Source organism: Homo sapiens, chromosome 4 (assembly GCF_000001405.40).
Source record: "Homo sapiens chromosome 4, GRCh38.p14 Primary Assembly".
Lineage (NCBI taxonomy): Eukaryota > Metazoa > Chordata > Mammalia > Primates > Hominidae > Homo > Homo sapiens.
In genome coordinates this window covers 102245543-102389721 of record NC_000004.12, presented here as the reverse complement: position 1 = coordinate 102389721, position 144179 = coordinate 102245543, and the positions used below count along the sequence as shown (strand labels likewise).

General features: G+C 38.6%; 1 protein-coding gene and 1 pseudogene across 9 annotated transcripts, besides 5 other annotated features; both read left to right on the top strand.

Moving 5' to 3' along the window:
* Window positions 41031–41330, top strand: RN7SL728P (RNA, 7SL, cytoplasmic 728, pseudogene; annotated as a pseudogene).
* Window positions 43708–43757: an enhancer, noted in NCBI's record as "active region_21751". NCBI's record gives its function as "activates an Ori minimal core promoter by ATAC-STARR-seq in GM12878 lymphoblastoid cells {active_cell/tissue: GM12878}" and the evidence as "EXISTENCE:reporter gene assay evidence [ECO:0000049][PMID:35858748]".
* Window positions 44240–138681, top strand: SLC39A8 (solute carrier family 39 member 8). Of its 9 annotated transcripts, none has more exons than XM_024454184.2 (11): window positions 44240–44377; window positions 44807–45278; window positions 73892–74054; window positions 82117–82286; window positions 84611–84733; window positions 85241–85405; window positions 121643–121850; window positions 122048–122232; window positions 126529–126561; window positions 130208–130267; window positions 132101–132364. In XM_024454184.2, the coding sequence occupies exons 2-11, from the start codon at window positions 45060–45062 to the stop codon at window positions 132200–132202; spliced, it is 1428 nt and encodes a 475-aa protein (XP_024309952.1). In that variant the 5' UTR covers window positions 44240–44377; window positions 44807–45059; the 3' UTR covers window positions 132203–132364. The 9 variants fall into 9 exon arrangements, with proteins under 9 accessions (XP_024309952.1, XP_047272026.1, NP_001128618.1 ...); NM_001135147.1 differs by lacking the exons at window positions 44240–44377; window positions 132101–132364 and adding exons at window positions 44469–44579; window positions 136292–138681; XM_017008541.2 differs by lacking the exons at window positions 44240–44377; window positions 130208–130267; window positions 132101–132364 and adding exons at window positions 64724–64794; window positions 65159–65472 and having other exon boundaries at window positions 126529–128058.
* Window positions 44938–45187: a silencer, noted in NCBI's record as "silent region_15595". NCBI's record gives its function as "represses an Ori minimal core promoter by ATAC-STARR-seq in GM12878 lymphoblastoid cells {active_cell/tissue: GM12878}" and the evidence as "EXISTENCE:reporter gene assay evidence [ECO:0000049][PMID:35858748]".
* Window positions 45658–45717: an enhancer, noted in NCBI's record as "active region_21750". NCBI's record gives its function as "activates an Ori minimal core promoter by ATAC-STARR-seq in GM12878 lymphoblastoid cells {active_cell/tissue: GM12878}" and the evidence as "EXISTENCE:reporter gene assay evidence [ECO:0000049][PMID:35858748]".
* Window positions 67661–68188: an enhancer, noted in NCBI's record as "H3K27ac hESC enhancer chr4:103242691-103243218 (GRCh37/hg19 assembly coordinates)". NCBI's record gives its function as "activates a minimal SCP1, AML or CMV promoter by ChIP-STARR-seq in primed H9 embryonic stem cells {active_cell/tissue: H9 hESC(primed)}" and the evidence as "EXISTENCE:reporter gene assay evidence [ECO:0000049][PMID:30033119]".
* Window positions 121093–122292: an enhancer, noted in NCBI's record as "MED14-independent group 3 enhancer chr4:103188587-103189786 (GRCh37/hg19 assembly coordinates)". NCBI's record gives its function as "activates an origin of replication core promoter dependent on BRD2, BRD4, P300/CBP and CDK7 cofactors, and independent of MED14, by STARR-seq in HCT116 cells {active_cell/tissue: HCT116}" and the evidence as "EXISTENCE:reporter gene assay evidence [ECO:0000049][PMID:35650434]".

Here is a 144179-nt window from a genome sequence, read left to right as displayed (position 1 = left end):
AAATTAAGTCTTCTGACCGGTGATGATAAAATGTTTCTCCATTTAATTAGGCCTTTTAAAATTTGTTTCAATGGTGTTTTGTAGTGTTTAGTACAAAGTGTTGCAACTCTTTAATTTATTTCTAAGTATTTTATTCCTTTTAGTGTTATTTTAAATGGAATTATTTTCTTAATTTTATATTCAGATTATTCATTCCTAGTGTACAGAAATATAATTGAGTTTTGTATATTGATCTTGTGTCCTGTTACCTCACTGAACTAATTTATTAGCTCTAATAGTTTGTGTGTGTGTGTATATGTGTGTATTCCTTAGGATTTTCTATATACAAGATCATGTCATTTGTAAATAGAGTTAGTTTTACTTCTTTTCAGTTTGGATGTCTTTAATTTCTTTTTCTTGTTTAATTGCCGTGGCTAGAACCTTCAGTATAATGCTGAATAGAAGTTATGAAAGGAGACATCCTTTTCTTTTTACTGATCTTACTGATGACTCTTCTGTTTTAATCAAAGATTTATAAAATGTGGGCTATATCTTCACTGTGTTTTCAACCCAGTCTTTCCTGTTGGAGGGGGGTCACTGTTATCATTTCTCAGGCTGTCCATTATCTTAACACTTTAGGAATATAAAGAATAACTATTCGTTTTGTTAAAATATAAGTAAGCCCAGACAAGGGTAATAAACATTATAATACCTATATACATAATAATTTTTTACAAATCCAAATGATAATCCACACAATGTTAGACTAAAGAGCTAGTTTTCTTGTAATTTATCATTAACTGTAAGCTTTGTTATGGTTACTTTAATGAACCATTGTGAATGTAAGTAAATTACAGGGCATATTTCAGAGGTGAGGTGGCAAGGAGGGAACAGGCAACTTTTGGTTGTTCAGAATCTACTTACTCAGCAAGTGGAATTTAGAATTACAGGATTTCAAGGTTGAAATGGTAAATTCAAAAAGTTCAATCATTATCTGATGTTTGAATTCCCCCATAGATATCTTTTCTAAGTATTTATGTAACTTGTGAGTCAATCTCTCTAGTGAGAAGAAACTATCATAAAGGTCACCCATTACACCTCAATTCAGAGTATTTATTGTTTTAATGACTTAAATTATTTTTCACATTAAAACTTCCTGCAGAGAGGGTTGAAGAAAGAAAAATGAGTATTATTATTATTAGTAGTAGTAGTACAGTTGGTTAAAAAGTTAAAATTAATTGCTCAGAAGTGATTTAAGGATAATAACTATTAGTTTAGAAAACGAAATAAGATGGAAAATAAAAAATAAGCACAATAGTATGTATTTTTAAAATTAATGGCCAATTTTTCAACTATTGGGTCACAGTGACCTTAGCATCATGTGTACAGTAGGAAAAATCAATCAAAACATTTTTATGGAGGACCTTTGCTCTAAGTGCAACAAGCTAGAAAAACTTAAGATATATTTTCTTTTAAGGAACTTAAAATCTCCTTGGAAAGGTAAGATAAGAATGTAGAAAGTAACAGAAAATATGAGTACACCAATAATGTGCACCAGTGAAAAGGTTAAAAATAATAAGATTTAAGGCTTTCTCAGAAGTATGGGGTGGTCAGTGAATGCATTCACTGGGGGATGAAGGACATGGGAAGGGGGCTGAGACTTGAAGGATTCAGGGACTGATAAGATGCCGTGAAGATGAGGCAAGGGAGCCATTTCAAGCTAAAGAGTGGGAGGAGGATGGTTTGAGCAGAGATCTGGTGCAGAAAAGAGAAGAATGCCTGGAGGCAAGTTGGGTAACTGCAGGAGATAAGGTTTGGCAAGGTAAAAATGGGCCAGATGGTTGAGGGCTAGGCACAGGAATTCAGATTTTTGTCTTGCACAGATTTCAGAGTTTGAATTAGGAAATAATTTGACTTAGAGACTGTAAACACCCAGAAAAATGTAAGAGACAGCAGTTATGTAGGCTTTGTGATTATTGTAGAACTTCAGAACGGAAATGAATAATCTGACCTATGTGGACAGTGATGGGGATGGAAAAGCAGGGATGCATGTTAGTGAAGTTGCACAAGAGGAATCAAAAGCATTTGGTAACATGATCTAGGGGTGAGGGGCAGGTAACTTTCAAACTTTTTGATGATGATCATAACAAGAAATGCATTTATATATTTTGCTTATAATTACATATACATATATATGTTGTACATTTATAAAAAACGGAAATGAAAATTCTAAAAAAAAGTTTACGCTTACTCTAATTGATGTACATTGATATTTGTTTCCTTCCATTCTATTAAAAAATAAACTGATATTAATCCATGAAAATGATTTTATGAACCATGAGTGAGTTGTTATTTGAACACAATGTTTGTAGGGGTATAATTTAAAGGATACCAGAAAATTGTCCTTCTCCAAGATTTCTTACTGATTTTGCATTTCCAGAATTGGAAATTGAAATTTTGGTCCTGTGTTAAAGCAAATCTCTTTGGAAAGGCATAAACTTTGCAACCTTTTACCTTACAGTGAGCAATTTATTATCTTTCCTGGAAATCATGTTACGTTAGAGCAGACAATAGGGAAAATATGGAAGCCTGAGATGTTTGTCTGAAAGGTTGCGAAAGGCAAGACGGTGTTGAGACAGAAATGTTGTCCTCTTTAAAATTTTATATAGAAGTTACTACAATAAGTACAAGACAAAATTAATATTCACTCATTCATTCTCACTTAATCACAAGATAAAATTAATATTCACTCATTCATTCTCACTTAATCTTAGCCAAAAAACTGAGAAGCAATAATATTCATTCTCTGAATGAGGAAGAAAGACTTGAAGGAAGGTGGAACAAGGATTGGCAAACAGGATAGTAAGCCATTGTTTCTCAGCCATGAGGAGAAGATGCTAACCAGTACATCTGGAAGGTGAAGAACAGGAGAAGGAGAGGTTTGGAATAACCAGGAATAGGAATAGAGGGAGAAGGTGGGAGTGTAACTGTCTCAGGAGAGCGTTATATGTCAATGTATCATGTCAATGAGCCATGATAAAAGTGACTCTAGTCCTCAGGTTTAGGCAAGTTGCTTAGTCTGGGTCCTCTATCTTTTGTTGTGAAGACTCGATTTCACTAGAGTAACTGTCCAAACAAACCAACACACAGAGAATTAGGAAAATGGGTTCCTAATTCATCTGTGGTATTGTCAGGAGAATAGGAGAGTCAGGCAGTTAGTGTTCTTCTAGTGGTTCCAAGGATTAGAGGAAAATCATATTGGAGAAAGGGCATAGGGCACATGCCTTAATTTATGTGTATGGAGAAGGATGCTCTCTGGATGGCTGTGATAATCCCAGGTATCTCACGTTTTCAGCTTCAATTTGGTGTGTGGTCTGCATCTCCATGATTTTGTCTGGGCTGAGGGGTCAGTCGTGAACACTTCAGGGTTATTTTGCACCAGGCCGCTTAGTCCTATCTAGAATATGGCAAATCACTCTTAGATCTAAGATATCAATTTAGCAGAAACAGCAGTCAGTGAGTGAAGTCAAATAATTTCAATGGTGCACAATGGATGTATTAAATTTTATCATAGCACTAACCTCTTCTATCAATTGTGTAAGATTACTTTTCTCTTGAAAGACCAGTACCCTTAGAAGAAAGATCAATCTTCTCTTATTAATGCCTCTCTTAAACAGAGGCATTAAACTTACATATTTGCAACTTCTGCTTAACATTTATAATTAAGAATTCCTCCTTAATTTGGAGTAAATTATATAGAACTAGAATAAAAGATGAGTTCCCTTTGCCAATTTATAGAGCAGGAGCTGGATAAAAGGATGCGGCCATGCTGTTTTCTTCTCAGAGCTACATCTGCTCCAGTGCCTGAGGAGATGCCCAAGGCACAGTTCAAAGTCTCTATTTCTAATCTCTAGTGAGAGTTTGATAGGAAGAATGTGGACTTATCCTTCCTTGTCCTGAAATTGAGAGGAAGAGAGGGATGTGTGTGACTCCCCTCCCCGTGTTCAGGGACTTTGCCATCAAAGCCTTGCATTATTCCAGGAGTCCCCACTTGCTTTAGTTCGATGGAAAGAGAATTTAGCTGGATGGAGGAATCAGGAATTCCCCCTGAATATTGTGTGCCAAGGAAATCTTTTTTGTTTCCAGTAATCATAAAATAACCCATAACACCCAGATGGGTCTGATTCCTGGACCTCAACACAAATGTCCCCTCATTCTCTACTCTCTTTCAGATATAAAGGTAAATGCTATCTAAGCCACAGTAACCTTGAGATACTGTGGGCCTGGGGCAGAGAAGAGCATCTGTAGAAGAGGCAGTGGACCACAGTACTGGATCTGGAAGTTCTGAGCCTTTACTTGTTGAGGAGCAGTGAGTACCTATTTGGGATTTCTGGTGAGTAACATCACCTGCCTCCTCTGACAGAACTCCATTATCATGTCATTGATTTCTCAGTGAACCATACTCTAAAGGTATTACTAGGAGAATCTGGTCTGTGAACATATGCTCATAGTTCTGTGTCATAGGAACAGGTATAAGAATTTCAAGGAAATAAGCATATCAAATGGTCACTGTGGAAGACTAATTCGCTGTCTACATTGAGTTAGCATTTGCACATTTCACATGACTCCACACCCATGATAAATGATGAAGAACAACAATAGGAAGCATGCAACCAGCCAACTGCTCTGAGGGCCCAGAAGGGCTGACTTTGGGAAACTGACTCTCCATCCTTTGGAAAACAAGGCTGAAGGGTCCTGACTTTTTCAGCACAGCCCTCTCCATGCAAACTGTCATGAGGCAAAACACTGGGTCATAGACCTGTGATTCCCAGCCAGTGTGATATAGGTGTCAGATGATATGTTCATAAGAACATGGTAAAATGAGAAAAATCACAAAATGGAGTAAGTTTGTAAATAGGTCCAAGATTATTACAGTTAAAGGAATTTTCCTTATTTTAAGATTATACTCGGGGATGTGGCAAGATGACCAAATAGGAACAGCTGTAGTCTGCAGCTCCTAGTGAGACCAACACAGAAGGGGGGTGATTTCTGCATTTCCAACTGAAGTACCCAGTTCATCTCACTGGGACTGGTTAGGCAGTGGGTACAGCCCAAGGAGGGTGAGCAGAAGCAGGGTGTGGCATCACCTCACCCAGGAAGTGCAAAGTGCTGGGGACCTCCCTCCCCTACCCAAGGGAAGCTGTGAGGGACTGTGCTATCCAGCCTGGATACTAAGCTTTTCCCATGGTTTTTGCAATCCGCAGATCAGGAGACTCCCTCGTGTGCCTACACCACCAGGGACCTGGGTTTCAATCACAAAACTGGGGTGGCTGTTTGGGAAGACACTGAGCTAACTGCAGGAGTGTTTTTCATACCCCAGTGGTGCCTGGAACCCCAGCGAGACAGAACTGTTCACTCTCCTGGAAAGGAAGCTGAAGCCAGGGAGCCAAGTGGTCTAGCTTAGTGGGTCCCACTCTCACAGAGCCCAGAAAGCTAAGAAGCACTGGCTTGAAATTCTCACTGCAAGCACAGCAGTCTGAAGTCGATCTGGGACAATCAAGCTTGGTGGGGAGAGGGGTGTCTGCCATTACTAAGGCTTGAGTAGGCAATTTTTCCCTGACAGTGCTAAGGAGGCCAGGAAGTTTGGACTGGGTGGAATTCACCACAGCACGGCAAAGTGACTATGGCCAGACTTTCTCTCTAGATTCTTCCTCACAGGGCAGAACATGCCTGAAAGAAAGGCAGCAACCCCAGTCAGGGGCTTATAGATAAAACTCCCATCTACCTGGGACAGAGCACCTGGGGGAAGGGGAGACTGTGGGCGCAGCTTCAGCGGACTTAAAGGTTCTTGCTTGCCAGCTCCAAAGACAGCAGTGGATCCTGACAAGGAAAGATCTCCTAGCACAGTGCTCAAGCTCTGCTGAAGGACAGAGTGCCTCCTCAAGTGGGTCCCTGATCCCCTGTGCCTCCTGACTGGGAGATACCTCCCAACAGGGGTTGACAGACACCTCATATAGGAGAGCTCTGACTGGCATCAGGCCAGTGCCCCTCTGGGATAAAGCTTCTAGAGGAAGGAGCAAGCAGCAATCTTTGCTATTCTACAGCCTTCACTGGTGATACCCAGGCAAACAGGGTCTGGAGTGGACTGCCAGCAAACTACAGCAGACCTGCAGAAGAGGGGCCTGACTTTTAGAAGGAAAACTAACAAACAGAAAGCAACAACATCAACATCAACAAAAAGGACCCCCACACAAAAACCCCATCCAAAAATCAGCTTCAAAGATCAAAGGTAGATAAATCCAAGAAGATGAGGAAAAACTAATGCAAAAATGCTGAAAAATCCAAAAACCAAAATGCCTCTTCTCCACCAAATGATCACAACTCTTCTCCAGCAAGGGCACAAAACTAGACGGAGACGGTGATTGATGAATTGACAGAAGTAGACTTCAGAAGGTGGGTAAAAACAAACTCCTCTGAGCTAAAGAGCATGATCTAACCCAATGCAAGGAAGCTAAGAACCTTGATAACAGGTTACAGGAATTGCTAACTAGAATAACCAGTTTAGAGAAGAACATAAATGACCTGATGGAGCTGAAAAACACAGCACAAGAACTTCATGAAGCATACACAAGTATCACTAGCCAAATTGATCAAGTGGAAGAAAGGATATCAGACTGTAGATCAACTTAGTGAGATGAGGGGTAAAGACAAGATTAGAGAAAAAAGAATGAAAAGGAACAAACAAAGTCTCCAAGAAATATGGGACTATGTGAAAAGACGAAACCTACGTTTGATTGGTGTACCTGAAAGTGACGGGGAGAATGGAACCAAGTTGGAAAACACACTTCAGGATATTATCCAGGAGAACTTCCCCAACCTAGCAAGACAGGCCAACATTCAAATTCAGGAAATACAGAGAACACAACAAAGATACTCATCGAGAAGAGCAACCCCAAGACACATAATCTTCAGATTCTCTAGGTTGAAATGAAGGAAAAATGTTAAGGGCAGCCAGAGAGAAAAGTCAGGTTACCTACAAAGGGAAGCCCATCAGACTAACAGCGAATCTCTCTGCAGAAACCCTACAAGACAGAAGAGAGTGGGGGCCAATATTCAACATTCTTAAAGAAAAGAATTTTCAACCCAGAATTTCATATCCAGCCAAACTAAGCTTCATAAGCAAAGGAAAAAATATTTTACAGACAAGCAAATGCTAAGGGATTTTGTCACCACCAGGCCTGCCTTACGAGAGCTCCTGAAGGAAGCAGTAAATATGGAAAGGAAAAACCGGTACCAGCCACTGCAAAAACACACCAAAATATAAAGATCAATGACACTATGAAGAAACTGCTTCAACTAATGTGCAAAATAACCAGCTAGCATCATGATGACAGGATCACATTCACACATAACAACATTAACGATAAATGTAAAGGGGCTACATGCCCCAATTAGAAGATACAGGTTGGAAATTGGATAAAGAGTCAAGACCCATCAGTGTGCTATATTCAGGAGACCCATCTCACATGCAAAGACACACTTAGGCTCAAAATAAAGGCATGGAGAAATATTTACCAAGCAAATGGAAAGCAAAAAAAAAAAAGCAGGGGTTGCAATCCTAGTCTCTGATAAAACAGACTTTAAAGCAACAAAGATCAAAAAAGACAAAGAAGAGCATTAAATAATGGAAAGGGATCAATGCAATGAGAAGAGCTAACTATCCTGAATATACATGCACCCAATGCAGGAGCACCCAGATTCATTAAACAAGTTCTTAATGACCTACAAAGAGACTTGGGCTTCCACAAAATAATAGTGGGATACTTTAACATCACACTGTCAATATGAGACAGATCAATGAGACAGAAAATTAACAAGGATATTGAACTCAGCTCTGCACCAAGCAGACCTAATAGACATCTACAGAACTCTCCACCTCAAATCAACAGAATATACATTTTTCTCAGCATCACATAGTACTTATTCTAAAATCAACTGTGTAATTGGAAGTAAAACACTCCTCAGCAAATGCAAAAGAAAGGAAATTGGCCAGGCACAGTGGCTCACACCGGTAATCCCAGCACTTTAGGAGGCTGAGGTGGGCAGATCATGAGGTCAGGAGTTTGAGACCAGCCTGGCCAACATGGTGAAACTCTGCCTCTACTAAAAATACAAAAATTAGCCAGGCATGGTGACGCATGCCTGTAATCCCAGCTACTTGGGAGGCTGAGGCAGGAGAATCGTTTGAACCCAAGAAGCAGGGGTTTCAGTGAGCCAAGATCTCACCACTGCACTCCAGCCTGGGCAAAGGAGCAAGACTCCAGCTGAAAAAAAAAGAAAAGAAAAGAAAAGAAAAAAGAACGGAAATCATACCAGTCTCTCAGGCCACAGTGCAATCAAGTTAGAACTCAGGATTATGAAAGTCACTCAAAACCATGTAACTACATGGAAATTGAACAACCTGCTCCTGAATGACTACTGGGTAAATAAGAAATTAAGGCATAAATAAAGAAGTTATTTGAAACCAACAAGAACAAAGAGACAACATGCCAGAATCTCTGTGACATAGCTAAAGCAATGTTAAGAGGGAAATTTATAGCACTAAATGCCCACATCCAAAAGCTAGAAAGATCTGAAATCAACACCCGAACATCAAAATGAAGAGAACTAGAGAAGCAAGAGCAAACAAATTCAAAAGCTAGCAGAAGACAAGAAATAACTAAGATCAGAACAGAACTGAAGGAGATAGAGACATGAAAAACCCTTCAAAAAATCAATGAACTGTTTTTTTTTGAAAAGATTAACAAAACACACCATTAGCTAGACTAGTAAAGAAAAAGAGAGGGGTGGAGCCAAGATGGCTGAATAGGAACAGCTCCAGTCTACAGCTCCCAGCGTGAGCAACGCAGAAGACGGGTGATTTCTGCATTTCCAACTGAGGTACCGGGTTCATCTCACTGGGGAGTGTCGGAAAGTGGGTGCAGGACAGTGGTTGCAGTGCACCGAGCATGAGCCAAAGCAGGGCACGCCATTGCCTCTCCTGGGAAGTGCAAGGGGTCAGGGAATTCCCTTTCCTAGTCAAAGAAAGGGGTGACAGATGGCACCTGGAAAATCAGGTCACTCCCACCCTAATACTGCGCTTTTCCAATGGCCTTAGCAAACGGCACACCAGGAGATTATATCCCGCACGTGGCTCAGAGGGTCCTACACCCACGTAGCCTCACTCATTGCTAGCACAGCAGTCTGAGATCAAACTGCAAGGTGGCAGCGAGGCTGGGGGAGGGGCGGCCACCATTGCCGAGGCTAGAGTAGGTAAACAAAGCAGCCGGGAAGCTCGAACTGGGTGGAGCCTACCACAGCTCAAGGAGGCCTGCCTGCCTCTGTAGACTCCACCTCTGGGGGCAGGGCATAGACAAACAAAAGGCAGCAGAATCCTCTGCAGACTTAAATGTCCCTGTCTGACAACTTTGAAGAGAGTAGTGGTTCTTCCAGCATGCAGCTGGAGATCTGAGAACGGATAGACTGCCTCCTCAAGTGGGTCCCTGACCCCCAAATAGCCTAACTGGGAGGCACCCCCTAGTAGGGGCAGACTGACACCTCATATGTCTGGGTACTCTTCTGAGACAAAACTTCCAGAGGAACAATCAGGCAACAACATTTGCTGCTCACCAGTATCCGCTGTTCTGCAGCCTCCGCTGCTGATACCCAGGCAAACAGGGTCTGGAGTGGACCTCCAGCAAACTCCAACAGACCTGCAGCTGAGGGTCCTGACTGTTAGAAGGAAAACTAACAAACAGAAAGGACATCCTCACCAAAACCCCATCTGTACATCACCATCATCAAAGACCAAAGGTAGATAAAACTACAAAGATGGGGAAAAAACAGAACAGAAAAACTGGAAACTCTAAAAATCAGAGCACCTCTCCTCCTCCAAAGGAACGCAGCTCCTCACCAGCAATGGAACAAAGCTGGACAGAGAATGACTTTGACGAGTTGAGAGAAGAAGGCTTCAGACAATCAAACTACTCCAAGCTAAAGGAGGAAGTTCGAACCCATGGTAAAGAAGTTAAAAACCTTGAAAAGAAATTAGATGAATGGCTAACTAGAATAACCAATGCAGAGAGGTCCTTAAAGGACCTGAAGGGGCTGAAAACCAAGGCACGAGAACTATGTGACGAATGCACAAGCCTCAGTAGCCGATTGGATCAACTGGAAGAAAGGGTATCAGTGATGGAAGATCAAATGAATGAAATGAAGTGAGAAGAGAAGTTTAGAGAAAAAAGAATAAAAAGAAACAAACAAAACCTCCAAGAAATATGGGACTATGTGAAAAGACCAAATCTATGTCTGATTGGTGTACCTGAAAGTGACTGGGAGAATGGAACCAAGTTGGAAAACACTCTGCAGGATATTATCCAGGAGAACTTCTCCAATCTAGCAAGGCAGGCCAACATTCAAATTCAGGAAATACAGAGAACGCCACAAAGATACTCCTTGAGAAGAGCAACCCCAAGACACATAATTGTCAGATTCACCAAAGTTGAAATGAAGGAAAAAATGTTAAGGGCAGCCGGAGAGAAAGGTCAGGTTACCCACAAAGGGAAGCCCATCAGACTAACAGCTGATCTCTTGGCAGAAACTTTACAAGCCAGAAGAGAGTGGGGGCCAATATTCAACATTCTTAAAGAAAAAAATTTTCAACCCAGAATTTCATATCCTGCCAAACTAAGCTTCATAAGTGAAGGAGAAATAAAATCCTTTACAGACAAGCAAATGCTGAGAGATTTTGTCACCACCAGGCCTGCCCTAAAAGAGCTCCTGAAGGAAGCACTAAACATGGAAAGGAACAACTGGTACCAGCCACTGCAAAAACATGCCAAATTGTAAAGACCATCGAGGCTAGGAAGAAACTGCATCAACCAATGAGCAAAATAACCAGCTAACATCATTATGACAGGATCAAATTCACACATAACAATATTAACCTTAAATGTAAATGGGCTAAATTCTCCAGTTAAAAGACACAGGCTGGCAAATTGGATAGAGTCAAGACCCATCAGTGTGCTGTATTCAGGAAACCCATCTCCCATGCAGAGACACACATAGGCTCAAAATAAAGGGATGTAGGAAGATCTACCAAGCAAATGGAAAACAAAAAAAGGCAGGGGTTGCAATCCTAGTCTCTGATAAAAGAGACTTTAAACCAACAAAGATCAAAAGAGACAAAGAAGGCCATTACATAATGGTAAAGGGATCAATTCAACAAGAAGAGCTAACTATCCTAAATATATATGCACCCAATACAGGAGCACCCAGATTCATAAAGCAAGTCCTTAGAGACCTACAAAGAAACTTAGACTCCCACACAATAATAATGGGAGACTTTAACACCCCACTGTCAACATTAGACAGATCAATGAGACAGAAAGTTAACAAGGATATCCAGGAATTGAACTCAGCTCTGCACCAAGCAGACCTAATAGACATCTACAGAACTCTCCACCCCAAATCAACAGAATATACATTCTTCTCAGCACCACACTGCACTTATTCCAAAATTGACCACATAGTTGGAAGTAAAGCACTCCTCAGCAAATGTAAAAGAATAGAAATTATAACAAACTGTCTCTCAGACCACAGTGCAATCAAACTAGAACTCAGGATTAAGAAACTCACTCAAAACTGCTCAACTACATGGAAACTGAACAACCTGCTCCTGAATGACTACTGGGTACATAACAAAATGAAGGCAGAAATAAAGATGTTTTTTGAAACCAACGAGAACAAAGACACAACTTACCAGAATCTCTGGGACACATTCAAAGCAGTGTGTAGAGGGAAATTTATAGCACTAAATGCCTATAAGAGAAAGCAGGAAAGATCCAAAATTGACACCCTAACATCACAATTAAAAGAACTAGAAAAGCAAGAGCAAACACATTCAAAAGCTAGCAGAAGGCAAGAAATAACTAAGATCAGAGCAGAACTCAAGGAAATAGAGACACAAAAAACCCTTCAAAAAATCAATGAATCCAGGAGCTGGTTTTTTGAAAAGATCAACAAAATTGATAGACCACTAGCAAGACTAATAAAGAGGAAAAGAGAGAAGAATCAAATAGACACAATAAAAAATGATAATGGGGATATCACCACAGATCCCACAGAAATACAAACTACCATCAGAGAATACTGTAAACACCTCTATGCAAATAAACTAGAAAATCTAGAAGAAATGGATAAATTCCTTGACACATACACCCTCCCAAGGCTAAACCAAGAAAAAGTTGAATCTCTGAATAGACCAATAACAGGTGCTGAAATTGAGGCAATAATTAATAGCTTACCAACCAAAAAAAGTCCAGGACCAGATGGATTCACAGCCGAATTCTACCAGAGGTACAAGGAGGAGCTGGTACCATTCCTTCTGAAACTATTCTAATCAACAGAAAAAGAGGGAATCCTCCCTAACTCATTTTATGAGGCCAGCATCATCCTGATACCAAAGCCTGGCAGAGACACAACAAAAAAAGAGAATTTTAGACCAATATCCCTGATGAATGTCGATGCAAAAATCCTCAATAAAATACTGGCAAACCAAATCCAGCAGCACATCAAAAAGCTTATCCACCATGATCAAGTGGGCTTCATCCCTGGGATGCGAGGCTGGTTCAACATACACAAATCAATAAACGTAATCCAGCGTATAAACAGAACCAATGACAAAAACCATATGATTATCTCAATAGATGCAGAAAAGGCCTTTGACAAAATTCAACAACCCTTCATGCTAAAAACTCTCAATAAATTAGGTATTGATGGCATGTATCTCAAAATAATGAGAGCTATCTATGACAAACCCACAGCCAATATCATACTGAATGGGCAAAAACTGGAAGCATTCCCTTTGAAAACTGGCACAAGACAGGGATGCCCTCTCTCACCACTCCTATTTAACACAGTGTTGGAAGTTCTGGCCAGGGCAATCAGGTGGGAGAAGGAAATAAAGGGTATTTAAGTAGGAAAAGAGGAAGTCAAATTGTCCCTGTTTGCAGATGACATGACTGTATATCTAGAAAACCCCATCATCTCAGCCCAAAATCTCCTTATGCTAATAAGCAATTTCAGCAAAGTCTCAGGATACAAAATCAATGTGCAAAAATCACAGGCATTCTTATACACCAATAACAGACAAACAGAGAGCCAAATCATGAGTGAACTCCCACTTGCAATTGCGTCAAAGAAAACAAAATACCTAGGAATCCAACTTACAAGGGATGTGAAGGACCTCTTCAAGGAGAACTACAAACCACTGCTCAAGGAAATAAAAGAGGATACAAACAAATGGAAGAACATTCCATGCTCATGGGTAGGAAGAATCAATATCGTGAAAATGGCCATACTGCCAAGGTAATTTATAGATTCAATGCCATCCCCATCAAGCTACCAATGACTTTCTTCACAGAATTGGAAAAAACTACTTTAAAGTTCATATGGAACCAAAAAAGAGCCCGCATTGCCAAGACAATCCTAAGCCAAAAGAACAAAGCTGGAGGCATCATGCTACCTGACTTCAAACTATACTACAAGGCAACAGTAACCAAAACAGCATGGTACTGGTACCAAAACAGCATGGTACTGGTACCAAAACAGAGATATAGACCAGTGGAACAGAACAGAGCCCTCAGAAATAATACCACACATCTACAACCATCTGATCTTTGACAAACCTGAGAAAAACAAGCAATGGGGAAAGGATTCCCTATTTAATAAATGATGCTGGGAAAACTGGCTAGCCATATGTAGAAAGCTGAAACTGGATCCCTTCCTTACACCTTATACAAAAATTAATTCAAGATGGATTAAAGACTTACATGTTAGACCTAAAACCATAAAAACCCTAGAAGAAAACCTAGGCAATACCATTCAGGACATAGGCATGGGCAAGGACTTCATGTCTAAAACACTGAAATCAATGGCAACAAAAGCCAAAATTGACAAATGGGATCTAATTAAACTAAAGAGCTTCTGCACAGCAAAAGAAACTACTGTCAGAGTGAACAGGAAACCTACAGAATGGGAGAAAATTTTTGCAATCTACTCATCTGACAAAGGGCTAATATCCAGAATCTACAAAGAACTCAAACAAATTTACAAGAAAAAACAAACAACCCTATCAACAAGTGGGCAAAGGATATGAACAGACACTTCTCAAAAGAAGATATTTATGCAGCCAAAAGACCCATGAAAAAATGCTCATCATCACTGGCCATCAGAGAAATGCAAATCAAAACCACAATGAGATACCATCTCACACCAGTTAGAATGGCGATCATTAAAAAGTCAGGAAACAACAGATGCTGGAGAGGATGTGGAGACATAGGAACACTTTTACACTGTTGGTGGGATTGTAAACTAGTTCAACCATTGTGGAAGTCAGTGTGGCGATTCCTCAGGGATCTAGAACTAGAAATACCATTTGACCCAGCCATCCCATTACTGGGTGTATGCCCAAAGGATTATAAATCATGCTGTTATAAAGACACATGCACACTTATGTTTATTGTGGCACTATTCACAATAGCAAAAACTTGGAACCAACCCAAATGTCCAACAATGATAGACTGGATTAAGAAAATGTGGCACATATACACCATGGAATACTATGCAGCCATAAAAAATGATGAGTTCATGTCCTTTTTAGGGACATGGATGAAGCTGGAAACCATCATTCTCAGCAAAGTGTCTCAAGGACAAAAAACCAAACATTGCATGTTCTCACTCATAAGTGGGAATTGAACAATGAGAACACATGGACACAGGAAGGGGAACATCACACACCAGGGCCTGTTGTGGGGTGGGGGGAGGGGGCAGGATAGCATTAGGAGATATACCTAATGTTAAATGATGAATTAATGGGTGCAGCACACCAACATGGCACATGTATACATATGTAACTAACCTGCACGTTGTGCACATGTACCCTAAAACTTCCAGTATAATAAAAAAAAAGAAAAAGAGAAAAATCAAATAGGCACAACAAAAAATGATGAAGGAGATATCACCACTGATCCCAGAGAAGTACAAACTACCATCAGAGAATACTATAAACACCTCTATGCAAATAAACTAGAAAATTTAGGAGAAATGAATAATTTCCTGGACACATACATCCCCTCAAGAGCAAACCAGGAAGAAGTTGAATCCTTGAATAGACCAATAACAAGTTCTGAAATTGAGGCAATAATTAATAGCCTACCAACCAAAAAAATCCCAGGACCAGATGGATTTACAGCTGAATTCTACCAGAGGTACAAAGAGGAGCTGGTGCCATTACTTCTGAAACTATTCCAAATAATAGAAAAAGAGGAACTCCTCTCAGTCATCCTGATACCAAAACCTGGCAGGGACACAACAAAAAAAGAAAATTTCAAGTCAATATCCCTGATGAACATCGACACAAAAATCGTCAATAAAATACTGGCAAACTGAATCCAGCAGCACATCAAAAAGCTTATCCACCACAATCAAGTCGGCTTCGTCCCTGGGATGCAATGCTGGGTCAACGTACACAAATCAATAAACGTAATCCATCATATAAACAGAACCAATGACAAAAACCACACGATTTCCTCAATAGATGCAGAAAAGGCCTTTGATAAAATTCATCATCCCTTCATGGTAAAAACTCTCAATAAACTGGGTATTGATGGAACATATCTAAAAATAATAAGAGCTATCTATGACAAACCCATAGCCAATATTATACTGAATGGCAAAAGCTGGAAGCATTCCCTTTGAAAACCAGCACAAGACAAGGATGGCCTCTCTCACCACTCCTATTTAACATAGTATTGGGAGTTCCGGCCAGGGCAATCAGGCAAGAGAAAGAAATAAAGGTAATCAAATAGGAAGAGAGGAAGTCAAACTATCTCTGTTTGCAGATGACATGATTGTATATTTTAGAAAACCCCATTGTTGGCTGGGCATGGTGGCTCACACCTGCAATCCCAGCACTTTGGGAGGCCGAGGCAGGTGGCTCACCTGAGGTTGGGAGTTCAAGACCACCCTGAACAACATGGAGAAACCCCATCTCTACTAAAAATACAAAATTAGCCAGGCGTGGTTGCACTTGCCTGTAATCCCAGCTACACAGGAGGCTGAGGCAGGAGAATTGCTAGAACCCGGGAGACAGAGGTTTCGGTAAGCCAAGCTTGCACCATTGCGCTCCAGCCTGGGCAACAAGAGCAAAACTTCGTCTCAAAAACAAACAAACCCATTGTCTCAGCCCCAAAACTCCTTGTCTCAGCCCCAAAACTCCTAAAGCTGATAAGCAACTTCAGCAAAGTCTCAGGATATAAAATCAATGTGCAAAAATCGCAAGCATTCCTATACACCAATAATAGACAAGCAGAGAGCCAAATCATGAGTGAACTCCCATTCACAATCACTACAAAGAGAATAAAATACCTAGGAATACAAATTACAAGGGATGTGAAGGACCTCTTCAAGGAGAATGACAAACCACTGCTCAAGGAAATAAGAGAGGACACAAACAAATGGAAAAAATTTCCTGCTCTTGGATAGGAAAAATCATCGTGAAAATGGCCATACTGCCCAAAGTAATTTATAGATTCACTGCTATTCCCATCAAGCTACCATTGCCTTTCTTTGCAGAATTTGAAAAACTACTTTAAATTTCATATGGAACCAAAGGAGCCTGTATAACCAAGACAATCCTAAGCAAAAATAACAAAGCTGGAGGCATCATGCTACCTGACTTCAAACTATACTACAAGACTACAGTAACCAAAACAACATGGTACAGGAACCAAAACAGACTTATAGACGAAAGGGGAGACAGAACAGAGGCCTCAGACAAAACACCACACGTTTACAATCATCTGATCTTCAACAAACCTGACAAAAACAAGCAATGGGGAAATGATTCCCTACTTAATAAATGGTGCTGGGAAAACTGGCTAGCCATATGCAGAAAACTAAAACTGGACCCCTTCCTTACACCTTATACAAAAATTAACTCAAGATGGATTAAAGACTTAAACCTAAAACCATAAAAACCCTAGAAGAAAACCTAGGTAATACCATTCAAAACATAGGCATGGGCAAAGACTTCATGACTAAGACACCAAAAGCAATGGCAACAAAAGCCAAAATTGACAAATGGGATCTAATTAAAGAGCTTCTGCACAGCAAAATAAACTATCATCAGAGTGAACAGGTAACCTACAGAATGGGAGAAAATTTTTGCAACCTATCCATCTGATATAGATCTAATATCCAGAATCTACGAGGAACTTAAACAAATTTACAAGAAAAATCAAACAACCCCATCAAAAAGTGTTGGAAGGATATGAACAGACCCTTCTCAGAAGAAGATATTTATGTGGCCAACAAACATATGAAAAAAAGCTCATCATCACTGGTCATTAGAGAAATGCAAATCAAGGCCGGGTGTAGTGGCTCACGCCTGTAATCCCAGCACTTTGGGAGGCCAAGGCAGGCAGATCACGAGGTCAGGAGATAGAGACAATCTTGACTAACATGGTGAAACCCTGTCTCTACTAAAAATACAAAAAAAATTAGCCGGGCGTGCTGGTGGGTGCCAGTAGTCCCAGCTACTCAGGAGGCTGAGGCAGGAGAATGGCATGAACCTGGGAGATGGAGGTTACAGTGAGCAGAGATCATGCCACTACACTCCAGCCTGGGCGACAGAGTGAGACTCCATCTCAAACAAACAAAGAAACAAACAAAAAAAGAGAAATGCAAATCAAAACCACAATGAGATACCATCTCACACCAGTTAGAATGGCTATCACTAAAAAATTGGGAAACAACAGATGCTGGCAAGGCGCTGGAGAAATAGGGACACTTTTATGCTGTTGGTGGGAGTGTGAACTAGTTCAACCATTGTGGAAGACAGTGTGGGGATTCCTCAAAGATCTAGAACCAGAAATACCATTTGACTCAGCAATCCCATTACTGTGTCTATAGCCAAAGGATTATACATCATTCTACTTTAAAGACACATGCACACATATGTTTATTGCAGCACTATTTACAATAGCAAAGACTTGGAACCAACCCCAATGCCCAACAATGATAGACTGGATAAGGAAAATGTGGCACATATACACCATGGAGTACTGTGCAGCTATAAAAAACGATGAGTTCATGTCTTTGCAGGAACATGGGTCTAGCTGGAAACCATCATTCTCAGCAAACTAACACAGGAACAGAAAACCAAACACTGCATATTTTCACTCATAAGTGGTAGTTGAACAATGAGAACACATGGACACAGGGAGCAGAACATCACACACTGGGGCCTGTCGGGGGGTGGGGGGCAAAGGGAGGGAGAGCATTAGGACAAATACCTAATGCATGCAGGACTTAAAACCTAGATGATGGGTTAATAGGTGAAGCAAACCACCATGGCACGTGTAAACCTATATAACAAACCTGCACATTCTGCACATGTATCCCAGAACCTAAAGTAAAATAATAAAATAAAATAAAATACACTTACTATAGAATTAAGCCATTCCACTCCTAGGTAATTATCCAAAAAACAAAAAACAAAAAAGAAAGCATGCATCCACACAAAGACTTGTATATGAATGTTAATAACCATTTCATTTGCAACAGCCAAAAATAGAAAAAAACCTAAATGGTCTCTTTTGCTGATGCCCAGATAAACAAATTGTTGGATATAAACAATGGAATACTATTAAGCAATAAAAACAGTGAACTTCTGATACATACAACAAAAATGAATTGTGTAATAATTATGCTAAATAAAAAAAGCCATAAAGAGTTTAAAAAATCATACTCTTAATTTTTATGTGATAAAATGTCCTTCTCCTTAATGGAATACTGTGAAGAGAGATTCTTTTTTATGGAATATTGTCTGGTTATATGTGTGTGTGTATGTGTGTGTGTGTGTGCAGATACACATGTGTATGTTTAGTGTGCTTACTTGGCAAAGGAGGAGTGGAAAACTCTTTGTCTTCTCCCCTTAACCTTTTAAGGAAAATTTTATTGTTTCTAAAGTTCCAAGATCTGGGAATCACTGTTTTGTTCAGTATCAATCATAATCCTAAAATACATAGTCCCAAATGTTGAAATCCTGAAAACTTGAAATCCGTAAAAGTCGCTAATATCTAAATTGCTAATAACTAAAATCTTGAAAATTATACCCCTGAAAGATTAAATTCCAAATGTTTAAATCCTGAAAGCTGAATTCTAAGGAAGGAATTAGTGTGTTTTTTATTTTATGCAAGATAGATGCATTATGCTCGTTGCACCATGTTAGGCAGAACTATTACCTCGTTACTGTCATTATTTGGAAATTAAGTATGGTTTAAGGAGATGCATATGGGTGCCAAGTTTTGTGGATTTAATTTTAGGTGTTAACTTGAATGGATTAAGGGATACCTAGAAACCTGGTAGGGCATTATTTTGGGTATGTGTGTGAAGGTGTTTCTGGAGAAGATGAGTGTGTGAGTCTGAGTGGACTAGGTGGGGAAATCCTTTCCTCTGTGCTGGTGGACACCCTCTAATCGGCAGGGGGCACAGAGTGAACAAATATAGAAGGAGAATTGGTCTCTCTCTGAGAGCTGAGACACTTTTCTTTTTGTTTTTTTGAGACAGAGTCTTACTCTGTCCCTCAGGGTGGAATGCAGTGGTTCAATCTTGGCTTACCGCAACCTCCGCCTCCCAGGTTCAAGCGATTCTCCATGTCTCAGCCTCCTAAGTAGCTGGAATTACAGGCATGAGCCACCACGCCGGCTAATTTTTGTATTTTTTAGTTTCACCATGTTGGCCAGGCTGGTCTCGAACTCCTGACCTCAAGTGATCCTTCTGTCTTGGCCTCCCAAAGTGCTGGGATTACAGCTGTGAGCCACCATGCCTGACCTGGGACAGACTTTTTTCTGCCTTGAACATCAGAACTCCAGGCTTGCTGACCTTTGGACTCCAGAGCTTACACCAGTGGTCTCCCAGCTTCTGAGACTTTTGGCCTCAGACAAAGTTATAACATTGGCTTTCCTGATTCTGAGGCCTTCTGAGTTGGACTAAGCCACATTACTCACATTCCAGGGTCTCCAGCTTGCAGACTGTTGGACTTCTCAGCCACCATAATTGCATGAGCCAATTCCACTATTAGATTCCCTGTCATGTGTCTATATACATATCTTACTGGTTCTGTTACTCTGGTGAACCCTAACACAGATTCGATACTGGGAAAGCCAAATATTATTCCTTCTTACTGCATTTCTTGAAACACAAAGGAAGAGATCAGTGAAATTATCCCCATGCATAAAGGCTGTGATAAATTAAGTGTACAAAGCTACTTAACTATGAAAGATATAAGTTTGAAAATTAATTATTATTGGTGTTGTGAAAGTAGAAAATTGTTTAATTGCAATGGCCAAGCAATAACCAGATTTTCAAATGGACAGCATATACTTACAAAATTTATAGGTTACAACCACTCTCTAAACACAAGTGCAGCAAGTATTTCAATCATAGAAGTGAAAACACAGAAGAAATCTCTTCTGCCAAATTATTCAATCACATGTAACTTCTGCCACTTCCACATTGTGTCAATTTGCTATGCTACGTATCTTATCTTTGCATCATTTCCAATACTGGAGGTATAAATTGTGCAAAAACTTTTAGAGAGTGCTAATTTATTTTATGCATTTTTTTTGCAAATTTGACTCCACAAAAGTGCATTGGCACAAGGTTCTTTCCGTGTAAGTATTGTGTATGTATATAAAAATGTTGAAACTTCCTCAGTAAATGAAGAGATGTCCCTTTTGTACATCTGCATTTGTGAAAGATAAAATTCTCAAGCTCTCAACTCTTTGGGTGACTGCATATGTGGTGATGACCCCATCATGGTCTTTGATTGATCTTATTAAAAGAATTAGGTTAGGGGCCAGGCACGGTGGCTCACGCCTGTAATCCCAGCACTTTGGGAGGCAGAGGTGGGTGGATCACGAGGTCAGGAGTTCAAGACCAGCCTGATCAACATGGTGAAACCCCATCTCTACTAAAAATACAAAAGTTAGCCGGGTGTGGTGGTGCACACCTGTAATCCCAGCTACTCAGGAGGCTGAGGCACGAGAATCACTTGAACCCAGGGAACGGAGGTTGCAGTGAGCTGAGATCATGCCACTGCACTCCAGCCTGGGCAACAGAGTGAGACTCCATCTCAAAAAAAAATAAAAAAGAATTAGGTTGTCTGATATGGTATTTCAGATGACTGCAGTTATAAAGCTGGGAGCTCACAACTACCAACCATAGTTACATGGGTTTATACATTTTGCTTTTGACATATTTCTTTTTTAAAAAATAAACTTTTATTTTATGTTCAGAGGTACGTGTGCAGATTTGTTATATAGATAAACACGTGTCATGGGGGTTTATTGTACAGATTATTTTGTCACCCAGGTACTAAGCCTAGTACCCAGTAGTAATTTTTTTCTGATCCTCTCCCTCTTCCCACCCTGGCTCCACTCTCAACTAGGCCCCAGTGTCTATTGTTCCCCTTTTTGTGTCTATGTGTTCTTCTCATTTAGCTCCCACTTATAAGTGAGAACATGCGGTATTTGTTCCTGTTCCTGCATTAGTTTGCTAAGGATAATGGTCTCCAGCTCCATCTACATTCTGGCAAAAGACAAGAGCTTGTTTGTTTTTTATGGCTGCATAGTATTTCATGGTATATATTTACCATATTTTCTTTATCCAGTCTACCATTGATGGGAATTTAGGTTGATTCTATATCTTTGCGATTGTGAGTAGTGTTGAAGTGAACATTCGAGTGCATGTGTCTTTATGGCAGAATGATTTATATTCTTTTGGATATATACCCAGTAATGGGATTGTTGGGTTGAATGGTAGTTCTGTTTTTAGCTCTTTGAGGAATCACTACACTGCTTTCTACAATGGTTGAACTAATTTACACTCTCACTAATAGTGTACAAGCATTCCCTTTTCTCTGCAACCTTGCCAGCATCTCTTATTTTTTGACTGTTTAATAATAGTCATTCTGACTGGTATGAGATGGTATCTCATTATGGCTTTGGTTTGCATTTCTCTAATGATCATGATATTGAGCGTTTTTTTTTATATGCTTGTTGGCCTCATGTATGTCTTCTTTTGAAAAGTGTCTATTCATGTCCTTTGCCCACTTTTTTTATGTGGATGTTTGTTTTCTTTCTTGAAAATTTATTTAAGTTTCTTATAGATGCTGGATATTAGGCCTTTGTCAGATACGTAATTTGCAGATATTTTCTCCCATTCTGTATGTTTGTTTCTGTATGTTTGCTTACTCTGTCGATAGTTTCTTTTGCTTTACAGAAGCTCTTAAGTTTGATTAGATCCCATTTGTCAATTTTTGCTTTTGTTGCAATTGCTTTTGGCATCTTTGTCATGAAATCTTTGCAGTTCTTATGTCCAGAATGGTATCACCTAGGTTGTCTTCCAGGGTTTTTTCAGTTTTGGGTTTTACATTCAAGTCTTTAATGCATCTTGAGTTGATTTTTGTATATGATGTAAAAAAGGGGTCCAATTTCAGTCTTCTGCATATGGCTAGCCAATTATCCCAGCACCATTTTACTGAATAGGGAGTCTTTTCCCCATTGCTTGTTTTTGTCAGCTTTGTCAAAGATCAGATGGTTGTAGGTGTGCAGGTTTATTTCTCTGTTCTCTATTCTGTTTCATTGGTTTGTGTATCTGTTTTTGTACCAGTACCATGCTGTTTTGGTTACTGTAGCCCTGTAGTATAGTTTGAAGTTGGGAAATGTGATGCTTCCTGGTTTGCTCTTTTTGCTTAGGATTGCCTTGGATATTAGGGCTCTTTTTTGGTTCCATACGAATTTTAAAATAGTGTTTTTCTAGTTCTGTGAAGAATGTCATTGGTAGTTTGATAGGTATTGCATTGAATCTGTAAATTGCTTTTGGCAGTATGGTCATTTTAATGATATTGATTCTTCCTATCTATGAGAATGGAATGTTTTTCCATTTGTTTGTATCATCTCTGATTTCTTTGAGTAGTGTTTGTAATTCTCATTGTAGAGATCTTTCATCTCCCTAGTTAATGATATTCCTAGGTATTTTATTCTTTTTGTGGCAATTGTGAATGGAATTACATTCCTGATTTTGTTCTTGGCTTGGCCATTGTTAATGTATAGGAATGCTAGTGATTTTTATATGCTCATTTTGTATCCTGAAACTTTGCTGAAATTGTTTATCAATTAAAGGGCTTTGGGGCTGAGACTATGGGGTTTCTAGATATAGAAACATGTCGTTTGCAAACAGGGATAGTTTGACTTCCTCTCTTCCTATTTGGATGCCTTTTATTTCTTTCTCTTGCTTGGGCTTCCAATACTATGTTGAATAGAAATGATGAGAGAGGGCATTCCTGTCTTGTTCTGGCTTTCAAGGGGAATACGTTTAGCTTTTCCCCAAGACATATTTCTTTATGAATACAGTTTGTCTGTCTGTCTGTTTGTCTGTTTGTTTTTTGAGATGGAATCTCACTGTGTTGCCCAGGCTAGAGTGTAGTGGTGCCATCTCAGCTCACTGCAACCTCCGCCTCCTGGCTTCAAGCGATTCTCCTGCCTCAGCCTCCTGAGTAGCTGGGATTACAGGCGCCCAGCACCACGCCCAGCTAATTTTTGTATTTTTAGTAGAGACAGAGTTTCACCATGTTGGTCAGGCTTGTCTCAAACCCTGATCTCCGGTGATCCACCCACCTCGGCCTCCCAAAGTGTTGGGATTACAGGCATGAGCCACTGCGCCCGGCCAGTTTGTCTGCTTATAACTGCCACACTTGTGCAACTGTTGTTAGTATACCTGAGTTTTATTCTTGCAAAAATATGTCATTATCATTGCCCATTTTATTGCAAAAAGTGGCATATGAAGTGTTCAGCTATGTTTTTACGTGTTTCTCAAGTAAGTTTCCTTTTAAAAATGTAGGCTGGGTGCGGTGGCTCATGCCTATAATCACAACACTTGGGAGGCCAAGGTGAGTGGATCACTTGAGGTCAGGAGTTTCAGACCAGTCTGGCCAACATAGCGAAATCCCATCTCTACTAAAAATGCAAAAAATTAGCTGGGCATGGTGGTGTGCGCCTGTACTTCTGGGAGTTTGAGGCACGAGAGTCACTTGTACCGGGAGGCAGAAGTTTCAGTGAACCAAGATTGAGCCACTGCACTCCAGCCTGAGTGACAAAGTGACTCTGTCTCAAATAATAATAATAATAAGTAATAAAAATGAAAATGTAAACAAATGTCTTTTAAATAATTTTTTAAATTTATTTTTTCCAGAGTTTTATTTTTGGAATTTTGACTTTTCAGGATGGTGATTTTTGGGATTTTAAGGATTTTGATCTTTTGGGATTTCAACATTTGGGATTATGGCCTTCAGGATTGTGTCTTTTGGGGTTACGGCCCAAACCTGTATTATCCATGGGTTGAATCCTATAACACTGGAAGGTCAAAGTGAGAGAGTTCATCTTAGCCTATTGCTTAAAAAATTAATAAATTCTATTTTAGAACAGTTTTAGGTCGACAGAAAAATGAGCAGAGAGTTGCCATAAACCTCCTTGTATCCCTCTACAAGTTTCTCTTAGTAACATTTTGCATTATTGCAATATATTTGTTGCAATTGATGAGCCAGTATTGATACATTATTATTAACTAAAGCCCACTGTTTACATTAAGCTTCGCTCTTGGTGCTGTACGTCAGGGTTTGGTAATATATAATATATATCCACCACTACGGTGTATACTGAATAGTAGTACTGTCCTAAAATGCTCTGTGTTGTACCTATTAAGCATCCCTGCCTCCTCTCGGCCTTTTGGCAACTGCTGATCGTTTGATTGTTGCCATAGTTTTGCCTTCCCTGGAAGGTCACATAGTTGGAATCATACAGTATGTAGCCCTTGCAGATTGACTTCTTTCATTTATCAATATGCACTTAAATTCCTCCATGTCTTTTTGTGGCTCGATAGTTTATTTCTTTTTATAATATTCCATTGTATGCCTACACTACTGTATAATATTCCATTGTATGCCTATACTACTGTTTATTTTTACATTCACCTACTGAAGGAGATCTTGGTTGCCTCCAAGTTTTGGCAGTGATGAATAAAGTGGCATCTTATCCTGTTTTTTGCATTTAAACATACATGATGTAGTATTAATTTGCCACCGATGATGTACTCATTATGAAATTTTAGAAAGCGCAGAAAATACTTTAAAAAATACTATTGGTAATCTCATGCCAAATATAACACTAGTAGCTGTTATGTATATCTATGTTTTCTTTTCTTTTCCTAAATCAATATCTATGTCTGAAAGCTTATTTTTGCCTATATATGCCTCAATTAATTGTTCTTATAAGCTCAAGTATTATATTCTATAGTTTTGTATTCTTGTGTTTTTCTCCCCACTTAATATTATATGCACATCATGGAAGATGGGGTATTCACTCCCTCAAGCATTTATCCTTTGTGTTGCAATCTAATTATATTCTTCTAGTTATTTTTAAATGTACAATTAAATTATTATTGACGATAGTCACCCTGTTGTGCTGTCAGATACTAGGACTTATTCATTAATTTTAATTATTTTTTTGTACCTATTAACCATCCCCTCCCCTTCTCCTCCCCACCACCCGGCAACCTGTTTTGTTCATCGATGATTCTTCAGTACACAGAAGAGTGTCTACTAGGCACCCCAAAAATATCTGTTGAATAAGTGAAGGAATTGTATTTTTGAAATTTGCATGATCTCGTTAGCTATTCTTTGGAATCAAACCAAAGTTTACTTGTAGTAAAAGTTATTGCCTGTTAAATTGAGAATCAAAATAATCATGCAGTCTTACAGTGTTTTTAAGGAACTGATTTCTATAGTGGCTTTCTCATATAGTTAGTGATGGCAATGTTTTTACCAGCTCATCATTAGCATGTTCTGCAACTTGAGGGTTTTTCAGTGATGGGGTAATATTGTTCCTGCCCTGCCCCTTCTCTTGAGAATAATGGCACACGGTTGCTAAGAGGCTGGTAGGGATTAAGCATTCTCTTGAGCAAAACAACACTGGTTTGTGCTGGAAATAACTTTAACTTGGTGGTAGCAATGCGCTGCTGACAGGGTCCCAGCTAGAACATGCATTCTTCACCATCTTGAGGCTTCCTTGATGAGAACCACTCACTGAGAGCAGTTTGTAAGGTTCATCAAGGCTGTGCCTTGCCCTCCATGTATTTCCTGTAGATTTCCTGGGAAACCAACCTCTTCACTTCAGCTGACCTGAAATCCCCACAGGTCCGCTCAAATGCTGTATTTGTTTGCATCCAACAAAGTGGAAGTATAGGGAGTGTCAGTAATAACATACTGTTTACATGGGTGATAGCTGGGAAGAGAAATTCACCAGGAAATCCTGGTGAGACTCTTACATTCACCAAGGTGTGTGGCAGTGGGCAGACTCAGGAGTCTTCAGATTTCAGAGCAAGGACCTGCAGCATAAGCAGGAAGAGGAGAAAGGGTGTTGTCAGGGTGAGAGATTATGGAGTCAAAGGCCTGGAACAGATGTTATGTACTTTTAAGTCTTAGTGAAGGCTAGCTCTGTTCAACACCTTGCAGTTCTATTGGGCGAGTTCATAAATTAAAGCCATCTCCATAAAATGCCATTCCAGACTAACATATGGGATTGACTTAATTTTTCCATTTAAAAATGCCTGCTTTATAGTATAAGCTTTAAAATTGCTTTCTAAGTAATGCATTTAAAAAAATCCGAGTAGGCGTGTATCCATGGTTATGGCAATGATGATAGCAAAGATTTCTGAAGATAGGGTTTTTGTCCTAGATTTTTATAGGGTTTCTATTTATCCACCTTGCTTCTGTTTTCCTTCAGCTCTTTTTATATGATTTGAAAATTTGTTTGCCAGTTTTTTTGTTGTTAAAAAATTTAACATTATTTAACATTTTTATTTTACTCATTAATTCATTTATTCTATCAGTATTTATTGAATACCTAAAATATGTGGAGCATTTTAGACACAATGAGAAATAGAAAACTTCAAATACTCTAATTGAATAGATGACATAAACAAATCTAGACAGGTAATTAAAATACAGTGTAATGTTTTAAGAACACATAGGAGGGGCACTTAACCAAAAATTAACATGAGAAGATTTTCAAGAGTAAATGCGGTCTAAACTAGAAGTAGTAAGAAGCTGGAAGTGGAGATGAGGAATGAAGAAGTGCATCTCAAGAGAAAGAGGCAGCATGTGCAAAGGTCCTGAGGTGACAGACCACATGGCTGGTCAGAGACCTGAGAGTAGCTCAGTGTGATTAGTGTATGAAGTAAGAAGTAGGAATGGTGAGAGATGTGACTGTGGAGGAAAACTAGGTCTTTATTAGGACAAACCTCAAAAATCATATTAAGGAACTCATATTAAAGACAATGGGAAATAATTGAAGGTTACTGTGAGTGAGTAGGATTAGATAGTCCATTTAGAAAGCACACATTGACTTCCCCATGGAAAATAACTTGGTAAGGGACAATTTGCAAGGCAGGGAGACAGAAGACAGCAAATTATCCAGTTAAGAGTTGATGATAGCCTATCTTAAGATAAAGGCAGTGGACTTAAAGAGAGTAGATCAATTTGAAAACCATAGTAGAATTACTATGGCTTGATAATTGATGGCCAGAGAGGGTATATAAAGGAGAAAGATAAGGGAATGATATTGACTCTCTTAGTGTGGTTTCTCCCTAAAAGCAAGTCTGTGTCAATAACTGGGATGCAGGAAGTTTATTTTAGAGATGATCCCAAGAAATAAGAGTGACAGAATGAGGAGAGTGTGTTAGGGAAGGAGAAAATCTAATTCAGGGAAGGAAGAAAGCCAGTAAAGGGTGCATTATTGAACTATTTATTGCTGTAAAACCCTGGGGCACATATTGTAGGAATTCCCTGAGAAACCATGTTGAAAGCTTTTCAGAAGTGACCCTTTGAAAGACTGAAGACTGAGCCTTTCTTCTCTGACTCTCATTTCTCTTTGGTTTAGGGTTGCCTCCAGGGATGTTAACTCCTCTATGCTTGAAAGCTGCTGAGCAGGTTATTAGAATTCTAAAGAAAACCTGAGGTAAAAAATATGAGAGAATGACTTGAAGTGAAACTACAATTAGAGGTGGGCTAAGAGGATATGATGTGGGGTACAAGTAGGGTCTAATACAGTGACCATGTTTCTGGCACAGGTAACTGGATGAGCCAACATACATTGAATTCTTGAAATATTTTTGAGACATCCATGTGGTGACATCCAGTAGGTAGAGGGATACAGTCTGGCATTCAGAGCTGGCACCACAGTAATGAGTTTAGGAGCCACAGTCTAATCAGAGGGAGTGTATTAGTTTTCCAGGGCTGCCCTAACAAAATACCACAGGCTGGATGGCTTAAAAAACAGAAACATATTGCCTTCCAGTTCTGGAGGCTGCTGACAGGATTGATTTCTTCTCAGGTCTCTCCCTGGCTTGTGGATGGCCATCTTCTCCCTCTGTCTTTACATAGTCTTTCCTCTGTGTCTGTGTCTGAATTTCACCTTTTTATAAGAATGCCAATCATACTGTATTAGGGCCCACCCATGTGACTTCATTTTACCTTAATTACCTCTTTAAAGGCCTTATCTCCAAATAGAGTCACATTCTGAGGTACTGGGGGTTAGGAATTCAGCATAGCAATTTTTTTTTGTGGGGGATGGGACACAACTAAGCCCATAACAGGTAGCAATCGACACAAAGGGAATAGATAAGGTGTTCAAGAAGCATGTGTAGAATGAGGGAAAGAACAAGGTTTGAAGGGATACCAACATTTAAAATGACTAGCATTTAACACTAACAAAACAATACGAAAAATGGAAGGAAAACTGGGAAAGTGTGGCTTCCTGGAAGTCAAGGGCAGGACTGCTTGAAGACGGATGGAGTAGTCAGCCAATGCCCAGTGCTCCTGAGAGGCCCAGTAGAGGAAGATACTGTGAGATTGTTGAGCTTATGGGTTGGTGTTTGAAAAGAAGGTGAAAACTTGTGCTGGGAGAAGGAGCATCTTCAGGACACCACCGAGTAGGTGTATAGGTTTGGGTGCTGCTGGGAAGAAGCCGCAGGTGGGTGAGGAAAGGGCTAAAGAGGAAGGAAAGAGAGCAGCTGACTGGCTTGCAGCAGTGGAAGAGAAAAGTGTCCATAGCTCAGACACGGAATTCATCTTAGATGAGTGTAGAGTCACCACTTCCACGTAACTAGGGTGGAAGGAGGAGGTAATGTGAAAAATGATTGGAGAGTAATAGGGATATGAGCAGAGCTTTGAGGGAGAGAGAAGTTCGTTTGAATTAAACTAAAGTTTGAAGTAAGATGTGATAAAAGAGCATACAAATGTATATTTAAATAATTTCTATGTTGTGAAGTCCAATATCACTTCATCATTGAAATTTCTCAAATCTTTCTTCATGAAATCAGTATTGTCACGACATCCTTTTAAAAAAGATGAGTTCAGTGGAAATATGAACATAATGTATTAATAAAATTATTGTTATTATGTACACACATAGATGACTAAAATGCTGTTGTTATATTAACTCATGTCCAAAAGGTAGCTTGAATAAAACATATAGTGTTCTTCTTCTATGGAGGCCTTGATAGAAAGTATAGCAATTTAAGAAAGTGTAATAATTCATCCCTGATATTTTCAGTTAGCAAAGTTACAGTATCTTTAATATGCTGCTTTATCTTGCTATTAAGCTGCTGTTTACTACCGATAAACAAGGCAACCAGAAAATGGAAAAGACAAATTTATGTGGATATAAGTGGTGATTACTGTAAACTATCACATCATAGACTAATGTGATCATAGCCCCCTTCAAATTAGATACTGCATTTTATGAATACATTTAACAGTGCTCCTTAATTTTCTCTTTTTATTCAGTTCATTGTGCTAAATTTCTGCTGGCCCACAGAATAAGAACTGAGCAAGAAATCTTCATTTATTGCATATATTTGCATAATATATGATTTCATATTCCTCATCTGTAAATTGCTTTAATATCCAGGAGGAAGTTGTTTTTTCTCATTTAATATAATTAAGATAATAATCTTACATGCCAATGAAATTATAAGGTGGTGTTGCTGCTGAGGGATTTTAGTGGAAATTAAACTGATTTGACAGTTCAAAGTTCTTATCCCAGTTTGCATTTTATCATATATCCACTTAGATATCACAGAAAGGCCCTTTGGTCTTAAGTCCCTTAATTTCCAAATCTGTAAATTAAAAGTTAAACACCGCTTTTTCCTAATACATAGGATGAATGTGAAGATTAGTATCTTCTAATAGCTGTGGAAGGTGCAATATAAAGACATCATAATTTACCTTGGGATAAAATATAAGTGATAATGTATGCTGGCACAGCATGTATGCTTCATATTAGTAGTAACTTCCAAATTCTTGAAAAATTATAACAAAATCCTTGCAAAATATTACCATCCATAAACAAAGAGTGTTTATATCCAAATGGAAATTTTATGTACTAAATGTAATTAAAAATCTAAAAGCAAATGTATTTCATCAATTTTCTTTGAGGATATATGAAGTACCAGGGCCTGGAGTATGGTTAAAAAATACATCTATCCCCTGTCTTTTTGGAACTTACAGAGTCTAGTAAGTGAAACAGAGAATAGCTACATTAAAAATAAACATATAATATTACATGTCATAAAGAAAAATAAAGTACAATAAATTACTTTGACAAAGCTATCTTCTGGGGAGTGGAGAGTGGGATGAGGGATCATGACCAGAATGAGTGCATTCGAGAATGGGAGGAGCAGAAGTAAATACAGCAATTGTAGGTAACTCAAGAAATTTGCCATCAAAAGTAAGCAAAACAATAAGGCAGTAGCTTAAGAGAGATGTAGGGTCAAGGAAACTTCTAAGAGATAAGAGATAATGTTTTCTGCTCATGGGAATAATTTAGTATAGAGTGGGAAACTGATGACCTATAAGTCTCCTAGGGCTGCTGTAACAAAGTGCCACAAACTGGGTGACTTTACTGTCTCGCACACAGTTTTGGACGCTAAAAGTCTGAAATACAGTTGTTGGCAAGGGCCATGCTCCCGTGAAACCTCTAGGGTAATCTTTACATGCCTTTTCCTAGCTTCTGGTGGTTGCTGGCAATCTTTGGCATTTCTTGGCTTGCAACCGCATAATCCAATCTCTGTCTTTGTCATCACATGGCGTTCTCCCTGTGTGTCCCTGTGTGTCTTCACATGGCTATCTTCTTAAAAGGACAGCAGTCATATCGGATCAAGGGCCCACCCTGTTAGTTAAGATGACCTCATCTTAACTAATTCCATCTGCAACAACCCTATTTCCAAACAAGGTTACATTCTGAGTTACTGAAGTTTAGGACTTCAGCATATCTTCCTTTTGGGGACACAATTCAACCCATAACAAATAGAGCAGTAGCTTGACAGAGATGTAGGGTGAAAGGAACTTTTAAGAGAAAAGAGACAATATTTTCTGCTCATGGGAATGATCTAGTCCAGAGCCGATGATATAGTAGGAGAAAGAAGGTTAGAATTGTGGAGACAAATAACTTGAGTAGGAAAGAGGATGAGATCCACTGGAAGGCTGGTCTTGCAAGAAAGCATGGAAAATTCATTTGCTGTAATAGAACAGAAGGCAGAGTTTAAGAATTCAGATAAGGTTGGGTTGTAGATTTTATGATGGCAAAAGTTTCTCTTTTCAGTGTTTATATTTTTTTAGTAAAGAAGAAATACATTTCCTTCCTTCCTTCCTTCCTTCCTTCCTTCCTTCCTTCCTTCCTTCCTTCCCTTTCTTTCTCTCTCTTTTCTTTCTCTTTCTTTCTCTCTTTATTTCTCTCTCTCTTTCTCTTTCTTTCTTTCTCTCTCTCTCTCTTTCTTTCTTTCTTTCTCTCTCTCTCTCCCCCCCTTCCTCCCTGCTCACTCTCTCTCTCCCCTCCCTCCCTCCCTCCCTCCCTCCCTTCCTTCCTTCCTTCCTCTTTCATTCTCTCCTTTATCTTTTTTTTCTTTTTTTGTGATAGGATCTCTCTCTGTTGCCAAAGTTGCAGTGTAGTGATACAATCTCAGCCCACTGCAGCCTCAACTTCCTGGGCTCAAGCCATCCTCCCCACTCAGCCTCCTCAGCAGCTGGGATTACAGACGTGTGCTACCATGCCTGGCTAATTTTTTAAAAAAACTTTTTGTAGAGATGATGTCTCACTATGTTGTTCAGGCTAGTCTAGAACTCCTGGCTCAAGAAATCCTCCAGCCTCGGTCTCTCAAAGTGTTGGGATTATAGGCGTGAGCCACTGCATCTGGCCACAAATGTTTCTGATATGAAATTCAGACCAATGTCCTAATCATCATTAGTATCCTTTTAGGGCATTGTGGGATATACTGGAAAAGGAAAGAAGTATATGAAAGCATAGCACCATGCTTGAGATACACATGCACATACTTTTATACATTTTACATTTACTGAGCCTCTGCTATGTGGCTTTATGCTAGACACTTTATATATACTATCTACTTTAATCCTCACAACATTTCTAATGGCATTCCCTGGCCAAAAAATGCCTCTTTTTCCATATATACTTATACTATCTAAATATTAAATAAGCTCACGTCATAGGCCAGAGGCTACTAGCGCACAGTCACGTGAACAGGTCCTTTGAAGGTTGTTATGTAGTCAGTACAAAGTTGAGAATCATAGAGTTTTACAACTTTTTAAAAAGAAATATTTAGGATATAGATTAAAGAACAATTAAAAAATAAAAAAGCAAGTATTTTAACAATTTTAAAATAATTGAAGGTAAAAATACACTGTGACCAAGCACACCTAGGTTCTTCATAACAAACTTCATAGGCTGATCAAACACTGCAGTCTCTTTGTACTTTAACCTGGGCTCTTGGCAAGAAGCCCAGTCAGTAGGCATTCTTTTGTTTGTTTGTTTCTCAAATGTAGATCAGCTTATTAATAGGTAATGGTCTTGATCATCTCTATCAATATTTATATCAAAAGAAGATTATAAATTTGAAATATGTATTGCTTATGATTTTTAACTTTGACTTTTGTTTTAAATGAATCGACATTTTAAAACAAATTTGTTCTTCTGTATTTTGTCTTTGATTTAAATTCACTCCTAATACTTAAGAATACACACTATATGCAAAGTGTTCTTGTCTGGTTAAGGCAATAAATTAATTTTCTACATATTCACATACCAGAATTGAAATGTCAGATAACAAGTCAAGCAAAGGTTATACAAGGAAATGAACATCTGTAAGAAAATGATGGCCGTTAGCCGATGACATGTTAATCTGAATGGTATAGTGAGAATACTGTTATCTTCAAAATAGGCTTCCATCAGGTCTATCCCATAGACCTAATTTCTCCGGAGTGATTATGTCATCATAATAACTGCGGATTAGAGAGGATAATTATAGATATTATTTTTGTTGATGGTATTGTTTCTATAGTCATAAACATTGAGTTCTACAGTGTCAACAGGGACATAGGTGAGTTAAAAAAAAAACAGTGATAAACATTCTCTATTTATCTTAAAACCCAGGCATCTCTGAACTAACTCTGCAAACGGGTTTGATATGATTTGGTCTGTGATGATGCCCAACTCCATTCTTCAGTTCTGTACCTATCACACAGGCCAGGTGTGGTGTTTGCAGACAGTAATGCTAAACATTCCTTTTCTAGTCCCATTTTTCTAATCTTACTCTCCAGCATTGGCTAAGATGGAGGACTTACAGGCTTCTCTTAAGATAAAAGAGCAGAAAGGACATTTGAGCTTATCGGCTTTGACTTTCTGTCCTACTCTCTGGATGGCAAATTTATTTTGGCTCCATGTTTGTTCCAAGATTTTTCTGAGTATTTTTAAAGATTCAAATCCTGGAATCAGAAAATGATACAGAACAAAACAGGCAGTGACCTAAAAGACATAATTTTGCATTTTAAAGATTGAAAACTTTGACATAACATTGGTAAAAGTTTTCTTTGTATTAAATCTCAGTAGTCTAAGTAGGAAGAAACAACTTGGAGAAGTTGCATTTTATTCCTGTTTTAGATACTCATAAGAAAAATTTTTGGTGATTTTATTTTAGATTAAATATTTAAAGTTTATTTAGACATTTAGTAATATTTTAGATTAAAACTCTCTAACTTAATTACTATCCCTATGAAATATTTTAGATGAAAACTCTGTAATGTGGTAGCTATCCAGAATTTATTAGGTCACCTATTATATCTTACTCATTTGGATTTTAATGTTTTAGTCTAAATTTTCCCTTTACATGTGGGAGGGTGCAGTTGCAGTTGCAGTTGGCAAGTTTTATGGAGCATAATAATTCTGGCCTTGGGGAATTTCTTTTCCTGCTAAATATAGGGTTTGCTTACTTAGTTCTTGTTTTTACAGCAGTAGGATTACAGTTCAAATATATAATAAGCCCTCAAGGTAGTTTGAAAATAAAAGTTTGAAAATTACAGTTTGAACATGTGATTACACCTTTAATGAGAAAACAAATGAGAAATGTCAAAGGAAAGAACTTAATTCAATATGTGAAACATATTGTCAAACTTATCCTGTTATAGAAAATCTCTTCTACCCTCCTTATTTCTTCCTCTCTTTCCCCCTCAAATTCACAAATGAGAAATAATAAAATATTGAAAACGAATCCATATGAACTCCCTATTTTGCTGGAATTAACTCCATCGTAGCAATTTATTCTTCTTTTAGATGAGAGAAATGTAGGTGATTAGGCAAATGGGACTTTGGAACAAAGCAGAGCACCTACTTATGCCTGTTTGTTGTTAACCTTAAAAAGACTCATGAGCTTTTGTCTAAGTAAGGTTTTGCACTTCTTTTAACATCAAAAAATTGTTTCAAATCTAAATTAGTTTCAAAACTGCAGTGGAAAGCATATTTTTCATTTTTAGAAAGATAATAAACATGTTTTGATTAACTTGAATTAATGACTGGATTGTAGGGTTCATAGAAGACATACAAGGTCCATATGTTGCCCACACACTTTGAGAAATACACATTTACCAAAGAAGGCAAAGTGTAGTGTTTGCAGACTTTGTAAGTCTGCAAGAATTAGGGCCTGGAACATAAAAATCATTGGACATTAGTAAATCTGTCAATTTTTCCATGGCACCAGACTTCATGTCTTGCAAATGTTTCTTCTGTCTCAAATACAAATTGAACATTTCTTTATGGTTCTTAGGATATTAGGATTTATTATTTTTGGATTGCAAGTTTCTTGTGTATTTAAACCATTATCTTTTCCTGTAAAATCTATCCTTAGTTTTAGTTTATTTTTGTGTAAATCATACTTTATTTCAAGTGCATTGATCCTCATTAAGGCTTGAATACAAGAATGGCTTATATATAAATGTAAAACCACAGGTACCAAATATTGGTTTGTCATTTGTTTGTGCCCCCCCAAATTTTTTCTCTTCCTGAAGTGTACCAACCAAAAGTATCAGAACAGGAAATAGAACTGGAAAACATTAAAACAGTCCATGGTAAAATGAAAAATTCCACACAGGTTTAAAAAAAAAAAGAGAGAGAGCAGTGTTGTCTGCAGTAGGTTCCCTAGACCTGCAGAGAACTAATTTTCCATTCTAGAGAGGATGTGCTACCTGGCTTGTTTGGTGTTGTTATGTGCGTACAGACGAGCAAGTAGTGTCACAATGCTGTAAATCATGTTCAAAATGACTTCTCAACCTGGTTTGGCCAGTTTGAAATTTTAGATTTTCTTGAATATATAGCTTATAAAATGCTTTGATTTATGTTATCTTAACTAATTCTTGTAATAACCTCCTGAGATACACAGAATTGTTAAGAGACTCAAACTATGAATATTACAAAGCTGTTCACATTGTTTCAGTTAGAATCAGAACTCAAATCTTCATTCTTATTTCATTGTTCTTTCCACAGCACTGTGCTGCCAGGAAACCTTGGGTTAGGATAGTTGATGCTCATTCCTTAGAGAACATAAACCTCTTTTAAACAGGGCTTTATGATTTAACCACAAGTTACAGATGAGTACCTAATAACAGTGAGAGTAAACATGTCATTTCACAAAGGTGTTCTGCAGCAAGAATGTGATGTGAATAAATATCTGGAAAATACTGAAACTAATCAAGAAAATTCTTATATGGATTTAAGCTCTTAGTAGTGCATATACTGAAAAGAGAAGACTTTTTCTGTTTGCTTTTTAAATTTCCAATAGTCTCACTTAAATTCTTAAGTTAAAGCTATTTGCAAATTATGTAAACCAAGGATATCATTAACAAAAATAAAAAATGAAAAAATGCAAATAGAGCTTGATCAGTTATCATTTTTTGTTCTTAATTTTTAATATTTTTAGCATGCATAAAGTTTCTGAGGTTAGGAGATTTGAAGGAAAAGAAGGAAAGGGAAGAAAGGGAAGAGAAGAGGCTGTAGGTTCCTGGTACTAAGGGGTTGAGAACCCAGGGGAGAAGAGTTCCTTGTCATAGTTTCATTTCATAAGTTTGTCTAAGGCTAGGCTTTGTACTAAGCTCTTATCTTGAAAGCAAAATTTTTAATTGTTCTCACATGATTACATTTCCCAGCAGCTCAATTTCAGTCAGGCTTTCGGACTCTGATCCTTAAGAGTTGGGAGAGTGGACATATGGGAAGTACTCTCGTGGAGAATTATTCATGCCTGCTGTTCAGCTTACCCCATGCTGCATCAAAGACTTGGCGTTATTGAGAATTCAGAGTGAAAGGAGTTGGATGCTTTTCTGGGCTTCGTAAGACATTTATTTTAAATAAATCTCTGCTTTTTGGTTAGCTTTCGGTGATAAAGAAGCATGCCAGCCACGCAGCATGGGGTCTTCCTGTTTGCTGCTCAGGACTTTCTTCTCATCAGGTACAGGGAGACAATTTACTGAGCCTTATTCTCTCTGTCCCCATTTAGAGTCTACTCAAACTTTTTCCATCATCTACATTTTGATAACTTTTTATTCCTTTAAGTAAAACATGCCTTTTGAAAAAATGTTAAGTACAGGCCGGGTGCGGTGGCTCACACCTATAATCCCAACACTTTGGGAGGCTGAGGCGGGTGGATCACCTGAAGTCAGGGGTTCAAGACCAGCCTAGCCAACATGGTGAAACCCCGTCTCCACTAAAAATACAAAAATTAGCTGGGCATAGTGGCATACGCCTGTAGTCCCAGCTACTTGGGAGGCTGAGGCAGGAGGATTGCTTGAACCTGGGAGGCGGAGGTCACAGTGAGCCGAGATCGTGCCCACTGCACTCCAGCCTGGGCGACAGAGTGAGACTCTGTCTCAAAAAAAAAAAGGAGGATATAAAGGAAAACAACACATTTTTCTCCACAGAGAAAGGTATTGTTCTTCCCCCTTTGAATCACCTGTCCTCAGACCTACTTCTTACATTTACTTCTTAAAAGGAAAACATTGTAAACAACTTGGCACATATTCCTCAGAACTTTGTTAATGTACACACAAACACGCATGTGCGCAGCTGTTTCATTGTTTTAAAACGTGTTCTGCCTCATTTTTTTTAATTAATTTACTCAGTATATTTCCATGTTAGTATATATAAAATTTCCCAACATTCTAATAATAATTTTAAAATTTGTAGAATTATAAAGCATAAAAACCATGCTGAGATAATGCTGGGTGAGCTCAGGTGAAACAGCAGCATAAAGGGTGGGGACACTGGTTCATTAGAAAATAATTGAAGAAAAGGGATGAAGAAGAAGAACTAGGAAGAACATAGGTTAGTATAATTTCCAATTTCACTTTCTCAATCACATTGAAGTCATAAGGGTGTTATCCTTGAAACATTGACTGGTGTTTATTTTGTCGTGGTGAAATGGAAAAAGACAAGTTTGGGCTTCTGTTCCGGTCTAAATATGTTACTTGGCCATACTGCTTAACTCTCCTGAGCATTCTTTTCCTTATCCCCTAAATGACAAGATTAGACTTGGTGTAATTTATGGATCTTTCCATTTCCGATTAGCACTTCAATTTCCTAGGAAAAAACCTGAGTTTTGTAAGGTATAAAGTAGTCTTTGTCCTGAGATATTCTTGGTTGTTCTTGTCCATTTCCCATTGGCCCTTTGCTAGGCCTATTACACGGGTCACGTTACCCTACCATTCCAGCATATATTAACACCTGCATTCTGCTTTAGAGTTGATAAAGAGATTTCACATACTTTATCACATCTGATTTTCACAATTATTCAGTGAGGTAAATTGAGCAGGTATTATTTTAATCCCCATTTTAGAGATTAGGAATTAAGTTAAGAGGGGCCTTGCAGAAATCTGATTCCTACCTCTACTGTCTCTGGTATGGATGGCTGAATAGACATAGATGGTCCAGATAGAATCATTATCTTGGTCTTATTTGAGCATTTTAGGTATGGCTTATTTGTAATAATGAGGACTAAATATTGATACTGATAATACAGGATAAAGAGGTTTAAATTCACTGAAGAGATTTTGTTGTTGTTGCCTCAGATGATCATAAGGAATCTTTGGGGACATCATTAGACAAAGACTTGGAACTTTGAGACTTTTCCTGATTCTGCCAGATGCTGCCTTTCTATTCCAGATTCTCCAATTCCAAGAAACCCCTTGCAGTTCTCTTTATTCTCTCAGGCCTCTCAAGCATTTTATTTTGCATTTTCTTGTCTTGGAATGTTCTTCCATTTTTTTTTGTCTTTCTGTCAAACTTCTACTTATCCTTAAAGCTCAGGGATTACCTACTCTGTAAACTATGTGCTCACTATCATCTGCAGACACTAGTGCTCCTATCTATCTCCACCGCAACATTTAAAAGTCTTCATTACAGCAACCATCTTTCACCTTCCTCCAACCTGTAACTACAAGCTACTTAAGAGTAAAAGAAGGAGTATCTTCTCATTCTTGTATTCCAGACACAATGGACTGTGATGCAAACGCTAAAAATATGTATTAGTGAGTAAATTAATTTCACAGAAAATTATACTTTTTGTAAAATTTTAGATTTAATTTTAATGTAATTTGTTGCAGGAACGTTCTCCTTTCCTCATTAGTATTCAATGTTTAAATTTTAAAATTATGAGGTACTTACAGAAAAGTGGCCAGCACAGTAAAAATACTTTTATTCCTTCTGATCCATTTTAGAGTAAGTTGCTAATCTCATGTTATCCTGGAATAATGTAACATGCATTTCTGCATTTTTGGACCATTCCCTTGCTTTCAAGCACAAGGTGATATTCCAGGTTCATCCTGTTCTTTGTCTGCTTCTGGAATCAGCCCTTTTTCTAAGGGGCTCTGGTTCTGTTTAGTAGAGGATAGTAATATTTAGAAGCCAAGCTCAGTGCCCTAGTTATGCTCTTTGCTATTAGTGTCATTGTTCTCAGACCCTGTCAGTGGACAGAGCTGGTAATTATTCATAACTCTCTCTCTCTCTCTCTCTCTCTCTCTCTCTCTCTCTCTCTCTCTCTCTCTCTCTATATATATATATATATATATATATATATATATATCTGTTTCTACACCGCAAACCATGAATTGATACTGATCTCTCCAATTCCAACCTAAGACCAGAGGGTTCGTTCATTCTAGTTTTCTCCCTCTCCATATTTGCAACTCCCTTCTGTGATAACGAGAAAACTGGCTATTATAATCTAATATATTTACTTATTTAATGAATCCCCTTATGTATAACTAATGTATTTCTGCTGCCATCCTCTTCCCCACTGATTCCTTCCTTATCCTCTTTGGGTTCTGACACACCGTGCCAGGCTGCCATCCTCACTGCACAGACTCCGATACCTCATGCTACTGCTCTTCAGGGTCACCTTCCTCCCCCTTGCCCATCTCTGACATTCTGTTATGACCACCTCAGGCCTGACTGCCTTCATCACCTTCTCAGGCTCTGACTCTCCACACTGGCTGACTCTTTCTCTCTCCCCTAGATCCATGGATGCTTCCTAGCTGTGCTCAGTCTCTGGCACCCAACACCTGGCCACTACTTTGGTGGGCACCCTACTCTTCCAGCTTGGGCTCTGACAGATCATGCTGGGAAGGATGCTCTGCTGATCATACTTGGGTTTGATAGTCAGTGCTTGTGCACACACATACACCCTTATCCCATTAGTGATGCAGCTCTGATTTCCCATGTCTCTTCCCAAATCTGGACACCTTCAGGACCCTGCTTGGGCTCCTACTGTCCATGCTATGTTCTCTCCTACTTAGATATCCTTTTTTTCTTGTTCAAGCTCCAACACCCCTCTTTGGGCCACTATGGCTCCCCTCCACACAGACACTGCTATACTCCACCTAACGACTTCCAGGCTGGATGGCAAGGAAGAGAAGGGAAGAAGAGAAAGGGGTGTGTCATCTTTTAGATTTCCTTATTAGTCCTTCCACAGAGAAAATGCATGCATGAAAATGTTTACAAGAGGCCAGTTTGCTTTATATTTGCGATAGTCACAAAAGATCTGAACTGAGAAAAAACTGAAATCATTAGAGAAAGTAAGATTTGAAGTTAACTGTCCTTTCACTTGGGGAAGTGAAGTCTTATTTCTTTTTTAGGGGTTTCATGTTTTGTTCTGATAAGTGACTTCCAAATTAGACACTTAGAAATAAAAAGGCTGGAATGGAGACTTGATATTCTTCTGTCCCAATTATCTTGTTTTACAGACAAGGGAATTCATCCTGGTGAGGTCAAATGAGTTTCCCAGGTTTCCCAAGTGCCTGAGTCAGAAACGTGACATTTTTCAACATCCTGGCCAGTGTACTTGGCATGCTACCCTCATTATCATTTAAAAGTATTCGACCTTTAAGGCAAATTTCTAAGAAAAATATATTTTATACATTATACATTATATTTTAAATGGGAAGTGTTTTTCTTTTGTAATAATATGACTTATAGAATTTGGACCCTAAAATTTATCTGGCTAGGTGCAGTGGCACAGGCCTGTAATCCCAGCTGTTGAGGAGGCTGAGGTGGGAGGATCACTCGAGCCCAGGAGCTCTGGGATGTAGTGGGCTGTGCCAGTCACTAAGTTTGGCATCAATATGATGACCTTCAGATGTGGGGTGGTGGTGACTGGGGACCACCAGGTTGTCTGAGGAGGTGTGAACTGGCTCAGGTCTGAATGGAGTAGGTCAAAACTCCGTGGTGGTCAATAGTTGGATTGTGCCTGTGAATAGCCACTGCGTCCTAGCTTGAGCAACATAGTGAGATCCTGCCTCTTAAAAAATAAATAAATAAATAAATGAAACATTATTTGGTTATGAGTTGATTTGAAATGCTTGGGACCAGAAGTGTTTCAAATTTGGATTATTAAAGATTTCTGAATATTTACATATATATAAAATGAGATATTTTGGGGATGGGACCCAAGTCTAAACACAAAATTCATTTATGTTTCATATACACCCTATAAACATAGGCTGAAAGTAATTCTATATAATATTTCCAATAATTTTGTGCACCTGTCAAATGAGGTCAGGTGTAGAATTTTCCATTGGTGTCATTTCAGCACTCAAAAAGTTTCATATTTTGCAGTATTTTGGATTTGGAATTTTTGAATTAGAGATGCCTAACCTGTAGTTCTTTGGTGATTATAGTTTATTAGACTGGATGATCTAGAAATTAGCCTTACCTATTTGGTAGTTAGTAACCTGAAATTTTCTGAACACTTTCTCTTAATTGCATTATGTTAACTGGGCTTAGTAAAGTTGGCATGCAGGTTGGTCATTTATTTTACTGTTTCTTATTTTGTGGACTTGATGGGCTGGCGAAATGTATGTGCATAGACATGAATGACTGATAAATAGATAAATTATATATTCTAAAAATCCCACAATGTAAGATTTGTATTTGTATTTGTATTATTTTCTTTTTTGAGGCAGAGTCTCACTCTGTCACCCAGGTTGGAGTGCAGTGTCCTGATCTTGGCTCACTGCAACCTCTGTCTCCTAGGTTCAAGCGATTTTCATGCCTCAGCCTCCCGAGTAGCAAGGATTACAAGCGTGCGCCACCATGCCTGGCTAATTTTTGTACTTTTAGTAGACACAGGGTTTTTACATGTTGGCCAGGTTGGTCTGAACTCCTGATCTCAAGCTATCTGCCCACCTTATTCTCCCAAAGTGCTGAGATTACAGGCGTGAGCCACAGTGCCCAGCCAAGATTTGTATTTTTAAAAACCTTTTATATTTGTTAAAATCTAACACTTTATGGACAAATTTAGTTTTAGAAAAGCTGGAAATAAACAACTTGCTGGGTATAGATTAGCCATTTAGAGCATTCATTAATTTCCAAAAATCATTTTGCATCACGGAGGTCCAAAGGAAAAATAGGCAACAAACTATATTTTAAAATCCAATGAAAGGCTTGAAGAGTCCCACGAGCTGAGTGATTTAAGAGGACAACTGTGATATTAACTTACTTCTGGCCCTTAGATGAAATATTTGCCCTTTTAGCATCAACATAATTCTGTAAATTATTATTAACAAATACGTAGATTTTATAATTGGAAAGAGCACAGTATTAAGATCATTTAGTTCATCTCCCTTCAGGCATGAATCCTCCTACCACCTACTAAAGGCGGTCACCCAGGATCTGTTGATTTGAATCACTTTTGATCATGGAGAAATCACTATCTTCCAAGGCAGCCATGCCTTATAATTCCACAGAAACCTTCCTCTGGGTGACTTTGCCCCATGACTGCTGCCTTCTGTCCTCTGAAGTTAGATATAATATAGTTAAACCTTCTTCCATATGACAATCCTTCAGCTTCGTCTGCCTAGATCCTTAGCCTCTGGGAATGTTCTCTACCTGTCTCTTTCTTCTGCAGTTATGTCTTTAGGTTCCTCTTCTAAGATTAAGATTTTTTCCCTTTCCCCATCTTTTCCCCTTTGTCTAGACTTAATGTCTCTTTAAAATGTGCTATTTTAGGAGGCTGTGCATTCTCCTGATGAAAGGCAAGAACGGCATCTTGTATTCTTTTTATTGTCCTTAGTCACGTGAATGCAAAATGTCTGAGACAGGTCTCAGTCAATTTAGAAAGTTTATTTTGGCAAGGTTAAGGATGTGCCCCTGACACAGCCTCAGGAAGTCCTGAGACATGTGCCCAAGGTGGTCGGGGGTACAGTTTGCTTTTATATATTTTAGAGAGACATGAGACATCAATCAATATGTGTAAGATGTACATTGGTTCAGTCCAGTAAGGTGAGACAATTGGAAGTGGGGGCTTCCAGGTTAGAAGTATAATAGACAAGAGACAAAAGGTTGCATTCTTTTGAGGCCATGATCAGCCTTCCACTCAATAGACAGTTTAGTCTGGCCCAGTGAATCTGCATTTTTTGCATAAACGATGGAGAAGAGAAAGCAATCAGATATGCATTTGTCTCAGGTGAGCCTCAGAGGGATGAATTTGAATAGAATGGCAGGCAGGTTTGCCCTAAGCTGGTCCCTTCTTGATGTTTCCCTTTAGCTTGGTGATTTTGAAGTCTCAAGATTTATTTTCCTTTCACAGCCATCTAACAGTGAAGCATGGTTTCACTTTACACTTGAACCACTATATCCACCAGATACAAACTTTGCCTCAAACACCACACTCACTTTACACAAACCTGTTGACATCACACCTAAGTCAGCTTTTCTTGAGCTCCCATATGAACAAATAAACATTCCTCTGATCTGCGGATATCCCGCCAGGAAGGGCCGGCTTGGGCAGTGCTGGCTCAGCTAGCCCGCCACCGCTACCATTGGATTTCCTCTTTCTCCTCTGATTTTAAGAAGTGAGAAAAAAAAGCAATTCCTGTTAATTATGTAGACAATGCAAGGGTCTCCAGGCTCCATTTCAGCAAGTTGGTTTCATCAAGATCACGAAAAGATGCATGCGTCCCCGAGACCAGAGAGGAGTTAGGGACCCCGACACGGAGGTGGCATCAGGTAACCCTCAGGAGTGAGGGTGGGGAAGAGGGCATGGCTGATGCTGGGAATGAGCAGCGCCCGCGGAGGGAAGGCCGGCGGTCCTGCGCCCCGGCGTGGACGCGCGCGGGAGTTCAGGCTGGGGAAATGGGTCACCACGTGCTACGGAGGCGGGGACAGGGCCCTCCTCCCCTTATTTGTAAAGAGCGCCGGAGCGGATCGCGGAGTTTCACCGCGGACCTGTCAGAGATACAGAGGTTGTGGGGGCGGGAGACAGAAAGAGAGAGAGATCCAGAGACCGAGTCTTACGTTGACACGCAGAGAGAAAGACGCAGAGACAGACAAACAAACAGATAGGAGAGGTGAGAGGCCAGCGAGTGCTTCCGATTAACTTGCCAAGCTCAGAGAAGATCCGGGGAGAGGGAGGGTCCCCTTTAAACGCGCAATCCCCAGGACTCCGGAAGAGCCCTTTTCTGCAGCTCCTTGGGGACTGCACGTCTCACTTCTAAGTTTGCGGCGGAGAGAATAAAGCAGAAAGACAGGAAGAGGAGGTGGAGTTCTACAGTTAGTGTGGTTTTAGTTTTTCCTAAGAAGTGGCGTGGTTTGGGGCTTTATATCCGGGAGGAGCATATGTACGCAAATCCTGGGGCGTTTGCAAACCCGGATCCGGGGCGTCTGGCCCCATGCCCGGCCGGGCGTTTGAGGGCTACTGCCACGCAGCGTTTCTGGAGCCTGCCGGCTGGTGCCCTGGTGGCCTTTATCTCTGTCCCCCTTTGTCCTCTTTATCTCAGGCTCTCCAGGAGGCCGGGGGGCCCACTCCGCCTATCGCTCCCCTCGGCTACGCTGCCACTTCAATGCCCCGCAGGTCGCGAGCTGCTGTTCTTTCGAAGGCGTCGGAGAACCAGGGGCGTCCCGCGCCACCTCTGACTCGGAGCAGCGCCGAGCACTGACGCTCCCGCCCTTGGGCAAGGACGCCAGTGCGCCCGCGCGCGTCCCTCTGCGCGGCAGCCCGTCGCGGGCCCTCAAGGGGAAGCCCAGGCCAGGATGGCCCCGGGTCGCGCGGTGGCCGGGCTCCTGTTGCTGGCGGCCGCCGGCCTCGGAGGAGTGGCGGAGGGGCCAGGGCTAGCCTTCAGCGAGGATGTGCTGAGCGTGTTCGGCGCGAATCTGAGCCTGTCGGCGGCGCAGCTCCAGCACTTGCTGGAGCAGATGGGAGCCGCCTCCCGCGTGGGCGTCCCGGAGCCTGGCCAGCTGCACTTCAACCAGGTAAGGCCGCCAGGTCCGGGCAGCCCTCCGTACTGTGGGTGTCCCTAGACTTCACTTTGTATATGAGCCGTTTTTATTTGGGAAAAGTGCAGGAGAAAGAATCTTGTTATATTTCTCAAGTAGAAGGCGGTATCTGGTGACACTTGCTTTTCACTAGACGAGGCTGAAGGATTAAAAGGTTAACGTTGTTAAGGGATTTGGCAGCCGGAAACTGCAGTTTTACGCCTGATGAACTGAGAGGTCCGACTCTGGTGATTTTAACATTTTATAGAAAACTTTATGAAGTAGTTGAGGGTGTGACGCCACTTTAACAGATGCTTTTTAGATAGGAATGAGTTACTTAAATCTTGCCAGAAAGATAACGGCTCGCACACTTCCTACAAGGTTAGCAAGGAAGATTATCACATGCCACCCTGGTTAACAGTTGCCCGGTGCGTAACCAGTGCTATTTGAAAACGAGATATAATGTAGTTCTGGCTCCTGTGTACATTACATGAGGCATTCAGGGCTGAAACAGGGGCGGCCTTGAGACTAAGATTCTAATTTGGTCATCCAGATGGTGGTAGACTAGGCTTATATTGTTAGTTCCTTGTCATATGTCAGGTCAAATATTTGATTCTAGTATTTATCCAAAATGATTAAAAAAATTTTTTCAGTAATAAACAGGGTACTACTAGGCATTTGGCAATACCTTGGGTTTAAGAACAAGCTTCAAACTACGTAGGAGCAGTTAAACATCATACCTCTTTGTAAACATAAAATCAAATTATTCCTAATTATTTCTATAATAAATACTCTGTGATTGGGTAGTTCTTAAAATTGTTAAGTAGACAAAGTGTAGTTTCTGCATCCTTCCAAAACTGCTCTCCGTCTTTTAAAACTCAGTTAACTCAGTGCTTTGACTTGTTTTCCTTTACTCCTGTCCCACTGACAGCTGATATTGGAGGGTAGAATACGGTATTTTCCATATCGTTTGTCATTTTTGGACGATGTTAGTTTGTTACAAGAAGTTTTTGGGGTCCAAGATGTTTGGGAAATGCTGCATATTATACTCTGCTCTTGGAAATTTGGCGTTTCCTAATGAATATGACTTTAGATTACAGTTAGGGAAACTGTAATCAAATAAATTCCATGTTAATAACATTATACGTAGATTGATCTTTTTGTTAGAAATATCTTACCACAATTAAAGTATATGGCTCTTAAGAAAAGTAGAACTTTCTGATGCCATGGCATGTCAGAGGTGGTCTCTCTTTGATCTAGAAGGGTTTTGTGGTCCCCTTATGCATGTTCTTTAGTAAATTGTCTATAATTCCAGTTCTGGGCATGGTATTTTATCTGGGGTAATATCTGAGAAATGATGTGTTGGAAAAATGGAAATGCCCACAAATTATGCTAATATTTAAGAAAATAAAGTGTTTGCTGGCTAGTTGCATTCTTTTCTTATCAAATAGGGGAAACAACTGAGCTGACTCCAGTATTTCCAGGTAGGTATGGTCACGTGCTTGGAAAGAAGTTTAGAGGATTGACTTGAAGCTGCATATCTGTAGCCCACACATTGTTTTGACTTGCATGACCTCCTTATCTTGCAGTGTCTGGAGGTGTTGATGAATTTTAAAGGGGCAAAAGACCTCCCCACATCACCTTTGCAAAGACATTGGAAAACATGCCTAAATTATTTAGGAAAATTGGTTAAGTGTACCAGTAATACGATTCTCTGTTTATTAGCAGGCAGGATGTCTCAATAGGTAAAATTATATGTATCTTGACACCTGTTTTCTCATTCTCATGTTTGCATATTTAACTGCCCTCATTATGGCCTCTGTGGGCATCAAAAAGAGACAGGAAGAAGCCCATAATTACCTTGGAAAGAAAAGGAAGCCAAGGAAAATTTACCACTTAATAAGCCTAACAAACATCTCTTTGATGTTCTTGCTTTTTTTTTGAGACTGAGTTTTACTCTTGTTGCTCAGGCTGGAGTGCAATGGCACGATCTCAGTTCACCACAACCTCCCCCTCTGGGTTCAAGCAATTCTCCTGCCTCAGCCTTCCAGGTAGCTGGGATTACAGGCGTGTGCCACCACACCGGGCTAATTTGTATTTTTAGTAGAGATGAGGTTTCTCCCTGTTGGTCAGTCTGGTCTCAAACTCCCGACCTCAGGTGATCCGCCGGCCTCGGTCTCCCAAAGTGCTGGGATTACAGGCATGAGCCACGGTACCTTGCCTGATGTTCTAAAAAGTCCTAATGATGACAATAATCATTGGTTAAATGATGACAAATGAAATACCAATCTAAAAGAATCCATTGATTTGCTGGTAAGTGATGGACTTGAGCCCACAACATTCATGTATGCTCCAGTGTGAAACCACCCAATTCTGGAGTAAAATTTTAGGGTCATTAATGCTTACATACCCTGAGGAATACAACTTCAGTTTCCTCACAGGGTGGAATAAACAATGCACATGTCTATTGTGAGACACTGGTTTTTGGCTTTGAAAAAGGCTAAGAAGATAAAATTTGTTTCAAGGTCCAGGAATTTATTGAATCTTCTACAAGATTTAGTTTTCAAATAACATTGTTCTTTTGGTTGAGGGCTGTGATATTTATTAGGTCAGCTTTTCTCAGGTAATAGACTAATGAACTCTGGAGATTTGTTAGACAATTTTGGAAGGTTTTCTAAATATTTTTCTTCGTATCCTTAAGTAAGGACTACTAAATTAGCTTGTTGCTTTGGGATATCAAAGAGGTCAGAGTTCAAACTGTAGACAGTAGAACAATTGAGCCAATAGTTTTGCTTCTTATAGCTACTGACAGTGCGAAGAGTTAGGTAGAAGCAGTGACCAAAACAACAAAGAAGAGGGAGCCCTTTTAGCCAAATAGGTCTCTGGGGCCCTCATTTCTGGATAAAGGTCTGATCTATTGAGGGGAGTTCCTAGAATACACAGGGAAGCCCCAAATATCTGGATACCCCTGGGTTATTAATCTAGGACATTTAAGAATGGCCTCAGTGCTGCCTTTTGTTTGTTCAGCTGTTCCTTTCTCATTCTTCAAATGTTCCTTTTCCTCATTTCCTCTTTCAAACACTGTATTTTCAAGTTCTTATGTGTAGATAGTGGTTAAACAGCCTGATAAAAGGAAGATCCTATTTTCTAAATTATCACACTGAGCTGCTGGAAATGCCTCCATTCAGAATTTCTTCTTCTGATATATATTTTTTGATATATATCTTGCAGCCCATCTCCTGTAGTGCACATAGTTTTTTTCTTCTCACATTTCTACTGGTAACCAAGTTCTGTTTTTAACCTTTTTCAGTTCATATTCAGTCTTCTCAAAGCAACACTCTTTCAAAAAGCCTCCATGAACTGTCTCAGCTGGCAAACTCTAAATCTTGAGCCTAGCATTTAAGGCCTGATCCTCCTGTGTCAACCTACCTCTCCAGACCTAGCACCCACTAAACTAAACTACTCACTGCTCTATGGATTCCCATAAGCTTTTGCTCAACCACTTCTTAACTCATTATCTTCCTTGGACCTTTCCTGCCTTTGACTGAAATGTTCTTCTTTTCCTTGAATTGCCCTGTGAAAATCTACTCTCTTAAGCCCAGTTAAACTTCACCATAAAACCTTTCTGGGGTATCACAGCCAGCACTGATTTACTGATTTCTCTATTTTCTGAATTCCTGAAATATTTTTTACCATGCTGATGTCACTTCTATTCCTGTGTTCAGCAGACATTTTAAATGACTGCTGCACTCTAATTTGAATGGTTATTTAAAAATACAAATCTGATCATATCATTCATCCTGTTAAACAATTCAGTGACTTTTAGATAAACTACAAACACTTAGAGTGGCTTCAAAGTCCTTTTCTGATTTGGTCCCTGTATGTTTCTTAAACCGTATCCTTTGTCACAGTTCCAATCTTAATGGACCATTTACACTGCCTGGTTCTCTAGAAATACCTGATTATGCTCTGGTATCAGTTTAGACATTACTTCTTCTGAGAAGCCTTTCTTGATCTTCTCAAGAGTGTAGTCGAAGTCCCTTCAATGCAATCCTGTATTTCTTGGTGCTTGTGCAATTATAACATATTATATATTGCAATTATATTATAACATGTAAATTATTTTATATGTATTACAGTTTTCTGCTTATGTGGCTATAACCCCTGCTGCCTCTCTCTACCCTCCAAAAGATTTTTAACAAGTTGAAGGGCATGGTCTGACTCCTCTCTCTAGAGACTAGTGTAGTGCCTGGTTTATAACATGTATTCATTATAATTTTTTTGAATAGATGGGTGAAGATGGTTTAAGATGAGTTTGATAATTTGAGTCCTCACATGACTTTACAGTCTATTGGAGGAGACATGACATATGCACATATAATTATAATGCACGAAACAGTGATATGCCTGATTAAGGAACTAACCCATTTATGCCTGAGGTTGCAATTTTTTGAATTTTTGCAATCAGACCTTGGCAATGACCTTGAGCAGTGGGATATAAATAACTCCCACATGCTTAGTGTTTCAATAATGGAACACTAGGAATAAATGTGTTTAAAAACCAATGTGAGATAAGACCTGTGTTTTCAGAACATTAATCTGACATGAGAGTGTGGAATGTATTGGAGTGGGTCAAGGTGGGAGCTAAGGAGCCATCTGCAGTGGATTTCATGAGATGTAAGGACCACTTGAATTTGGAGAAACTCAGAAGGTAATATAAAGGCTCTGCCTTCAGAGACTTCAAGAAGAGCAGGCATGGCTGAAGAGTATGCAAAAGGCCCCAAAGATAAGCCTTTTCTATTTCAATATTTTGCCTGTAATCATTATTTATTTAAGTATTGCTAGATCTCTTCCTTCATTATCTTCTGACCCTGTGATGCCAGAAGGAGAAAGAATAACTCCGGGCTCATATTAATGGATGGCCAGGCTAGTGGTATGTAGCAAAAAGGAGTGTATGTATGTGTGTGGATACTGCAAACATGTTTTTTGCATTGCCTGTTGTCATCTACTGCACTTTTTCCTGGGGTGGGGGTAATGATGGGTTAGATGAGGGTGTTTCTGGGAAGCACTGACTATGGACAGAAGAGATAAAGAACATTTGTTCTTTTTTTTTTTTCCCCTTTATGTGCTGAGAAATGGTGGGGGTAAACCTTCTAGGAATGCCTTCTAACCTGCTTGTTCAGGTGAGAAACTGGAAGGGCAGGACAGAGGGTGAGGTTACCTAGGTCTCTTGTTAAGAATCCTCCAAGACAATGGCCCCATTCTGATCTATTAGATCACTCTCACATAAGTTGATTGTGTACAGTGTGTTGATTGTATTTCAAGGCTTTGGGAAAATGAGGGACATTCGTAATTCATTTGACTGTGATGTCAAGAGCTTAGTTTGCCTTGATGCCAGGTGTGATTGGGATCCATTAGGAAAATGCTTTTCATTCCTTTCATATCTAACTCCCAAAATCACATCTTTACCCACTATTCTAGGAGTCATATGAACCCTTTTATATGTAATGTAATAATTATAGCTAGGATTTATTAATCTTTTACTGTGTGGCATTACTCCCTTAACCAATTTATTTGTATTATCATGTTTCATACTCATACCAACTCTATGATAAAGGTCCCATTATTATCTTCATTTTATGTGTAAGAAAAATGTGGCACAGAGAGGTTAAGTAACTGGACCAACGTCACGAAGTAAGTGGTAGAACCTCAGGCAGTCTTACACACTATGCTATAGTGCATTTTTTGAATTACAATCTAGAAAACCATACTTTCTCTAGCTAGAGCAACCATGACCTTAGATTTTGAACTACAGGGAGAAGTTACTAGTCATCGACTGCCTATCTGGTTACATTGCTTAGTCACATTAAGGAAATGGTACTAGAGCTGTGGAGGCTACGATGATGATGACTTGTCTTTGTCCTCAGAGACCTTATAATTAAGAAATAAGATGGAGGCTGGGCGCGGTGGCTAACGCCTGTAATCCCAGCACTTTGGGAGGCTGAGGGGGGCAGATCACAAGGTCAGGAGATCGAGACCATCCTGGTTAACATGGTGAAACCCCATCTCTACTAAAAATACAAAAAATTAGCCGGGAGTAGTGGTGGGTGCCTGTAGTCCCAGCTACTCAGGAGGCTGAGGCAGGAGAATGGCGTGAACCCGGGAGGCAGAGCTTGCAGTGAGCCGAGATGGCGCCACTGCACTCCAGCCTGGGTGACAAAGTAAGACTCCGTCTCGAAAAAAAAAAAAAAAAAGAAATAAGATGGAAACTGTGAAAAGTGACTATGGAAGGCAAAGCTGCAGTAATCACGAAAGCAGACATTGTAAAACATATCACAAGGCCATATATGATTGTCACATGGATACTAGAAAACATCTGCTACTAGTTTAGAAAGGTGAGGGATTTTTTGGGGTTGGAAATGCCTCATGGAAAAGTTATAACTCAGTCAATTTGGCTTATCTGGTTTGGTTTTTAAAAAATTTATTGATTGAACTCTTGCTTATACCAAATGTGATGAATTTTCATGTGAATTACATGAATTCTTTTTTAGAGGATGAAATTTTCTTTTATTGTTTCATATATAATGAATTTTTTTAAGGGACTATATTTTGAGCAACAATAGTACTTTCTTCTATGGATAGACTTCAGGCATGTCTAGTATGAAACCTTTCAGTTCATTTCTCACTTTTATGCTAGAAGTTTTCGGCCAATGAATCCACTGTCTCTTCTGGCGGTTTAGAATGGAAATCTTCCCTTATGATGCCTCTGAAGCAATTGCATTCTTAACTGCACAACACTGGAGAAAGTGGTTTGTGCATAGGTGTTGGGGAATGAGTTGAAGCAAGGAGGGAAGAGTAGGTGAGCCGAGCCAAGTACTTCAACAGAATCACTGACTCTTAACTATAGGTAAGACAGTGCTGCTAGGAGGCAGTTTGAGCTTTCTCACACAGTTATCAGGTGAACTTTCCATAATTGGGATAGATCTTTCTCTCTAGGGATGTTCCCTAGGGTTGTTCTCTCATCTGGGTGGGAGATTTGCAGCTGTTATGCTTTCCATGATTTATTCTTATCTTGGGATATATTGAGGGGCAGGGACTTAGTTTTCTGCTTTCTAGTCATAAAAACCTATTACTTTTCAACCATAATAATTGTTTAAAGGTGTTTTCTTTAAATTTAATATACTTTTGATTCTTTTTTTTTTTTTTTGAGAAAAGTGAATTCCTTTTGGTGGTAGTAGGGATTGGGGGAGAAAAATAGGAATATAAATAGAAATGGAAAATAAGGCCTGAAGTTGAGAAGGATCAGTGATCCTCAGGAAAAGAAAAGCAACATCTAATGAAGGCAATTTAATGTGGCTGGTAATGGGTTTGCAAGTTACTTGTATTCCAAGTGGTGTTTCCTCAAGGGATGTACACATTACTAAGTGCAAACAGCTAGTATTAGGGTCATTTACAATGCAATTTATTTTAAAAAAAGAATGTTACTAAACTCTAGGCTATCTAAAAAACTAGGTAATTTTCAGAATTTTCCCATTTCCAACTTTATATAACAGTAGATTCCTGTTTGTAATCAAAACTAATTAATTTATTCTCAAATTATTCCCAATTGTCTGTTTCAGTAGCCTTGAGATTTATTTTATAAAGAAATGAACCTTTCATCGAATTACCTTTGTGTTGATAGGATTTGGGAGCATAGAAAACATTCAGAATGGAGCCTTGTTTAATTTGGCTTCCGTCTCTTTCTAAAGATACTCTGTTGTTTTTCCTGGCCTGAAGTTTAAGGAGAATAAAAACAAAAATCTGTTGAGTCTAGATTAAAGGTGAACCTGAAATGTAGCATTATGCCCTCCAAGGCCAAATATTTAACACCTTGACTTTTTTTCTTTAAATAACTAATTGAATAGCTAGAGAAAAAAATCAAGTGAGCATTGATAATGCCTCTAAGTCTTTAGTTCTTTGAACCTAATTAAAAAATAAACCATAATTGTAACCAATTTATTTGGTGAGCTTCTTAGACCTCTAACTATCTTAGAGAATACAGCATAATGGTTTACAATCTGGCTTCTGGAGTCAGGCAAGCTTGCGCTGAAATTCTAATTCTCTTGTTTACCACCTGGGAAATCACAGCCAAGTGACTTACCCTCTTTTTGTAATCCTTAGTTTTCACATCCGTAAATTGAGAAAAAAAGAGCCTTACTCATAGGACAGTTTTTTGGACTAGAAAATAAGAACAATATTAACATTTATTGAGCATTTAACATATTTCGGGCACTTATATATTCAGTATGTTATACGTGCCAACTCAATAAAGATATAAGACTTTTTTCCATTACCTATATTGCTTCCAATAATACGTAATACAAAAGACAATGTATGTAAAATACTTAGCATTGGGCCTGGCTCAAATTATGTGCTCAATGCATAGTTATTATCATCATAATAGTATGTTACTCGATATAGCTACATTATCCTTAACAAAATTGTCTTCCATTGATGATCTGAACACCCAAGCGTCTGTCAACTAAAAGAAGAAAGCACAGCCATGAAAAGACAGCAAGAATTAATGAAAAAAAAGATCAGTGAGAAATAAGTCAGTCCAGTGCCTTTGATTTCAGTCTTGGTTTCCATGGTGACTCACCTTCAGAGAGGCTTTTACAGTTTACCTCCACTTCCCTTTCTCCAAACACTGGTAGTAAATTCTTGAAAATGTAAACCTTAGGAGTAGAGACTAATAAAATAATTTGAGTACTTCAATGTGCATTGAAATTATTACCTCCCTTCCAGAGGACTTCTGATGCTACATTTAGAAGTTGGCTTTATTTTATTATTTTTGCCCCAGATTGGCATCACCACTGAAATGTGAATGTTTGGGGAACCATATAATACTTCCAGAAATGGATAGAATTGCGGTTTTAAATTGAGATCTACTTCTAAATCTGTATGGACCTCTATATGGGTTTTGCAAGCCGAAGAATCCAGGACCCTCTGCATTTAGCTGAACCCTGTTGGATAGAAAACAGATAAGAGAATGAGCATTATTTTAGTCTAACTGGAAGAAGTGAGAGATGTATCTCTTCAGCGACAGGGAAACAGAAAGTTAGCCCGAACTTCAGCGAACAGTAAAATCAGTACACCGATTCTGAGCTTGGCAAAAGTTCCTGCTTTATATAAATATTCATCATATGTTCTATAAAACATGCAGTCCCTTATGTTAAGAGATGCATGCTATGATGGTACCAGGTAATAGAGTTTGAATGTTAAATCATAATGCTCTACAGTTTTCTTCAGGAGCAGAGTTCCCCAGAACGTAAGTATATTATTCGGTTACTTCACCTACACATTAGCATGAACAGCTAGACACTGGCTCTGTCTCTAGTCTTGGGATGAACGCTGTTTAAGTAAATGTTGTGGGTAGGGCCTTTACTGTGGCAGAGGAAACAGGTCCTGTCCTAGTAAGAATATTTACTAACAATTACGGAGCACTTCTTGTGTTCCAGGCATCCTGCTCAGTTCTTCTTTATACACCATTCTGTTAAACCTCCTGATCCCATGGAGTAAACACTCTTGTTATTCCCTTGAGGAAACTCAACCTTAGGTAGGTTAAGTAACTCACTTTAAATCAGATGACTCATATTGGCAGAGCACATATTCCATTCCAGGGTGACTGGATTCTATAACCGATGCACTTTCCACTATTGCCTCTCATGCTGAAGAGTATCATCCCACAGAAGGACTTATTTTCCAAAAAGCCAAGTGCCTCTTGTGTCATCCAAGTGCCTGAATGTCAAGGTAGAACTAATGCCATTTTCTTGAAGCCACTGGGAACTGTACAATCATTTATTTGAAGCTGGCATATGTTCTCTGCTGATGTTCCCCTCTTGTTTGAGTGAAAAGAGGGAAAAAATGTCTTTTCTTCCCCTTGTTAAAGTTGTACTTGCAATAATCAGGGCCGGCCCTAAAACTCATTATTACTTCCTCTACAAACTAGTTTTTAACCTTGCAAAGTTATTTCCTGACAATTAACATTTGATACTCGAAACAATATTGTGAGAAAATTGGGACATATCAGTTCCCCCAGAAACTGAGATACGAATAAGTCATTTGGTAAAAGTTAGACAAAGTCCCCAGATTTTTCTGGGAGACCAGACATTCCAATTTTGAATCCTCAGTTCTTTTTCCTTGGGCTAACTTTAATCAGATGCTGTATTAGCAAGGCCACGGTGCTCTGACTAACCTGAATATTCCATGATCTTTGTGTTTCATTTACTGTGTATAACTGGACCATAGAAAGGTGCGAATGCCTGTTCTGTTTTCTCACCTCTCAGTCACTATTCAAACCATTGGTTCTGGCTTTTTTCTGTCCCCACCACTTCCCTGAAATTTATACCAAGTCACATGGAACCACCTTATTGTTAGGTTCAGTGGGTGCTTCTCAGGCCTCACCGCTCTGATAATTTTGTTGGTGTTGATTACATCCTACCTGAAACACATTCTTTCCTTGCTTGCAGCTGTTTGTGCCATGTTTTTCTTACTTCTCTGGCTGCTGCTTTTCAATTTTGATTTCCTTTGCTCATTCTTTAAATATTAGTGCTCCTCAGGTTTCCATCTCGAGCCTGTTTTATTTTGATGTCACACACTCTTTCTGTATATCTTCAAGGACTCATATGGCTGTGATTATCTATCTGTAGATGCTTTCTACATGAGTTGGCTTACTTCAGATTTCTCTCTTGAGATTCAGCCTTGCGCACCCAGCTGACAATTGATGTCTAACTCTTTTCTTTTCCCCAACTCAACAGGTCTAAACCTGTCTCAAACAAAACTCATCAACTCCATCTCTTTCTCCATCAAAACCTTTTGGTATTCCTGTTTTGCCCATCTTAGTGATAGGTATTACTATCTGCTCACTGAACTAAGCTGTGAAACTGGATGTTAATATTGACTCCTCACTTTTTCTTTCCCCTTCCCATATCAAATGCACATAAGTCTTGTCATAATAACTTATAAATATCTCTTAGTTAATCTCTTGAAGCTCCAACATCCTCTTTGTGTAATGGGGAAAATTGTACCTACCTTATGGGATTGTAGTAGAGATGAAATCAGATAATATGTCTAGCCACTCTGTCTTTTGCCTGGCATGCTGTAAGTATTCAATACACATACACTCTGTTACTGCTGCCGCCCTCTGCATCCAGTCTTGCCTCACATATCTCTTTCCTCTACATTTCTTCCAGTCTTGAATACATATATATGTATATATATACACATTTTATTATTTTATTAGACTTCAAGTTCTGGGATACATGTGCAGAACATGCAGGTTTGTTACTTAGGTATACGCGTGACATGGTGGTTTACTGCACCCATCAGCCATTATCTACATTAGGTATTTCTCCTAATGCTATACCTCCCCTAGCCCCGCAGCCCCTGACAGACCCCAGTGTGTGATGTTCCCCTCCCTGTGTCCATGTGTTCTCATTGTTCAATTCCCACTTATGAGTGAGAACATGCGGTGTTTGGTTTTCTGTTGCTGTGTTAGTTTGCTGAGGATGATGGTTTCCAGCTTCATCCATGTCTCTAAAAATGACATGAACTCATCCTTTTTTTATGGCTGCATGGTATTCCATGGTGTATATGTGCCACATTTTCTTTATACAATCCATCATTGATGGGCATTTGGGTTGGTTCCAAGTCTTTGCTACTGTGAAAGTGCTGCAATAAACATATGTGTTCATGTGTCTTTAAAGTAGAGTGATTTATAATCCTTTGGGTATATACCCAGTAATGGGACTGCAAACCATCAATTGGTATTTCTGGTTCTAGATCCTTGAGGAATTGCCACACTGTCTTTCCCAATGGTTGAACTAATTTATACTCCCACCAACAGTGTAAAAGCTTTCCCATTTCTCCACATCCTCTCCAGCATCTGTTGTTCCCTGACCTTTTACTGATCGCCATTCTAACTGGCATGAGATGGTATATCAGTGTGGTTTTGATTTGCATTTCTCTAACAATCAGTGGATGATGAGCTTTTTTTCATATGTTTCTTGGCCAAATAAATGTCTTCTTTTGAAAAGTGTTCTTATCCTTTGCCCAGTTTTTGGTGGGGTTGTTTGTTTTTGTTCTTGTAAATTTGTTTCAGTTCCTTATAGATTCTGGATATTAGCCCTTTGTCAGATGGATAGATTACGAAATTTTCACCCATTCTGTAGGTTGCCTGTTCACTTTGATGATAGCTTCTTTTGCTGTGCAGAAGCTCTTTAGTTTAATTAGATCCCATTTGTCAATTTTGGCTTTTGTTGCCATTGCTTTTGGTGTTTTAGTCATGAAGTCTTTGCCCATGTCTATGTCCTGAATGGTATTGCCTAGGTTTTCTTCTAGGGTTTTTATGGTTTTAGGTCTTATGTTCAAATCTTCAATTTATTTTCAGTTAATTTTTGTATAAGGTGTAAGGAAGGGATCCAGTTTCAGTTTTCTACATAGGGCTAGTCAGTTTTCCCAACACCATTTATTAAATAGGAAATTCTTTCCCCATTGCTTGTTTTTGTGAGGTTTGTCAAAGATCAGATGGTTGTAGATGTCTGGCGTTATTTCTGAGGCCTCTGTTCTGTTCCATTGGTCTATATATCTGTTGTGGTACCAGTACTATGCTGTTTTTGTTACTGTAGCCTTGTACTATAGTTTGAAGTCAGGTAGCGTGATGCCTCCAGCTTTGTTCTTTTTCCTTAGGTTTGTCTTGGCTTTATGGGCTCTTGTTTGGTTCCATATGAAATTTAAAGTAGTTTTTTCCAATTCTGTGAAGAAAGTAAATGGCAGCTTGATGGGGATAGCATTGAATCTATAAATTACGTTGGGCAGTATGGCCGTTTTCATGATATTGATTCTTCCTATCCATGAACATGGAATGTTTTTCATTTGTTTGTGTCCTCTCTTATTTTGTTGAGCAGTGGTTTGTAGTTCTCCTAGAAGAGGTCCTTCACATCCCTTTTAAGCTGTATTCCTAGGTATTTTATTCTCTTTGTAGCAATTGTGAATGGGAGTTCACTCACGATTTGGCTCTCATCTGTTATTGGTGTATAGGAATGCTTGTGATTTTAGCACATCAATTCTGTATCCTGAGACTGCTGAGTTGCTTATCAGCCTAAGGAGATTTTGGGCTGAGACGATGGGGTTTTCTAAATATACAATCATGTCATCTGCAAACGAGACAATTTGACTGCTTCTTTTCCTGTTTGAATACCCTTCATTTCTTTCTCTTGCCTGATTGCCCTGGCCAGAACTTCCAGTACTATGTTGAATAGGAGTGGTAATAGAGGGCATCCTTGTCTTGTGCTGGTTTTCAAAGGGACTGCTTCCAGCTTTTGCCCATTCAGTATGATATTGGCTGTGGGCTTGTCATAAGCAGCTCTTATTATTTTGAGATACATCCCATCAATACGTAGTTTATTGAGCGTTTTTAGCATGAAGTGGTGTTGAATCTTATCAAAAGCCTTTTCTGCATCTATTGAGATAATCATGTGGTTTTTGTCATTGGTTCTGTTTATGTGATGGATTACGTTTATTGATTTGCATATGTTGAACCAGCACTGCATTCCAGGGATGAAACTGACTTGATCATAATGGATAAGCTTTTTGATGTGCTGCTGGAATTGGTTTGCCAGTATTTTATTGAGGAGTTTTGCATCCATGTTCATCAGGGATATTGACCTGAAATTTTCTTTTTCTGTTATGTCTTTGCCAGGTTTTGGTATCAGGATGATGCTGACCTCGTAAAATGAGTTAGGGAAGAGTCTCTCTTTTTCTACTGTTTGGGATAGTATCAGAAGGAATGGTACCAGCTCCTCTGTATCCGTGAATACCGATACAGAGCTGTGAATCCATCCAGTCCTGGACTTTTTTTGATTGGTAGGCTATTAATTACTGCCTCCATTTCAGAACTTGTTATTGGTCTATTCAGGGATTAAACTTCTTCCTGGTTTAGTCCTGGGAGGGTGTATGTGTCCAGGAATTTACCTATTTCTTCTTTATTTTCAAGTTTATTTGCGTTGAGGTGTTTATAGTATTCTCTGATGGTAGTTTGAATTTCTGTGGGATAAGTGGTAATTTCCCCTTTATCATTTTTAATATGTCCTTTTGATTCTTCTCTCTTTTCTTCTTTATTTGTCTAGCTAACAATCTATCTATTTTGTTAATCTTTTCAAAAAAACCAGCTCCTGGATTCAGAGATTTTTTGAAGGGTTTTTTTGTGCCTCTGTCTCCTTCAGTTCTGCTCTGATCTTAGTTATTTCTTGTCTTCTGCCAGCTTTTGAATTTGTTTGCTCTTGCTTCTCTAGTTCTTTTAATTGTGATGTTATGGTGTTGATTTTAGATCTTTTTCGCTTTCTCCTGTGGATACTTAATGCTATAAATTTCCTTCTAAACACTGCTTTAGCTGTGTCCCAGAGATTCTGGTATGTTGTGTCTTTGTTCTTAAAGAAATTACTTATTTCTGCGTTAATTTCGTTATTACCCAGTAATCAGTCAGGAGCAGGTTGTTCAGTTTCCATGTAGTTGTGTGGTTTTGAGTGAGTATCTTAATCCTGAGTTCTAATTTGATTGCACTGAGCTGGGAGAGACAGTTTGTTATGATTACCATTCTTTTGCATTTACTGAGGAGTGTTTTACTTCCAATTATGTGGTCAATTTTAGAATAAGTGCGATGTGGTGCTGAGAAGAATGTATATTCTGTTGATTTGGGGTGGAGAGTTCTGTAAATGTCTATTAACTCAGCTTGGTCCAGAGCTGAGTTCACAGACTTGAATCTTTTTTTTTTTTTTTTTTTGAGACAGATTCTTGCTCTCTCCCCCAGGCTGGATTGCAGTGGCACTATCTCAGCTCACTGCAACCTCCATCTTCCAGGTTCAAGCAATTCTCCTGTCTCAGCTTCCGAAATAGCTGGGACTACAGGCGCCCACCACCATGCCCAGCTAATTTTTGTATTTTTAGTAGAGACAGGGTTTCACCATATTGGTCAGGCTGGTCTTGAACTCTTGACATCAGGTGATCCGCCTGCCGTGGCCTCCCAAAGTGCTGAGAATACAGGCATGAGCCACTGTGCCCAGCCAACTTGAATCTTTAATATGCAAATCTGAGCATGTCACTATCCTCACATGACTTCCCATTATTGTGAAAATAAACTCTAAACTATTTGCCTGGTATTTACGGCAGAAGCATCTGCCCCCACTCCCATATTTCTCCAGCCTTATTTCTACTTTTTCCTTCACATTTCACCTTCAGTGCTGCTTTCTCCAGGAAGGCTTTGACAGTCCCATTACTTCAGAGTTGGCTAATACCTCTGTCTTCTCCAAATTCATGGAGCCTACCTCCACACTTACCAGACTATGCTACAGTTATATATGTCTTTTTTTTTTTTTTTTGAGATTCAGTCTCTCTCTGTCACCCAAGCTGGAGTGCAGTGGTGCAGTCTTGGCTCACTGCAAGCTCCGCCTCCCGGGTTCACACCATTCTCCTGCCTCAGCCTCCCGAGTAGCTGGGACTACAGGCGCCCACCACCAAGCCCAGCTAATTTTTTTGTATTTTTTTAGTAGAGACGGGGTTTCACCGTGTTAACCAGGATGGTCTCGATCTCCTGACCTCGTGATCCTCCCACCTTGGTCTCCCAAAGTGCTGGGATTACAGGCGTGAGCCACCGTGCCCGGCCCCTGCAGTTATATATGCCTTAATATGGACTCTGCAATAGTCTGTATGGTCCATGAGGCAAAGGACTGGGTTTACCTGGAAAGCCTCCGCTATGCCCATAACTAGCATAATGTCTGACATTTAGGCGATATTCAAGAAATATTTGTTGAATGAATGAAATACTTGATAAATAACTTCAACCTTTTTAACTGATAAATTTTTAAATGATTAATTTTAAACCAACATAACCTTCTAAATTAATATTCCTTTCCCTCCTCATCATCCTCTAAAAGGACACATGAACTCTCTATTCTGCTGGTTTAAGCAGATGATCTAGACATCAACCTAGATGCATCATTTAATTTAATTTAAGGTAAACCAGCAATTCCATTTTTTGTTGCCGACAATGAATTAAAAAAAAAAAAACAGAGAGATAAGGCCTGAGAAGCACCCATTGTATTTAGCAATAGGGAGGTTCCAGTGACCTTGTATAGAATAATTTCAAGGAAGTGGTGGGAATAGAAGCCAGACCACAATGGGTTGAGGAATGACTGAGAGGTGAGGAAATGGAATAGGTATTCATGCATTTCCATGGGTCCAATTACACACATAAAAAACCTAAAAGAATAGTACATTAAAATTTAACCCATGGGCCATCTAAATAGAAGGAAATAAAGTTTTTATTACTTTTAGTTTATGAACTTTCCAGGAATTTTTTTCTTCTCATTTAGCCTGGGATTTTCTCTGTAGCCCATTACTATATTCTTTACGGCAACTTAGAAACACTGATATCAGGATTAGTTTATTTGTAGCATCAGGGCCACATTAAACTGATTCTAGGAAAGTTTCATAGAATGAGAAGAAAAACTTATGGCTGGAATATTTGCCTCCTCAGAGGTCTTGGTAGATGATTCCCAGGTTATTGATTTATATTTCTCAGAATTATATTCAAACACAGTGTGCTAGTTTGAAATCTCCTTTCATTCACCTTCTTTCCTTAATCTACAAAATTAGCAATTGTTTATAAATTGAGTGTCTTATGTGTCCAAGGACTTATTAGGGGTTGAAGAAGATATAAAAAGGAAGAAGTCCATTCTCTGTAGATTTTTATGATCTTATTGAAGGAATATCCATTTCATGAGAAGATAATAATACATGGAAGCACACATTAAGTGCTAAACAAATAGATAACAGGGATGTCTGGAGTCTGGAGAAGGGATGGGTATAGCAATATTAGGCAGTGAAGATGGATTCCAAATGGGCCTTGCAGGACAGACAGGAGTTGGGTAGTTTGAGAGGAGATGTATCATATTCTAGGCAGGGGTCATGGGAGATGCAAAGTCACAGTGAAGTTACAATATAAGGCTGATTATAACTGGTTAGGATAGAGTATTCATCTATCCTTTTACAGCATGCTGAAGGGGGAAGGAATATTAGAGACAGGCAAGTGAGGTTCTTAAGTGTTAGGACTTTAGACTCTCGGCATAAATGTGTACAATTTTTTTGAGACAGGGTCTCACTGTGTCACCCAGGCTGGATTGCAGTGGCACGATCATGACTCACTGCAGCCTTGACCTCCTGGGCTCAAGCGATCCTCCTGCTCATCCTTCTGAGTAACTGGGACTACTGGTGTGCACCATCATGCTTAGCTAATTTTTAATTATTTTTGTCATTCAAGCTGGTTTTGAACTCCTGGGCTTAAGTGATCCTCCTGCCTTGGTGTCTCAAAGTGCTAGGATTACAAGTGTGAGCCACCATGCCAGGCCAGAAATGTGTAATTTTGAAGGTTTTTGTTTTTGTTTTTTTGGTATGTGTGTGTGCAAGGGTTGCAGTTTGGGCAGAAGAAGGACATGCTGATGGGTGATGCATCAGTAGAAACAACCTTGTGGAGTTGTAGGATAACCAGGATGAGAAGGGTATTGGATACGATTAGGTTAGAAGCTCCTAGCTCCTCAGTGAAGTGGTACATAAGGGCTCTCTCTGCTGGTGTGTCATTTTTATCTGCTAGATTCTCAAACATTTTGGTCTCAGGACCCCCTTGTACTCTTAAAAATTATTGAGAATACCAAAGAGCCTTAATATATGTGATTTATATCTATTAATACTTACCATTATAGAAATTAATGTTAAGAAAACTTGAAAATATTTAATTTATTAAACATAACAATAAACCCATTCCATGCTAATTTTATTTTTTATTTTTTTGAGACGGAGTCTTGCTCTGTCGCCCAGGCTGGAATGCAGTGGCGCGATCTCGGCTCACTGCAAGCTCTGCCTCCTGGGTGCACCCCATTCTCAGACCTCAGCCTCCCGAGTAGCTGGGACTACAGGCGCCCGCCACGAGGCCTGGCTAATTTTTTGTAGTTTTAGTAGAGACGGGGTTTCACCGTGTTAGCCAGGATGGTCTCGATCTCCTGACCTTGTGATCTGCCCGCCTCGGCCTCCCAAAGTGCTGGGATTACAGGCGTGAGCCACCGCACCCGGCCAAGGTGCACTCATTTCTTGTGGCAACTCCCCAGCCCTGAGTTGAAGAAGCAGCATGCCCTCCACACTTTATCCTCAGAAGGACTGAGTGGGAAACCCTTGGTGTACATCAAGGAAACAAAGGCTTTTGATCTTGGCAAAATGGGATAATGCCCATGGGATTCCCTAGCAGATGATGGGAAGTAGGGTGGCCTCTGCCCCCTGAAGACATGTCAGGGGTGGGAAGCGAAGGATCTAGATTGGGTGTCTGTGCTCTGACACCACACCACACTTTTAGGAGTCTAAAAGAACACCTTCTCTTTTCAAGACAAGACCTCGAAAAGCTGAATATGGAATGGGGTAGGGCTGGGAAACTTGTCCATCACTATGACAAAGACAGAAAATGTTGTAAACCTCTTTTAAAAAGATTGTTGTAGCTTTCAACATTCTTTCTTTTTCTTTAGTAAAATCTCTAAGAATTCCAGCCTGCCTTTTGTTTAGGGGAACCTGGAAAAAGAGATTTTAAACAAACAAAACATGACTTAATTTTATTTTTCTTAAAAGAAACTGAAATACAAGTACATTGTTAAAAACTTTGGCAGATATAAAGAAGCAGAAAGGAAAAAAAATAAAACCACACATAATTTTACCACTCAGAGATAAACACTGTTAACATTTGGAGCACAGATTTATCCTTATTTATAGCAGCATTCTCTATATATTGTTTCATAATAATCTTTTTATCCCTAGCAGTGCATCATAAAACAAGGCATCTTTATCCTTTAAATTGTATATTCAGGAAAAGCGTTCTTCATCTTCCCTTCAAAAAGAGTTTTGAGAGTGAACGTAAGTGTGTGTGTATGTATGTGTATGCATGTGAGTGTGTGTGTATATGAGTGTGAGTGTGCATGTATGTGAGAGTGCATGTGTGTTGGTGGCATCAGTGCCAGAGTGACTTCAGTAAGAAGTGTAAGAAAACCTGAGGAAAAATGGAAAAATTAATCTTGGGGAAACAGAGTTGGGGTCACTTGACTGGCCACCTCTTAAACCTAGAGATTATTTTTATAGAGTGTTCTTGGCTTAAACCTTAGAAAACTGTCTTTTATCTTGATAGAATAATAATGAGTAAACTTTGAAGAGGACTTTAAAGAGGGGAAAACTTCAAGAGAAGGTGGAGAGAGAGATTCAGCGTGTGTATATATGTATACATATATATATGTATATATAAGTATGTATGTATATATCAGGGAGATTTGGAAGTGAAACTTGAGTGCCTTGTAATTGAGGCAGTTTCATTATTGCAGGAAGAACAAATCTGGAAGCAATTTCCTCAGTCACTCGTGCTTTGAATGTTCCTGCTGTGAGTGTGGAACATGTAAGTCACCAATTCCATTGTTCAGTGAGCCCTAAAAGGATAAATTAATGGGACGGTTCACTTGTTTCAAGGGTCAGAAGTGGTCTCCCAATTGTTAAATTCAAACTACCATTTTAAATGTATGTATTTCAATTGCTCTCTTGGGATCTTTGGCCAGTTGCCATATTCAAAACACTTTTAGGTATCCCAATGATTATTTAATGGGAAAGAAACCTCTGGAATCCTGGAATTCATATCTACTTTAGTATTTATTAAGATGATTACTAATATTGCTATGTACCTGGCATGCAGTAGTGCTCGGTAAATATGTGTTGAATGTATGAATGAGTAAATAAATGAATGAATCTCTCACTTGTCTTCACAGCATTTTTGGAGCCAACTGCAAAAATGGTTTAAGTTCATAGCTGCAAACTAAACAAAATTATGAAAAAGCAAAAGAAATGAAGTGCAGAAAGCGAAGTATACCTAAAATTCTCACTCTGGTGAGAAAAGTTGGCTGATGTTTGAACTGTAGGATTTTTTTTTTTCTTTCTTGAGCCGGAGTCTTGGTTTGTCACCAGGCTGGAGTGTAGTGGCACTATCTCGGCTCACTGCAGCCTCCGCCTTCTGGGTTCAAGCGATTCTCCTGCCTCAGCCTTCCGAGTAGCTGGGATTACAGGCATGCACCAACACGCTCAGGTAATTTTTATATTTTTAGTATAGACGGGGTTTCACCATGTTGGCCAGGATGGTCTTGATCTCTTGACCTCATGATCTGCCCGCCTCGGCCTCCCAAAGTGCTGGGATTACAGGTGTGAGCCACTGCAGCTGGCCGGACTTTTTTATTTGTATAAATGTAAGTACAAGGGCAGTTTTGTTACATGAATATATTGGGTAGTGGTGAAATCTGGGCTTTTAGTGTAGCCATCACCTGAATAATACATATTGTGTCCATTAAGTAATTTCTTATTGTAGGGTTATTTTTGAAGTCTGTCTCTGAGTGGGATCCTAAATATGGTTTAACAGTTAATTTAATTGTGTGTTTCAACTCACTATTAGGGGCAACAAAGTGCATTCTCTGCCAGGGTCTCAATGATTCTTTCATTGAATCCTTCTCAGTGTTGGACCAAGACATAGCAGCCAGAATACTGGCTTACAAGTCAAAAGGCATGAGAACACATATATCTGAATTCTGTCTTTAACACTTTTACATTGTTTAATCTTGTACCGTTAGAAATTTACCTTTCTAGACAGGATTTCTTCATCCAAATTTAACCTAAAATCTATTTAAGTGGTTGATTAAAGAGGTTATACGTGTTAAGCATATATTATGGTTTGCTATTACTGTAGTCCTTATATGCTTCCCAGAACTCTTATGATAACTATTGCTTATAAAATTTATTCACCAACTAATTGCATACTCATTTGCGTTACTGATCTCTCCATTAATTTTTTTGTGTATCATGTCTTATTTCCCCAAGAATCAGATGCATCAAAATAACAAACTTAGCACATGTATCTCCTCCTCTAGGAAGCCTTCCCTGACCTCATTCCTTTAATCACATGATATGTTGTGCATATTTTTATTTGCTTATCTGTTTTATATGTATCTCCTTTCTATGCTGAATGATGAGATTGTTGAAGATGAAAACCATGTCTTATTCTCAACACCTACTGGAATACCTGACTCAGAGAAGGTGTGAGCAACCTGTTCAGTTAATGAATAAATGAATGAGAATGAAGGAGAAGTGGAATGGGCTTCTATAAGAGCAGAACAGATGAAGATTATAGGTGGATTCTTATTAAACCTCTTACTTGTTGCATCTCTTTAAAGAACAGGAGATCGCCACTTACTTGGGGTGGGGGAAGGATGGGTTTCATGGCTTTCATCACAGCTGCATACATGGCAAATTTCAGAAAGTAGCTGTAGTTCTTACTGAATAGCAACAGCTGTAGCAATCACTGGCAGGGCAGCGCAGGGTAGAGGTGACTAAAATAAAAGAAGCTAGACAGAGCTCTTTCAGACTTGGATTCTAACCCCAGTTCTGCTGCTTGCTCCCTCTGGGGCTTTGTAATGGTATTTAAAGTTGATTGTCATTGAGTCTAAATGCATTACAAAAATCTGTGTCTCCCTGCCTTTACCTCCACAGAGAGAATACAACCACACCTAGCACTTTCCTTATTGGGAATGTGAGCTACTCAGCCTCCCACAGAATCTCAATCTATTGCAAAACAAAATCTGAAACCATTTCTGGGGTGGCTTTTGAATGGGATGATATTTCATTTCTGGTGTGATGTGAAGGCCTTGGTATAATGGTACAGGATCAGATGGTCTTACTGTATTGTATTATTTAATGGGTGCCACTTGATAAGACAACCAAGCAGACAAAACAGCCTGTGTGTGGAGAACAGGAAGAAGTGTGGAAGCTTTAAAGAGTGGAAAGGCTTATCTTTTTGTTTTCCTATAGGTTATGATGTAGCATTCATTCACTAGCTTTTAAAAGTGACTTTTAAATAATTACTTTATGTATCCATCAGTACTCTTTTATTTGTAAGAGTGAAAAAAAATCAACTTTAATTAGCTTAAGCCGAAAGGGAATTCATTGGCCCACATAACTTAAGAGTCAGGGTGCACATCAGCTTTAGGTACAGCTTATCCAGGGTATTGTGATGGTATTGAAAATCTGTCTTTCTCCACTTCTTAGTTAGCCTTCTTTCACATGGCGGCAGAAATGGTTTAAGATGTCCCCAGACTCACAGCAGGACTAGTGGAGAAAGAGTTTTTCAGTAGCACAGGTGATTATAGGATCCAGACTGCTCCTATGCTTACCAAAATCACATGGAAGGCAGTTCCCATGGCAGTAAGGAGGTCTGTTACTAGATGATGGGACAAAAACCCAAGGGTTACATGTCTTTCATCATTCCAGGAAGGCAAAAACCACAGACATCTACCAAATTTGACTGGTCTGGATTGTTTCTTATGTTTTGAGCTTAATTCACTCGGGCTTATATACTGGCTCTTTTTCGTGCTTTTGCACAAATCGTGTATGCATTCTCAAGCCTTTGTTCTTCTTTCTATATGCTGATTCTCCTGATCAGCTCCACTACTCCCACTCAGCTATGACCTCATTGCAGAAGAAGCCACATCCTTGTCTCTGGTCTCTACCTTTCTCAGGGAAAGCTCACCAATCATTTGCATTTGGGGTCCCAGGAGCATTGCAACTTGAAATGTCTAAAACCAAAGTTGCCACCATCCTGCCAAATGGGCTTCTCTTCCTAGGTTCCCTAATCACAGTGTTGCAGAACTTTGTTCCTTAGTTCAGCTTATACTGGGTTCTTGTCACACGACCAGAAAAAATTAGGCACATAGACACATTGAAGGGTGAGGAGAATGGAATTTATTGGGCGAAAAGGAAAAAAGAAAAAAACGACCTCTCAGCAAAGCTAGCGGAGTTCCTGCTAACAGGCCCCCATCTCACAGATTGGTTCCAGGTCACAAACACAGGAACTGAAGAGGGCAGGCTCCTGCCCCTTGCACGCACGGGAAATTCCCATGGCTCCATCCTATTCTCCCACTGCTCAGGCAGGTAGAGATTCTCCGAGGACCCTCCCTTTTATCTGCCTCCTGCATCTATCAACAGCAGTAGCAGCATCCTCTTTCTACTCTCCCAGCATTCTATCGTCAATGTTGTTTTTGACTATTTCCTCTGCATATCATTTCTCCCTCATGTGAACTCTCATAGTTCTTTATTATTATGTTTTTTGTGAATTTATAATTTCCTCTCTGGTTTTATAGACCTTCATGTATCTAATTTATTTCTGCCACAGTGATTTAAGTTTGCTGATGGAAGGCAGTTTTACTTATTTATCTTTGTACTATTTCCTTCCTGGTTGTCATCCTCCAGCTTTCCCCACTTTCTACTTCTCCCATCAATATTATACCTAGACTTTTATGGTTTGATAAATATTTGTAGAATAAAGGAAGGAGTTAATGCAATCTGTAGTATAACTACATGGCTACTATACTTGATATTGTTAAAAAACCAGTGCCTAACAGCAGTCGAAGTGGTAAAAACAGATTTCATTCAGGAAACATTGCAATAGGGGTATGTTAGAGTTCTCCAGAGAAACAAAACCAACAGGATATATATATATATATTTTTTCTCATATATATATTCTCATATATATATACTCTCATATATATATTCTCATATATATATACTCTCATATATATATTCTCATATATATATACTCTCATATATATATTCTCATATATATATACTCTCATATATATATTCTCATATATATATACTCTCATATATATATTCTCATATATATATACTCTCATATATATATTCTCATATATATATACTCTCATATATATATTCTCATATATATATACTCTCATATATATATTCTCATATATATATACTCTCATATATATATTCTCATATATATATACTCTCATATATATATTCTCATATGTATATATACTCTCATATATATATTCTCATATATATATATTCTCATATATATATTCTCATATATATATACTCATATATATATTCTCATATATATATACTCATATATATATTCTCATATATATATACTCATATATACATTCTCATATATATATACTCATATATATATTCTCATATATATACTCATATATAATATTCTCATATATATACTCATATATATATTCTCATATATATATACTCATACATATATACATATATATATACATATATATATACATATATATATATATATATATATGTATATATATATGAGAGATTATGAGGAATTGGCTCATGTGATTGTGGAGGCTGAGAAGTCCCAGGATCTGCTGTCTGCAGGCTACAGATTGGGAAAGCCAATGCTTTAATTTAGCCTGTGTCTGAAAGCCCGAGAACCAGAGGAGCCAGTGGTGTAAACTCTAGAGGGAGGGTTGAAGAAACTGAAATCAAATGACCCAGTTCAAGCAGTGAGGAAGGAAAAAAGGGACAAATTCCTTCCTCTGCCTTTTGTTCTGTTCAGACCTTCAATGGGTTGGACTCACACTGGGGAGGGCAATCTACTTAACGGAGTCCACCGATTCAAATGCTAATCTCATCTGGAACCACCCTGCAGACACCTCAGAAGTAATGTTTAACGCCCTAGAAATAATGTTTAATTTGGGAAGCCAGTGGCCAGTCAAATTGACACAAAATTAATGATCACAAGGGGAAAAGAGACCTCAGTATGGAACTTGGCTCAACTCCAAATACAACATGGACAAGTAGGGATTTACAGCCAAGGAGGAGCAGGGGTAGGAGTGGGGAGGGGGTCAGTGAATGGAAAATTACTAAGAGGAAACATTAAGGGTAGGGGGGATTTTGGTTAAACAGACCTAACAGGATTCTTGCTGAAGGCAGGACCAGGGTGGTCAGACATGGAGGGTGAGGGAACTCTCTTTAAACTGAGTTAGAAGGTTTCTTGCTAACACCAGGTGATGCAGGTCCTGTAAGGATGGATGCTAGGGTCGAGGCCTGGGCTCAGAGGAGCCTGACTGCAGTTTAGTCAAGGAGAGAATCTTTGTCAGTATTGAAGCTTTCAGATTCAGCATTTATTATAACCAGATCTCAATTGTGTAAAATGCTAAGGAAGGAACTTGCCCTAATTCCTTGAGCTTCCTTCATCCTCTCTCTGAACCAGCCCCCCACTTTCCCATAAGGACATGTTTAGGAAAGAGGCAGAAAAACTTCTGACTCATAAAAACTGGTGAGGAAGAAGGAAGAGCAGAAGCGGAAGCCAAAATGCACATAACTATTTGCTGAAACGGTTTTGAGCATACTTTGCGGTCTCTTTTGTAATATATACCTAGCCCCTACCTATAATGCTACCTTACTTTGGTGTTTCACACATACAAGGCCCATTTGAGGTCACCCTAATGTGGCAAGAGACCAGTGAATAGGAGCTTAACTTCAAACTTAGAGTCTTTATGAAAAATGTCAACGCGCTGAACACGAGGACATCTGAAACCTTAAAAGGCCACAGCAAACATCAGGGCAGCATGCTTGAGAACAGCAGTGTCATAGATACAAGCATGAAAAGAAGTAAAGCTGTCATAAATGTGAAGGAGCTGGCGAAAGCACATGGAGTTTTATTAAGGCAGATAGCATTCCGTACAATCATCCTGAATAGTTTTCTGAGTAGCACTTGATGATCCTACCCTTTCCGTAATTTGTTTGTTCATTGTTTTGGAGGTGAAAGGGTGTGCTTGTGAGGGTGTTTGAGCCTCCTTGTCCATGGTATAACCGGTTGGTTTTGTTGCCCTCACTCTTCAGGCGCTGGACTCTCATCCTGTTTGTTCCCACTCTGGGAGGCACCACCCTTTCTAAGACAACTGCTTTCTTTTGTTTCTGGTTCAACTTTGTTAAGTCAAAGTATAATAAATATCAAGATTGTTTGAAGCCAGAAATAGGCCACTGTCCAAAATTGTGTTCATTCCACTTGCTGGTAGATAGCTATTTTAAATAAGTCAGGCTTGCCATTAATTCAGTTCTGCTGCACTGTTCGTATTCTGTTCTCATTCTCTTATCATGAGGGGAGCTTTGAGTTTTATCATCTCTACATCTCTGTGTTCTTCGTGGTGATTGGACAGTTGCCACTCTCCATGACTACCGTGACTATCCCTGACCACCTGTCCAGCTAAAATTTCAACACAAATGCTGCACAGCTAAGCTATCTGATGGTATTAATTATATATTTATTTGACTGCACTGTTTCTTTTTTTCTAATTGTATGTAGGAGGGTGTCTTTAATGATGTACAGTTGGCAATTCTGACATCCTTAAGGGTGGTGGCATTCAAGCTCGTGACTGCCATTCACAGCAAGAAATACATTTTACATCATGATCCAGTATACATGTTCATGTTATATATGATGTGTAACTAAAGTTTGGTTAAGCAACACTTACCCTATTATGTGTGATATGGTCTATAGTTTCTATTATTTTGTATTTTACTTCATTAAAAAATGCAGACTGTGCCTTAGCAAGTGGGCGTCCTGATTCAGGAATGGGTTACAATTTGAGTCTGAAAAAGAACTGCTTAACAGTCATCAGGTATTAGGGAGCCTTAGCATGCTAATTCTGAAAAGTCTTTGGAGATTATCTATAGGCATCTTCCCGTTTTCCTCCTATTTTACAGTTGGAGGAATTTAAAGTCCAAGTAGGGTAAGTCTTCCTTGCAGGGAAACAGTGGTGCTCTCTGTGTGTGCTATCATGTGCTATCACACCTATTTATTCCTGGAAGCACACAGTGTCCAGTTGAACCACAAGGGCTGTCTACTTTTTGAATCTAGCAATTATGCTTCTGGATGCCTTCCTGGTGATGAATAAACTGTTCACACTTTCCCTTCCCCAATTAAATCTTGAGGTATTTTCTCCCTCCATTAGTTTATTATACATCATTCTGAGCTAAAGGGAAGACTGTTAACAGGGCATTGAGTGTGGTGTATCCTCTTCTATGGATGGCATGCAGCTATCATTAATCATAAACTCAAAACAGTGGGTTGAATAAGGAACAATTTTAGGTACATACTTAGACATTAAAAAAATCTAAATGTGCATTTTCTGTAAGGTAGTTGTAATCTTAGCGTTGGACAACTGCATAGATCTTGGTGTATTTGATTATTTGATGTTTTTTCATTTTTCCTTTATAAACAGTAGTGATCTCCTTGTAACAAAATATGACATTTTAAATTTCATTGTTTCTGTAGTAAAGGGAATTACAGCATCTTATGGTCAAACAATTAACATCAACTTTGAGTTATTGATACCATTCATAGTGTATTAGTCAGCTCAGGCTGCCATAACAAAATACCAAAGCCTAGGTGGCTTAAGCAACAGAAATTTATTTTCTCATAGTTGGAGACTTGAAGTCCAGACCAAGGTGCCAGAATGGTTGCTGTCTGTGAGGGCTCTCTCCTTGGGTCACAGAGAGCATTTTCTCGCTTCCTCATATAGCAGAGAAAGAGCAAGTGAGCAGGCTCTTTGATGTCTCTTTTTATAAGTGCACTAATCCCACTGGACCAGGGCCCCAACTTCATGAACTCATCTAAACTTAATTACCTCTCAAAGGCCCCATCTCCAAATACCATCACACTGGGGATTAGGGCTTCAACATGTGAATCTGGGGAGACATAATTCAGATCATAGTACATAGCTAAGGTCTTATTGGGGTTTAAGCATTGGCTGAAGCATGCAAATAACTTGCCTAAATTACGTTTATTAAAGACAGACTCTTCCATTTGAGTGAATGGATATTTTTCACACTATAATTCTTATGACATTCAGTAGCATTTATTTTATATTTTTCTTAATAATGCAAGTACTGTATATGGAAGAGCTTACAGTTAAAATGTGAGAACAACATTATACCTTTAAAAAATTATTTTTGCAGTTTTTTTCCTAATGTAGATTCTAGTCCTTGTTAATAGTTAATGAATTTCTAAACAGCCCAGCACTATTTTCAAAACTTAATATAGAAAAGTTACCCAACGTCATTGAGAATAATGCATATTTTAATGAAAAACAGTTTGTGCAAAAGACATATTTTAAAACAACTTTTTATATTTATATTTATTGCAGTGTAGAGAAGAGAGGAATTTCTTAGCATGAAACTGTAGGGAGCCAGGTATTTGTCTACAAGAAATGCTATAGAGAGCCATGCCAGTGACACACACAAAATATCCATTCAAACTGAAGAAAAGTAAACTAAGAGGGGGTACTGACAATAAAAAATTGTTTTAAAACCCTTTGTTTGAATGGTGTTGGTGCACCCCTATTTTAAATAAAGTCCTTAGATATGCCCAAACCAATTCTTATTTATTTTCTGCTGTAGGAAAGCTGTTGATTAAGAAGGGATTTTTTTTTTTCTATTTTTCTTGTTTCTAGGTTTAAACTGGTGTGGGCTGTTTTACAACTTTAGGGGCCTTTCAATTTCTGTGGTGGGCTTTTGTATAAAGAGTGCTGTGCATCTAGATGAAATAGTCTGTGTCTCTTTATAGCATCTTTGCTTATGTGCTTTTACACATTATTATCACATTTTTTTTTTGTTTATTCTATTTCAGTGTTTAACTGCTGAAGAGATCTTTTCCCTTCATGGCTTTTCAAATGCTACCCAAATAACCAGCTCCAAATTCTCTGTCATCTGTCCAGCAGTCTTACAGCAATTGAACTTTCACCCATGTGAGGATCGGCCCAAGCACAAAACAAGACCAAGTCATTCAGAAGGTATATTAGAAGCATTTTTTCTCTTTTATTTGAAAAGTCTATGAACCATTGTGAAATGAAGTTAATATGCCTCTTTTTCTGCTTTATTGCTTTTAATTAATCTACATAGAACTTCTTCGAATAATACTTATATTTTGAAAGTATTTGGAATAAGAAGAATTATAACTCATTTAAGCTTCATAAGTTATGCTCTTCTCTTTGTTGAATCAAAATTACATTTAGTACACTTAAAAACTTTATAAAATCCAGTTCTTGATTTTAAACAATATATATTTTATGCTGTGCATATTGGATTGCATTTTCTTTGGCTTATAATTGATCATTTCATTTCCATTATCTTTTGCTTACCATATTATTTTAAAGCTTGTCAGTTTATCTGCAGTTACCAATGAAGAGATAAGAGAACTAGCATGCTTCTAGATTAAATTTTCAGGGACCAAATTATTAGTTTTAATTTTCATAGGTGAAAGAAAATACCAGAGACTATTTTAAGTGACTATAATGGTATTTCCATGAATATGTACTTTAACGGTATGATCTGATGCAAAGAAATTTTAAACCATAATAAAATATATGTATGCTTAATATACAGCTCACATGCTTAAATGTGTAGAAGGGTCACTTTCACCAATGAGATAAACCAATTGTTCAGGGAGTCTGTTTGAAAATTATGTTGGAATTTTAAAGTTTCGTTCATTTGTTCATTAAGCAAATATTTATTGAACGACATACCAAGTATTGTTCTGTGCACTAAGGAGTCAATGGTAAACAAGAAGAATAATTATCTGTCTTTTTAGGGCTTACAGTGTAGTGGAGAAGATTTAAACAAGCAAATTTAAACAAGCAAATAAACAACATAGTTTCAGAGTGAAAGGTGCTATGAAGAAAATAAAATATTAGTAGGTGAGGGATAGAAGGTGATAGTGGGTGAGTGTCATCTTAGATAGATCAAGGAAGCCCTCTCTGATGAGGTATCATCTGAGCAGAAGGAGAGGGCCACAGCAAGGTCGTCTCTAGTGAAGAGCATTCTTGATTGAGGGCACAGCCAACATAGCTTGGCAATGAGCTTGGCATGAGTGAGGAGCAGCAAGAGGCTCCTATGTGTCTGGAGCCTAGTGAGTTGGTGGGGAAGGTAGAAGGATATATGTCCTGGCGGGAGATGGAGACCAGGTGAGGAAGCCTTGCGGGAGGTGGTAAATTGATTGGGTTTTATTCTGAATGTAGTGTGAAGTCACTGTACCATTCTAAACAGGGGAATGCTGTGATCTCATTCAAATCTGTTAAAAGGGCATTCCACCTGCCTACAATCTGAAGAACAGATTGTAATGGGGCAAGAGTAGAAGCAGGGTGATTGGTCAGGAAGCGATTGCCAGGAGCTGATGCCAGGATGATGGGGACTTGGACTAAAGTGGGGGAAGTAGAAGTGGGGAGAAGCAGTAGATTCGGGATGAGTCCTGGAGATCATGCTAAATGGTTTGCCCTGGATTGATTGTGGGAGAGGGAACAATGAGTCAAGTCTTGAGCCAGAGAAACCGGAGAGATCGTTATACCATTTCCCGGGATGGAGAAGACTGGGAAGAGCCCTTTATTGTAGAGGAAGGGAGTGGTGAGGATAAAGAATATAATTTTTGGCGTGGTTGCTTTGAGACATTGACATACACAGGTAGACAGGGAGGTCCAGTAGGCAAAGGCACACAGACATTTGGAGAGGAGATTGCTTTCAGAGGAGAGGTCAAGACTGGGGATTTGCCAGTCTAGAGATGATATTTAAAGACACTGGGGCTAGGCACGGTGACTCATCCCTGTAATCCCAGCACTTTGGGAGGCCAAGGCAGAGGATTGCTTGAGGCCAGGAGTTCAACACCAGCCTGGGAAACATAGTGAGACCCCATCACAACAAAAGTTAAAAGAATTAGCTGACATGGTGGCATGCACCTGTAGGCCTAGCTACTTGGGAGGCTGAGGCAGGAGGATCACTTGAACATAGGAGGTCAAGGCTGCAGTGACCTATGATTACCCCACTGTACTCCAGCCTGGGTGGCAGAGGGAGACCTCATCTCAAAAAAATAAAAATAAAGATGCTGTTCTGAGTGAGCTCATCTGACAGGAGTATAGATAGATAAAGAGAGTAAAGATAGAGAAGAAAAGGGAAGACTTAACAAAGAAAGTGCCTGTTTTCATTTCCGGATTCCTTTGTGCATGTACACTTCAGTCTCCCTCTATATGAATAAAAGAAATAACAACAACAATGACAAAAATAACAATGATGATAGCCAATTCTTTTGTGGTACTTACTATATGACAGGCACTCTTTGAAGTACTTTACATATTCATATATTAATTTCATGCAACTATATGATGTAGACACTACTATTCCCATTTTACAGCCAAGAAAACAAAGGTACAGGGAGTTTAAAGTCATTTGCTCAAAGTTACACAACTTGCATGTGGTAGAGCCAGATTCAGCCCAGGTTGTCTTGGCTTCAGAACCCATGTTCTCATTGATATTCTGTATTTATATATACAAAGCATAGAAATCACCAAGTATCATTTATCAATATAATTTGCAATTTTGTGAATAACAGTAATTTCAATTTTGAAATATTAGTAATTTTGAATTGCTAATTGTTCAAGCAAATATTTTTGCTAGAGTATATTTATATTTCTACAAGCCTGTTTAATACAGTTTGCACTTTACATTAAAAAGTAAATTCAGCAAACGCTTTAGGATACTACCCTTGACTAATAGTATTGCACAGTAAAAGCACAGACTCTGAAGCCAGTTTACCTGGGCTCAAATCCCAGCTCTGTAATTTTCCAGCTATGTTGAGAACATGACTTTAACCTTTTCCTGCCTCAGCTTCCTCATCTAAAATAGTACCTTTCTTATGGGCTTGCTGTAAAGATTAAATGACTTAATATTTGTAAAGTACTTCGAACATTATTCAGTACCTAGGTGCTGTGGTAGGCCTGTTAGTTAGGTCTGTTAAATAACTACATCTAACGTGCATAACTCTAGGTACAGGAAGTGAGGTTTCAGAAAAAGCAAATACTCTACTCTGTGCAGGTTACTTACTTATATTCAAAAGTAATTTTTTAACCCCAGTTGCTCTGTGCAAGTTAATTACTCATATTCAAAAGTAATTTTTAAACCCCAGTTGACTAGGTTACTCTGTTTCAGGAACCAGGAGTTGAGAACTGGGAAGTCAGAAGCAGGGTGTGAGAGGTAGAATTCTAGGGACAACACTACAAAGTCATAAAATGGAAAAGTCAGCAATTCTAAGTTATGGGATCACCAAATATTCAGACAGATAACCCAATAAAAAGAGAAATGCCTCTTAGGGTGCATATTGTCTTAGGAATTGAAATGAGGCTGGAGTGGAGTGGGATCGGGGGGAGAAGATATGGAAATGTTTCCAGGGGAATTTAGGGAAACTAGTAGAGTGCTTGTTACTACTCATCTAAGATGTTTAACTTGGCACTCTATTGCCTTTTTGATGTGATATCTTGATTGTTTTATTTTAGTGCAGCTGTATGATTATTTAATATCTCTATGGGTCAGTTACTTTAATAGTACCTTTATAGAATTGTTGGGAGTATCAAATGAGTTAATATACGTAAGTGCCTAGAACAATGCCTGGCACAGAGGAAGAAGAATGTCTTTGTTCTTATACATGTGTTCATAGGTTCACCACATTCCCTGGCCCCTGTGTTATCCTATTGTTTTTCTCACTAAGAAAAACATTTTAAAATAATTAAATGCACTGGATTTTTCATATAACTTTTCACTTAATGAAGAGTCAAGTCTTTAGCTCATCCAAAGCAATAAAAAATCAACATAAAAACAATCCAAATGATACAAAAATTTGAATACATTTATGTTGACATTTCAGTGGGTAGACAGTAAAATTTCTCAGAGGCCTCACATTTTATTTTTGAAAGTATTTCATGTGCTTTATAAAATGATATTGATGAGTACAGTAAACTGATGATAAGTTAAATTCTCTAGGAGAGAAATTAATTGCATTTTAGTAATAATTTAATGGTCTGAAATTGCCTCACTTTTTGATGAAGTTGCAGAATCATATTTAATTCATATAGTAGATAAAATAAAGAATATTAATTGAAGCATCCTTGGAGATCATATTGTCCAACTCTGTAATACAACTAGTGATGTAAGTCCAAGTTCCAGAGAGGTTAAGTGGCTTCTTGTAGGTGTCGTACCTAAGGTGAAATGAGAGCTCCTGATTCTTAGTTTGTTCTTCTTTTCACTGAGTAACAGTGAATTAAATGAACTAACATTTATATCATGGTCTACTTACTAATTTTTTAAACATAATTGTAATCAACATTTATTAAAGGCTTGCTATATTCCAGGGACAGCATTAACTGGTTTTATTTTATTCTTGTAATAACTCTATGAAATAGGAGCTATTTTAATCTGCATTTTAAATATGAGAAAACTGAAACTTAGGGAAGTCAAGGAACCAACCTATGATGCCAGTGAGGGGATGAGCTGGGATTTGAACACAAATCCTCTGGCTCCAGAGTTCACACTGTTAAACACCATTCTATACAGTTTCACAGTTAAATGGGGCCAGGCAAAAATTGAAGCCTGGGCTGTATGCAGGTCTGCAAAATGGGTATCATAATAGAACCATATTTCCTCACTATTAAAATGGGAAAAATAGCAGCACCTATCTCATAGGGTTGTTGTGAGAATTAAATGAGTTAAAATAGGTAAAGTTCTTAGAAGAATCTTACACAGTGGACAGTCAATAAATGTAAACTATCCTGACTGTATTTCTTTGAAATCTATTAAAATCTTTCAGGGTTCACTTATAAGGAGACTGGTCCCTCTCTGAAACAGATCGTTTGAGAAAGTCCCACGTATATATGGAGATGTCCAAGGAATAGATTCATACTAATGTATACTTTTGGTGCTTCAGTTAAGTGGAAAGTGCTTCAGTTGAATGGAAACTCCAGACATTTTTTTCTGAATGATGTTCTAACAATACAAGAAGGGGAAGCTATGCAGTGTGCTTAGAATGTGATGAATTACACTCCCACCATCCCCCAAGTTGTGCTGATAAATGTGCAAGGGCAAAGAAAGTTAGAAAGTTGGATAAGCAGATCGATTGGTATTTCTTTTTGACAGAGTTCTGCTGCACCTTGAAATGGGGAATTTATCAATTCATTCAGCAAGGAATGTGTGCTTTTTCGTGGACAATTTTCTAGGCACTGAGGATGAATAAAACATAGCCCTTCTCATTGAGAATCACACAGTTTATATGATGTAGGCAAATATATCAGTGATAAAATTACTGTAGCACACAAGAAGTGGTAAGTGAACAAAGAGTAATGGGAATCCTGACCAGCCAGGGAGTACTGCCTGGAGAGCAGGGAAGCTTCATAGAGGAGATCTTTGTGTTGGCTTGGAAGGCCACGTATGACTTTCTTAGGCAAGGAAGATAGGAAAGTGTTTTCAGACAGAGAACCACAGTGTAAAGGTAAAGCTCGGTTGGGAAAACATAGTGTTTGGGTAAAGGCCATGTTGAGAAGGGGGTAAATAACACTGGAGAGGCTGTGCAAGGGTCAGTTTATGAGGGGCGATTTCAAATGGGGGCATGAGATGATCACTTTTGTGATTTAGTATAAGTCTGTAGGCCATGTCAGCTAGTAGGAGGGGCACCAGATCGATAACTGTCATGTTATATAAGATGAGGGAGTGAGAGGTGATGAGGGTCTGACTTCAAGACCACTGGCAATGAGGATGGAGAGGCTAGAGGTGAGAGATGCCTGAAGCAGAACTGGTAGGGTTTGATCACCAGTTGTCTATGGAATTAATTGGTGGAAAGTGAAAAACTGAAATTGATCCTACTGTTCCTGTTATTTATGTAGGTAGTGAACAAGGGTAATGGAACAGGTGTTTGCAGGGAAGCTGATGAGTTTAACATGTGCATGTGGCTTTGCTTCTATTGGCACTTAACAATTTCTTTGCCTTTTAATTTTAGTTTTCAACATGTATATATCTTGTCTACCCAATGAGATTATAAATATTTGTTGAATGAATGAAGGCATGTAGGCTAGTGATGGATAGAAGTATGTTTGTGTTAAGAGAAATTCCATGTAGATCTACCACGATAAAAGGTGTGGAATTGAGAACTCTCTCCAAGTGGAATGTCTGTGGGGACTAGTAGTATTGTTTAAGGTGATAAGGTAATAAATGGGAATGAAGTGGGCTGTTAGGTGAAGTTGTAGGGCATGGCCAGGACCTGCAACTGATAGGAAAGTGTCTGGAGAAGATGCAGTCGTCATGGTCAGTGCTGTGATGATTCTCGGGGTTACATAGTACCATTTATAATCTGACCTTTTCATTTGGTACTTAGCACAGGTGACTTTGTATCACTCTGTGTGTGTGTTTGCACTTGTGTGTGTTTGTGTGTGTGTGGTGGCAGGAGCCATGGTTTGGTCCACGTCATCTAGGCTGAATGAACATTTACTAAGTTTGTTTATTTGTACATAGAAATTCTAGACTAACAATAATTATAGTGAACAATCTCGTGTTAATAAAGTATGTATAATTCAGGAAAACATTTTTACAGTTTTATTGAGTCCTTTGGGCTTTTGAAAAATGAGATTATCTCTAAAGGAATAATAAAGCATATGCTAAAAAATGTGGGCCTGGGAGCCAGACTGTCCAGGTTCAAAATCCAGCTTTCTATCTGCGTGATTCTGGCAGGTTACTTGAATTCCATCTGCTTTGGTTTCCCCAACTGTATGAAGGAGGTAGTAGTATTTCTCTTACAGGGTTTTGTGAGGTTCAAATAAGTTGACATATGTTGATCACTTAGCACAGGGCCTGGCACATGGCAAATGCTCCCTGAGCTGTAGGTGTTACTAGTGTACTCCACTGACAGTGCCATGGAGAAAAGTGGCCCACCATTTAAACATGCTTTCTGGATATTTTAAAGAAGTGGCTATGCAGAGGCAGCTTTCTCCTCTGTCACACTGTACTTTGTGTACAGTGTGTGGGGCCAGAGGCAAAGTCACATGTTGCACAGCCCTGAGGCCACGTTGTATCTCAGCCTGCACCCACACATAGGTGACTGTCCTGGGTATGTTTCACTTGTGTTCCCATTTTGTCCTTACACCAGCCCCTTTAAGATAGAGAGAGGGAAATTGAGGCCCAAAGGCAATAGGTCACACATGCCATTAGCTATAGAGCTTAGGATAGTATTCATTCATTTTATTCTAAGCAATACTTATTGTGTGCCTACTGGGTGCCAGGCCCTGGGTCTCCAGAGATGAAAGATGCACCACCTTTTTCTGTCACCAGCATCTCTTCTGTATGGAATATTTTTGCCTAATTTGTGTCTCACAGGGTGGGTTATGTAATGCAGCTGCTCCCTCCTGCCCCATGTGCTCACTTCCTGAGTGCTTATTGCATCAGACTGACTTTGATTCCCAGGAGGCTCCAGCTGGGGACCTGAGGTGCTGCTGGTGCCACCTTCTCTGAGGAGATGCTGTCCTCAGGAGTCTGAAGACAAATGATTGTGACAAACTCAGTGTTAGCAGCTATGGTCACCTTGAAGCTAGCTCACTGTGACCCATCTCCATCCCTGCCCTCCCACCCATCACCCCATACCTTTGTCCTGAGGCTCACACTGCCCCTGTTTTTTCTTTTTTTTCAAAATGCTGTTTTAATCTATTCCTTGAGCCATAGATGAAACTAGGTGGCTTGGAGCCTGTGGATCTCAGATTGTTTGTCGCTGTTCGCTGTTCTAGATGTTCTCCAATTTCCCTGCAAGCTGTAAAACTCATTAATCCCATAATGATGATTTAGGGCTGATTAAAACATAAACAGTATTACTATTAATGCTTGCTATGCCATATTTGTATTCTCAGTTTTCTATATACTTTTCATTGAGTAGATTTTGTTCTTTTAAAGAAGATATGTGTCTTAAGCTTTTAAAGACACTTTTAAGCTTAATGTACAGGAAAACATCATTTGGTTCCTTGCTCTGATTAATTTCTACTCTCTTTTCCCTCTGACCCACAGTTTGGGGATATGGATTCCTGTCAGTGACGATTATTAATCTGGCATCTCTCCTCGGATTGATTTTGACTCCACTGATAAAGAAATCTTATTTCCCAAAGATTTTGACCTTTTTTGTGGGGCTGGCTATTGGGACTCTTTTTTCAAATGCAATTTTCCAACTTATTCCAGAGGTAAGGATGTTGGCTATTTGTTTCTGTGAATAATTGTTTCTTTTGAACGTTTTAGCACTTTGTATGTTTTTAGCCTCCATAATTCTTACAGCGTTTTATGGTCTAGTTTATAGTGTCTTGGATAAGAGAAAGCTGAATCACAGCAATTGTAAAGGCTTGTCCCAAGCTGCAGTGGATATCACTATCAGAGACAAAATTAATATTCTAGGAGGCCAGCCACTAGGACGTGCTCAGACAGCTCTGGGACACCTCAGAAGGCCTTAAAACTTTATTCTGCCTTGCACTTGGCAAATTTAATTTTTCCACACACTGTTTCATTATTTATTTATTTATTTATTTTTCTAAAGAGCATGCAATGTCAACTGTACTGCAAATGTCAAATGTAAATTTATAATGTATTTAACATATACCACTAAATTCCCTCATATATTTACTACAGTTATAAGTGACTAGAGAGTAAATGAGAGCATGGTTGACAAACCTTTTCATTTTTTCCAACTGTGGAAAAAATATCAATTGAGGACTAATAAATAAATAGCAACTTATTTTTTTTCTTTGATAAAATGTGTTATTGATCTATCTTGACTATAGTGCACACTATTCAATTTATTTCAAATCTGTGTTGTGCCCATATAAGGAAGAGAAATGGAGGAAGGGAAATAAATGAAAGGAAAAGAGAGGCAATGTTGAAGAGGAAGGAAAGGAGAAAGAGACTTTCATAGAAGGGATCCACAAAGGGGAACTAGAGAAATATATGTATACATGGACTGTATCTGCCACCCACAATGCACACACACAGGGAGAGACAAACCCCATACAGAGAGAAAATATTAATAGTATTTCAGGGAGTACCACCCTTATCTCGTAATTTTTAGAAAATTATAACTAAAGCTTCCTTTAATTTTTCAAGCTATACATTGAAAGTGGGTATATAACTTTTTAGAGTTATAGATTTATTATCATTATTTGATCTAGGACCTAAGATAATATCTATTTCACAGCCTCAATTGTAGAGATAAAAAATATTAAAATTTAGGGTGGTTAAATAATTTGATTATAGCCTTACAATCAGCTAGTAACAAAGCTAGGATGACAATACAGATTTTCTGATTTAAAAGAGTATTATATACATAATACATTTAATATGATATAATATATGTATTTATTATCTCATCTGCTTTATGGGTCAAAGTAAATTAAACAAACTAATACTGTATGTGGACTAAAGACTCTACATTGATGATGTTAAGGTTTTCTATTTTCTTGAAGTTTAACAATATAAAGAATCTGTCTTTGTAATAATCTCTCAAATTTTCATAGAGTTTTTTGTAGCAAAATGATTTTCCTTTTCTTATTTCACTTTATTTTCATAACCTCAATGTTAGGTAAATGGAACATTTATATTTATATAGCCATTTTGCATTGTATAAACAGGCACAAAGAAGTTATTCAAATGAGGATGCGGCCATGATGTCTCCCCAGAGGCAAACATAGGACAAGAACCCAGACATCTTCTATTCTGCTTCAGAGGGGAGATTTACAATGTGTGGAATGGTGTAAAGTTGTGGCTTTTCACCCATTAGTCTCTCCTCTGATTCTATTTATTTGAAGTTTATGTGTCTTGTCTGTTAGGAACATCTTGACTCTTTATAACTTCAAACTCTAACTCCAGTTCTTTGTCCTTTAAAGAAAGAATTATTCCATTCTTATTGCTGTGTGTGTGTGAAAGAGAGAGAGAGAGTGGTGGCAATTTTAAATCTTCTTTTTGCTTTTATTCTTGGGCCTAGGCCTTGATTTATTTACCTTTTTAGGATTTATCACAGTTCTGTAGGTATAAGAGGATTTCTCTTGGGAAAACAGTAATCCAAGTGGCCTGCCATATTTGTTTTAAAAGTTTGATTCTGGATATCATGGACTAATATATTACTTTTAGAGACAGTAGGTAATCAATATCTCATTTATCTTCATTATCTAGACCTAATATCGTATTCTAAAGATGAGAATCAGAGCTGCTGCTTTACTGCTAAAAGTTTACTCTTTCAAGGCAAATATTGCTGTAGGTGTTATAGGTGGGAAACTGTAAGATTCTCTGGTGGCTTTATTTAATGAGACTTCTAGTTGTAAGGTTTTTGTGCCATCTCATACAGTTTTGTCATTCAAATTTCAAAGTTTTTGTTTTGTGATTTTTGGCAGCTAAGTTTCCAATATTACTTGGATGTGAAGAGAGACTTAGAACATTGGTGAGAATTGCATACTGGTATTATTTTCCAGAAATCAAGTTAAATTTCTTGGTTTTACTTGAATTGCCCTTTTTTCTCCCTTAGGCATTTGGATTTGATCCCAAAGTCGACAGTTATGTTGAGAAGGCAGTTGCTGTGTTTGGTGGATTTTACCTACTTTTCTTTTTTGAAAGAATGCTAAAGATGTTATTAAAGACATATGGTCAGGTAAATGGACTTTATTTAAAACATCCAATATTTTACCCCCTAAAGCTACTTTATATAGGCAAATAAAGACAGAAATTTTATTTTTAGAATTATGAGAATGGTCCAGTTATTAGGCTTGTGAGTTTAAGGAGAACAAAGAGTCAATATATTGACAAGTATAAGATAAATACTTGATTCATGTTGTAAAATTTGGAGGTTATTTTTGTTTTTTTTCAAGTATCAGCAATTTAATATTGAATAACAGATGTGCATAATTCATATTCTATTCATATTCATCAAAATAAGAGTGTATACGTGTTCTAACACGAACAAACAGTAACAGCAGAATCTAATAAATGAAAATACATGTAAAAAAGAGAAATTTTATATATCTAAAAATACTTCTTTACACATAGAATAGACATACAATTTTCCTCTTATAAATAAAAAGCAGTAAACTCTATTTCCTTGTCTGTATGAATCATCTTTTTTCTTCTTATAATCTCTTTGGTTTTTGTTCCCATATAGAATGGTCATACCCACTTTGGAAATGATAACTTTGGTCCTCAAGAAAAAACTCATCAACCTAAAGCATTACCTGCCATCAATGGTGTGACATGCTATGCAAATCCTGCTGTCACAGAAGCTAATGGACATATCCATTTTGATAATGTCAGTGTGGTATCTCTACAGGTATATGTTAATTCCATTTTTCCTTCATTATACTGCATTCTTTATACTGTGTAAACATGACTGTTTATGCAGCTAAGTCAGTTTTTGTACATTTATGTATGTCAGACTTATTCCTATATATGTGGGGTAACTGGAATGTAAGTCTGCATTGTTTTTCCACCTTCCCTGTATATGTTTACTCTAAACAAGTGAGTTAAGAAAGAAATTGTGGATCACTGTTCTGGACTTCATTATTCTCTAAGATTATTTACTATATGAGAGTCTCTCAATTGCATTTATACAATATTATATAGCAAAATTTATTCAGAGCATTTATTTTACAATTCTTTGAAGATCCAGAATCAAATAATCCTTTGATTGATTTTGAAATTGCAAGAAGATTTGCAAATTATTAAAATTGTTTTTATTAATTGTCTGACTTATAATTTATATTTATATCCACATCTTCTAAATAATATTAATAGGCACAATTTCTTGAGCACGTATCATATACCAGGTAATATGCTTAGCACTTAATTATTTGATCTCATTTACTTTTTATAACAACTACTCAGTGTAGGGATTATTTCTTATGTATTAGAACTATATTGGTTTCAAGTGATAGAAATCAAACAAAATTATATATGCACAAAGGACAACTTACTGGAAAGATACTAGATGACTAATAGAACAGCCAAGCTACAGGAAAAACAAGAACCTAGGAAACATTAGAACCCCTAGGACTCTCCCTCCTTCTCTTTCCTGTCTCTTAGTATCATTCTTTTCTTTCACTGTAGGCTATCTTTTCCATAAGTGGGATACATAGCCACTAGCAGTTCCTGAGGTTTGTCTTATAATTTCAGCTACTAGAAGGAAATTGACCTGACTCTTTCAGTCCTAAATCCAAAATCTCTGGCAAGTGTCTTCCTGGTTCAGCTTGAATTAGATGATCACTTCTAGACTAATCTAAGTGCTTAGAGGGCTGGGCCCCTTTAATGGTATCAAGGGAATGTGGATGGAGTAGAGGAGTGGTTATCAAAAAGGGATGCTGAAAAGATAGTATCACTGGTGTCTACAACAATTCTCATTTGACAGATGAAGAAAGTGGAACTTTAGATGTTAAATAACCCCTCCAGGTTTACTCAGCTAGTGAATGGCAGATCCACAAGCTATATAGTTAAACATGATATAAAAGTGAACAGCTAAAAACAAAATAAAAAGGAAAGCCAGTTAAGGGGAAAAAAAGCAAAAAAAATAGAGCAATCTGGAAGAGATTATTATGGCAAATACCTGAGTTTCCTTCTGGAAAGAAAACATGATTGGTCATATGCTTCTCTCCACCTGATTAAGGAAAATCTCAAGTGTATTTGAAGAGCCAGTTCTGTGTTAGCACTCAGCTAAGAGGAAATTATTTTTTGCAGTGTAATGAATGATGCTTTCAGCCAAGAGTTTGCAAAGAATCTGGAAATGTTCAAGTATATAATTTCTTACAATAATAATTACAATTAACATTCATTAAATGCTCAAGGACTATGCCTAGAACGTTAGATGAATTACTTCATTTGATCTTCCTAATAACCTAGGGGGCAAGTGCTGTTGTAATTAGGAGAGTATGACTTAGAGAGGTTAAATAGCAAACCCAAAGATGCTCAGTTCCTAATGGCAAAGCTTGGATTAGTACCAAGGCTGCCTTATACCGAAGCCTGTGTTCTTATATACTTTGCTGGACTGCCTTCCTTATGTTGCTGCTCTACTGTAAGCAAGATGACAACATCAACTGTTAAATATTTATTTTTTGTAGTGGGGAAAAATAATTTGACCCAAGGATATTGCTTTCTGAGGATATATTATTTAATGCGAGGCACAGCAGAGAAAGCCTAAAGAATAGTAGTTAAAACCCTTCCTTATACCATGTGTCTAAATTCTAGTTGCCTTACACAAGCTTTTGGCAAATACTGGATTATAGTGAGATTGTGGTTGAACTCTGACAAGTCATTCAAGAGGTGCCAGTCAGCTATATTGCTAATTTAAACATTGATTAATAATTCTTTAGATACCAGATGGCAGAGGGATAATCTGCCATGAAATTTGGAGCCTAACTTGAATTCTTGCTCTGATGGAAGATTTTCCTGTATCTTTCCAGCGTTAACAAGATAACTTTAGGCAGGGCTACACTTCTACAGAGAAGGAGCTTTGAACCTGGTCCAACCTTGAACAAGTTCTCCCCTGGGATCCTCAAGTCCTGTAACACAAAGCACGGAAGAGATACAGTTTGAGATTTAAAATATTTAAAGGGCTGATCACCTCCTTGACCATACTAGAAACTCAGTGTGACCTCTCCTGATTTCAGGAAAGTTCCTTCTGATGAACCTACTAGGATAAACTAGCTGCTAAATGTGCCTTGAGTATCAGAATGAGCTGATAGGCATATTTATATTTAGAAAGGAGGATGGCTGTCAAAGCCTTCAGCTTTTGTGAGAGGCTAAATTATTTTTTTAAATCATAATTAACAAATAAGTTTAACTTCTCCAAAGTTATATTTTAGTTAAAGATTTAAGGCTCCTGATTTAGGATTAGCTATGGGCAGAAGACATGTTTGCAGTAAATCTAAGCACCATGACAAAGATGAGGCCCTCGACATGATCCTGTTTTACATAATTTTGAAATAAAATCAGAAGGCTGTTTTTATTCCACTTATGACAGTAATGCTTTCATTTACTTATTCAATAAACATTTATTGAGTTCCTGTTCATTGTCCTAGGCACTGGAAATTCAGAAGCAAATTCTTGAGGAGCTTACAGTTTATTCAATGGAAACATAAAATATAGAAATGAGCAAAACAAGAAAATATCATATAGTAATAACCTACCTTGATGAAACTAAAGCATGGTGATGTGAGAGTGATGTGTGGGAGCTTCTTTTGATTGACTGTTCAGAAAAGGTCCCTCAAGGTGTCAGTAGGGAATTGTATAATGAGAAAGAACCAGTCATGCAAATATCGGGGAAGAAAATATGCTAAAGACTTTGAGAATAATCAAACAGGTCACACACAAGGGACCTGGAAGCTGAATGGTAGTGGACTTCCCCACATCAATGCTGGAGAGCAGTGGCACAATTCCTTCAATATTCTGAATGAAAACAACTGTGGAATTATAAACCTAGGTAAACTACCTATCTAGTGAGAGGGAATAATGGAACTAAGATTCTGGAAATACACTTCCAGGAATAAGAAGGCAGCTGAAGAAAGAAGAGAAGGTGCGTGCCAGGGTGACAGCCCTGCACCAGGCCTTGAGATAATAGTTTTGACGTTAATTTCTTATGGGGACTATTTTCTCGCTATTTTGGTTGAAGGTATAGTCTCAAATAAATAGACATTTAAACAAATTGAGCAACAGACTGCAATTTTCAGTTTTGTTTACATTGCACAAAAAATCAAAAGAAATGAAATTTAAGAAATAAGTAGGTCTGGATATTGCTTTAAGAGAGTAAGTATTACAATATAAGTGATAGTGATTTTAATAATAAAATTAAAATACTTTCTAATATTTTATATTATAAAAATAATCTAACCTAGGTGACCCCATTAAAAGGATTGAACATGATAATATAACTCAGGGTTCAATTTGAGTTACAAGTATGGATTTAAGAATTTTGTTGACAATCCCGGCTGTCACTGCTTCAACAAAGTTTTTCCAAATTGAAAATAATAAGGAACTCTCTAAAAATTACAGTGAGTTAAGAAAGGTGGTCTAATTGGCATTACTGTCAATAGAATGTAAATTATGTGAAAATCTAGATTATAAAAGCATAATTTTTGATCTTGCTGAAATGTAGAAAGAACAAAGACATGTTATAGAATACTTAAACTGTATGACTTAGGAATGTCTTTATTATTCATCCAAGCAATTCTGGCTCATTACAGAATACTCAGCTAAGCAATAATATTTAAATTTAGAAGTCTCTGGTGTTTTATCTGTGTTTAGTCATATAAAAATCATAGTTTTACACATATGTTTTTATTTTGTTTTCATGGAAGCATATTTATCACAGTGAAATAATAGAAGATATTAACATTTAACAGTTAGCTTGATTATAACTTTTAAATATTTAGACGAAATGATTTGAGAGTTCCTTAATACCTTTGCTCCAGGCCTACTAAGTGTGAGGCACAACAGTCTATGTGGCATGCGTGTGGGCACGTGCATGCTTTTTGGGGAAAAGTGGGGGTCACAGAGGGGTAAAAAGGAAGATGTAGGAAAAAGAGGGGTGCACAAGATGCTATTTCCCCAGTTATTCAGTTATTGTTACTAGGTAATGTGTCACATGTCACCTTGTGACATGCTTTGTGTTTTTCTCTTCGACGTTCCTGTGTAGCCAAGTGTGGAGTCATTTCACTATCTCTGCAGCCGGGTGGGGCTCCCCAGCCCAGACACAGCCTTGGTGTTTGTTGGATGTTGATTGCTGAGGAATGTTTGGTACTTTGGGGAGGGTGTCAGCTCTTCAAGGCCACTAGAGGGACCCTGGAGCTCGTTCCTCCAGCAATCTGTCATCAGTCTCTCTTTTTATGAAATTTCCTGTGCTTTCATTTAAGAATAGATACTATTAAATATAAAGTGATTTTTAGAAGTTGATTATTGTGAATTTTATGTGTAAAGTTGAGGTGCAATAAAATAGAATTTAGCTGCAAAGTGTGGAGATGTTAGGGAGATTTTCTTTGTTGATGACTGATATGAAGTGACACTCTATGAATAGAATGCTAACATTTTTGAGGTGGTTGGGCCTCCATGAGAGTTTAAATACACATAATTCATTCAACAAGTATTTTTCCAGTACTTAACATATACTTGGCATTATTCTAAGTGCTGGCACATAGGGCACAGTGGAGAGGAGATGAGGACCCAGAGCAGTTTTCAAGAAGTAACAGATGAGGTGAGACAGCAGAGTTCACAGATTCCAAACTTTCCACCCTTCCATAACATAACTGAAATATTACACATTTTGCACAGAAAAATGGAAAGCACTCTTTTTTTTTTTTTAAGTATGAAATACAAAAAAAACTGACTGGAAGTTCTGTGTGTACATATATGCATGGGGCTTGTCTACCAGTCTTTTGGGTGGTGTGTTTTTCTCCATTCTTGCCTGGCGGTGGGAAGAAGGGTAGAATATTACTGGCTATCACTTGGGAAGTGGAGTGGGAGGAGAAGGGGACTGGGGCACTAAGAATATTTGACATAACACCCCTTTCTTTAGTACTGTACTTCCCAACTGTCTTCAGTTTGCTTTGTGTCTTTGAATTGAGGGTCTCTCTAGTTCACTTTCCCCAGGGGTAGATCTCCAGTCATCATTTGGGGTGGCTGCCTTGCCACATTGGCTTGGGAGGAAGGACTTGAGGTTCTACTTGTTCCCTAAATAGACTTGCAGCCACTTCTCTTATGTTTAGTTCCGGTCTTTGCCCTCTGCCTTCAGAAGTACTTGGTGCCTCTAATCCCTGAACTTTTTTGAGGTTCTGGGTCCTGCATCACTTTGCTTCTTGTTGACTTTCTTTGTGAAGTCAGTCAGAACTTGCCTTCCTCTTTCCATCTTCCAAAATACAAATCTCAATGCTGTCATGTTGTCTCTCTTTCCTCCTGTCCTTGCAGTTTTATGTCTTTATTCCTTTATAAGGACATAGCTTCAAGAGGGCATTTCAGGATGGACTAGAGATAAATATGTATATCTGGTCTGCACTATTTCACTAAAAGACCATTTACTATTTTAAATCATATAGTTCTTGAACATCACAAGATTTAAAAACAGAAATTAGTTAATTTCCCCTATAATAACAATTAATTAAAATAGAAAACTATACAAATAATAAAATGACATAAGAAATGATTTCCACTGATCTTGATTGACTGGTACTTACATAAAAACAGTAACTAGAGGCAGATGATATAGCCAATCATGAGGAGAAATTCTGGGTTGTCTTTGCTGTTAGTGGAATTTCTCTCTCACTGGGTCTATCTCAGAGCATCCCTGCCCTGGACAGGTCATTTTATCTGGCTTTACTCTATGTGTTGCTAAGGTCATGAAAATTGGTACCTGAATCCACTGAATTTAGCCTACTTTCACTGATATGAAGTATACTTTTATTCATGAAAAACTGTTCTAAAGTTTTTTTTTTATTACTCCACAAAATTCTTATTTCTTATTTTCTTACTTTAACAAGGAGACTGAGATGATGATTTGGAATGTGTGAACTCTGCTGTCTCACCTCATTACTTCTGTTACTTCTTAAAAAAACTACTCTGGGTCCTCATCTTCTCTCCACTGTCCCCTTTGTGCCAGAACTGGTGTCCTTTCTCCTTTTTAAGGCCAGTTCCTCTAAATATTCTCATCTTTCCTGTGGCCTCTTCCAGTTTTGTTTTGTTTTGTTGTTTTAGGACAGGGTCTCACTCCATAACCCAGGCTGGAGTGCAGGGCTTAATCAGAGCTCACTGAAATCTCAAACTCCTTAGCCTCAAGGGATCCTCCCACCTCAGCCTCCCAAGTAGCTGAGACTGCAGGCACATGCCACCATGCCTGGCTAACTAAATTTTTTTTGTGTAGAAATGGGGTCTTGCTATGTTGCCCAGGCTGATCTTGAACTCCAGGTCTCAAGTGATCTTACTGCCTTAGCCTCCCAAAGTATTGGGATTACAGGTGTGAGCCACCACATCTGGCCTGTTTTCATTTATCTTTCCTGAATCTCTCCTTTTCCCGTGTCTACAAACAAGTTCCATCTTTTCTACCTCAAGGTGTTATTTTTTTCCTCAATCTGCTACTCCCAAGTTTTCTCAAACCTTCTTTCCCACAACTGTCCAACTTTTCTAAAGATTGGCTAATTCTGAAATAAGACTATATATGTTAGACATATTCTTAAATGCTTTACATATATTAACTCGTTTAATCTTCACAGTAACAACCCTGTGAGGCAAGTACGATTATTATTTCCATCTTGCAGATTTGGAAACTGATGTACAGAGAAGGTAAGGAACTTACCCAAGGTCACACAGGTACCACATTAGGATTGAAGTGCAGGAATCCTGTTTCCTGGTCTGTTTGGTTAACTTACCTTACACTACGCTGCCTATTGTTTCCATTTGTTAACCAGCCTTCCTCATCATCTCCGTACATGCTTAATCATGTACAGTTTCTAAACTCACTACCTATTCTCTGAACATTTTTAGAATAATGTAAGTGGTTGTTCTAGGCAGCATGTGATATTCCTCTTTTTAAAATTAAATTAAATTATTCATTTTTTTTGAGACAGGGTCATTGTAACCTCAGACACCTGGGCTCAAGCAATGCTCCCACTCCGCCTTCAGAGTAATTAGGACTACAGGCGTGGGCCACAAGCTATGTTCCTAATCCTCATTCACTCTTTCTTCCTGAGCCATTCCTATAGTTTAACACGTAAGTGAGTACCTATTGTGGGCTAAATGCTAGAAATATAAAGGCAGGTTTTTCGCTGGAGCCCCTCCCCTCCCTGTTGAGTTACTTATGAGGTGGTCTTGGTAACATGATACCATCCTTGCTCTGTCACCATTTTAGCTGCTGTAATACTTTCCTGGTGCTTCTTCTGAGTCTCCTTTTCTTGCAAGGCAGTTGGATGTGGAAGAGAAGCATAGGCTTTGGAATTACACAGGCCATTGTTTGCATCTTAGGATTAAAATATGTTGTTTGATTTGGGAAAAAATAATTAACACCTTTGAGCCTTTGCTCATCTGTTAAATGAGGAGCAAAGATTCTTAATTTACTGATTTTTGTGAAAGTGAAATAATTTCTTATGGGTCAACTATGCAACATTGTGTCTAATACATTGTACACTTGTGATAAATATACATCTCCCTCCCTCTTCCATTTACCATTTTTGTCTTTTCTTAGTTTTTATCATAGTCATCAAGTCGCATCACTTCATCTTTTGCACCTTTGGGAATAGCTTCTAAATCCATATGCTTAATTATGTAAAGATCATCACTTAAAAAGATGACTTCTTGTAATAAACCACATAGCTGTTTGAATCTATTTGTATATGTTCCTTCTAGGTTAGGGTAACAAAATGAGAAGGTAAAATATACAGAATTCCATTCTTTCTCATTTTTCTTATCTACCTTAAAATTTGAGTAGATTTTCTAGAAAGTAAAGCTGGACTTTAAAAGCTCATAGGTAATTTAGTAATAAAGACAACCTTCTGAATATAAATGCCCACAAGCCTGCCTTTGACCTGTCAGATAAATTAAGAGAATTTGGAACATTTACTCTCTCTTAATGGAAGAGAATCTTAAAGTCCAATATAATTTGCTATTCAAATGACGATTTATCAGGCTTTGCACCACCGATTCTCTGTTAGAGCCTTGAAATACCAGCTAGAGCCACTTGCCAAGGAAGGAAAACACTACATTAAGAACTACTTGCTTTTCCCCAGATAAAAGCTTGTCCAAGTTATGTAAATTTGACAAAAGCATTTTATTTGATAGCTAATGTCAGGAGGGATCTAGGGTTATCTGTTCTGGTTCCTTATGTTAGCTAATCATTTGGCCAGCTAGTATATTCCATTCTTGTGGAGGCTGGTGGCATCAACATTTACACAGAAAGTTCATTAAAAAATAAAACAAACATTGGGCCAGGCACTGTTGGCTCATGCCTGTAATTCCAGCACTTTGAGAGGCCAAGGCAGGTGGATCACTTGAGTCCAGGAGCTGAAGACCAGAGTCCAGGAGTTGAAGACCAGCCTGGGCAACAGTGAGACCCTATCTTAAACAAACAAACAAAATGTTGATATTGCCAACTCTTAGGTCAGCTAGTATAATCAAATAAGATTAGGTATGAATGTGCTTTTAAAGGTACAAAAATCTGTACTATTTACTCTGTTTGGAGAACAGTCAGTTTCTTATGGGTGTCAGTCATGGACTACTTTGATATCCATATGAAAAGATAACATTCTCATTAATTGTGTGATAAACATTTAAATAGTCAGCATTTTTGTGGAGTTTATAATTTTAATCCTTTGGAATGTGCTTTCAGGTCCATGCAAACACAATTCCAATGTTATGAAGTTTTGAGTTCTGGAGATAATCTGTAGACTTTTAGGTTTTTCTTTTCCCTCTGTGAATAGTTTTTTATATACATATATATAATATATATATTTACATATATACACATATAAACACATATATAAAGTTTTATATTATATATTAATATGTATCATATACATATATATTATTATCTAATAAATAGATGTGTAAAAATGGGTCATGGAGTATGCACACATTTAATTTTGCTGAATAACAACAAAATGCTTTCCAGCCTCTTATGTTTGTTTACCTTCTCATGAACAGCAAAAAATAATTCCTGTTTTCTCTTTGTCTTTAGCAATACTTGGAAATTTCAGACTTAAAAAGATTATTGCCAATTTAATAAGTCTGAAGTGGTATCTTTTTCTGATTTGTCTTTCTGATTATAGTGCAGTTGAGCATCTTTTCATATGCGTTTTGGTCATAAGTTTACTTTTATGTTTCCTATTCATCTGTTTTGCACATTTTTAGTTGAGTTTTTTTTTCTTAATGATTTGTGTTAAAGAAAAAACTATTCTGACACTTGTTAAAACAGTAAGGAAGAGTGTATTCAAGACTGTTGCAATAAGGGTTGCTTCTATGGCAACAGCGGAGAGAGATTGGGTTCAACTCTAAATAAAGTAAAGACAGGTTGGCATTTATAGCCAATTAGCAGAGAGAGGGGAAGAATGCATGGAATATTCTTAAGAGAAAACATCAAGGGTAGGGGGATTCCTACTAAACCAATTTAATGGAATTCTTGCTGAAGGCAGGCCAGGGTGATTATATATCACTTTGGGGATGGTGGAGAATGAAGAATTTTTTAAAAATAATTATTTGATTTTTCCCTGAGTCAGAGGGAATGAGGAATTTGATCAGATATTAAGAGTGATCATATATAAAGGATGAGGGGATTCTTGCTAAACTGACTTGGCAGGATTCTTGCTATGACTGAATTCTGCAAAAATGGACACAGAAGTCGAAGGTCTGGTTGAGAAGAGACCTCAGAGGAGCCTAACTGAAATTTGGTCTAAGAAAGAGTCTGTCATTTGTAGGAGTTTTACATATATTCTGGATGTTAATTTTCCTTGATTAAATGATTTATAAATGTATTCTCCAAATCTGTGGTTTCTCTTTTCACTAAGATTTCCTTCCATATTTTCTTTCAAAAATTTTAAGTTTAATTTATTTTTGTATATGAGGATCCAGTTTTTTCCTGTATAAATAAGCAGTTATCCTCGCTTCTTTTGCTGAACAGATCATTTTATTCCTGCCGTGTATCAAGTTTGTATGTATTAATGTATCTGTATTTTGGCTTTCTAGTCTCTTTCACTTGTCTATTTGGAAAAAAAAAACAAAACTCTGACCTACCACCACACTGCCATAATTATTATAGTTTTTAGTCAGCTATAAAGACAAGGTCTGCTCCTCACCTTGTTTTTTCACTAAAAGTTGTCTTTGTTTTTCCATATCAATATCATTGTGGAGATTTTCATTGACATTGCATTGAATTTAGAGATTAACTAGGCTGCAGCTTACATTTTTATGATATTTAAGATTTTTTGGTTTGGTAATTTACTATATTAGAAATATTTTTAAAATATTCTGTTAGATTTCTTCCTAATTACTTTGTAGCTCCACAGGTATCACAAATGATAACTTTTTTCCTACTGTTTTCTAGTTGATTATTACTGCTATGTAAGAGTACACTGATTTTAGTACACTGGTTTTGCGTCCTGCAGTAGTGCTGAATTCTCCCAGTATTGTTTTGTTTGTTTATTCTTTTGGACTTTCTGCATCCATATTGAAGAGCAAAGAAGCCCTTTTTAATTTGTTTTCTAATTGTTTTAACTCTTATTTCTCTTGTTTTATTGGCAAGGGCTCGTAGGACAATGTTGAGTAGAAGTGGTGATAGTTGGTAATTTGTCTTGTTTCCAACTTTAATAGGAATGCTTCTAAGCTCAGTAGGTTGCTTTCTTTAGTTTTCTTTTTCTTTTAAATAGCCTTAATTAGATTAAGAAACATTTTTCTCAGTGTTGAATTTCATTGCAACTTTTTTCTTTTTCTATATTACAGCTAAATATAGGTAATCTGTACTTGGCTGATTTTTCTACTTTTAGAATTAGGGAGGCTTAAAGCAGAGTGAAAAATTAAATGAGTGAATAATTATATTTTCTCACAAAATTTGTGTCATTTTTGAATTATACATTGTTCATTAGGTGTTAATTAGTAACATGAACATTAGTGCAACTTATCTTTGTCAAAAGTACTTGAGTCAGGTAGATTTGAGTTTAAATCTGACTCTGATAACTAATCGGGTTTCTTCAACTTCTAAAACTCACTTTCTTCATCTGTAAACTGGCAATAATATCTACAAGGCAGGATTATTATGAGGATTAAATGAAATATTTTTAAAGTTATGACTAAGAGTAGGTATGCATTAAATACTAAATCTTATTATTTCTGTGTCTACCATACAACCATACATCACCATCATGCTCCTGAGAAGTGAGGGTGATGGGGATTAAGTAAGAGAAACAGCATCTAACATTATGTATAGATGCAAAGCCACAAAGTCCTCTATTTCAATGACGGAATATTGAGCAACTGTTGAAAGAGTAGGAGACTTGGTTCAAAGTCATCGAATCATATGCCAGATTTATAAGCACTTATCAACTGGAAGGAGGAAAGCATTTTATGCAGTGGGGTTTCTTGAAGACATAATGGGGATCATTTTGAAGATTCAAAAGTAGATGGATTAGTTCATGTAAGAGCAATTTATAGCCAAGAGTGATATATATGAGGGCTTCCAGAATAGACTAAGAGAACAGGGCCTCCATGGCAGTTTGCAGAGAACAAAATCAAATAGCAAGTTTGAGCAAAGGCTATAAAGGCAGTTGGATTGAATTTTTAGAAGTTAATTAATTAAATTGACAAATAATAATTGCATATATTTATAGGGTATAATGTTATGTTTTAATATATGTACACATTGTAGAAAGATGAAATTAAACTTATTAACATATTCATCACTTCACCTATTTTTCATTTGTTTTGTTGTGAAAGCATGTAAAGTCTACTTTTTTAAAAGCAGTTTTGAACTATACATTATGCTATCATTAACTATGGTCACTATGCTGTGTAATAGAGCTCTAAATCTTATTTTTCCTTTCTAAGTATAACTCTGTCCCTTTTGACCAACATCTCTCCTCCTCCCAGTCCCCAGGCCTCTGGTATCAAACATTCTACTTTGTTTTTATGAGCTCAACTTTTTTAGATTCCATGTGAAAATGAAATCATGCAGTATTTATTTCTGTGCCTGGCTTAGTATCCTCCCAGGTTTTAAAATATGCAGCCTTTAAAAAGAAGGAAATGACAGGATTTCCTTCTTTTTAAAGGCTGCATAGTATTCTCTTGTGTGTTGATACCACATTTTCTTTGTCCATTTGTCTGTTGATGGATTGAATTTTGATGCTTTGCTTCTTCCTGAGAACACATTTCCTGGTGTCAGGTTCATTAGAAGAGAGCTTGATGGACAAAGTCCCATGTGCTAGGCCATCCCATCCTTAGGGGCATAACAAAGAAAAAACAGAAGAAACAGAAGAAAATGACCAGGGGCCAGAGTGGAATGGAGTGGTGGTATATTTTTAGCTGTGAATACAGGAACCCCTGTGGACCCTAGTATATTGGACCTTCTTTGAGAAGGTGTGTCTTTGTTTGCATTGCCCTGGCTCAGACGAATGAGAATAATAGATCATCTTCCATAGTATGTTTATCTGAAGATAGAGAACTGGTGTGGGGTAGGGAGAGAACATTTTGGAATAATTTTCAAGAAAGAGGAGATTGGGAAGATCTGCCATGGACAGCAGAAACTCTGTGGGTAAGGTGAGAGGTCCAAAGTGTATTTAGGACGTGTTGCTGTGTGGTGTGTGTGTGTGTGCTGAATAACTCATTCCTTGGTTTAGAAAAGGCTTTGGCAAAGAATGCATACATTTTCAATGCTTCTAAAGTTACATGTAGCTACTCTGGGGAACATTATTTTGCTGCAAGTAGCTGAAAGAAGAGGAAAGGCTGGATCTGGTAAAGAGATATAGGAAAAGACTAGAAAAGTAAACTATTTTAAGGAGTTTGTCATTGAAGTGAAAAAAAAATGAGGGAGAAGAGCAGTTCAGTGGAGTATCAGGATTTGGGATTGTGTTAGATTTAAGACAGAGAGGAAAGGCCAGGCAGACAGGGAGAGGTTGAACGTTCAAAAGAGAATGGAAGTCATGGTAGGGATATCTTATGGAGCACATTTCTAGAGAAAAAATGAAAATAGAGTACAAGTGGAGCTGTTCACAATGAAAAGGAAAAGGGTTCTTATTCTAAGATGGGATGGAAGGTGGAGAAAGTGTTTGTGGGTGGATTGTGAGTTAGATGTTCTCAATTTCAGGCAGGTGGGAAGTAGTAATGAAGGACTGTGGGGTTGGGGAAAAGTGGGAAAGGCTTTTAATAGGCTCTCTCTTAATGTGGTTCACGTTGACTAGCGATGATAATACATTGCTGAGTAGAAAGTCAGAATCCTCAGCCCTGAGCCAGTGTCCTCATTTTCAGGGGCCAAATTGTTGACGTTTACCTTCTTCACACCTACAAACTCAACCATGTACTACACAGCTGTGAGATACAGAGTGGTGGCCCATCTAGTTAGAATCACACACTGTTGTAGACAAGGAGAACAGTATGCCTTGAAACTCTGGAGTGCACTGGGAGCCAGGTGATCACATGAAAGTAGTCTGCTTCTTTGTATGAAGTTCCAGAAACATCATTATGTTCTTTACCTCCTGGAAGGCTGTCCCTGCTCAGATATTCTCTGAACCATAGTCGGTGTCAAAATCAGATGAATTTGGTTCCAGACCACTGCAATAAAGTAAATATCACAATAAAGCAGGTCACATGATTTCTGGTTTCCCAGTGAATATAAAAGATATGTTTTCACTACACTATAGTCTATTAAGTGTGCACTGTCATTATGTCTAAACAATGACATTGATATCTTAATTTAAAAATACCTTATTGCTAAAAAGTGCTACTGATCATCCAAGCTTTCAGCAAGTTCTAATGTTTTTGTAAGTGGAGGGCCGTGCCTCTGATGTTGACGGCTGCTGACCAGGGTGGTGGTTGCTGAAGTTTGGAGTGACTGTGGAAGTATTTTAAAACAATGAAGTTTGCAACATCGATTGCTTCTTTCATGAAAGATTTCTCTGTACATGCGAGAACATGCTGTTTGACAGCATTTTACCCACAGTAGAACTTCTTTCCACATTGGATGCCATCCTCTGAACCTCTACCACTGCTTTGTCAACTACATTTATGAAGTATTCTAAATCCTTTGTTGTCATTTCAACGTTGTTCACAGCATCTATACCAGCAGTAGATTCTGTTTCAAGAAACCACTTTGTTTGCTCATTCATGAGAAGCAACTGCTCATTTATTCAAGTTTGATCATGAGATTGCAGCAATTCACTTCCATCTTCAAGCTTAACTTCTCATTGTAATTCTCTTGCTATTTCCCGTACACCTACCGTGACTTCCTTTACTGGATTCTTGAACACCTCAAAGTTATCCATGAAGGTTGGAATCAACTTCTTCCCAACTCCTGTAAATGTGGATATTTTGACCTCCTCCCATGAATCATAAATGTTCTTAATGGCATCTAGATTGATGAATCCTTTCTAGAAGGTTTTCAACTTCCTTTGCTGAGATTCATTATAGGAATCACTACTATGGCAGCTACAGTCTTACACAATGTATTTCTTAAATAATATGACTTGTAAGTCAAAACTACTCCTTGACCCATGGACTTCAGGAGGGATGTTATGTTGGCAGGCATGAAAACGACATTCATCTCCTTGTACATCCCCGTAAGAGCTCTTAGGTGACTAGATGCACTGTCAATAAGCAGTAATATTTTGAAAGGAATTTCTTTTATTTTTCTGAGCTGTAGGTCCCAACAGTGGACTGAAAATATTCAGTAAACCATGCTGTAAACAGATGTGTTACCATCCAGGCTGTGTTGTTTCATTTCTAGAGCACAGACAGAGTAAATTTAGCACAATTATTAAGGGCCCTAGAAGTTTTGGAATGGTAAATGATCATTGGTCTCAACTTAAAGTTACCAGCTGCATTAACCCCAAACAAGAGAGTCAGCCTGTCCTTTGAAGCTTTGAAACCAGGCACTGACTTCTTCTCTTTAGCTATGAAAGCCCTGGATGGCATCTTCTTCCAACAGAAGGCTGTTTTACCAACATTGAAAATTTGGTGTTTAGTGTGCCACCTTCATCAATGATTTTAGTTAGATCTCCTGGATAACTTCTCCATCAGAACTTGCTACTTCACTTGGCACTTCTATGTCATAGAGATGGCTTCTTTTCTTAAACCCAATGAACCAATTCTGCTACCTTCCAACCTTTCTTCTTCAGCTTTGTCACCTCTCTCAGCCTTCATAGAATTGAAAAGAGGGGCTTGCTCCTACTTTAGGGTATGTTGTGGGTGGTTTGATCTTCTATCCAAACCACTCAAATTTTACTCATGTCAGCAATAATGCTGCTTTGCTTTCCTATCATTTGTGTGTTCATTGGAGTAGCACTTTTAATTTCCTTCAAGAAGTTCTCCTTTGCATTCACAGCTTGGCTGTTTGGCACACAAAACCTAGATTTGGTCTATCTTGGCTTTTGACATGTTTTCCTCACTAAGTTTAATCATTTCTATCTTTTGATTTTAAGTGAGAGACATGCAATTCTCCTTTTACCTGATCACATAGAGGCCATTTTAGGATTATTAGTTAGCATAATTTCAATTCTCTTGTGTCTCAGGGAATAGAGAGGCCCTACAGAAGGGAGGAAATTGGGGGAATGGCTGGTCACCGGAGCAGTCAGAACACATACAACATTAATTGGTTAAGTCTGCCATCTTATGGGGGCACAGTCATGGTGTCCCAAAACAATGACAATAGTAACATCAAAATCACTGATTACAGATCACCATAATAGATATAATAATAATGAAAAAGTTTGAAATATTGTGAGAATTGCCAAAATGTGGCACAGAGGCATGAAATGAGCACATGCTGATAGAAAAATGGTGCTGATAGACTTGCTCAATGCAGGGTTGCAACAAACCTTCAATTTGTAAAAATCACAATATCTGAGAAGCACAATAAAGTGAAGTGCAGGAAAAAGAGGTATGCCTGTACCTGTCACTCCTGAATAACTAATAGAAATAATAATGGTGGTAGTTGGTGGTGTGATGCTGGTGGTACCTGTCACGTGCAAGAAATATACCCATACTTTGTAAATATTATTCATATGCAACATTCATTTAGGTGTAATTATCTTGATTGTACAGATAGGAAAGCTGAATTTCAGGGAGGTTTAACATCAGAGTAACGATTTGAACTTAGATTTGTTACACTCAGAGTTCTTTTAAAAAAGCAAAATTACTTCCTGATTTGTATGCTTCTCATCGATTAAAATGGCTACTTTAAATAAAATCTAAGTATACATTTATTTTTGTGAAAAAATTCATATTTATTTGACTAGAAATTTTTGAGCATATAAAACTAGAACTTACTGACATAAAAAATAGTTATTGTGTAGTGTGATGAGTACTAGAGTAGAGGCATATGCAAGTTACTATGTTGAGAGAGACGTGGTGTGTTTTGGGGTGGGACGTGATGCAAATGGAGTGGCGCATATTGGGATGGAACATGATGAAAGCGAAATGGTCAAGGATGCTCTTCTGAGAAAATCATGCTTGTATCCATCTTGACAGATATGTAAGACTTTACTGGGATAATACAGTTGGGCAGAACAGCAACTTAAGTGCAGAGAGTGCTTCCAGTCATTGTTTTTAAACATTTGTCATTTTCTAATTTTGAAACATTCAAGAAAGTGGCTATAGAACAATGGTTTTTAATCATTCCCTTAGACAGCCGCTTGATGAAGCCCATTACCTGTTGCAACAGACCTACCAAATTTTGCATACAATTTAAAGGGGTTCATGAACTCACTGATGCTCCTCTATGACCTGCCAGCCAATACTCTCTGATATAGAGAAATACTTGAAAAAGGAACATAAATGGCTATGGGTAAGAGTAGAGGGCACTGGGGTAGCTTTTTAGCTATTATTATATTAAATTCCTACAATAGCACTATGAACTTGGTATTAAGTCAACTTACAGCTGCATAAATTAAGATCCAGTTAAGTACAGTGACTCCCTCAAGTTCACACAGATAATAAACAGCAAAACTATGCTGAGGTCCCCTTCTGGGGTCTTGCATCCCAAGCTCATGTTTGCTCCATATACATGATACTAATTTCCTAATGAGAATATTGCTGTAATAAGTTATGATTTCTAACAATTAGCTTACAAATGAACTTTTGTAAAACAACTTGTAGTGAGTTGAGGATTGCCCGCATAGTGAAACCTTGTTAGTTTTGATTACCAGTCTGTCATAGCTGATAATTTATGATTTGTTTTATTTTGCTATGGGCTTGGCTATAGAGTATTTTGGCAGCATCTGTAAAAATTTCTTTTGAAACAATTTTTTTGGCAAGATTGCACCTAAAGCTTCTCAATTATCTAGAGAAATTCCAAGTTGTTATTATGTGTTTGATATGTTGTGTTAGTCTTATCCATACACTGTGGCAGGTTTTGTGAAGAACCTCTACCGTTATCTCGCCTTTGATGCTGGAGAGCCCAGTTTGTTAGTGTTAAGTTCTGGAAAGCAATAAAAGTGCATCTATCTAAACATGTTCTATACTAAATTGCTTTCACTAATCAAGCAGGACTTATCCCTATTTAGAAGAATTAGTGAGGTTTTAGTCAATTAGGCTTGATGTCAAGTTAATTTTTCCTCCATTAGTGTAATGAAGAATTGCTGTGTTGTTCTGTCATGCATGCTGATTGATAAAAAAAGTTAATAATGAATGCCAATACATTTTTCTCTTGAAAAATGAACCAATAATATATGAGGTTCAAGTAAATTATTCTGCTCATCAGAAAGAATTGCTTATTCTACTGTGTGGAAAGCCCAGTGGCAAACCAGGGGAAGCAATGGAATATTTAAATACTTATTCTATTGCTGGTCAGTCTTTAACATCAGCTTTTTAAAAGATTGCCTTATAAAGGATGTCCATTTCATAATTGTTGGATGACTAAAATAGACCACTTTGTTTTCTTTGGCTTCTGCTATTTGCTTATTTAAAAATATTTATATTGTGCTCTATTCTTTGCATGCTGCATTCTGCAGTTTGGGAATACTGAATCAAGACCTGGTGAGTAACTTTTACTCAGTGGATTGCATGATGAAAGATTTGCCAAACCATAAGGTGTTTTATTGTAATAAATGAAATCCATCTCCCTTGAAGAAGCACTTGCAGAGGCAGAATTTACTCTACATTTTATTATTCCATTTTATTTATTCTATATATTCAAAGTAAGGATTCTAAATCAAAAAGATACCAAAGCTAATGCATCCTGTAAATGAAGTGTGGTCTTGCCAAACTGCTTTTTGAGGTTGACATTACTATATTATATAGTAATTAGCAGACTGGCTCATGCACACATACACACATGCACACACACACACACACACCCTCATCTATAATATTTATTTGTCTCTACAATCATATCTATTCAGTTTTGTGTCTGAGGTAAATTTCCAGATAACAAATTTCACTTTTATAACTATTAATACTTCACTAATAATCTTAGTGAATAAAAAAAGAATTGAAGATATTTGAAGAACAATTTAAGTGCTGACTCTTAATAAAAGTATTAAGGGTTAGAGTTAGGGCATTGATTAGGTAGTGAAATTTGATTCTACTATATGTCTGCTTCTTAGATAGAGAATTTCAGTCCCATTCTAAGGCTCTCAATTCAATTAATAACTCTTCATTTATTTAAATTAAGTGGTGACATTCTCCTGCCTTTAACTTTGCTCTCCATGCTAATTATTGGCTCAATTTATTTAGAAGTATTATTATAGAAGTTTTGAATCCTAATAAGTAGAAAGAGAGACCAATGTGTGAGCCTAATTCTTTTTCGAAGTGATTAAGGTATTATTACTTTTTATTTGTTATCAGGTATCAGAACATTAAAAGTAAAATAAAAGAACAGACTTTATTTTACTGAATCTCTTTCTACTTAGGAATATCAAAGTGCTTAATGAACATGACTTTATCGAACCTTTATACCAACTTAGTGAAAGTGGATAAAAGTCAGAAACGTTTAGCAGCAGAGGAAACACCAATAGAGATTACATTGGAGGGTTCCATAAGACATTCCGGCCTCTGGTCTTATGCTTTCTAGTGTATCCTCCTCTATTACCAGGTTACAAAATATATATTGGAAAAAATAAGTGAGGGATCAGCCATCATTATAGTTTCCTGGGTTGCAAACAAACACCCAAATCTAGAGATTATTTCCATTTAGAAAGTAGAATCTCAAACATTCTTTTCTGGACAAACATCACTTTTGCAAAAATAGTCTGTATTTTTTTTGTAATTTTTATAGTGTTTGTGACTTTGATCAAAATCCCAGAATCATGTAACTTTTATATTAAAACAATAATGGCAATCTTAAACTGGGCCTCTGTGATATATCAGGCTACTTTTGTGACAACATTTTATATTCTGAATGATATCCTGGTCCATACATTAAATCAGTGATGCTATATTAAAGCGTAGGAAGATGGTATTCAGTCATTCATTTCATCATTTATTTTCTTCTCATCTATTCAGTGATCACCTGCCAAGTGCCAAGCTCTGCTCTACACCTTAGAAATTCCATGACAAACTAGACAGAAAATGTTCATGCGCTCTGCCATTCTGGTTCATTCTAGTGGGACACACAGCCCAACATCATAGAGTTACAAATGCCATGCAGGCACTTATAAGTAGGAGCTAACTAATGTGTACATGTGGACATAGAATATGGAATGATAGACAATGGAGATTCAGAAGGGTGAGCAGGAGGGAAGAGGGTGCATGATAAGATATTACTTAATGGGTACAATATACTTTATTTGGGTGATGGATACCCTGACATCACCACTACTCAATCTATACATGTAACAAAATTATAGTTGTACCCCATACATTTATACACATAAAATACAAAAATAAATTTTAAAATGTCCTGCAGGGAATTAAAATGTGATATGATGATGTCTGGGTCACTATGTTAGTGTGGGTGGTCAGGGATGACTTCCTCAAGGAGAACACATTTAAGTTAAAATCAGAATTGTAAGAAGGAACCATCCATGTGAATATCCGAGAGAATAATATTATGGCTGAGGAAACAGCCAGTGAGAAATCTCTATGGTAGGAAACAGTTCAGTGGGTTTTAGGAACAGAAAGATGAACAGAGTAGGTAGGCACAGTGGATGCTTGTATAAAATGACATTGGAAAACATTCTAGATAGAAATTCTTCTTCAAAGTAAGCATTCCTGTGTTCTAACACTTAAACAGTGTTAATAATACAAGACATTGGCTCCAAAATTACATTTTATTAAATGTTATAAACTAAGAACGGGTCAGTCAGGAAAACAACTGTCTTTTGCAATCAGTTTTTGCAATCTGTAAACAGTAGATTATATGTAGTGGATTTGAAAGCTCTAGGATGGTGTTTTTTTTCTCCTCAACAATTGGAAGTATTATTTTAATTGTGTGTGAAGTGTTAGCAATCCTCAGAACACCTCAGCACATTAGTTCAGTGTCTTCTACTCAAAACCAGAGGTACTTGAATCCTGGAGGTACTCCACCTTCCAGGATGGAGACTGGCAAACAGCAATAAAATAATAATTTCTTACCTTATAGCAACAAGCTACTTAATTCAGAAATTCCTCATCTGAAAAACTCAATTCTCTTGAGCAGTATCTTGACCTCTTATTGCATAGGCTTAGGAGTCAAATAGTCTGGGCACAAATCCTGACTTTCCCATTTTCTAGCTGTGTCGTTTTGGGCAAGTCCCTTCTTCCAGTGTCCTCATTTATTTCCTCTGTAATCAGGATGATGTACTTATCACAGGCATTTAGAAAAGCATCTTGCAAACAATAAATCTTTAACAGGTTATCTGCTTTCATTGCTAATATTCTTACTTTTATGCCCTCCCTTTCCAAACCATCTTCTGAAAAAATATGTAAGTCCACAAAGTTAGATGCAAGATGGTTGCCAATAAAAGTCTTCTGCCTTGAGGGCTGGGTGTGGTGGCTCACGCCTGTAATCCCAGCACTTTGGGAGGCTGAGGCAGGTGGATCATGAGGTCAAGAGATCGAGACCATCCCGGCTAACACGGTGAAACCCTGTCTCTACTAAAAATACAAAAAATTAGCCAGGCATGGTGGCACGCACCTGTAGTCCCAGCTACTTGGGAGGCTGAGGCAAGAGAATCGCTTGAACCGGGGAGGCAGAAATTGCAGTGAGCCAAGATTGCGTCACTGCCTTCCAGCCTGGACGACAGAGTGGGACTCCGTCTCAAAACAAACAAACAAACAAACAAAAAACTGCCTTGATCACTAGAATAGAGGAGGAAGCCTCTGAGATCCATTGACTGAAATGTATTTTGATATTTCATTTCTCTACTTAATTCAGCACCCCCCCCCACCATTTAATTAAAAATAATATTTATTGAACACCCATTAAACGCTAAATTCTCGGCCAAAAAGGAAAAAAACATCTTGTCCTGCCAGGAGATTTTAATCCAGTTCTTCAACTCTCAGTAGCTAAGAATTGGCAAACAAACAACAAAAGCATCTCTGCACTGAATTTTATGTTATATTGGTGAACCAATTTGGAATTGATTAATGAACTTTTTTTATGCACATCCTTTCCATGTTGTGCATAAATGTCCATGTGTTTGCTCTTTGGAAAGACTGGAATACATGCTTCATGGGACAATGATTTGTGAACATGTCATGAGAGAAGATGTACTTTTAATATTACTACACATTTATTTAGTCAACAAACACTCACTGAGTGCCTACAGTGCTACTACATTCTGGGTGAACAGGAACCAACAACACAGAAAATAAAATCCTGTATCTCCTGGGGATCACAGGCTTAGCTTCTTTGGCATGGAGGCTCAAATCCTGTTTCTGCACATTTCTAGAGGTATGACTTTGGTTAATTTACCTAACCTTTCTATACCTCAGTTCCCTCATTTGTAAAATGGGGATAATATCTATATAGGGCAGTTGTGAAGATTAAACGATGGTATATGTAAAATGCGTAGGACAGTACCAGGAGCATAGTGAGAATGCGGCAGGAGGCTCTGTTATTACTATAAATATTATTATCACTACTGCTCTGTGCTCCAGTGGTGTATTCTGTATATTTCATGCCCGATTCTTCTTTTCTTAAACGGGTCAGCACATCTTTAGAGTGGCACAGTGACAGCTTTCAGAGGGAATGTGGTCCTGGTACCCTTATCTTGTGTGGCTCCTACTTCTCACGCTCCATGTACAGAGTAGAGACAGCCTCTGTTTTTCTGAACTATTGAAATATAAACCAGGGTGCCAGTTGCCCCTTGCAGAGAATAGCTTTATATTTGTCTCTCTGTTGGCACCTTGCCTATTCCTTATCACCCCCACTTGGTCCTAAGTGCCTGTTCTGTCATGGTGGTTGCAGTTACCACTGGCTCTAATCTCTCTTCTCATCTATTTCTTTGCCTCTTACCACTTTCCCTAAGCTCCTTGACCGTGTGTTTCTAGATCTTCTCTGCCACAGAAAGCAGTCTCTCTTTTTTTGCAGGTGAGTCACATGGAGTATATTGAGTGGGATCTTGAATATTTCAGTTCTTGATGTAATTCATGTCAAATGTTAAGACATGACAGGCAGCTGCTGCACGGGGTTGGTTTCTCCACGGCATCCCATCCTACCCCTGTTTTCTCATATGAATTATTCTGAAAGCCTTGAGGCTGATCAGTGTAGATATTCCTATATTTTGGAAACACTACTTTTAAGGATCCTAGCAACTGATTTCTCCAACTTACATTGAAATTTAAACAATTTCCTGGTGCCTCCTGAATCCCTTTAAGATGTTGCAGTAAGAATGAGAGTTGTGTAGGCGGGGAGGTACATTTTATGGGCTTTTTATAAGAAATGATATCCTGTGTCCTGAATGTACCAGTGCATTAATGCCATCCTCATCTGTAGCAACAGTAAGCAGCCTTTTAGAGTGGTATAAATAGTCCATTAGGATAACCATAAATATTTAACTATTATTTACTTTAGATTCCATTGGCAAAGTAGCAGATTTCTTGAAAACCTCTCAGGTTTCTCCTAAATTGTTCTTTTCAAGGCAGTAAAAATGCTATGGTCCCAAACTGAAAATAACTGATTATTAATTAAACTACTAAAGACCAAAACAACTTTACTCACATTCCACAGGATTGGAGAGACAGGAAACAACTTGCGAGGTTTCTAGAAATTGTTATTTTCTTGTTAATGGTTATTTTAATTAGCAAAGAGAGTTTTGGAAATAGTTTTGAGCTTTACCTGAAACTGAATGACTGGAAGGTAAGTGCATTTGAATTATATTTGGTTACATGCATTAAAGGATAAATAATTTCTCTTTTCTCATGTGAAGCTTCATTTTGGTAGTTAGCTGACTTTTCAGGTAAGGAGAAGGACCAAGTAATCACCAGCTATAAAATACAAACATTTATCACTGGAAAACCTAGTAATGAAAGCAAAGCCTATCAAAACTTTATGTTTACAGAATGCGTTTAACTCTTTTTAATATATTCATGTCTATGTAATCCTTTTGTTACTTTTTTCATGAAAACTTATTTAACAGTATATATAGTTCATAGTATTGTGTTGTGGAATGAGCATTAGACTTTGGATATGTCAAATCCTTTCCAGAGAGAGATGGCCTACTCAAATAAGGATAAATAATAAATAGGGGAGAGACACTTTGTAAAACTCTGAGCACAGTGTAGGTGAACCACAGGGCAGTAACCTGAGGCTAGTAACAGTGGAGCTGTCAACAACCTATGACCAAAGGGAAAAGGGAAGAAAAAAGGTTCTCTAGAACTTGAAAGGAGCTAGTTTTGTGTAGAAAGCTACTGTACGTGGAACAGTGATCTTTAGTTGTGGACATAGCCAGCCTAAGTTAACCTTCAAGGAGGGAGCCAAGGGAATAAATATCCCGATCCCCACTCCTCCTTCCCTCCAATTTTGTTAGAGCTCACTGTCTGGAACCTGCTGAGCACCTGGACATGAGGGCCTTTGATAGAGTGCCTGCAGGTCTTATGGGGAAAGAAGAGCGGAAAGCGGATCTGGAGGGAGAAATGAAAGATACCTTGAATACTCTACCACTTTTCTCTCTATCAACCTCCAATCTTGTCCTCCATGTGGTTGACAAATGCATGTTCCTAACACAGGGTATGCACAAAATCCCATCAACTACCATATCATTCCCATGATGTCTTTTACTAATACTGCAACCTGACTAAAATATTGGTCCCCAGCAACACTCTTCATATAAAATATTGGGAGAAGAGGATGCAATTAAGGAACATTAATTATAGCTGCAGCTCACTTCTGGAGCTGGTCATGAGGCCTAAACTGCTCATTATAGGGCCCCCCCATCGACAATACCTTCTGTATTTACCTTACTGTCTGACATCACCTTGACTGGATGAGTCATTTTCCAGTTAGGGCAATTGAAATCTTCATTTCTTTAAGATCTGAGTGCTTGGTAGTCTTGTTTTTATTGGGGGATCGTTGCTATTTTCCCTTGACCAGGACTATCGGGAAGGGAGTACTAAGAGGCATCCCACTGAATTCCCTGAGTTTTAAGCACTGTCCTTGTCTTCATTCTGTAGCAGAAAATCAATTCCCCCTGATCATTAGGTGTGATTACCCTAGCTAGTTATAGTGACTTTCTCATCTCTGTTGGTTCAGGGCCATAAATAAATTTAAATTGCCAGGAGTTAGTCTCTACTTCCAGTGAATCAGAAAATGACCATGTTTCCTGGTATAAGAATTACTGCCTTGGACAGTAGGGCCATCAAACTCATCAAGTCCAAGGTTTCGGGGACAGGAGGCAAGAATTCTTTTTTTTTTTATTATTATACTTAAAGTTTTGGGATACATGTGCAGAACGTGTAGGTTTGTTATATAGGTATACATGTGCCATGGTGATTTGCTGCATCCATCAACCCGTCATCTACATTAGTTATTTCTCCTAATGCTATCCCTCCCCTTGCCCCCCACCCCACTAACAGGCCCCAGTGTGTGATGTTTCCCTCCCTGTGCCCGTAAGTTCTCATTGTTCAACTCTCACTTATGAGTGAGAACATGCGGTGTTTGGTTTTCTGTTCCTGTGTTAATTTGCTGAGAATGAGAATGATGGTTTCCAGCTTGATCCATGTCCCTGCAAAGGACATGAACTCATCCTTTTTTATGTCTGCATAGTATTCCGTGGTGTATACATGCCACATTTTCTTTATCCATTCTATCATTGATGGGCATTTGGGTTGGTTCCAAGTCTTTGCTATTGTAAATAGTGCAGCAGTAAACATACATGTGCATGTGTCTTTATAGTAGAATGATTTATAATCCTTTGGGTATATACCCAGTAATAGGATTGCTGGGTCAAATGGCATTTCTGGTTCTAGATCCTTGAGGAATTGCTACACTGTCTTCCACAATGGTTGAACTAATTTATACTCCCACCAACAGTGTAAAAGTGTTCCTATTTCTCCACAGCCTTGCCAGCATCTGTTGTTTCCTGACATTTTAGTGATCGACATTCTAACTGGCATGAGATGGTATCTTATTGTGGTTTTGATTTGCATTTCGCTAATGATCAGTGGATGATGAGCCTTTTTTCATATGTTTGTTGGCCACATAAATGTCTTCTTTTGAAAAGTGTCTGTTCATATTCTTCACCCACTTTTTGATGGGGCTGTTTGTTTTTTTCTTCTAAATTTGTTTAAGTTCCTTGTAGATTCTGGATATTAGCCCTTTGTCAGATGGATAAGATTGCAAAAATTTTCTCCCATTCTGTAGGTTGCCTGTTCACTCTGATGATAGTTTCTTTTGCTGTGCAGAAGCTCTTTAGTTTAATTAGATCCCATTTGTCAATTTTGGCTTTTGTTGCCATTGCTTTTTGTGTTTTAGTCATGAAGTCTTTGCCCATACCTATGTCTTGAATGGTATTGCCTAGGTTTCCTTCTAGGGTTTCTAGGGTTTTAGGTCTTACATTTAAATCTTCAATCCATCTTGAGTTAATTTTTGTATAAAGTGTAAGGAAGGGGTCCAGTTTCAGTTTTCTGCATATGGCTAGCCAGTTTTCCCAAAACCATTTATTAAATAGGGAATTCTTTCCCCATTGCTTGTTTTTGTCAGGTTTGTTGAAGATCAGATGGCTGTAGATGTGTGGTGTTATTTCTGAGGCCTCTGTTCTATTCTATTGGTCTATATATCTGTTTTGGTACCAGTACTATGCTGTCTTGGTTACTGTAGCCTTGTAGGATAGTTTGAAGTCAGGTAGCGTGATGCCTCCAACTTTGTTCTTTTTGCTTAGGCTTGTCTTGGCTATACAGGCTCTTTTTTGGTTCTATAAGAAATTTAAAGTAGTTTTTTTCTAATTCTTTGAAGAAAGTCAATGGTAGCTTGTTGGAAATAGCATTGAATCTATAAATTTGGACTGTATGGCCATTTTCATGATATTGATTCTTTTTATCCATGAGCATGGAATGTTTTTCATTTGTTTGCGTCCTCTCTTATTTTGTTGAGCAGTGGTTTGTAGTTCTCCTTGAAGAGGTCCTTCACATCCCTTGTAAGTTGTATTCCTAGGTATTTTATTCTCTTGGTAGCAATTGTGAATGAAAGTTTGCTCATGATTTGGCTTTCTGTTTGTCTGTTATTGGTGTATAGGAATGCTTGTGATTTTAGCACATTGATTTTATATCTTGAGACTTTGCTGAAGTTGCTTAGCAGCTTAAGGAGTTTTGGGGCTGAGATGATGGGGTTTTCTAAATATATAATCATGTCATCTGCAAACAGAGATAATTTGACTACCTCTTTTCCTATTTGAATACCCCTTATTTCTTTCTCTTGCCTGATTGCCCTGGCCAGAACTTCCAATACTATGTTGAATAGGAGTGGTGAGAGAGGGCATCCTTGTCTTGTGCTGGTTTTCAAAGGGACTGCTTCCAGCTTTTGCCCATTGACTATGAAGTGGGCTGTGGGTTTGTCATAAATAGTTCTTATTATTGTGAGATATGTTCCATCAATACCTAGTTTATTGAGTGTTTTTAGCTTGAAAGGGTGTTGAATTTTATTGAAGGCCTTTTCTGCATCTATCGAGATAATCATGTGTTTTTTGTCATTGGTTCTGTTTATGTGACGGATTGTGTTTATTGGTTTGCATATGTTGAACCATCCTCGCATCCCAGGGATGAAGCCTACTTGATCATATTGGATAAGCTTTTTAATGTGCTACTGGATTTGGTATACCAGTATTTTATTGAGGATTTTTGCGTCGATGTTCATCAGGGATATTAGGCTGAAATTTTCTTTTTTTGTTTTGTCTCTACCTGGTTTTGGTATCAGGATGATGCTGGCCTCATAAAATGAGCTAGGGAAGAGTCCCTCTTTTTCTATTGTTTGGAATAGTTTCAGAAGGAATGGTACCAGCTTCTCTTTGTACATCTGGTAGAATTCGACTGTGAATCTCTCTAGTCCTGGGCTTTTTTTGGTTGTTAAGACTATTAATTACTGCTTCAATTTCAGGACTTGTTATTGGCCTTTTCAGGGTTTCGACTTCTTCCTGGTTTAGTCTTGGGATGCTGTATGTGTCCAGGAATTTATCCATTTCTTGTAGATTTTCTAGTTTATTTGCGTAGAAGTGTTTACAGTATTCTCTGATGGTAGTTTGTATTCCTGTGGATCAGTGGTGATCTCCCCTTTACCATTTTTTTTATTGTGTCTATTTGATTCTTCTCTCTTTTCTTCTTTATTAGTCTGGCTAGCAGTCTACCTATTTTGCTAATCTTTTCAAAAAACCAGCTCCTGGATTCATTGATTTTTTGAAGGGTTTTTCATGTCTCAATCTCCTTCAGTTCTGCTCTGATCTTAGTTATTTCTTGCCTTCAGCTGGCTTTTGAATTTGTTTGCTCTTGCTTCTCTAGTTCTTTTAATTGTGATATTAGGGTGTCAATTTTAGATCTTTTCCACTTTCTCCTGTGGATATTTAATGCTATAAGTTTCCCTCTAAACACTGCTTTAGCTGTGTCCTGGAGATTCTGGTACGTTGTGTCTTTGTTCTCATTGGTTTCAAAGAACTTATTTCTTTCTGCCTTAATTTCGTTATTTACCCAGTAGTCATTCAGGAGCAGTTTGTTCCGTTTCCATGTAGTTGTGTGGTTTTGAGTGAGTTTCTTAATCCTGAGTTCTAATTTGATTGCACTATGGTCTGAGAGACTGTTTGTTATGATTTCCGTTCTTCTGCATTTGCTGAGGAGTGTTTTACTTCCAATTATGTGGTCTCTTTTAGAATAAGTGCTATGTGGTGCTGAGAAGAATGTATATTCTGTTGATTTGGGGGTGGAGAGTTCTGTAGATATCTATTAGGTCAGCTTGGTCCAGAGCTGAGTTCAAGTCCTGAATATCCTTGTTAATTTTCTGTCTCATTGATTTCTCTAATATTGAAAGTGGGGTGGTAAATTCTCCCACTATTATTGTGTGGGAGTCTAAGTCTCTTTATAGGTCTCTAAGAACTTGCTTTATGAATCTGGGTGCTCCTGTATTGGGTGCATATATATATTTAGTATAGTTAGCTCTTCTTGCTGCATTGATCCCTTTACCATTATGTAATGCCCTTTTTTGTCTTTTTTGATCTTTGTTGGTTTAAAGTCTGTTTTATCAGAGACTAGGATTGCAACCCCTGCTTTTTTGTTTTGTTTTTGTTTTTGTTTTTGTTTTTTTTGCTTTCCATTTGCTTGGTAAATATTCCTCCATCCCTTTATTTTGAGCCTATGTGTGTCTTCTTACATGAGATGGGTCTCCTGAATACAGCACACTGATCGGTCTTGACTCTTTATCCAATTTGCCAGTCTGTGCCTTTTAATTGGGCCATTTAACCCATTTACATATAAGCTTAATATTGTTATGTGTGAATTTGATCCTGTCATTATGATGCTAGCTGTTTATTTTGCCCATTAGTTGATGCAGTTTCTTCATAGTGTCAATGGTCTTTACATTTTGCTTTGTTTTTGCCATGGCTGGTACTGGTTGTTCCTTTCCATATTTACTGCTTCCTTCAGAGCTCTTGTAAGGCAGGCCTGGTGGTGACAAAATCCCTCAGCATTTGATTGTCTGTAAAGGATTTTGTTTCTCCTTCATTTATCAAGCTTAGTTTGGCTGAATATGAAATTCTGGGTTGAAAATTCTTTTATTTAAGAATGTTGAATATTGGCCCATACTCTCTTCTGGCTTGTAGAGTTTCTGTAGAGAGAGCCGCTGTTAGTCTGATGGGCTTCCCTTTTTAGGTAACATGACCTTTCCCTCTGGCTGCACTTAACATTTTTTCCTGCATTCCAACCTTGGTGAATCTGATGATTATGTGTCTTGGAGTTGCTCTTCTCAAGGAGTATCTTAGTGGTGTTCTCTGTATTTCCTGAATTTGAATTTTGGCCTATCTTGCTAGGTTGAGGAAGTTCTCCTGGATAATATCCTGAAGTGTGTTTTCCAACTTGGTTCCATTCTCCCCATCACTTTCAGGTACACCAATCAAACGTAGGTTTGGTCTTTTCACATAGTCCCATATTTCTTGGATTCTTTGCTTGTTCCTCTTCATTGTTTTTTCTCTAATCTTGTCTTCATGCTTTATTTTATTAAGTTGATCTTCAATTTCTGATATACTTTCTTCTGCTTCATAGATTTGGCTACTGATACTTGTGTATGCTTCACGAAGTTCTTGTGCTGTGTTTTTCGACTTTATCAGATCATTTATGTTCTTCTCTAAACTGACTATTCTAGTTAGCAATTCCTCTAACTTTTTTTTCAAGGTTCTTAGGTTCCTTACATTGAGTTAGAACATGCTCTTTTAGCTCAGAGGAGTTTGTTTTTACCCACCTTCTGAAGCCTACTTCTGTCAATTTGTCAAACTTATTCTCCGTCTGATTTTGTTCCCTTGCTGGTGAGGAGTTGTGATCCTTTGGAGGAGAAGAAGCATTCTGGTTTTTGGAATTTTTAGCCTTTTTGTGCTGGTTTTCCCTCATCTTGGTGACTTTATCTACCTTTGGTCTTTGCTGTTGGTGACCTTCAGATGGAGTTTTTGAGTGGCCGTTCTTTTTGTTGATGTTGATGCTATTGCTTTCTGTTTGTTGGTTTTCCTTCTAACAGTCAGACCCCTCTTCTGCAGGTCTTCTGGAGTTTGCTGGGGGTCCACTCCATCCCCTGTTTGCCTGGGTATCACCAGCATTGGCTGTAGAACAGCAAAGATTGCTGTCTGCTCCTTCCTCTGGAAGCTTCGTCCCAGATGGGCACCCATCAGATGCCAGTTGGAGCCCTTCTGTATGAAGTGTCTGTTGAGCCCTGCTGGGAGGTGTCTCCCAGTCAGGAGGCACAGGGGTCAGGGACCCACTTGAGGAGGCAGTCTGTCCCTTAGCAGAGCTCGAGCACTATGCTGGGAGATCTGCTGCTCTTTTCAGAGCTGGCAGGCAGTAACGTTTAAGTCGGCGGAAGCTGCGCCCACAGCTACCCCTTCCCGTGGGTGCACTGACCCAGGGAGATGGGAGTTTTATCTATAAGCTTCTCACTGGGGCGGCTGCCTTTCTGCCAGAGATGCCTTGCCCAGAGAGGAGGAATCTAGAGAGGCAGTCTGGCTACAGTGGCTTTGCCGAGCTGTGGTGGGCTCCGCTCAGTTTGAACTTCCTGGAGGCTTTGTTTACATTATGAAGGGAAAACTGCCTACTCAAGCCTCAGTAATGGCAGATGCCCCTCCCCACACCAAGCTCGAGTGCCCCAGGTTGACTTCAGACTGCTGTGCTGGCAGCGAGAATTTCAAGCCAGTGGGTCTTAGCTTTCCAGGCTCCATGGAGGTGGGACCCGCTGAGCAAGACCACTTGGCTCCCTGGCTTCAGCCCCCTTTCCAGGGGAGTGAATGATTCTGTCTTGCTGGTGTTCCAGGCACCACTGGGGTATGGAAAAAAACTCCTGTAGCTCGCTTGGTGTCTGCCCAAACAACCACCCAGTTTTGTGGTTGAAACCCAGGGCCCTTGAGGTGTAGGCACCCTAGGGAATCTCCTGGTCTGTAGGTTGCAAAGACCTTGGGAAAAGCATAGTATCTGGGCTGGAGAGCACTGTCCCTCATGGCATGGCTCCTCATGGCCTCCTTTGGCTCCAGGAGGGAGGTCCCCGGCTCCTTGCACTTCCTGGGTCCTCACCCTGCTTCTGCTTGCCCTCAGAGGGCTGCACCCACTGTCTAACCATCCTGAATAGATGAACTGGGTACCTCAGTTGGAAATACAGAAATCACCTACCTTCTGCGTTGGTCTGGCTAGGAGCTACAGACCAGAGCTGTTCCTACTTGGCCATCTGGCCTGTCAGTAAGAATTCTTTAAGTGGTGTATTAGGCATAAAAATAAGATAGATTACTTTATTTATCTGTTTATTTATTTAGAGACAAGGTCTAACTCTGTCGCCCAGCTGGAGTGCAGTGGCGCAATCATAGCTCACTGTAACTCTCCTTCAGCCTTTCGAGTAGCTGGGAACATAAGCTCATGACACCATACCTGGGTAATTTTTTCTTTCTTTCTTTTTTTTTTCTGAGATGGAGTCTCACTCTGTCACCCAGGCTCGGCTCACTGCGATCTCGGCTCACTGCAAGCTCTGTCTCCCGGGTTCACACCATCCTCCTGCCTCAGCCTCCTGAGTAGCTGGGACTACAGGCGCCCACCACCACTCCCAGCTAATTTTTTTTATTAGTATTTTTAGTAGAGACGGGGTTTCACCATGTTAGCCAGGATGGTCTCGATCTCCTGACCTCGTGATCTGCTTGTGTCGGCCTCCCAAAGTAATATATTTTTTGTATAGACGAGGTCTAGTTATGTTGTTCAGGTTGGTCTTGAACACCTGGCCTCAAGCAGTCCTCCCCCTTGGCATCCCATAGTGCTGGGATTACTGGCAGGAGCCCCTGAGCCTGACTTATACCCCTTTTACTCTCACCTCTTGGTTCCTGGATTTGTGCATTCTCTACAGCAGAGATGACACCATATACTTGGCTGCCCAACCTATGAACAGAACTCCAACCTCTCAGGGTGTTATCTCTTGGCTTGCACCCTGGCTGAGGCTTCATCAGGACATTTCATCATTCTGTCAAACTGGTTGCTACTAGAGGGTGCAGGTGATGTGATCCATGAATTATATGTATTGAGCCCACTGTCTCACTTCCTTTGCTAAAAAATGGTTAGGAGATAGTTTTCACAGGAAACCTTGGCTATATATCAGTTGCACTATAAGTCCATGAATGATGGTGCTTGCAGAGGCACTGAAGGCAGGGAAGACATATATTGTATATGTCTATCTTTGTGAGTCCAAGAGCATCCCCTTATAATGGGAGGAATCCAGTGGAATCATTCTGCTACCACATACAGCCACCTGGTCCTCTTGCCCTGTTGGACAGTGATAGCTTTTTGGGGGCTCAGCATCAGCCTTGGCTTTTGAAGTTTGGGACTTCTTTAGTGCTGGAAAGCCAGATTCCCCCTGGTAGGAGAAGAGAATGCTGAACCTATATATATCCTCCCTCTGCACCACTCTGTGCTTTATATGTGGGTCCATTAAGCAAACATTTGGATGGTTGATGAAGGATACTGAGTGACAATCAGATTTTCTTGTTCACTTTATTACTGAAGCTATCCTCTGTGATGGCCTTTTATGAGATTTAGTGGAATAGAATTAGATTCACATTCTGTACTTATTAAAAGAGACTCTTCCATATATTCTTCACCTCCTCCTTTGTGTCCTTCTTGTCTGTCCTTATCTTTCTCCTCCTTTTAGTCCTCTTCCTGCTCCTCTTACTCATGCTTGCTCGTTTCCTTCTCCTTGTTCTCCCTGTTTTCCTTTTCCTCCTTCTCCACATGCTCCACCTTGTCCTCCTCCTAATCATCCTTCTCTTCATCCTCTTCCTCATCCTCCTTCTCATCCTCCTTATACTTGTCTTCCTCCTCCTCCTCCTCATGCTACTTCTCCCTTTCCTTGTGCTCCCTATTCCCCCAGGCCTCCTCATCCTCTACAACTTTCTCCTCCTTCCTTAAACTGTTCTGCAATAAGCCCATTTGTTTTCTCCATTTTAATTTCTAAGTACTTTTTTTGAAAAAAATTTTGTTTTTTGCCCTCCAATTTATGTTGGGATTCAACATAGTCTCCCTCTATTTTTTTAACTTTGGTGCATGATATTCTTTCTCCCCCATTCTGATAACACTACACATTGCTTTGACTTCCATCCCCATTAATAACTAAGTGAAAGGTGTTACAAGTCTTGCTGAAGATTACACGGTAATTCTTCTCACAGCCAAGCTTGAACTCAGTTTTAGATTCCAGACTTAGTGTCTTTTCACTAGGCTGAATTGCCTCATCATGGCTGAGGATAGAAATAGCCTCATATTTAGAGTAAAACTCAGACAAGAAAGCAAGCAAGTGAACAACAATAACAATAGAAAACAAAAATTTAAAAAGGAAAGAGAGAGATAGGCATATTCACTAATTTAACTACAGGAACTTGAATTTAGTGTTCTCTCTGCTCAGTGATTTAATTCTAGGTGAATTAAAAAAGAAGTTTCTGTGAAGGTTTGCTGACTTTGGTTTGTTCCAAAACTATTAAAAATGTATAACTCTTACCTGCTCAACAGTATCATTTGGGACCAAAGCATGAGGCATAATAAATAGAGTCAATAATATCTGTACTTAGAGGTATGAGAATCATTCCTGATATATTAATTTAATTTCTTCTGTAAAATTAAGGGTGTTTGTATACAGACTCTGTAGTGATATCAGGTAGTCAAGACTTGGTTTTGTAGTCTTCTTCTGAAGTCATCACAATAAGGAAATTTTAAACATGTAATTAGACAAATTAGATTGGAAGATGAAAACAACTGCTTTAATTCAAAATAATCTCATTAAGTATATCACGGCATTAAGTTTTACAAAGCCCAGGTCACTTCCTCTGTGGCTTTCCCTATGACCACCTTTGTTTCTCCTTCAGCTGTAATTGCTTCCCGCTCTGGGGCATTTTTTATGCAAACTACCCGATCCACCTGTGCTAAATTATGATTGTTTATTGTGTTGTGCGTTTAAGATACAGCTATAAAATAAAAAGCCCACATTTTAAGAAAAGATAGAATTTTTTATGCGGATAAGCTTTGTTTCTTAAAATAAAAAAGATTTGATACTTACTCAATGTTGCATCAAGCGTTCAGAAGAGTTTTCTGAGAGGTGGGGAAGTCTCCTTGCGAATTACCTTCAGATCCTATTACAGAGAAGAATTCCCATCCCCGATATGTGTGTAGTAGTAAAGCACTGTTGCCAAAAATGCCCATTCACTCTTTTTTTGTATCTCTGGGTAAGTTTACCAACCTTTTTGTGCTTTAATTTCCTCAACTATAAAATGATGGTAACAGTTGTACTTTCCTCATAGAATTGTTCCAAATGAATTCGGTATTTGAAGTGCTTAGAACAGTGCCTAGCACATTATAAATGCTATGTGCCTTTGCTGTTACTATTTCTACTACGACCACATTGGTGATGACAATGATGATGAATCCTATTACTAACAGTTTCCCATTCATTTCATATTAATTAAAAAAATATTTGCTCCAAATGCTTTTATCTGTGCCTACAAACAAACAAAAATCCAAAGGTGCAGATTTGCCACTAACGAAATAGTAAAGAGATGTATTGCAGGATCTAAGGCTGATTCTGAAAGTGTTGGTCCCCAAAGTGTTTGGAGTGGTGAAGTGATATTGGAGTAACTGTAAAACCTCTTAGATGGTTGCTCTGAAGTAAGCCCCTCTCTGTTGGATATATATTGCATGTTTTTTTTTTAATGTATCCATATATATTATGACTTGTTTCTCCAATGTAAATACACTTCTTGAAGACAGAAGCTGTGTTTTCCATTTCTGTGTATTTCCTATAGCATTCAACAGAGTGTTTTACAAATTTCAGAAGTTCAATAAATGTAATGATTAGCTGCTTAGGTAGAGGTGAGAGGAGGAGAATTAGGAATAAAATGTTCTCCAGTTAATTGCAAAGTGCTTTTGTACTTAAAAATGAATTTGCATTTTATCTTTTTCTACAACTTCTGGAAAGTGTTTTAGTTGGCATTTGTCATTTGATTTTGTACAATTTTGTAAATTTTCTGGAAATCTAAATTCCTACAAAGAGTCCATCACAGGATTTTCTATTTTTTAATTGTTTCTACATGAAAGGAAGTGTTAGTGTAAAGGCTAGCCTGTTCCATTTACACTTCATGCAATTTGTTAAGAAAATAATTAAGCTTTGGAGCTGGTAGAGACCATATTGTTACAGCCTAAACCCTCCACAGGGTACCTGGAACAGAATGGAAACTCAATAAGTTGTTGATAAATAAATGAATCATTTAGTACAATGTCTTCATTTCACAGTTGAAGGAACTCTGTGATAACTTGCTCCCTGTCACATGGTGGCATAGGAGGGGTTAGAACAAATGTTGCTGATGTCATTCATCATGCTCTAGTTGTGGATTTCACATTTAAATTGTAACATAAAAAAGACTTTAAGTTTAGTCTTTGAATAACTTCCTTCATTTTAAATCTTGTGTATAAATAAATTTCTTAGGTTAATATCTGCTACATTTTAGAAAGGCAGTAGGAAGAAGTTTATACAAGTCAAAAGAATTGTTTTAAAGGGAAAGTAAAGGAAAATATCTGTTAGTGGCTTATTCGAGGTGTGTCAGTTGATGAATTTCCTTTCTCTCAACCATAAGTTTTCTTTGCTCTGTTATATATTATTAGGGTTTCCTAGTTACTCTAAAAGACTTTCTGTTGGAACAATTTGTTTTTCTCAAGCACAACCCATCTCCAACTTGTCTGTATTTCTGAGACTTTCAAGAAATGTTGGTTATCATTTTAATTGATTTTCTGCTAGGATGGAAAAAAAGAGCCAAGTTCATGTACCTGTTTGAAGGGGCCCAAACTGTCAGAAATAGGGACGATTGCCTGGATGATAACGCTCTGCGATGCCCTCCACAATTTCATCGATGGCCTGGCGATTGGGGCTTCCTGCACCTTGTCTCTCCTTCAGGGACTCAGTACTTCCATAGCAATCCTATGTGAGGAGTTTCCCCACGAGTTAGGTAAGGAGCTCTGTTCATATTGTAAAAGTCTGCTTACTTCTTGATTTCAGTGGAATGAGACTTTTCAGGTGACATGCTCTTAAAATCCTTCTGATGCACTAAAATGAAGACCTTGTTGGACATTGATGATTATCTTTGATATCATCCAGAAATAAAAAAAAAACTATTCACTTGATATTTTCTTCTTCTTCTTCTAGGAGACTTTGTGATCCTACTCAATGCAGGGATGAGCACTCGACAAGCCTTGCTATTCAACTTCCTTTCTGCATGTTCCTGCTATGTTGGGCTAGCTTTTGGCATTTTGGTGGGCAACAATTTCGCTCCAAATATTATATTTGCACTTGCTGGAGGCATGTTCCTCTATATTTCTCTGGCAGATATGGTAAGAAGCTTAAAATTTGTATTTTCTTTTAATTTAAAATTTGGAAATGAGTATCTGGATTATAAGTTAACTAAGGGTGGCCTTCTGCTTTCCGCAGTGTGGAAGGCCTTTCTGTTGTAATTCAGAACAATCCCATTTCAACAGATCATTCTACTTGAGTAGTTTACACTAATAGTAATTTGAAACTGATCCTCACTGGTTCTTTAAAACATAATCGTATTGTTTGAAGGTGAAATGATTTGTTTTTGCTGAAATAGAGATATTTTCCTCTATCTCTATTCCCCTTGTGGTTGGTACATCTTGTCTTATGTTATAGTATGTCCCTATAGGACTTTTTCTCCTTTTTCTCCCTCTTTTGTGTCTATGCCACATTTGGAAGAGGAATAACTTATTAGAGTAAATAGCATTTTGTTATTTCAAAGTTCTAAACAGTGACAGCTTTTTGGGTTAAACTAAAACTGGTACACTAAAATTGGTAAAATTTTGACAATAGTTATTTGACATAGTATATATTTATATCTGTTCAATGTCTGTGTCTTTGTATCTGTGTGTATGTGTGTGTTTGTGCTCAAAAGAGCGTGCATGGCCGGGTGCGGTGGCTCATGCCTGTAATCCCAGCACTTTGGGAGGCCGAGGCGGGCGGATCACAAGGTCAAGAGATCTAGACCATCCTGGCCAACATGGTGAAACCCTGTCTCTACTGAAACTACAAAAATTAGCCGGGCGTGGTGGCGGGCGCCTGTAATCCCAGCTACTCGGGAGTCTGAGGCAGGAGAATTGCTTGAACCCGGGAGGCAGAGGTTGCTGTGAGCCGAGATTGTGCCACTGTACTCCAGCCTGACGACAGAACGAGACTCCATCTAAAAAAAAAAGAGTGTGCATGTGTGTGTGTAAGAGAGAGAATATCCTGTGCATTTTAAAATAAATCATGGAAATCTTTCTATAAAATGATAATATGGTAGTGTATGAAAATCAAGGACTATTTCTTTTGCATTTGGAACTGGATGTATTACATACATAATTTAATAATTTGAGTTTTTTATTTGCATTCTTACCTCCAAATTATATTTGTCTAGCTCTGTTCGTTGTTCTCTGCAGACCCTCAGAAGAGCAAGGATTTCATCTCTTAGAACCAATGCTACATTTATAACTTTTGTCACAAAATTAATGTCTCATGCTATCTTATAGTCATTTTACTTTCTGATATAAGAATGGAATCTTACTAGAGTTGTTCAGTTTAAAGAAATAATACTAAGAAATAATACTCATCCTGGAGTGAGCAAAATAGGCACAGTTCAAGGGGCTTTTCCATTCATGGGGCTTTTCCTCTAGAAAGAGGGGATCCTTAAATTAAACAACAAAAAATCACACAGATGACTAAATAATTACAAATAATAAAAAATGCTATGAAATAAGAGAGAAAGTAGAATATATGATGAGAGATGATAATAAAGGAATCTAGAATAAACTAGGATTAGCTAGCAAAAGTGTTTTAGCAAGATATAAGGTAAAACGTGAAGGATTTAGTCCACTGAAAAATTAGAGAAATACAAGTTCTGGTACAGGTGATGGTAGATGTGAAGATTTTGCTGGGTAAACTTGAGGTCATGAAAGAATGGGTTGGGTGAAGCATAGAGAGCAGGTAATGGAAAAGGAGAAAGAGAACATAAAATGAGGTAAATTCCATCCCACTGATTGATTCAGTTGGAGAAAAATACTACTTCAGTACTTTTACTCTTGTTGATGCCTGAAAGAACTAGATATTCCTATTAAGCTATCAGTACTAAAACCTTTAAACATCCAAAGTAAATGATCATACCACCCCTCCCAGCATTCTATTACAGGAGCACCTTGTTTTATTGCACATTGCTTTGATGCACTTTGTAAATGCTAGGTTTTTTGCACATTGAAAGTTTTTGGCAACCCTGCCTCAAGCAAATCTGTCAGTGCCATTTTTTGAATAGCATGGGCTTATTTCCTGTCTCTGTCACATTTTGTTAATTTTTAAACGATTTCAAACCTTTTCATTATTATTATAATATCTGTTATAGTGATTTGTGATCAGTGATCTATGATGTTACTATTATGTTTTGGGACGCCATGAACCACATTCGTATAAAATGGTGAACTTAATTGACAAATGTTGTGTGTGTTTTCTCCCTGCACCCCTGATCAGCCATCCTTCCATCTCCCTCTCCTTGGGCCTCCCTATTCCTTGACACCCAACAATGTTGAAATTACACCAATTAATAATCCTACAGTGGCCTCTAAGTGTTCAAGTGAAAGGAAGAGCTGCACATCTATCATATTAAATCAAAGGCCTGAAATGATTAGGCTTAGTGAGGAGGGCATGTTGAAACCCAAGGCAGGCCAAAAGCTAGACTTTGTTTGCCAGATAGCCCAGTTGTGACTGCAAAGAAAGGATTGATGAAGGAAATTAAAAGGGCTACTCCAATGAACACACAAATAATAAGAAAGCAAAACAGCCTTATTGCTGACATGAATAAAATTTACGTGGTATGGATAGAAAGATCAAACCAGCTACAACATTCCGTTAAGCAACAGCCTATTTCAGAGCAAGGAATAACTCTCTTCAATTCTATGATGGCTTACAGAAGTAAAGAAGCTGCAGAAGAAAAACTGGACATTAGCAGAGGTGTATTCATTAGGTTTAAGGAAAGAAGCCATCTGTATGACATAAAAGTGTCAGGTGAAGCAGCAAGTGCTGATGGGAAGCTGCAGAAAGTTATCCAGAAGATCTAACTAAGATCACTGATGAAGGTGACTACACTAAACTAATAGATTTTAAGTGTAGCTGAAACAGCCTTCTGTTAGAAGAACATGCCATCCAGGACTTTCCATACTAGAGAGAAGTCAATGCCTGGTTTCAAATCTTCAAAGGATAGGCTGACTGTCTTACTAGGGACTAATGCAGCTGGTAACTTTAAGTTGAGGTCAGTGATCATTTACCATTCCCCAAATCCTAGGGCCCTTAGGAATTATGTTGAATCCACTCTGTGCTCTAGAAATAGAACAACACAGCCTGGATGATAACACATCTGTTTACAGCATGGTTTAGTGAGTATTTTAAACCCACTGTTAGGACCCACTGCTCAGAAAAATAAAAGAAATTCCTTTCAAACATTACTGCTCATTGACAGTGCATCAAATCACCTAAGAGCTCTTATGGAGATGTACAAGGAGATGAAAGTTTTTGTGCTTGCTAACACAACATACATTCCGCAGTCCATGGATCAGTCCATGGAGTAGTTTTGACTTACAAATCATATCATTTAAGAATAATTTGTAAGTCTCTAGTTGCTGTAGATAGTGATTCCTCTGATGCATCTGGGCAAAGTAAGTTGAAAACTTTCTAGAAAGGACTTATCCTTCTAGATGATATGAAGAACATTTGTGATTTATGGAAGGAGTCAAAATATCCACATTAATTGAAATTGGAAAGAAGCTGATTTCAACCCTCATGGATGACTTTGAGGTGTTCAAGACTTCAGGGAAGGAAGTAACTGCAGAGGTAGTGGAAATGGCAAGATAACTAGAATGAGAAGTGGAGACTGAAGATGGGACTGAATTGCTGCAATCTCGTGATTAAACTAGAATGAATGAGGGGTTGCTTCTTACGGAGGAACAAACAGTGATTTCTTGAGACAGAATCTATTCCTGGTGAACATTGCTGAAATGACAACAAAGGATTTAGAATATTCTATAAACATAGTTCATAAAGCAGGGACAGAGTTTGAGAGGATTGCCTCCACTTTGGAAATAATTTCTACTGTGGGTAAAATGCTGTCAAACAGCATTGCACACTACAGAGAAATCTTTCATGAAAGAAATAAATTGATGTTGCAAATGTCATTGTTGTCTTATTTTAAGAAATTTCCACAGCCACTCCCATCTTTAGCAACCACTACTCTAATCAGTCAGCAGCCATCAAGATGGAATCAAGACTCCACCAGCAAAAAGATTACAACTCACCCAAAGCTCGAATGATTGGTAGCATTTTTTAGCAATAAAGTATTTTTTTAAATTATGGTATATACATTGCCTTTTTAGATATTATGCTATTGCACACTTAATAGTCTACAGTATAATGCAAATATATCTATTATATGCACTGGGAAACCTGGGAATTCATGTAACTTGCTTTATTGAGATGTTTGCTTTATCACACTGGTCTGGAACCAAACCCACACTGTCTCCAAGGTATGCCTCTAAGTGACTGTTTTGTGGTTTGCCACAAGATGGCAACAGTTATCTAACAATATATCTGTCTTCTAGTTTCCAGAGATGAATGATATGCTGAGAGAAAAGGTAACTGGAAGAAAAACCGATTTCACCTTCTTCATGATTCAGAATGCTGGAATGTTAACTGGATTCACAGCCATTCTACTCATTACCTTGTATGCAGGAGAAATCGAATTGGAGTAATAGAAAATGGAAGATGGTGTTGTTAATAAAGGCATTTAATAGATAAAAACATCTCCAAAAAGGATTTTGAAGCTGATCCTATTTAGTTAAAAAGATAATTTTGCTTTCAACTGTAGGTCCAGAAAACTAATTATTGGCATCAGTCTGTGAAATAGTCCATTATTTGTTGTTAAAAATGCTTCAAAAGGTTTTCAGTGTCAGTCTGAGATGCCTGGTATATAGGAGCCTTTGGGAAATACCTATTTTTCAGTATTCCATGCATATTAGATATCACCATGAAGCAAGAGACATGCATTCTATAATCATGTAGACACTCAGACTCAGGGGAAAATACAAGTTATATCCTGAAAGCCTTTAAAACTCTATGGTAGGATCAAAGATTCAAATGGTTTCAGAGAGGTTTTATTTCAATTAATTTGTTCTAGTGCTTTCAAGAGCAAGTACATCAAAATGTAGAAGGTAAAATGTATGCAACACTAATATAAATTATTCCAAGTCTTTAAGGAGCCAAAGAAAAAAAAGATTTCTCACAGCTTTTTGTTCTGTTTTGTATTTCAATTAGGAACTTGCAGTATTATTTTGAAAACCATTCTAAAATAATAGGAGTTAGGAAATAAATAAAGTTTTGCTAGCCCTGCTAAGTTCAGGCTTAGAGGCTTATCGCTAAGTATAAACTTCACCAGATTCCACGAAAAGCTGGATAGCTTTTTTTCTGACTTATGTTGTGGTTGCACCCCTCACAAATGGCAGAACAGTATGTAAAGCTGGTAACACCTCGGTTTCAGTGCACCATGTGTTTGCTTTGTGAAGGTGAAGAATATGTTGGTTTAGAGAAAGAAATTGGATGTAATTTTATGCAATTTACTTTTAAAGACAAACATAACTATTTAGCAGAGAATATTTTAATAAATGCAAAACAACAGCTGGACTGCTGTACATCAAGGACAGATTAACTGGAAAACATATGTTCCTTATGTGTGATCGAGAGCCATTCAGAAAAGACTTCCTTTGTGTTCAGCCTATACTTTTCCATATGGTATACCTTGAAAAAAATTAGCACACCATGGTTATTTTTCTACCTTTTATAAAAGACAGAGCCTGTTTACTCATTTAGAAGATAGAGAAAATTGGTCTAAAATTGAACATCCTAGATTCACACTCCCAAGTCACTTAAGGTGATTTGATGGTGAGGAAAATGATTGACAAAGCCCAACAATGATCTCAGGAATTACATTTTCCAACAGACCAAAAAATGTTTTCATGTAGCAGCAATGCAGATTTGGTGAATATTTAATATATATTTTAGTATGTATTTCACTTTATGACTGACAATTAAAAAATATTGTTTGGCCAAATAGTAAACACCCTTTTGAAACCATGTATTGTGTCATTTGTTATTTAATATTTGTCCTGTTGAGTGACTACCATGTATCTGGTATTATGGGGGAGAGATATAAATAGGAAATCAGTGATGTGCTCAAACTGTAAATCTAACCCCGCCATGGCTTATTTCTATACCAGTTGCTTAGCATGGCCAACCCAAGAGTCGACGATTTTAATAGTCTCTGAATAGTATTATGATGATCTCTCGTTACTTAGTAGGGCCCTACCTAGTAGACTGTTTCGCTTTACCACATCTAAAAGGGTTTCTTTAATGAGGTGCTTAAATTTTTAAAAAGTGAACTAGTTGAGAAGAGCCAAAACAGCACCACGAGTTTACCAGACAATTAACATAGGCATATCAACAGCTGATTACTGATGGCCTGTGCCAGGGGAAAACTTCCAGTCTGTCCTCCATGCTCTGGTTGGCATCATCTTCCTTTAGGTCTCACTTTGGAGACCAGACTTCTGTGCTCATTTAAGGTCCATTACGGTACAAGAGGTTAACCCTATAATAAATAAAGATTCTCCAACACTGATGTTACTACAGCTTCTTTCTCACTGATACTTTGCCTTCCATACAACTGTGGGTGGCAATGTCTGTGTTGGATTGCTTTTCCTTAGCTTCCTTTCTGTGCCAGGTATGCACAAGGCATTCTCTCATGGCCATTTCTCTTCCACATTGGGAATTTCCAGCTTCTGGATGGTCCCAGAATCAGTGAGTTTACTAGTAAGATTTCAGGCAAGCTAAGGCAGCTGGATAAACTGAAGACTCTAAATACCTGTTTCATTAATTCTAAGACATGCATTTCCCCAAATGGTATGCTGTAATCACTGACAGCTGGGTAGCATTGTGGAGGTAGTTATACTTGCCTGAAAATGAAAATCATCTGTTGCAATCTGGTAAGGCTAAGAAAATGCCAGTAGCACTGTGTTTAGGATTTGATGGTGTATAGTAACAGGATTATCTATGTTAGGTTTACTTTCCTTCTTATAAAACAAGTGTGGAAGGAGCAGTGCAGGGTTGGCATGGCAGTCCCATGGTGGCTGGGAACCCAGACTCCTTTAATCCATTAGCTCTGCCATCTTTAACTTGTGACTCCCACCTTCAAGATTGCTTCATGCTCTAAGATGGTTGCTACAGATTCAGCCTTAAGGTCTAAATTCTACATAGAAGGAGGAATGGGTAGAAAGGCAAAAAGTTCAAACTCAGCTCTTCCTCCCTCTTTAAAGAGCCTTTTCAGAAGTAATAGCCAATAATCTCCACTTGTATTCAATGACCAGAATTAGTCACATGGCCATACCAATCTTCAGGAGAAGCTGAGAAACATTGCTTTTAGCTGGATACATTACCAGCAATAAAATCAGAATTCTCTTACTGAAAAGAAGCCCAGACTGGATATCGGCTGTCTCAGGTACAGACAGGCTTGTATCAGTTTAATTCGTAAGCTTATTACTCCAGATGGTTCTTATGCAGCCAGTTTAGGGAACTGCTTTTTGTAGGGATTCTCATGACTTGTTTCAGATCAATCCCTTGTCACTTTAACTATTTTAATTATACTGGCCCATCTGAGCAGTCTTTCCTAATAACCAGTATTTTTCTTTACACACTTGAACTACTTGTCATTATAGTTTCTCTGCCTTAGCCTCCTGTGAGTACTATTTATTTACCTTGAAGAAATCCTATGTTTTTCACAGGATGATCTATATTCTAAGGAAACGGAAACAAAACTCTTTTCTATGGACTTTGATCTTTCTGTTTAAAGCTCTTCTGATTACTGGAGCCACATCCAGAATTATGAAACTAAGTACTATTAACACATACTGGCAAAAGTAAATTTAAAAAACCACTTATTTCTCCCCCTGCCCCATATGGGTTATTACAGCCAGTCAGTGCAAGAAAAGTTGGATCTGACATCCAAATGTGGTAAAGCAGAAACAGTCTGCTAGGTAGGGCCCTACTAAGTAACCAGAGATCATCATAATACTATTCAGGGACTATTAAAATCGTTGACTTTCGGGTTGGCCATGCTAAGCAACTGGTATAGAAATAAGCCATGGCGGGGCTAGATTTACAGTTTGAGCACATCACTGATTTCCTATTTATATCTCTCCCCCATAATACCAGTTTGTTATCTGATTCTTGTAGATAATCAAATGGGCTACTGATGACATCAAATCTCAACTTCATTTACTTTGGATATATACGGTAAGAATAACAAGGAACAATTTTAATGGGTGGGCTTGCATGTTTTAAAGTTTATACAATGGCTTAATTCCTTCTGCAGTGACTGTGCATGTTATTCCCACAACAGTATAGACCAACTGGTAGTAAAACCCCAGTGAGGCAACACGTGGATAATTTATTGCCAAGCTTATGGTCACCAACAGGATGTTTGCTTAGGGGTCATAGGAAAGAAAAATAAAGATGAAAAGTTATGAGTACAGGGGGAAATCTCCTTGGAAGAATTCAAATGGGAAATTCTTCCCTCTCTCAAAAAGCTGAGGAAGTTTATAAAACTTGTTTCAGTCTGTATTTTGTGGCAAGCTCCATTAGCAGACCTCACAGACACTGCGGGTGGTGTCTGTAGAGAGGCTCAGAGGAGGTCTGGCAAGTGCTTTTGCAGGTGAAGTGAGGAGAGTTGTTGCTACCCCAGCTTGACCTTCAGTCGTAGAGTTTGTTGGGATAAAAGGTAGACGAATATTCCCATGGTCTAGTGTGAGCCGAGTGGTGTGTAAGTTCTGGTTTGGAACAATTTAAAATCTTGTGTAAGAGGGGTACTATCTTGAAAATAGAAGAAGGTCAGTACTGAGTGAACTTCTGGAAAACCAAGGACTAAGTCATGTGGGGCAATTGGAGAACTAGAATACATCACTTGGCAGGAACCCCTCTGAAGAATCCCAAAAGTGTCTATAAAAGAAAGGTTAGTCTTAAGCATCTGTCAGACAGACAGCATTAAGCAACATTTTGACAGTATCTGTCAAGTATGAACTTTTTTATCCCCTTTTCTTTCCTTCATCTGAGCACTTAACCCTGGAAGGGCCAAAAGCCAATTAGTGAACAGTGGGGAGTAAGGAAATAAAAGAGAAGGATTCCTTCCCAGAAGTCTTACCTTTGAATACAAATTGAATTACTGATTGATGCATTGGATTGGACATTTTCAATAACTGACTTGAGACTATGTTTGTGTCTTGAAGTAATTGTAGGATTTTATATTCCCTCCAAAGTCCTGTGTGAGAACAGCCATTGTGCCACCCCAAGTTTCATCCAGGGGTAGGAGAAGGGCTAGCCAGTCCTTCACTCCCAAGCAGACAGTGAGGAATAAAATTAAAAGTTGTTTTTAGTTACCCCTGTGAGAACTGCATGTTAATATACTGATTATATCTGCCCTTTAAAAATTAGTACTTACACACACCTGTAGTCCCAGCTACTCGGGAGGCTGAGGCAGGAGAATGGTGTTAATCAGGGAGGCGGAGCTTGCAGTGAGCCGAGATCGCGCCACTGCACTCCAGCCTGGGTGACAAAGCAAGACTCCGTCTCAAAAAAAAAAACAAAAAACAAAAAACACTTACTTACAACAAACCTGTGTAATGGGTTCTATTTTTAATGCTAGGCCAGGCTGCAGCTGAGAAGTTGCAAAGGAACCCCATGCTCAGGGATGCAGCCAGGGAAGAGCATGACAAAAGCCCTCCCACCCACACTGCTGACCTCTTGCAGCAGCTGCAAACAGCAGGAGAGCCCTTTCCTGTTGCAGTATCCCTCCAGCGCCCTCTACTGAGACAGCTCAATATCATGCTCACTGTAAAGGATGGGTGCTAAAGGAATTCTGTTCATTATGACAGAGCATGTATTTAGAGTGAATTTGGAGTTCAGTGTTAGTAAGTTGGTAAGTGGCACAGGGAGACATTACTCCGTGACTAAATGACATCACTCTGTGGTGATGGGACTTCGTGCATTTGCAATGTTGGGGACATAGACTTTTCAACTGTACAGGATGGGGATCCACTCTCCACCCTTCTGTATCCTGCTTTTTGCCTCCAGAGACTGACCCACATGGACCTCAGTGGGTATAGCCAAATGGAGAACTTCGACAAGAGACTGGAGGAAGTGAAGAGAGGAAGGATAGAGTATCAATTTCCTTGACTATCCTCCTACTGGGTATCCTTGGGCTGCCTGTTTTGCCCAAGAAGGCCTTCTCTACAGAAAAGCTTCTTACAATATCTGTGGCTAAGGCCCAGCTTGTTTTCCTTATTTCCAATTTATCAATAGCTGGCACTTCTGTAAATAGATAGAATTCAAAGAAATTACTAGAAAAATGAAATACAATTAAAAATAAATAAATAAATTAGCTGGGGGTGGTGGCGGACACCTGTAATCCCAGTTATTCAGGAGGCTGAGGCAGGAGAATTGAACCCGGGAGGCAGAGGTTGCAGTGAGCCGAGATAATGCCACTGCACTCTAGCATGGGTAACAGAGCAAGACTCCATCTTGGAAAAAAAAAAAAAGACATAGAAAATCCAACCCCATTTTTATTATTAGATAAACCTCATTTTTTATTAGACACAATTATTCTTTGGGATTACTGTTGAAGTTTATAAATGCTTATTCTCAATTTCCGTACCTAGTTCATCTAAAAAACTGTTGCTGGGCCAGCACCTGCCTGTAGATTCCCCTCCTTTGGTTTTGGTGCCCACTATCTCTCTGTCCCTTTGGCCTAGGGGTAGTAACAGCTCTACTGTCTTCAGCCCTGCGTTCATGTAGCATCACCTGTGGTTTCCCTGCACCCCACTTGCATGTTTGTAATCAGTCCCTTTGTAAATTAATGGACCTGCCTCACCTTACCCTCATTTGAGCATGGCAGTTCTTTGTTTCCCCTGTGGCTGTGATTATCAGCAGTAAACGTCTTATCCTGGAAGAGGAGGTGACTGTGTGAATTTGGCAGGAGAAGGAATACACAACAAGTGCGTATATGGGAGTGAAGTTGCTGCTCACTGAAAGCAAGGAGAAAATTTATGGGGATGAAAGATGATAAGCCATTATCATTAAACATTTTAGGGTAACAAGATGGCATTAGGTTAGATTAATTTGTATGATTAACTATGCATACAGAGAAAAATATCTAGGATGTTTTGAGAGACTAGTTATAAGTGGACTTATCACATTTCTGGCAGATAAGAATCTTTTGACTAGATAAAAGACTGTAACCAACTGTCCAACAACACGTCCTTAAGCATGAATCATCACGTATTTTTAAATAAAGACATAGATTTCTAGATAGGGAAGAATGAATATATTTTTATGATTGTTTATTGAACAGTTTATGCCTTATGGGAATCCTTCTCGTGTAGATGTATCTATAGGTCACATTCCCTCACTTAAAGCATACTATGAAGTGCTACGTGGAATATCTGAGTGAGAACACCGGGACTGCTGCTTGTGACTGTATTGCTGAGACGTTCCACCCATTCACAGCAATGCTTATAAATAGACAATGTTTTTTCTTTGGGAGTCATTGTATGTGCTAACCTTAATGGTGTTACTCTAATAATTATGTACGAGCTTGTTAATGAACTGGGAAACATTGATTTTAGAAGCTTAGAAACTGTGGAGGAAGGTGCTTCATATGGATCTTTCTACTTTTTGTATCTTTTGTGTTTCCATGAAAAAATCTTTTAATTTGTGAAAAGTAAGCCTCAGAATTCATGTCTAAGCATTTCGTAGAAGGATGCACGTGAGAAAAAGCACCTGCGCTGTCATAGCGATCCTTTGGTGTTTTAAGATGAAAAAGTTCAAAGCATTTTAGAATAGTCATAAAGATGACATTGTATAAGTTAGGAGCTGGGTTGTCCTGTCACTTTGTGGTGACAAAACTGGTGAAAGTGGTATTAAAATCATTGCTGGATATGTTTGGAGTAATGCACTTCTGTTGATTGTTTCTGCATACCTTGACTTCTGCCCTTGTCCATGTAAAAGCTTCACTCTTCCTTTTAGAAACTGGTTTCTCCCAACCCCTACTGGAGATTGTCAACCAATGCACTTAACCTCACCCATTTGCCACAAGCTGGGCAAGTCACCCAGTCTGGGTCAATTGTAATCTTTACACAGAAACTTCTAAGGATGTGGAGAGCCAAAACTCTTGCCTCTTGTATTTGACCCCAGAGCTTCTGGTGGTCATGTTCCTGGCACAAGGAGAAACCCGGGAAAATGAGATGGATGCTGAGAAAACAGTAGAAGCTATGGGGACTGATTGGAGAGAGTTGTGTTGTCTTTGGTTCTAGTTCCTGACATCCTTAGTACTTTTCAGTTATTTTTCTTTAGTTCCTTCAATTTTGTAAGTTACCCAAGTTATTCTAGTATCTCAGTATGTCCTTTTTGGCTTTAACTAATTTGATTTGGGTTTCTGTTTCTTGCAATACAATTTTTCTAATTAATACAGCAGTTAAATATTGAGATATTTATTTCAAACAAAATTCCCAGCTCTTGAATTTAGCAAAGTTCCTCAGCACTTTCTGGAACTTCACTATCAATGTCAGGAGTCAACTTCCTAGGCAGAGTATAGTAAAATCTCTATTATGTTCCAGTAGTGGTGAGCAAAAATCTTTCAAAACTCATGGATAATTTCTATTTATTTTTATTTCACTTTGGAATACATAGAAACATTGTACATATTTTACTTTTTTTCACTTAGCACAATTAATACATCAAAAGTGAAGGTTGTTCCTCAGTGACAACTATGAGAGGGTAACTAACATTTGATGCCACTGAAAAGTTTTGGAGCCAAAAGGGGCCTCAATCTATAACCTAAACAACCTTGAGTTCAGAACAAATAATGGTGTTGAAATAATATTCTATGTATAGAACCATATGATTTTTAAGAGCAGGAGCAGGATAACTGAGGGAATAACTTATATACCTTGACAAGCCATGCAAAATCAGACTTCATAGATAACTCCAAGGAAGATGTTTAATGTAGGATATGAATCTAGGCTACACTTCATACATCATGTTTTCACAGAAAAATGCAGTTTCCTAGCAACCATCACCTGGTTGTCAAGTTATTATTTGATTTTTACAGACATCTGGCTTTTTAAGGCACATGCCTCACTGATATGTAAGCATAATATCTAGGTTAGTGTTGAAATAATTATATTTCACTTTCTTCCAAATAATACTTAAAAATTAATTGTTCAAACTTTGCCTCTTTTTGAAATTATGATAAACCATTGTAGGGAACTATGGTAGAGAATAAGGAAAAAAATTCTGAGCTTGTTCTTCTGTGAATGAATGAATGAATTCATTTGTTCAATAAAACACATATTCAATGTCTACTGATGCTAGGCCTGGAGATATAAAGATAGATCAGAGCTCATCTCTGCTCTCAAGGGTATCATGGCATGTGGAAAACCAATGATATCACAAATCAGAGTGTTATGTTAGAGAACATGGACAGTCAGCTCAATAGTAATTGTGCACAAATGGGAGAATTCTCCTTAGGTTGGAGGAGGAGTCAGTGAAAAATACTTCACAAAGGAGGAAACATTTGACTGTTTGACTTGGGTTTAATGAATAACGTCGAATTCATTTCTGATCAGACCTCTTCTCTCCTCCCATGACTGGAACCAAGAGCCTTTTCCTGTGGTTTAACTTGAGCTGGAACTCTTTTGCAATTAATGATACCAAAAGAGAACTGTAGAGTGTAAATATGTGTTGGGGGTAAGGTGTTCCAGATAGTTGTGATTAATAACATTACCACAAGCAGAAAGGAAATGCAAACAATCAAATTAATACTAACTGAAGAAAGGCAGGCTACTCAGCGGTACGCACACTATAGCCACACTTTTTGTTATATATGTATGTATGTATATATAACATATACATATGGGAAAATATTTTCTAGTACATTAGTAGGGGATATCTCGATGGGATTATGAATCATTTTAAATTGGTTCTTTGTAAAATGTTAATATTGTCTCAATTTTTTTCAATAAACACGTACTTACCGGTAAATTAGAAGGGAAATTAGAAGAAGTCTTGGTGGGATTTTTGAATTATTCAAAATATATTATTTTTAATGCTTTCCAATTTTCTTCAATGAACATGTATTCTAAAAAAGCTAATAGATGTGATTAGGAAAAAGGAGAAAAGCTAACAACTTAGAGGACTGAAAGATTACGGAAACATGGTAACTCACATGCTTAAAACTTTACTATGTTCCTTCTCTTTGTCTGTCAGGCAAGGTAGTAATTTCATTATCTGGAGTATTTCACCTCCACATCTCTGCAATACCAGCACCTTCAACAGTGATTGGTTAGAGGTTGGCATATGACATAGTTATGACCATTGAGACGTGATGCTGTGTGTGCTGTGAAGTTTCTCAAAAGGAGTAAGGAAGATACAGCCTCTTCTTTCTAGGGACTTTGTTTGTAGGTGTGACACCTGGAGCAGCCATTTTGCTACTGTTTTGTTTCTAATTGTGTTCCCCGCCGCCCTCCCCGCTCGCCCCGAAAAACGACATGTTTGAGTTCTAATCCCCAGTATTTCAGAATGTGACCTTATTTGGAAATAGAGTCATTGCAAATGTAATTTGTTAAGATGAGCTCATACTGGAGTAGAGTGGGTTCCTGATCTAGTATGACTGGTATTCTTATTAAAAAGAGAAATTTGAATACTAGCTACACCATGTAAAGATGAAGGCAGAGATCGTGGTGATGCATCTACAATGTCAACAATTGCCAGCAAATCATCAGAATCTGGGAGAGAGGTATGGAATGAATTCTCTCTCGCAGCCCTAAGAAGGAACCAATCCTGTGCACACCTGAATCTTGGACTTCCAGCCTCCACAACTGTGAGACAATACATTTTTGTTATTTAAGCTACCCAGTTGTGGCACTTTATTACTGCAGTTCTAGCCGACTAATACAGCTACCTTGAGAGGAAATAGCATGGGGATGAAGGTGATGTGCTGAAGAAGCACAGCAGAAAGTGGAAAGATGGTCCATGAGGACATCCTTAGCCACTGAATTGACAAGCCTCTTCCCTGGAGTCCCTCTTCCTTGGGATTTTTTTTGGTGTGTGTAATAATCACTTTTCCTAATGGTGCAAACCATTGTGAGTTGCTCTTTGACTGCTAGTAATTAAAGCAAACTAACCAAGTCAGCCCTCCCCAGTGTTCCTTTTTGCAATCTAAATTCTGATGTCCAACTCCTCCCTGGGCCACTCCCTGTCCCCAGATGTCTCTTTGTATATCTAAAGAAGAAAAAGAAGGATAAATCCTTTTTCTCCCAAGAGATCTCCCTGCTTTTGTGAAAAGCACAAAGAAGGGCATTATCTAACTTTTCTCATCATTAGAAGTCAAGCCTGGCCGTGACTCCCGTTATGACATTTTGATGGCCACATTTTATGAGAAAAGCCCAAACAGACAGACCTGTCTGTAAATTCTTTCATCCTTTGCATTCTTTCTTTGACTGTACCTTAGAGAGTGTTTGATTATTGCAGGGGAGATGGAAAAGAAGCAGGTTCTGGCCTATGCTCTAGTTCCTCACTTTCTGGAGTTATCTTTTGGGCCTGGAGTCTCTTGGAGTGAGGAAAGGAAGCCATTTTTATACTTTACTTATGGTAGAGTTAAACTTCGTACTCTTAGGAGGCTACATGCAATCTCCAAGAGGAAGAGAGTGAAGAGGTTAAGAATTATGCCATCAAAATGTGCTGCTCTGGCATATTGACTATTTGAATTACAGATATTTTAAAAACATCAGATATGAAGAGGTCACTCTGATCTTAATTCTGTGTCTTAACAGCAGGAGATGAAATTCCCACATGGGAGATGGCCTCCCTGTCACAGAAGGAATACCATTCTCCCTATCAATGATGAGAAATTGGAACTGAGAGAATTCTGTATAGACCTTGTTCAAGTAATTCTTCTATTTTAAACCTCCCCACATAATTTAGCTGCCTTTTCAAAACTACTGTCCTTTGTGCAACCAGTATAGAAGCGATTGACTCTCACTGCATCCTTGGGTCTTCTTTTCCCTATATGGGCTCTTTTCCCATATGGGCTCTTATGTCCTGTAAAACATGTATTAAATAAATTTGTATGCTTTTCTCCCGTTAACCTGTCTTACATCAATTTAATTCTTGGGCCCAGGTAGGACCCTAAGAGGACAGAGGTCGAGTTTTGCCACCTCTGCAAGAGAAAAGAGAGATGCCCAGACCACCAGGCCTGGGAAATCTTTGATTTCCCAGGCTTTGAAGTGGGCACTGTGTCTGAACCTGGCCCTCTGAAACTTCCTGTTCCTGGACATCCCAGCTGCTAATGTGAGTTGCCCTTGCACTGGCTCAGGGCTGGGACATTAAAGGAATTTCCCTTTTGTTGACATAACAGTAGGATGGCTATAGCTAACAATAATATATTATTTAGTTTCAAGTAGCTAGAAGGAACATATGAATGTTCCCAACACAAAGAAATGACAACTATTTGAGATGATGGATATGCTAATAACCTTAATCTGATTCCTATACATTATATGCATCACATATACATACATTATATGTATAACATCACTATGTACCCCATAAATATGTGCAATTATTGTCAATTAAACAAATAAATTTAAACAAACATTCCTATGCTTTTCTCATTTTCATGTGGCTTCCCTGTGTCTTTTCAGGGGCTAAAGTAACTCACGCTTCCACAGAGGAAATGGATTTGTGGGGAGAGAATAATTATTTGTACTCACATGAACTCTCCAGCCCCTGATCACCAGGCAGAACTCCTAACTGGTATTCTCCTTCCATTTGTGTTGCAGGTCATGGTGAGAGGTGACAGTGTGCTGGCAGCCCTCGCAGCCCTGGCTCGCTCTGGGTGCCTCCTCGGCCTCGGCGCCCACTGTGGCCGTGCTTGAGGCGCCCTTCAGCCTGCTGCTGCACTGTGGGAGCCCCTTTCTGGGCTGGCCGAGGCCGGAGCCAGCTCCCTCAGCTTGCGGGGAGGTGTGGAGGCAGAGGCGCGGGTGGGAACCAGGTCTGCGTGGTGCTTGCGGGGCCAGCCGAGTTCCCGGTGGGCGTGGGCTCGGCGGGCCCCTCACTCAGAGTGGCCGGCCAGCCACACTGGCCCTGGGCAGTCAGGAGCTTAGCACCTGGGCCAGCAGCTGCAGAGGGTGCGCCGGGTACCCCAGCAGTGCCGGCCCACCCGCGCGGGGCTCAATTTCTTGCCAGGCCTTAGCTGCCTCCCTGCCGGGCAGGAGGACCTGCAGCCCGCCATACTTCAGCCTCCCCGCAGCCGCGGGCTCCTGCGCTGCACTAGCCTCCCCAATGATTGCCGCCCCCTGCTCCATGGCACCAGTCCCATCACCGCCCAAGGGCTGAGGATTGTGGGCACAAGGCTCAGGACTGGCAGGCAGCTCCACCTGCGCCCCGGTGCAGGATCCACTGGGTGAAGCCACCTGGGCTCCTGAGTCTAGTGGGGACTTGGAGAACCTTTATGTCTAGCTAAGGGATTGTAAATACATCAATCAGCACTCTGTATATAGCTCAAGGTTTGTAAACACACCAATCTGCACCCTGTGTCTAGCTCAAGGTTTGTAAATGCACCAATCAGCACTCTGTGTCTAGCTGATCTGGTGGGGACTTGGAGAACCTTTATGTCTAGCTAAGGGATTGTGAATACACCAGTACACCAATCAGCACTCTGTGTCTAGCTCAAGATTTGTAAATGCACTAATCAGCACTCTGTGTCTAGCTCAGGGTTTGTAAATACACCATTCAGCACTCTATATCTAGCTAATCTAGTGGGGACCAGGAGAACTTTTGTGTCTAGCTCAGGGATTGTAAATGCACCAATCAGCACCCTGTCAAAACGGACCAATCAGCTCTCTGTAAAATGGACCAATCTGCTCTCTGTAAAATGGACCAATCAGCAGGATGTGGGTGGGGCCAGATAAGGGAATAAAAGCAGGCTGCCGAAGGCAGCAGTGGTAACCTGCTGTTGTCTCCTTCTGTGTTGTGGAAGCTTTGTTCTTCGCTCTTTGCAATACAGCTTGCTGCTGCTCACTCTTCGGGTCTGCACTGCCTTTATGAGCTGTAACACTCACTGCGAAGGTCTGCAGCTTCACTCCTGAAGCCAGCGAGAGCAGGAACCCACCAGAAGGAAGAAACTCCGAACACATCCGAACATCAGAAGGAACAAACTCTGGACACACCACCTTTAAAAACTGCAACACTCACTGTGAGGGTCCACGGTTTCATTCTTGAAGTCAATGAGACCAAGAACCCACCAATTCTGGACATAATGGGTTTGAGGGATCTCCTGAAAAAACTTTGGAGCTTTTACCCAGGAATGCTGGTCTGGGTTCTCATCTTATTTACTCATTCATTTAAGAAATGGTGATGAATGGCCGGGCGCGGTGGCCTGCACCTGTAATCCCAGCACTTTGGGAGGCCAAGGCGGGTGGATCATGAGGTCAGGAGATCGAGACCATGGTGAAACCCCATCTCTATTAATCTATTAAAAAATAAAAGAAAATTAGCTGGGCGCGGTGGCGGGTGCCTGTAGTCCCAGCTACTTGGGAGGCTGAGGCCGGAGGATGGAGTGAACCTGGTAGGTGGAGCTTGTAGTGAGCCGAGATCGCGCTACTGCACTCCAGTCTGGGCTACAGAGCAAGACTCCGTCTCAAAAAAAAAAAAAAGGGTGATGGATTGGCCAGGTGCAGTGGCTCACGCCTGTAATCCCAGCACTTTGGGAGGCCAAGGCTGGTGGATCACAAGGTCAGGAGATCGAGACCATCCTGGCTAACATGGTGAAACCCCGTCTCTACTAATAATACAAAAAAAAATTAGTCGGGCATGGTGGCGGGCTCTTGTAGTCCCAGTTACTTGGGAGGCTGAGACAGGAGAATGACGTGAACCCAGGAGGCGGAGCTTGCGGTGAGCCGCGATAGCGCTACTGCACTCCAGCTGGGGCGACAGAGCGAGACTCTGTCTCAAAAAAAAAAAAAAAAGAAATGGTGATGGATTGATATTCAGAGAAAGGTATTTTTGAAGCTGGTGTTTCTCTGCTGATGAATAAAGAGTGGGAAATATCTTCCTTGAATGCTGTGGTTATCAAAGTTGAAATTAATGATTGTGAAGTATCCTTACAAAACTTGTGAGAGTAAAAATGTTTCTTAAAAGTATGCAAAGAAACTAGGTCATTCCTCAGCCCAGTTATAACATACAGAACTTGCTATTTCCAGATGAGTATAAAAATAGGTAATATTGATCAGAGAACATTTTATTAAATATAACACATGCTTTTTAGTGCTGACTTATTGTCAATCAATAAGTATTAGCCACTAAGTGCTTCTTCTATTTAAATTATATTATTTATTTCATTTACCACTTATACTGTCACTTACTAAGTAAGTATTACTTCTGTTAAAAGTAATTTTCCAGGCTGGGTGTGATGACTCATGCCTGTAATCCCAGCACTTTGGGAGGCAGAGGTGGGAGGATCACTTGAGGCCAGGAGTTCAAAGAAGCCTGGGCAACATAGCAAGGGCCTGTCTGTACAAAAAATTTTTTAAAAACTTGGCCGAGTGTGGTGGTGCTCACCTGTAGTCTCAGCTACTCAGGAGGCTGAGATGAGAGGATCACCTGAGTCCAGGTTCTAGGCTGCAGTGAGCTATGATAGCACCACTGCACTCCACCTGGGAGACAGAGAGAGACTCTGTCTCTAAAGAAAAAAACCTAATTTTCTTTTTGAAATTTCTTCTATGTATATAATTATAAAAATACATTTCTGGGATGATCATAGAAATATTTTCCTACTTAAAATTATTTTCAGTTATTAAATGTAAATTTATTTTCAGTTATTTAAACTTTTACATTGGATCTTACATCACTGAAAACAGTTCTTTACAGTTTGTTTATTTATTTATTTGAAATTGGAGTAACAGCAGATGTGTTGAAAAGTGTTTTGGAATCAGAGAGACCAGACATTAAATTCTACCTCTGATGACTACTTGCTGTGTGAACTGGATCACATCTCTCTGGACCTCAGTTTCCTCATGTGTAACATAAGGATAATAATTTCTGTCTCACTGAATTAAATGTGACCATGGATGAGACACCTGGTATGTAGTAAACACTCAACTTTTAAAACCCCTATATTCTCGAATATAGGCACTTAGGAAGTGTGAATGGTTGATATTTCGTGGTTATAAGGCCATAGAGCTATTAACAATTATAAACAATATTAATTGATGCTATTTTTACAGTGCCACCACTACCCTAGATTTGTTTCCTTTTAACGTATGTGTGTGTGTATAGTAGGAATATTACTAATACACTGAAATGCCATTTTCACTGAAAATGTTGGTGTCCACAAGTATGTAAGATCAGTAGGATTCCTGCCTGGAGTCAGATGGATTCATTACATGACTTGTCATCTTGAGCTTTTCCAACAGAGAGATTTGTTTTGATTTTAGTTCTCCTTCTTTGATGACTTCCAATTTCTTTGTAGTTTGTGGTTTTAAAGCACACATTACTAATCTCCAAATGCCACAGATGTTTTTCCTTTCCTATATTGCATCTGTTGGAGAAAATATGATTTAATGTTACTGTAGCAATAATAATTCTAATATTTGCATAGCACTTGGAGCTAAGCATCTCTTTATCTCATGTAATTTCATATTCATATTAACTCTGCATGGTACATAAGACAAAGAATATCGTCTTCATAATTTAGATGAGGGAACCAAGCTCCAGAGAAGCTGAGATTTGTCTGAAATTAAAAGCAGGTTCTGGAATTCAGTGTTAATATTACCTTTGCAAGATTATTTTTTACTGTGTAAGGAACAGTTGGTTCTTAAGCTTGTTTGGACCCTGAAATTATTTCAATCTCTGATGAATGTGATGGTGTCTTCCTCCATGTAACAGCAGAAATAAAAATATCTACACACATTTGTCTACTGTTCATCCTACCTTCCCAACTCAGCTAGTAAAGTGAACTTCAGTTTAGTAGCCCTGCTATGGATGACATTGCAATTCGCCTAACAAGACAACCTGGTTTTGCTGGTTTATGACACTGTTCTAGCTGTAAGTGTGAACACCCGAGGCAAACCCTTCTGTCAGCAATGCACTCTGATAATTTTCACCGCAGATTGAGTAATTCATTCAAACTGTGTTACATGAAAAACGAATAATCTACAAATGTTACCATCTTTAAGAAAAAAGAATATTGTGTTCAAACAAGATTAGGGAATGTTGCATATCATAGTCTCCTCATAGAGGTTCACTTTAGCATATGAAAGACTCTAGAAGTCCTGCATTGACAAAAATTGTGTAACTCTTTTTGACCCAGCTTCTCCCCATATCATCAAACCACATAGCCATATACCCCCTCCTATTTGGGGTATTCTTATTAGCATCACCTAGAATACAATTTTGGAAATGATGACCACTTTCATTCAATCTTGTGATCCTTAACATCTGCCATTCTTCTTGCAACCAGCTGACAATGTTGTGGTTGCATCACTGTGTCTGGAATTGGTGGGTTCTTGGTCTTGCTGATTTCAAGAATGAAGCCGCGGACCCTCACCGTGAGTGTTACAATCCTTAAAGATGGTGTGTCTGGAGTTTGTTCCTTCAGATGTTCAGATGTGTCCAGAGTTTCTTCCTTCTGGTGGGTTCTTGGTCTCGCTGACTTCAGGAGTGAAGCTGCAGACCTTCGTGGTGAGTGTTACAGCTCTTAAAGGCGGTGCATCTGGAATTGTTCATTCCTTCCAGTGGGTTCATTGTCTCGCTGGCCTCAGGAGTGAAGCTGCAGACCTTTGCAGTGAGTGTTACAGCTCATAAAGGCAGTGCAGACCCAAAGAGTGAGCAGCAGCAAGATTTATTGCAAAGAGCGAAAGAACAAAGCTTCCACAGTGTGGAAGGGGACCCGAGCGGGTTGCCACTGCTGGCTCGGGTGGCCTGCTTTTATTCCCTTATCTGACCCCACCCACATCCTGCTGATTGGCCCATTTTACAGAGAGCTAATTGGTCCATTTTACAGAGAGCTGATTGGTCCATTTTGACAGGGTGCTGATTGGTGCATTTACAATCCCTGAGCTAGACCCAGAGTGCTGACTGGTGCATATACAATCCT

What these genes read in the sequence shown, in the direction of transcription:
- SLC39A8 (XM_024454184.2), top strand. Translation starts at nt 45,060, where the DNA reads ATGGCCCCGGGTCGCGCGGTGGCCGGGCTCCTGTTGCTGGCGGCCGCC. An exon ending in TATTAAAGACATATGGTCAG is followed by an intron (nt 84,734 to 85,240) that starts GTAAATGGACTT and finishes GTTCCCATATAG; the next exon opens with AATGGTCATACCCACTTTGG. An exon ending in ATATTTCTCTGGCAGATATG is followed by an intron (nt 122,233 to 126,528) that starts GTAAGAAGCTTA and finishes TCTGTCTTCTAG; the next exon opens with TTTCCAGAGATGAATGATAT.